Source organism: Dermacentor variabilis, chromosome 4 (assembly GCF_050947875.1).
Source record: "Dermacentor variabilis isolate Ectoservices chromosome 4, ASM5094787v1, whole genome shotgun sequence".
Taxonomy (NCBI): Eukaryota; Metazoa; Arthropoda; class Arachnida; order Ixodida; family Ixodidae; genus Dermacentor; species Dermacentor variabilis.
The window spans coordinates 110,257,619-110,401,797 of NC_134571.1; the positions used below are offsets into that span (position 1 = coordinate 110,257,619).

The 144,179-nt window shown below is 45.6% G+C and overlaps 2 long non-coding RNA genes across 3 annotated transcripts; one reads left to right on the top strand and one right to left on the bottom strand.

Annotated features, from left to right (window-relative positions):
* The first annotated feature begins 8,782 nt into the window (after nt 1-8,782).
* LOC142577879 (uncharacterized) lies at nt 8,783-85,010 on the top strand. Its single transcript, XR_012827087.1, has 4 exons — nt 8,783-8,846; nt 41,413-41,495; nt 43,763-43,815; nt 84,912-85,010. It is a non-coding gene; the product is annotated as an uncharacterized LOC142577879 (long non-coding RNA).
* Nucleotides 85,011-106,966: 21,956 nt separating this feature from the next.
* Nucleotides 106,967-114,628, bottom strand: LOC142579618 (uncharacterized). 2 transcript variants are annotated; one of them, XR_012827429.1, is made up of 4 exons: nt 114,235-114,628; nt 113,092-113,241; nt 109,871-110,015; nt 106,967-107,076 (listed from the first exon to the last, which is right to left on the bottom strand). It is a non-coding gene; the product is annotated as an uncharacterized LOC142579618 (long non-coding RNA). The 2 variants fall into 2 exon arrangements; XR_012827428.1 differs by having other exon boundaries at nt 113,137-113,241; nt 114,235-114,627.
* Between the last annotated feature and the right edge of the window lie 29,551 nt (nt 114,629-144,179).

Here is a 144,179-nt window from a genome sequence, read left to right on the forward strand (position 1 = left end):
GACGGTCTAGAAGGGTGCAGTTGCGTCGTGGAAGGTCGGGTGCCCTACGGAGCTGTAATTTATGGTCCAGGGTACGAAAGCGCGCACTTGTGAACTCGACTGAATTCCATTGGGCTAATGTTAGGTGAAGCGCAAGTGCGGAAAGTTCTTCCGCTGCGTCGACTCTCGAAAGAGGAACAGCAACGCAGTTTACGCCATCAAGGGTAGATCGGGCAGCTGCATTTGCTGGATGATTGCCATGTGTGCCACAGTGACTAGGCAACCACTCATATATTATCAGTGATATGTTATCAGGTGCCGAACTTGCTGCTAAATGCTAAGAGGTATAGTTAGCTGCAAATGTAGCCTTAGATAAGAGGCAGTGGGTAGCAGTCGCAGCGACTAAAATAAGTGAAAATCGAGCAGCACACAAAACCGCGAAAGCTACGACATAAATAGTATGAATGCGTTAGCACGTTACACACACCTGGAACCCTTAAAAGCTCTTGTGAGCGATAGTAATTTTTGTTTGACATTCTCCCAAATCATAAATGCAAGTCTTCTAATAATCTGCAGAAAGAATATGCCCGCGCATATTCTTTCAGTACACCGAAATATGGTAGTAATATCAGGACTGGAGATGGTCTAAGAAGCCTGTGACAACTAGGTTAGTATGGGCTAAGTTTAACTAAGCCTAGTGAATGGACTTATTTATTAATTGCTGTAAGCTGCGTTTCTGATAGATATCAACTTAAGCTTTGCTTTAGGTGGTTAGAGAGAAAATTTATTCGCAGCTGTCGTATGTTAGGCTAGTCTCCGGTTAGCCTCATTGATAGCGAGAGTGACACAAAGTATGAACCTCGTAGTTCTATGGATAGTCTAACTTGCAGTGAACATTCGCTTACTGACTTAACACACGTAGTGCCACGTGCCCAAAGACACATATAATCAGTGCTCAAATGATTCCCTGACGACATCAATACTCACATTCACAATTTGATTTAACATACACAATGTATTTATCATTCGCATTCACAATTTATTCGATTCACATTCACGAGTTATTATTATTCACATTTTGATCCCTTAATGAATAAAACTCACAATTTTCCTTGATGACACCAGTGGATTCCAAAGGCCTTCATTTCCGAGACGATTTCAGTCTAGCGGTAAAAAAAAGCTTTGTGAGGCTTAGTCAGGTGAATACGGATGTTGGGAACCCACGAATGGAAGAAAAATTGCCGCGAGACTGGCCTTCTCGCGGCACATTGCGTTTATTCGCGGGCTTCTGTCATGCTTAGAAAAACACTGTTATGTACCGCGTATCCAGCAAAAGAAAGCTGGATTGGAAGTTTTTCATGTTGCTCTACAATTTTCTCATTGACACTTTTAATCTAACTACACCATTTCAGAAGTTCATTAAGACTAGTTATGTAAATAGGCGGAATGTAAGAATGTCACGACTAACGCCGAGTCACTGTCTCAGTTTGACTTAAAAATTAAAAAATATTTTTAGCATGTTGAAATCGCTAGTGCTATTACATCATGCAAACCAGCATGTACTTGTACCCTCCGTAAGTAGTGGTGCATGTAGCGTATAACGCCTAAATTGCCATTTATTCTATCTTTAAATTAGCATGTACTCATATTTGGTGGATACACTAAGTAGTGTAAACTGTCTAAGTGTAAAGAGCAAAGCTGATGTTATACATGTATTGCTTGAATTTTACCATGATGAGCGTTCTTTGTATATGTGAATATACATAGTGTCCACCTGCTATGGTCTCAGTAGAGACTGGCAGTATTGTAAATAAATAAATAAATAAATAAATAAATAAATAAATAAATAAATAAATAAATAAGCTAAGTATCTCCAAGCGACGGCAAAGAACGTTACCTTGGTTCTGTCCAGCTGCGAGGCATTTGCATATTTTTAATGCTTCGCTTAAGTTGCGAAGAACAACTGTCAAATGCACCTCTGTCAAGTGACCGGCTTCCCATAATGCATACACATACACGTTTTTCTACTTTTACACTTCTAACGCTAATACATTAAAAAAGATACTGTCAGCAAGACCTCATGATTAGACCGTACTTGTCGCGCCTTCTTCGGTCGCGGCGAAAATTGTCCCTTCCACTGTGATGTCTGATGCTTTCCTGATGGACAAGGACGAAGCCTTGCGAAAGTTACCGCCAATCACTCCACCTGAACGCCACCTATCAAGTGCGAGGTAATTTAAAACTCGAAGTCGAGCCTACAACACCAGGTATCTAAAACTAGTTGACAGAGAGTCCAATACGCTGCGCACTTGTCAACGAGAAATCCGCCCAGAAATAGTTGCTGCGCTGACTTGCTGTCTAACAGGCTGAGGCTGATAGGAATACAATTTTTGCAAGGCTGCCGCAATGGCGAAGCGTTCACAAGCCATAGGAAATACTACCTGGTCAAGGCGGGCAGCTCGTGAGACATCGAGAGTCGGTATCACAATGCCGCAGCACTAGCTTCACTTCTTTGTCAACAGAGCCGTCGGTGTGTAATTGGATACGTCTGTCATACAATCTGTCGAGGTGTTCTACCACCAAAGATTTTGCTTCAGCCACAGGTGTAGGGCACTCGGTGTGAATATGCGATTGTTAAGCTAGTAATCCACGCTCTCATACAATCATGGTTGCTTCTGGCGTTCAAATGTTTACAGCGCAGTTGTTTATGGCTAGGATTCCTTGAATTTTTCGCGTCCGTCCACAAATCTGCGTGTGCAAAAGCTCAGCTCCCGAATTTGATGCGAAATAGCTTCACTCTATGCCAAAGCTTATGCGTCTCATCACTCGGATATGCATTTTTAATAGATTAGTTATCAAGTGGCACCATTTTCATGACCAGTAGACTCTCAGGTAGATAACTTTTTTGCTTGCTTACGTGTGTATGAGCCATTGCTTAAGGGGGCATGATCCGTTCATTGCCTTATGTGACGGACAAATTTCTCGCTCGGTAGGCATAGAAATTTACGCATTTAATGACAGAGGTGATAGAGTAATGTGCGAAGGCACCTCGATGGACTTGAGCATGTTGATTCCCAAGACCTTGAGGACCTGCCTGTAGTTCACGTCAGGTTTCTCAAGTATCTTGACGAGGTACTTATGCATATCAGACCTTCCTCGGTTGGCTATAAATTATTGACGTAATCCATGACGTACGATGCGCAGGTGTAATGGTAGAGGATTACTTGACTGTCCATATTTGACTTCACAACGGATGCAATCCAGGGATTGAACACGATGACCCATTTCCGCTGCACGCGCCGTTCCATAAGAAGGAAGGGCCTGGTAAAACTTGATCGGATGATTTCAATGTAGCGTCGTTCAGAGCATACATTGAATTGACGAGGAACTGTTGGATATTCACTTAAGTTGGATGTGTTGGTGCTTCGCGCATTTCGTGCTAATTCTGCTTCAACTGTTTTCGCCTGTCGACTTCGTTGGCGTTTTCAGTTGGAGGAAAGGAACGATATGTCATTGTTCTTGCAATTGGTATAAATGGCGCCCCGAATGGACACACTTGACTATTGCTCCTCTTGTAACAAGTGCCCATGTGATTCTGAAGCTAAGCCTTTTCTTGTGGCAGATCCAGATCCAGATCCAGGTGAAGGGCCAGCTTCGCTGGTCATCCACCTTCACAGATTTGAATGGCTCATAATTAAACAAAATTATTATCTCTCGGAGAGATAATTAAAAAGGTTCGCGAACTTTTCAGACAGATACCTCGTTCGGCTGTCTTGTGTGGTGATCGTTGCACGCCATGCTAAAGACCTGAGAGGGGAGAGTAGGAGAGCTGCTTTTCCTTCCCCAGGGCGTTGCACATTATGACATGTTAGAGTAACTCCTTTAAACACCCTGTAGTCCGCCTGGCGGTGGTTGCGGGCAACGTAACCCGCATACTTTGGCAAAGATGCTGCGCATAGAGCTCCAGGTGCATAGTAAACCAAGGACTGGTTGTGAAGTTTCGTAATGACTCGAACCAACTGACAGCTACATCTAGCGCGTTCTAATAGAAACTGCTGAGATATATTGGTCTTCGACCGTATCTAAGGAACTCAGGAAATCAGAGAATAGAATGGGAAAGAATAAACAATGACCGTGCAGTAGTGAAACATTACCTGCGTTCCATATTTCCATTTCTCCTGCTATTGATAACCGTGTGTTCTATAAAAAAAGGGGAAAAAAGAAAATAATGTATGAGGATTGCATAGAAGGGCAATTTAGTGCTCATTCATTTTTTGTTTCCGTATTCGCAGTTTGATCACTTCGACAATTTCTTTTTTATTGTTATTGTTTTTTTCAGCATATGAAGCTTCGTTCTCTACATGACTCCCATATATCTCATCAGTCCACTGCTAGGCATAATTGCAGCTAAGGCAAGGGTAGTGGGACACCTAATTTTCTTGCTTTCTGTAGTTATCCTGCGCCATTTGTCGTGTCGCAGATCTGTTTCAGCCAGGAATGAAACTGCGTGATTTTCTTTCAGCAGACCCTTAGTTGCGTTCACGATGCCGCTTCCGTTTCGCGATCACAAGCATTCGCTAGTGTATGCAAGGCGACTGCTGAGAAAACGTCATCGATCCCATCTTCGTTTCTCGCAGCAATATCTATAAACAGATCAGCCCGCGTAAGCTGGGACACACAGTATACTTGGACGTAATCTTCAAAGCTACCAATCAGCAATCGCAAGTCCTATAATTGAACTTCCGCGTATGCATGTGTTTGTAGTACTGCACGGAAGGTGCTATACCTACTTGCACGCAACTATTTTTACAATATCCTCGTCTTCAGAATGGTCGTTTCTATTTAGCTTCATGACCCAGTACGGCTTCCATTCGTCATTTCGTTGTATTATCAGTGCTTTGTTGTCGAATGAACATCCACGTTATTCTTGCAATGACCCCGCTTTGTTTGCTCATGTTGATGTTCATAGCCTCGGGAAGGGTAACTGTGCAATGCTTGCATAGTAGTGTTCTTTAAATATTGGTTTCTAATTATCTCTGTCAACCGTTCCAAAATAACAACAACAATAAAAGAACAAGAAACAAAAACAAAAACACAACCGCACATCAGAAACCAGACTTTAAGGTCCCTTTGTCCATGTAGACTTCGAATTAAGGTGTTGATTCGATTATTTTAGCCTTTTCCGCCCTTGCTAGCTGCCTTAAAGTTGTCATTTGTACGCTTGCACCAAGTGTTTATTCGTAGGCTTGTAACGAATGGGGGGGGGGGGCGTATATAATAAGTCTACTCGTTTTTCGTCATCGATACGGTATCTAGTTTTATTTATACGAGCATTTGTAGACCTGCATAGTTCCGAAGCGATGTCATGCCGAGAACTAGTCATGCGCGTACCCGAAATGCCTTCCATACTCTTCCCAAGGCAAAGTGATTTGCTGGAAAGGACGCATTACTTCGGATCGACTATTTTACGGTCTGGTATCGCGATCGAGCGCTCCTAATGCTGATCCATCCGTGCTTAGTGGTGTTTCGTCCCGCCTGATTTATTTATTCACGGAGCAACTAGCAATTATGTTGGCGTTTTCAAACAACGTCGGATAGGCAGTCTGTACATTAGATTATTGCATTTATTTTTTTCTTCACTTACGAAATTGCCTCCAAGCAACGAGGCATTTCTTTTTTGTCATTATGGGGAATCAAGTGCAGAAAGACCGCTGTCCTTCTCTTTCAACCGTTAGGCGCAAATATACTGTACACAGCGGCCTAACGCCTCTATGGCGGCCGTACGCAAGAAACATCCGCTAAAACTCTGTTTTGCGTGCGTATTTTACTATACGTTCTACTAGCCGCAATTTTGGCAAAAGAGTGTACCCGCCTATATAGACACACCTCACGCATGCGGCAACTTAACTTTCGGTAGCTGATTTCTTTGTTAGTACTTGCACATGAGAAGTCTGAACAGAGAAAGCCTCCTACAGAATCTTTGAAATTTTTTGCAAGTCATACCATCTTTCAAAGAGTGTAGCGCATGGAATGCAACTGTGAACTCAGGAACCCGGCTCATATGCTCCTCAAACATCCCGTCTTGAAAGGGCGCAACAGTCTTTTCCGGCAATCGCACTCGCCATTCTCCCGACAGACCGTTGTTACCGTGTGTTACTGCGCAACACAAGATTTTTCATTTGTCGTCGCAAAAGGCGATGTGTAATCTTTCTCTGCTCTTAGAAAGTAAAAGTAGGCCCAGGCCTCGCCTCTCAGGATGATCAGACCTTTATAAAGACTTCTCTATACTAAAGGACAATGAGCACGCATCAGTGCGGTTTTATCAGACTTGTGTTCATGTGCGGGTTTCTCCGAACCAGAACAGAAATTCGTGCGCGCCAGCTCCAGCAAACATCCGTCAGCCTGATTCCAGCAAAAAATAATTAAAAGATCGCGGGGAAACATTCACTGCCCTATTATGCTTTGAGGAGGCGCATATTCTTATTAATAACGTTCCAAAATGTCGAAAATGTATGCTTCCCTTTCTCGAGCTTATAAAATTCGAGCACCAGGGAAGACTAATTTTAAACATAATAGATCTTATGTTTTCCCCCACACAGGCACGCATCTAAAGAATAACTACACATAGACGACGTATTTGTACGAATATCAACCTGCTATATGCTCACTTATAAATAAAGTACATGGACAGCACAGTTAAAGTGAGCAAATATTCTTTTGAAACCCGGTATTCAAAGATTTCTCAGTTTTCATGCCTTTGTTACCGGCATAACAAAACAACATACCAAACAAGTTAGAGCGTCAGATAATGGGAGGAAGGAACGGAGGGATGAGTGCAATAAAACAGTAAAAATCAGACGGCTATGCAAATCTCAAGTTCGGTAAACTATAGAGACAGGCACTCTACAGGTAAAAAAAAAGTGATATTACGAAGATATGTTCCAATAAGAATGATAGGTAAATTTGGCGGTCACATTTGTGAAAATTTACGCACGTAGTTTATATGCTTCTTGGTTGCACTTTTCTCCTAGTGTGAAAATAACGGAAGACGAGAGTAAAAAATATATGTATACATATTTCCAATGGCTGCTTCTCTACACGGTCTGCACCATATTGCTTGTTTTGTAAGAATTCGGTCTATGTTTCCCCTCTTCAATTATTAGTGTATGAAGGCACGTCAATATTGGACCTTATGATTGTGCAGGCATTTGATCTTCTGATGGTTCATTTAATGGCGAGAGAAAGATACGATTTACCTAATCAAATTATTCAGCGTCATTTTGAATAGAGCATTCGCGATATATACTTCGTAGTATACGTCTCACATTCCGCATTTCTTTGTTTTCATGGAGGAGGGACTACAAAACATTCTGCCATTGCACACCACAGTGGCTATGCGGTCATGGCATTTCGCTGCTGATCATGAGGTCGCGCGTGTGACCGCGGCGGCTGCATAGCGACAGGCGCGGAATGCAGAAACGGTTCTGCGTCGTGCTCTGGTTGCACCCAAGACTGCTATAGATCCGAATACGAAAGCGTTACGAAAACGCGAAGCGATCACTTGCGAAATGGCCCGCATCACGTACGCCTTTGAACGCCCTGGACCAGCTGCGGCAGTATAGCGTGTATTGGAAATCGATTTGCGCGCGACGCGTGGTGGCGATTCACCGCCAGTTAACGATGCCTGATTGTTCGCTTTGTGCTGTGCCAGTACTGTGGTGTATGGGTGCACCGCAGTCGAGATATGCCAGCCATGCCTTGAAGATACGCCGTCCCCTTTCCCGCAAGTCTTCCTGTGCGCGCTCGTTCTTGCCATCATTTTAGCCTTGCACTGTTTTTTTAATTATAGAGATATGACTTCGTTATTACCTATGACAATGTTTCTGGATGTTTCTGTTCGACTAAAAGTAAGAAGATTATGCGTTCCCACTCTGAGAGTCGCGAAATGAATGTACCAAAATGCATAACAGTCTATAATACGGTCACGCTAAAGCGTGCACGGGGTCTCGACTTTATTTTTGCTACACTACACGGAGTCGCGTTTTAAGCTTGTCTTTAGATGCAAATATCAGCATCCGTTTTTTCAGTAACACGTATGTAGTAGGCCTGCCATCCGTTGCTATTCCATGGACCAGAAGGGCTTAGCTGCACTTCGCAATTTTGATGCTTGTACTTCTGTTAAAACTGAAGAACCAATTTGATTAATACGCTATTTTGCAGGGTCTCTCACGTGAAATTCGACGCAACAGACCCTTACAGCCTCTGTAAAATGTGCAAAAGTGTGCTCGCGTTTCGGATCATGTTATTGAAAGTTGACGTGAAACGTGTTCGGGTGTATGAAATGTAATAAAGCCCTATTTATTTTATCCCACATTAGGATCCACTTGTAGGGAGCGAGAACAGCAGCCCTGTCAAAGACGAAGGTGGGCAGCGTAGCTGGGCACCAAGCATCTTGATTTTCGCCTAGTCGCAGGTGTGCGTCATGATGGAGCAAATATCGTGTGCCTGTGAACCTTGAATCATGTAAATGACTTGCGGCTGGGCCTCTTAAATGATGGAAAAAGCTGGTGCATACATCACGTTTTACAGAGTTAGTTGCCATGAGAACAGCGACACCTATTCCAGTAATGGCCATACAAAGACTTTTTTTGTCCTCAAGCATGCGGCGTTGCTTGTACGCAGGCCTGTACAGAAGTGTTTCAAATCGTTTCAACTGACAATGGTCTATTGTCAAGGTGCACTATAATGGATGAAAGGGACTGTCTCTGAACATTATATTCAGGACAGTCGCACACAATGTGTTCTAGTGTCTCCTCGCGAAGACAGGCATTGCAGAGAGCGTTGTCGGCCATTCCAATGTGAAATGGGTAAGATTTCTGGAATGCCACCCCTAGCCACAAGCGATAAAGCAGAGTGGCATCTCTTCAGCGGAGTCCAGTTGGCATATAGAGATGCATCAAAGAGGGCAGGTGGTATTGACGATTGCTCCAGTTGGTCTGGCTGCTTGGTGTGCACCATAGAGAGAGCGTGATCTCCTGTGCTAGCACTCGAGGTCTGCTGGCTGCGTGGGATCTTGAAAGCGGTATGGCCTCTTCCTGTGTGTCTTCAAGAGCTGCCCGAGCGGCATTGTCGGCGCCTTCGTTTCCTATGACACCGCAGTGACGTGGTAGCCACTGAAACGGCACGTGGTGTCCTTTCTCATGTGATGTATAGAGTAGGCATCTAATATCGAATACGAGCCGTTCGAATGGCCTGCGGCGCACAGCTAATAGCACAGATTGTAGGGCTGTCTTTGAGTCACTGAAGATTGACTATTGTCGAGGTGGTTCCCCATTGACGAAGCAAAGTGCAACGCGAAGAACAGCTAGTTCCGCAGATATCGATGTCGCCGGGTGGTCAGTCCTAAAGCTGATGGTAATAGCTCTTGCTGGGACAACCACAGCACCGGACGAACAGTGGATGTTTGTGGAACCATCAGTATAAATGTGTACGCTGTCCGCGCACCTCTCGTGCAGAAGCAGAGACAGTTGTTTCAGCACAGGCGACGACAGCTCAGAGTTTTTTCCCATTCCTGGTACACTGAGATGCACTGTGGGGCTGATAAGACAACAAGGGAGTATCTATGGTTTAGATGCAGCGGTGATGCCCGTGGGAAGTTTGTCGTTGTACTTGACGATAGTTTTAGAGAATGAGGCTTGGTGCCTGTCTGAAGGTAGTGTTGCAAGGTGGTGATAGGGGGCACGTGCAAAATGTCTGATGTGTGATTTCAGGGCTTCCACCATAATGTGAGTTTGCATTGGATTGGCCCGAGCAATCGCAAGAGTTGCCTCTGTTGACGCGCATCTGGGCAAACCAAGGCAAACTCTGAGTGCTTGAGCTTATGTTGCCTGCAGAACACGAATATTTGTCTTGCAAGAGTTGTTCAGTACAGGTAGACTATATCTTAAAGAACAGAGGAAGAGAGCTCTGTAGAGTTTCAGCATTGCGTCTACTGACATCCCCCATGTCTTTCCTGTCAAGTATTTAAACAACTGGGAAGTTGTTGTTAGGCGCCGTTTCATGTAGGCCACGTGCGGGCTCCAACAGAGGTCTCGGTCAATAATTACGCCATGAAATCTGTGGGTTCTGACATAGGAAATGGTCCGCCCATTCATTGAGATGACATAAAGAGTTATTGGTTTGCGAGTAAATGCCACTAGTGCGCATTTTTCTGGTGATATGCTGAGACCTTGTTTATACAAATAGCTCGCTGTCAAAGTTGCCGCTCTTTAAAGCCACGCAGGTATCTGAGGACGTGTGACTGCCGAAGTCCAGACACAGATGTCGTCTGCGTATATTGAAATTTTGATGGTAGTTGGCAAGTATTCAGCAAGTGCAGCAAGGTCAAGGTTGAATATCGTCGGGCTGAGAGCACCGCCTCGAGGAACCCCCTGCTGGTATAGCGTCGCGTAGTTGGGCCATCGTCAGTTAACACAAAGAATGAGCTTGCAGATAGGTAACTTGCAATCCACAAAAGGCTCAACCACCTAGGCCAACCATCGCAAGAGCGTCGAGAATGGCCTCATGTAATACGTTATCGTATGCCCCTTTCACATCTAAGAATAAAGCTGCAGATAAACGCTTACGAGACCTTTCCTGCTGAACATATGAAACGAGATCAACTACATTGTTGATGGAAGAGCGGTCACGTCGGAAACCAGGCATGGAATTCGGATAAATCTTGTAGTGTCCAAGGTACCACTCCAGGCGGCCTAAAATCATCCGTTCGAATATCTTTTTTATACAGCTGGCCAGCGCTATTGGGTGGTAAGAGGTGAGCTATAGTGGGGATTGGCCCTGCTTTAAGAGTGGCACCAGGCGGCTAACTTTCCAATCGTTAGGAACATTTCCTCCTGCCATGAGGAGTTGTAAAGGCTCAACAATTCTATCCGTGCGAATTCTATCAGGCTCGGTATGATATACCATCTGGACCCGGAGATGAATAGAGCCTGCAGAGAGCTAGTGCCGCCTTGAGCTCCTCCGTTGTAAAAGGAAGGTCCATGTTAGTAAAGGTGGGTTGGGCTTAGTACATCTTTATGTGGCGCGAATAGTGTCTATGTTTCTTCTTTTTTTTGCGATATTTCGCATCCTATAATTCAGTCATTCATGCAAGCCGCACTTGTTATTGCGTTAACTAATTTAGTTGTTTCTTCCAATTTTTCTTCGCGTTTATGCTTGTGGCGGTTCATGAAAGAAGTTTACTTGGCAGTTCGTTTCCTGACAGTACGGTTTTACACTGAATACTTGTACTCAGTGTTGCGTAAAACATTATATAAAGATTTACTGTCCATGCTATTTCTGCCTCCATTTTACCGATCACTGTACAATAAATGACCTGGCCACGATGTACGAAAGCGAGTTCGTAAAATGTATACAACCCCTTGCTGCAAAACATTCTTTTATGAACTCCACAGTGGAACCATACCGGTGAAAACACGTATAGAGAAAAAGGGTATGTTTGTCTCTTATGTTAACTGTCGCCTTTGTGATGTGGCAGAGACAATTGAACATTATTTTATTAGCTGCACCGACGCCATCCTATTTTGGTATGTCCTCCAACGTACTTTAAAAAAGAAGACTGAGATTAAGGCTCATACTGAGTGATACCTGCTGAGACCTCTGATAATAGTGCACCTTCCGATATGTCTTTTTCTGCTGGGAATGCACAGCTTGTGGAAAACTCGAATGATGGACCGAAACGCCGAAATTATTGTACCTGCAAGGGTACATATCAGCCAGATGACGGTGCACCTAAAACATGTTGATGATGAACTTGGTATACAACTGGACTGGTACCTCACTTTGGTGAGGTGCCTATCCTTACCACCCTTCTAATGTGAAACCAACGTTTCCAACCACACTATGAACGCTGCCTTTTCCGTGTGTGGCTTTCATTGTGCCCTTCATTCTGTGATTGCACAATTGGTGATTGTTGGGCTCAATGTTACTGTGAAATATACCATGAAAGAAAAAAAGAAAGCCGCCTGATTAGCTCAGATGGTAAAGCGGCTGCACCGGATAGGCGGTCCCGGGTTCGAGTTCCGGATTAGGATGAATTTTTCTTCAACTGCGAAGCTTTTCTTTAATTATAATATTCCGTGCAGTGTTTTTGTTTTCGGATTTTAATGTATGCGTGCCCCAGCACTCAAACCCTAGGGTTGTTCCCCGGCAAGTTAAATAAACACAATTATTTAATTATTATTATTGTTATTTGTTTCAGTTTCTTTCTTTTTGTTGCTTTAAAGCATTGTGAAATAGTGTAGTCGAGGTACCCTTTGCTTACATCTTTACACACCATTTGGGTGTTGGGGGATGGCGAAGTTCTGCGAGAAATGGGGGTGAGGGCGACGTTGAAGGCGTCGACTTCTGGTAGCCCAAGCTCCGTTATAAGCTCGGTTAATGCAGCCGCTTAGCTGCTGTATTGACCCCGTCAGCTGGTCCTCAAGTATGTGGGACCGTTTAGGTAGTGTCCTAAGTATTGATTTACGTATGTGTTGACCGCCCGGGCCACAACGGATGGTGTTGGGTGTATTTGGGCTTCCGCCGCATCTTGGAGGCCATCTTTTTGGCTATGTAGTAGAACATGCTTTGTGTAAGTATTATTTGCATTTGGGCGTGTCGCCATGTGTCAGCAGCCTTGTGCGTTGTGTAGCGTGGCGGAGCTGGGAGACTAGTTTCTTCTTTACGCCAGTGCTGGCACGAATAAAAACAAAAATAAAAGCAAGGAATATTTTTTTACCTCTCTTCAAACGAACTAATCTATAAGGAAACAGGAGGAACATTTGGAAGTTTCTTTTAAAATTATAACCGCGCACTTTAACAAATGAACCGTGTTCACACGTGTGGCTTACTGCCACTGTATATATGGTCAACGTTCATTACACGAGAATAAGAGAGCCCAGAGATGTTGAGACATAAAACTAGACGCCGAAAAAAATAGTGGAAGCCTACCTCGTGCTGGGGATGGGCGAAGGGAACAAGGTAGCAGCTCTCTTATTTCTATTTCTTTTTGGTCATTTTTCTGTTTCCTGAGATTCGAGTTTATCATCATTTTTCTCAACGGTGATTATTATTTCGTGTTCAAACAAGCCACATCCATTTTCTGAATAGTCCTTGTGATTACACCGCAATGAAGAGAGTGCACAGGACACTTGTCGGGAGTGCCACCAATTTTGTTTTCAGTGATAGCTTTGGAATTGCAAAATGCATTGGCTGTTGCATTTGCATTTTCATTAGCATACACAGATGAGCATAAATAAATCATCTACAAATGCTGCAACGTCGCCGCGACATCGATCGATAAAACTTTTTTTTGCATAAAGAAAACTGCATTTCGGCAAGTTTTGATAGCCAAAACGGCACCAGGAAGTACGAAAACGCGTCTATTGAAAATTATAACCGGGGAAAGATTATTGAAGCCGAAAACAAAGGACAGCGTAACTTAAGGTGATCAAAAGCACCACTGCTGATAGAAATGCTTTACTACAATTGCACTTCTACTGACAGTAGTGAGTATGTGTTTCTCTTTATCTGGTGTCCGGTTGCTTTGCGCCGGCTTAATTGCAACTGCTGTTTTCACTCCAAGTTACCGAAGTGGCGCCAACTCCGTCAATGTAGCTGCTTTGCTTGTGTGAATGAGAAAGATTAACGTTAACAAACATTTATTTAAGGAACATGAATATGACGACAAAACCGGGATGACTATGGCATCAGATGGAAGCAACCCGAATGTCTTACATTGCCGTTCCACGTAGGTGATGAACAGATTTTCTATGCAACAAATCGTACCCACCCGTGATGTTTCAGTGCTTTCGATGGTGGCACGTTCCCGGAGAAGCCGGCAAATCTACCGTGGCTCGACACCTCTCGTCGTTTGCCGCAAAACGAGCTTTCGCCGTGCAAGGGAGCCGTGTACTCGGCCAAAGCCCCGAAATCGCGAAGTTTATTTGGCGAAAGTATGTCTAAAGATCTGAATTCGTGAACAATTGGGGCAGTGTAATTATCGGAATTTTAAGTTTTGAAAGAGGAGACAGTAGATGGCTAATCGGCGGTCAATTTACCTAGCAGTCAAGAATATTGCGGATGTTGTGCGAAGAATACTTCATCGCTCTACAACGCACAAATCTACAGCTACACTTCATCTTGCTGTCTTAAATCGACCGAAAAAAAAAAGAAAGAAAAAGAACAGCTCTCTTGAGCTCCTTCAAAGTGCCCAGCCGAAATTACTTGCCTAAATAGCTAGGGCGAGATACCGGGAATTCTCGACAGTATCTTGAGGAGCCTTACGCATGATTAGATTTCACGCGTTAGATTTTCAATTAGGATTTGGGGAACGCCTGTTAGGGCACAATGACATTTATTTGTGCCTTTTACTACACGTCACTATTTAATACTCACTTAACTTAACTGTTGACTTCGCTGACGTTGCAAGGAGGCACTCAAGGTAGAGCCATTGCATTTGCTCTTAGCCTGGGAACTTCCTGCTAGGCAATGAAAATGCGTCCCACTTCTGAGTCCTCGCAATGTGCTCTTTAATAAGGCGAAGAGTTATAGACTAACCGTTTTAAGACTTTGCTAACCGTGGCTGCAGCTGCTTTATTGCTCAATATCTCATCCACAGAACGACAATGGTAGAAAAAATCAGCTTTCATGTAACCCAGTCCGTGCAAGTTGCTGGCTCAGTCGGCTTTTCTACGAGTAAGGTGGCACGGTCGTGGAGATATTTTCGTAGCAAAATGGAACAATCGAGGGGATAGTGTAACCTGCGGTCGTGAGGGTCGCCTGATGGGAGTCTCCGGGCCTTGCTCATGTGACGGGAAGGAAGCCAATCGGTATGTTGCAAAACGCCTGGTGAACAGTTCAGTTGCATGCCATTAGTCAACAGGTTGGCGAGAGCTCCGCGTCACATAGATTCCGAAATTTGCTTTGGATCTGCATATTATGGCCGTTTGTCAGCTTTCTATTCATCTCACTTACTTTAAACTCCCACCTGATAAAAAAAAATTGAATGTGCTTTAGGCAGTGAGTCTATGCTTGGAAGCAAGGAGTAGGAAAAGCAAACTCAAAATTGAACTCTGTGGCTCCACTAAATTATATTGCTATACCACCGTGAAGAATCGTCAGAAGAGTCAGAAAAAAAAACAGAGAAAGGCAACAGCACTCTTCCAGGCGTTGCTTTAAAGTGCGACAAGCGCATCATATAATTATTAACGCCTGTGCGCAGAAACGATGAATTCTTTTCTCGTGACTACAGAATCGAGCCTTCCGCAGCCTCAGAGAGACGTTACATTTCGCAATAAAGTCGAAGGAGACGAAAGCGTGTCTCTATAAAGCATGGTGTGCGCACAGCACGAAAGACCGGACGCACTACCGAAACTGGACCCGTGCGCATTGCTGAGCGGGAGGACTCAGTCCATTGCTGCGAAGCAACGCTAGATGTATTTCTCTTTCCTAAAAGCACAGGGAAACAGGAGAATGCTTCCCGTCAGTGTTTTTTTTTCTGTGTGCGAAGTTTTCTTGCACTCCGTCTTATTCAGTATGTCGTCCCGTCTCCGGCGTGTCACATAGACAGGAAACACTTCTGTCTGTTCAAAGTGATAGAAAAATCGGAGATAAAATACGCATCTCCAGATAATATCGATTTCCGCACGAGGCACAAGAAAGAACGGAGCAAAGCCGTGCCCAGGCACAGGCAGCCAAGAAAGAAAATGTTCCCGTCGCAGAGATTATTTGAAAATTGTTGTTCTCGGCCTGTGCTGCGCGGAAGGCCACATTTCTTTGCGTGCACTGAACGGAGAAACGTCTGCTCATCCACGTCTGTTGACATTCAAGTAACAACCTCTCTGACATTGCACGTCTCTCTGTTACGCTGTTGAGAAAAGCACTTTTTCGCGATGCTAGAAAATGTGGCATTTGAATTTTGCGTGTTGTGAAGAAGGAAGCATATTCTGCATGGAAACTGCAAACTTTAACGGAAAGCGTACCGCCGCGCCATTCTGCCGGTAAGTATTCGATGAACACGACTGTCTGTAAACAGGCAACACGAACTTTTCCTCAATCACACTTTGTATGCCATGCTAGCTTCATTCCTGGTTCTTGCATTTTAAAAATTTTCTTAAATAGGCTAGAGTAGTTCCCAAGGCACTTATACAGCTTCTTCTCGACGAAGGACTGCGCACACTTATTTGATAATATTATAGAGAATAAGAAAGGGTGCGGTAGAAAAAGAGCAAGAACAAAGTAAAAAAGGAAGACAGAGAAGCTTGATAGGCGGCTAATGTGTGCGCCACGATCAGTAGCATGAGAAACGATAGCCGTAACGTTAAACGACAGCAGTATGGTGGCGTGTATCGATTTCCGACCAATGTAACATATATTCTATAGCTGAGATCAATAGAAACAAGGCGCAATTGGGCTGGTTATGCGGTGCGTAAAGCAGATGACGGGAGGGTTAGTGAAGGTATACATTGCGTGCCAAGCAATCGTAAGCGTGGTCGATGACAAAATTGCTGGAATCAGGTGGAGTCAGTTGTCAAAGGGCAATTAGAGGTAACTGGCAGAGCCCTATACCATATGCAGTTGTAGTGGCTGCTGTAGTCAAGATGAAGCTTGATGATGATAATGTTCATGTTAATGATAATGATAGTACTGATTTTCCTTTTATTTGCTAATAACAGTCATAGTGACAATGACGTCTTTAACGTCATTTAACGTTTTCAACGTCTTTAAAAGGAAAATTAATGTAATTTTATGTTTATTCAAGAACACTAGCGTTATTTCCTGGAAGCTAAAATGTTTACGGATATCTGAAACGGAATGTATTCGCGAAGCGTCGATAACCACGAGCATCTTTGTTAAGTTCACTAAACGTATTGTATGAGTGAATCGTGCCTAGATAAACAATCGCCAGAGCTCGCCACTTGAGCCATAATATATGCTTTCATCAGCAAAGCAAACCGCCCGTGTCAGCTCAAATAGACACAGGTAACCGGCAACATACTCGATCTGAATAAAGTACTTGAATCCTCTCTTTTTAACTCAAGACGACGAAAAATATACATTCCGCGGTGAATAAAGAAAATCGAGTGGTTCGAGGCTGTTGTCCTTTGAAAATTCCGAACCACGCATACCCAGCCACTTTTCTACCACCAAGTTGCTCATACATAGTCTTTCATTCTTTACAAAGTTATTCCTTGGAATGTTGAGAACGGCAGCCCACAAACAAACGTAATAAAAAAAAACACCGACAGCGCATATCTTTTATGTTAGCTCCCTTCTCAGACTGAAATATCGAAACTGCGAAACAATAACAGGAGATTGACCCAGTCAAGAGGCCGCGTTTTTACCAGAAAGCTTGCCTTCGTGCATAGGGTTTGCCGCCAGCGTTTCCCGGTAAACGTTAGGGCTACATAAGCTGCAGTTGCCGGGAAGCATGAAAGGCAGCCTGGGGTCTACGAATGCTGTCGCGTTCCACACTTAAAATTTTGAGAAACTTCAGCGACCTCTAATTTTTTTTGCCATGTTCACTTCAGTTGTATATATTGTCGCCTTTCCTCTTCACTTTTATCACGTCATCATTTCGTCTCCGTACAAACATTGTCTTCTTCGCATGTTGAGGAATCTTTTTTTTTAGAGCGCAGCTCTTTGGCGTCCGTTCCTGGGTTTCGCGTCGTCGTCGTCGTCGGCGTCGCCGTCGGCCTCGTAACCAGCTCCGCCCCCCTTTCATCCCCCCAGCGCTAGCAGCGACCGACTGATACCGCTGGATGCCGCTGACGCCGCTAGAGAGTCAAGATAACGTGACTGCATAGAACACCGTCGCCGCCATGCAGAAAGAGGAGGAAAGGGTCCCCCCCCCCCTGTTCTTGTGTGGCGGATAGCTGGGGTTGACTCACTATCGCCGTCAGCGGCATCAGTCAGTCGCTGCTATCTCTTCCCTCCTCCCTTTATCGTGTTGTCCGCTTGCTGCGCGCGCTTCTGCCCCCATCGTTTGCCGCTGGGTGTACACGCCGCCCCCCTCCGCTTCCGCTTACTGCTGGTTGCTCTCGACGGCGGCGATGAGCCTCCGCTTCGGCGGCGCGAACTGCAGGGTCTTCTCGGCGGCGGCGATGAGCTTCTGCTTCAGCCTCGCTTACTGCTGGTTGCTCTCGACGGCGGCGATGAGCCTCCGCTTCGGCGGCGCGAACGGCAGGGTCTTCTCGGCGGCGGCGCTTAGCCTCTGCTTCCCCCACGGCTGTGACAACCTTGCGAGGCACTTGTATAGATCTCGTCTTTGAGAATCAAGCATTGGTGTACCAAGTCGAACATATATCAGTCTATTTCTCAGACCACAAAGCTTCCTTCATGACTGTCAAGAACTGTTAGTGGAGTCTTTGTTAAAGGAATACGTGTGAAAAAAAAAAATTATGTGATAGCGCATACATGTGTTGCTCGATCTCTTTGCCTCAATCTATCCAAAAGGTGAAACAGCTTATTTGCTGCGCTCAAATTTCGCATTAGGAAGTAACGTAATCGTCGGTAATTTTTTCTGATGAGCTTCCTGTATGAGCTAACTAGCAACGCTATTTGGCCAGAATGTATGATCACGTAGTTGCATAACGGCTCGCAGAAAAGTCACCGCACTCTTTTCCGTGTTTCCATCATCACTGCCGTGTTCCTGCGCGCCTATGATTGCACCATCGATTAATCCACCTTATGCCGGTATTCATGTCATCGCTTCTCGAAATTCATTGGCTGTAACATTGCTTCGGGAATCCTTTCCCATCGGATGCGGACACGTCTAGCTACGTCAACATACCAGAACGCTATCACTGATATGATTGGTGGCGAGTTTGCTTCCCTATCTTTGACAGCAACAGTTTATTACTTTTAGAAAGACAACGAGATACTAGAAAGCTTGTTCCCTCAACTTTAAGAAAACAGCTAAAAGGGATTTTTTGTCTGTTCGTGCTAGGCAGGCAATCTTTCATCTAGTGGTACAAGGTATACGTTTGCGTGTTCCCTCAATGCAACACATGACCCAATGCCAGCTTCTACGGCGGCGCGAAAAGAAATTTATATTTAATAACTTGCAACTTTGTGCTCTCACTTGAGCTCACGATGCAGTGACTCCTGTGTTTTCTATTCATGGGCTCGGTTTTCGCTGATACATGGAAAACAAATTGCTGCGTGGAAGATAAATGGACTCGGCGCCTCGCCGATATGCCGTTTCGCGTTAGATAAGCTGTATCGTGGAATGTTCATGTGAGTTGTGTCCGCAGTCGTGTAGCACCAGATCACATAAAGAATTTTCGCCAGCTCTGAGACTAGGTAGCACTTCCGAGTTTCGAATCGCACACGTGGTCAGATTTCGCTCCAAGGTTCAAGACTTGTGGGCCGCACGTTGTATCAGGCCTGGATTGGCAGTGGAGATAACAGTAGAGGTGAATCATTGATCAGTTGACAATCCAGAGGAGAGAACAACACCTGCAGGTATATGAGTGAACCGTCCAGTGGCGAATCAAATGACAGCACAGTAATACGTTCTCTCGGCAAGAAACAAAGCTTGTTCCGATTACTTGAGGGGAACTGAGGCGCTAGTGTCTATGGAAGCTGCAGCCAGGGCAGTTGAGCCAGCGTGCAAATAATGAGTCGTGCATGAATGTGCCTTCGTGCTTCGGGCTTTAAATGGTTTCGTGACTTTGCAAAGTGAACAGTTTTAAGAAAGTACTGCATTATAAATATTTCAATTGTACAGAGGGTTTATTGAAACCTGATATTGGACACCACTATGCCATGGGAGCATTGACAAGTGTGACCACTACAATTAGCCGTGATTAGCGTGCTCAAGAGCCTAATTATCCTCCTGCACTAAAAAAAGTATAAACCGCTTTGAAATATAAGCCAATTCAGGACGAGATAAAGAGTAATAAACGAAGCCACAAGGACGCCTAAAGCACCAAGCACGATCCCACAAATCCATGTACTACCCATCATTCCCCCTGGTGGCTGAACGATTGCAGTGCCCGAGTTCCCTCTAGTAACTGCAGGAAACTCTGTGAATCGCACAATGCGGCTGGGACTACTTCTTATCTGTGACATAGAAAGGGCGTCGGCTCACGTCATGTTCCGTTGTCGTCGTAAATTTAGCAGCAGCGCCCCTCGGCGGCTCTTGGAGAAGCTCGCTTATTGGGCGCACCACGTTCCAGATTGATGGTCTTGAGCACTTGTTCAACACCACCGGCCATACCACCTGCTTTCTAGTAGCATCCACTTCCCTGATTGTTTCGCTCTGACACTTTTTCTTCGCGCCTCACTTCGAACCGAGGTTCCTTACTTCGAAGGAATTTCTTGCGATGTTTTCTTAGGATTAAATGCGTCTCCTACTCGCAGCATTCTGGCTTTCTCTGAAACCACTCAAGTCTAAGTTTAAGCTTGACGCACATGACATTGTTTAAAGGGCCTTATGACATTTGAAATAATAATCATATATATATATATATATATATATATATATATATATATATATATATATATATATATATATATATACAAGCTCTGTAGAAACCGTCTTGATTGCTAATATTTACACAATCAGGATTGGATTGGATAGATTCGTTTATTGGTTCGACTTGATTAAATCATTATTGGGTATTAATGGCGCAAAGGCCAGTTCTGGCCCAAGATCACCAAAGCTTTGATCATATTTGTTTGTATGTAAGAACAATTCTAGCGTAAGAACGCTTAGTGAACACGGATTCTGGTTAGCACAATCAAAGTAACGTAATTACAGGGGCTAATACACGGTTATGACACTGCTTATGACAGACGCAAAATCTGTAGTTAAATATGGACAAGTCACAGAATTTTCACTACAAAATGTTGTACTAACCATGCGGCTGTTCTTGTGTAAACTTTACTCTATTACGGCTGAAGTGCATTCACGGTATCGCTCTATAGATATTGTGTTCTATCTGTATCGCTTTGGTTCGGTTTACGTTCACTTTAAGGTTATTTTCTTAAGTGCACAATGCTTTTGGTATTGCCTAAGGTGTGGGAGTACATATAGAGTGGAAGTTATAAACGAGTACTACATCGCAACGTGCCAAAGAAGTACGGATTCCTCACTGTATACAGATAGCCATTTCTATCGCTGCCAGCGCACGTATTAGGTTTTGTGTTTGCGCTCGGAGAGCGCAAATTACTTTTTTAAACAGGCGAGAGATTGCATCAACGTTGATCCATCTGTTATCTGCTAAGCGAGTCAGTTTTTGTGCTGTTGACGTTTATATTTGGACGTTGTCGTTACCTGCTGCAAAGGGTTCACGATAATTTCCGTTCGCTCAAGCAGGGGCAGAGTAAGCAAACACTGGTTCTACTTAAACACACACGTCTTGGTTTAAGGAGCGATTGGAGACGTGGTCCCGAACTGAGCGGCTGAAACAATAAACACGGAGGAATTAGGTAATAAGGACGGGCCGGCCTTTCCACCAAGCCATCGCTATGTGGTTCATGTTCCCGCTTTATCTGTAGAAATATGGACGCGAAAGTTTACGGTGTGCGGTTGAGTTCATTTGCAATTCCATGTAATGTAAATCTTCGGTCGGCATCACTAGAACTTTCTATGGCGGGCGTAAAAATCAATCAATCAATCAATCAATCAATCAATCAATCAATCAATCAATCAATCAATCAATCAATCAATCAATCAATCAATCAATCAATCAATCAATCAATCAATGAACGAATGAATCAATAATGCGATCAAACAATCACTTATTAATCTATCAATCAATTTCATTAATGCGCCCAAGAACAACCTGCTGCTCAGTGCTGGCCCACGTGACAATTGGCGTAGAATACATACGCAGCCTCTCAAGCGTCCACCACTGCTGGCTGGGCACAAGAAATAGGTTCATTATTTAGCATAGAAATAGCATAACATAGTATTTAAAAATTCCAATATATAGCACATAACATACAATGAGAACATTGATTGAAACTTCTGGAAGTCTGGACGCCAAGCCTGTAGTAGCTGTATTATAGAACAAGATGGATAAATACATCACAAGATAGAGATATATAATATTTAATCGCAGAAAGGTGGAGAAGACATGAAGAAACAGGAAGTATGAGTACACATGTAACGGCTTGCCATATAACATCCAAAAAGAAAATTGACGTTTCTGAAAATAGGGGATGAAATTGCGGCGAGTGCTGCTTGTAAAAGGGACAGGTGTTAGCCAAATATGTCAGTTTTGTGTTAGTGTTTGTTGCAGGCCCGCAGATTTCTGGCCGAAAGATTATCTGGGACATCAGAAGTAGACACAGGAGAGGGTCTTGGCAATCTAGTTATTTTTTCGCACATATTATATAATAACTTTGCCGAGTGTTTACGATCAATGGTATACCATTTACAAGCTTGAATAAGAAGGTTAGGTTAGGACTTTGTGAGATCTCTCTAATGTCGCCTACTCTGCTCCTGCTGTAGAAATGCGTCACTGGAGGGGCGATAGCTGACACACATCCATTTATGGAACCTAAAGCAGAGACGCAATCAGTTGCTTTTAGACATACATGGTGAATTACATTCGCCACTTTTATATGTTCAGTATTGATTGTCTGGCTGAAGGGCCACGGACAATGGAGTAAAGAGAAAGCCTCCTTTCTCACTGTTTGCTGTTCACAAGTCGTCGTCGGAAATCGAGAAACTTTCGGGTGTTCGCACTTTCGGGACGCTGCAAATCGAAATATGATTGGTTCGCCGTATTGCGCGAAAAATTCTAAGCTGCTTTCCTTGGAATGCTGTTGCAGCCAGAACTTCAAAATTTCTGACACACTGAGACATACAAGCTGTCCAGAGGAATACATCTTTCATTTCTGCTTGAGAGGCTTACAGCGATGCTGATGAAATACGAACTGCAATGGAAAACCCAGATCTGTTTATCTAAGTGAATAGGAAATATTGAAAAAAATGCCGATTGCGTTTTGAAAAACGCCATGCACTCTCTTTTTTTTACCAAAATGAAAATAAGAGAACTAGACTAAGTCACATATAATTGTGATGACTAGTATTTTTCACCTAATAGTGATATTAACCAGAAAACAATTTTTGTACAAGAAGGACCATCTAAGGTCTACAAAATCCAGGGCTGAGTAAAGTACGAGAGTTTTCACAAACATGTTGTTGCCGAGTAATAGGGTTTTCTTAGAAGTTTGTTGCACACAACGTTCTTTATTGCTTCATTCGACTTTGAAACAAGGCGCTGTCATAAGTCTTTGTAAGATACATATGTATATTAGTGCCACCACCCACGGCATTGACACCCGATGTCGAGCATCCATTCTACCGCAGGCGTACCGTACACGCGACGCCTGCGCTAGAGAGGATGTTCCACATCCGCCGTCAAGGCCGTGAGTGGTGGCGCTGTCTAACTATCTCAGGTTTATTTCTAGCACAGAAACATAATACCTCAGAAACTGGATGAGAAAACGGTGCCGGAGTAGGTGATTTGGTAAGAGCATCGCGCCCGTGGCGCGAAGACATGGGTTCGTCTGGCGCGCGGCAGGAGTCCGCTGTTGGCAAAGTCATCGTGTAGGTGCAAATGAAACGTCACACGCAGCCCAGTATTGAGTCTAAACACTGCATGAGTTCGAAAAGCTAGCGCAGCAGGCGAACACAGTTTGAACAAAAACATCCCGTGGTTGCCGGGACAGTGGTCGCCATATTCACACCTTAACTTTTGCGAATCTGTAAATGCACATTGGTTGTATTCACACAATGGTTCGCTTCATCGTCCGCGTATCACGCTGAACAGGTATGTGTTGGCCATGGATCGTTACGGTACCAAATGTACGTATACGAGAAGAAAAACAAGCAAAACTACCGCACTAAATTCCGCGAAATATCAAACCGACATTTTAGCACGCATTTTATAATGCAAAAACGCGATACAGCACGGAGAGATGAAGCTGCCAAAATGGCGCCTGTGGTTGTCGCAGGCGCGAAAACGCAGCTTATCTGTCCAGGCACTAATTGAATAAATGCGTTGCGCTGCAGTTGATAGGCTATGCACTCTAAAACAAAATTACACCCTTTGGGTTGTATCTTGTCACACAACAATAAAAGTCATCTGTCTTGTACGCATTTCCTTTCTTTAAGGCGGCGAGCGCGGTACTTCCCAGTCACGAACGGCATGCGCGTTATCAGCATAACATAGCATTCCCGACAGGAAAGTAGCGGGCGCGGCGTTTTCAAGAAAGGAAACGCTAGCAAGGCAGATGACGATTATTGTTGTGTGGCAGATATACACCCCAAAGGGTGTACCTTTGTTTGAGAGTGTGGTGTAGAGGCTAAATACCGGGTCTTATCGTTGCAACTGCCAAATGGGCTTCGTAACCTATAAACGGCCTTTCAATGGAAATGGATAACCCTATACTACTATACGAAAATAATTGAAACTCCAAAACAGTTGCTGCTGTAACCGCTATTTTACATGTTAATGCCACGTAGAAGTCATATTACAGGTTACCTGTCTTAGAGTGTATGCTGTCTTTCGTGTCGTCGTTTGTTGGCATCTTATGATATGACTAAGAAAAATCAGGCCTTCGGTTTCCTTTCTCCTCAACATTTGATTAGCCGCATGGTATACTGCTATTCAACGTCTGACATTGTCCTCGCAGACGTTTACTTTGGACATATCCATAATGGGCTTTCTAGAGGGCGTCTCTTAGCTTACTTTCCTACACTGGTGTATTGTTCGCCAAACTTCTAGCGTAAGTGGAGAGCGAAGACAGCTCGCGTATTCATTTGTAATCTGAGCTTCACTTCACGCATCCCCGCAGACGGTCCAGGAATGTTTGTTCAACACCCGACATTTCTTGTTTATTCACCCTTCCACGCCTCCGCAGGTAAAAAAAGAAATGCAGGTATAAAAATGCAGTCATACAGAGCACCACTCCAGTGCTATATATTTCGTTTCTTGATGTTATATCTGGTTATTTGTCCCAAATATTCTGCAACTGCTCTTGTAATTTTTATACCTGTGTTCTCTCCGTCAGACACTGCAATTTGTCGATGCCAGGGTTGGTCAGTTTCAAACCTTCGTTCCTGCTCGTGAATGCAGCCCCGTTTCAATTCCTTGAATTTTCTCAATTCTTCTGCCGCCCTCAAATCAATATAGTTCCGAGTCATTCGAAGAGCGGTAGTCTCGCCATTCGCAATGCGATTTGTTTCAGAGGCAGGGTACTCGTTTATTCGAAGTGCTTTTGCAATGCCGTCTCGTATTGTACAACTCTCGTCATCTCTACGAGCGCACACCTATATTTTCTTGCTGTCAGCATCACGCTTTAGTTATTCACTGGGCGTCTACTCTCACGACGTCTTTTCGGAATGCGCTCGTGTGGATGAGCCACCTATGAAGCCCCAGCTCGCGCGCCCGTTCCTGCCTTCCTCTCAATCTCATTACAGTGTTTTACAGCCTACAACGTGGAAAAAAAAACAGAAAAGAAATTGAGCCTCCAGCGCTATATTCCACCTTCTTGCGTGCTTTTGTGGAACTTGTTTTAGTGATTTCGAAACGCCGTGCACGCGCATGCAGCCAACCGGCGCAACCGTCTGAAGCGAGAAAACGGTGCGTTTCGCAATGATTTTGCACCACCCAGTAATGCTCGCTGGGCGAATACGATTTGCTTTTGAGGCAGGCGCCCTCCTATAGCGAAGCCGCTGCTAGTCGTGCAGTTCATCATTCTGCGAAGCTTGCCATTGAGGCTAGCGACTGACGTCGCTCAGGGGACAATGACGCTTGAAATTGTAATGTAGTTATAGAATCTCAATTTATTTCTTCATTCTGCACCACCGTTAAAAATAAAGGAGGACCAAGAGCGAACGGTTTGCACAACGTCTAGCACAAATATGTGTTAGATTGAAGTACCTGCGCGATTCAGTGCTTGATTAGACATTGTAATTGTTAGGACCGATTGGTACAGACACAAAAGGAAAATTTTCGGAAGTGGCGGAAACAGCGCGCTAGAAGGAGATGGCATGAGTGCAAATAATAACAAATGGACATTTACTTAAGGTTTCGAAGATGCCTATACGAAGCCACATTGCATTTTTGTTGGCACCGATCACTTAGAAGTGGTTCGAGAGAGGTTTGCGTGCAAAAACGCATAGAAACTCAGTTACATTTACGCCTTGACCCCATAAATCGCAAAAACCCGATAATGAGTATATTTAAGAGCTAAAGCAAAACAGACAGTTGCTTTCCGATGCATTTTGAAAAGAACTATTGGCAAACAAATTTAGTCTGTTAAACGCATGGTGAAAGTTTGTCATGTGGCGAATCATAATGATTATCTCTCACACGAACAGAATAAAGTTCAAAACGCGGGTTGGCCTCTGTCCCAAACTGCTCAATCATTTCTCTTGAATTTCTTGAAATTTCTCTTGAATTCTCAATATTAAACGGCTGAATTGTGCAATTAATAAAATATAAGCGCCGCTGACGCAAAAAGATCGATGGGAGAACTTACATTGCTGCAGAGGAAAACCATAGTAGAGACAGTATCTGCGAAGGAAAATTGCTAACTTGCCGACAGCGGCAAATAAGAGAGTTCAAGTCAATGTGCTCAGACCTGACCTGCCAAACATCCAGTCACAGCAAAAAATTTTGTGCATTTAATACTTGCTTCATTACTCAGGAACTAGTTCTATTTTATTTATGCGCACTACTGGGTATGCAGTACACGGCTAAAGCCAAGCACCAGTCTCTGAGGTGTTGTAAACGTGGGAGTCTGCGGGGCTGAATTTTTCAACGTTGGCAGGAGACTATTTGCCCTCAGTTGAAAATGACAGATGAAACAGGAGTGTACGTCTTGAGTGCTAGACATCTGTTTTATTGAGGGGAGGAACAATACTAAGCTTTATTTCTTCAATTTATTGACGCTGTCTAGCACGTAAATATTTCACCACTAAGCGCACTACCTCTACGGACAGAAACGAAAGCGCAAGGAAACCCGTCGTGAGAGGTTAGGCGCATTCAGGACTGCACGTCACAAACGAGGGTCGTCGACGCCAGAAAGCTTGAAACACCAAGAATGTTCGTGCAGATATCTGCGCTATCGGGGGGACTAGGCGGGCCACGTAGCAGCTACACGTCCATGACAACCAACATGCACAGAAACTTGTATTTCTTGTATGCCATATTTGCATGGCGACTGCAACCGCAAGCCACACGCCGGCGCAATCGGAAAGAAATCAATTCATGCGCCTGTTCACATGGGGAACCTTGAGGCCCCAGAATCTGGCCAGTGAGCGCATATCGTTTCCACGAGCTCGATTGATTCTTATGACGAACTTCGTAGTTGGTACCGAAGAATTTTATGAAATGGCAAGGTAATGAATGATGCTGCAAACGTGAATTATCTGACAGGTATCTATAGTGCTATTTCTTATCCGTAGTAGTTAGACTGTCAATATACAGTATAATCGCACGCAGACAATAAATATAACAAATCGACGTGGTCTTTTTTGGAAGTTTCTTTTAAGAGCATGGCAATGTTTGTTGTGGAGCACTTACTTACAGCACTAGAACGTGAAGGTCAATCAGTTATTTCTTGTGGCGTGCAGTGAGAGTGATTACGAAACCGATCGTATTGCACCGGGGCAGTATCTGCAACTGAGGCCATATGTATTGATCCCCACGAGGAGTGCTCCCTTTTTTCCTTTCGTGTCGATTTCTTGCAGTTGAACCAGGCACACCGGCTGTCATGGGAAAGCTAATTTATGACAGTTGCCGTGGCCTAAATCATTAAAGAGACTATGTTAGGAGACTGGAATGCAAATAATGAAAACTCGTTCTCATAAAAATTCACAACACGTCTGTTCGAGATGTATGACATCAGCCTGAGCCGTGTAGTGGAACTTTACGCGGCCTTATCTGTGAGAGATGTTTGAAGTAGATAAAATGCAAAGAACACACAAGCTAATGCATCACACAAAAGCGGTTGTTCCGTGCATCAAAGACTCACCAGGCCGCAGAGGTGAGATCAATATTACTGTAGTAGATAGTGGTAGTCTTGGGCGACTATTTCACCATGGGCTTTCAGAAGAACTTGCGTAAAGCCGTAACAAGAATTGAAGTACCGTACTTTGTAACTGCACCTAATAACCTCGTAAGCGCTAGGATATTCACGTATTTGTGTGGCACGTGGTTAAAAAAATCGATAACTGAGGTGAAAGCAGAAAGAAATTTACCGAATAAACGTCTCGATCTATCTAAAGGCAGCCCGCATGCTGGACTACTTCATCACTCCGCAAGTGCGTAAATGGGGACGACAGAATCAGTCCGGTGCTTTATGGGTGTCCTAACATGTTAAAAAATAATAATACCTGTAGCTTTTTCCGTAATACCGGTGTCACATGTACACTTCTGATCGCGATCTCGACCGATCGGGATCGGATTACTTGATTGTGATCAACAAAGGTCACAGCTACACGGTCCAGCAATCTGAATCTAGGTATTATCGTCTGCTGATCGCCGTCGACTCTCATAACTGCGCAATGCCCTGGCCACAAATTCAGTTTTCCGAAATATGGCTAAATGCAGACAATACTTCAATTTTAGAGCATGCTAATGCTGAAGAAAAAGCTGTAAAACTGATTTTATTGAGCTCTATTCACGTTTTGTTTTTAGCGTTTTCAGTATACTGTGCTAGAGGGCGCAGACGTCAGCATGCGATCGCGATCAAGAGGCCTGATCGCGAATAACGGATCGCGATTGTCCGTATCCTGATCCCGCGAAATCGTGATTGCAAAGGACCGTGTAGCAACACTCGATCCGGATCAAGCTCAATTCGGATGGGCCCCCATCGAGACTAGAAGTGTACGTGTGACATCGATATAACTTTAATACAAAAGTAAGCGTAGTTAGGTGAACGAAGTCGTTAGAATCCTTGCGGAAGAGGGCCAGATTTCTCATTGCAGCCGTACTACGGTCCGAAAAAAAATCGTAATCCTAATAAGGGGTGCTATAACGCAAACCTGTTCCAAACTGTTTTTATTCTGTTCTTTGCAATTAGCCCTGCACAATAGGTCAATCCTTTTTCGGGCCACACCCATTGAGCTTGTCTGTCACGCGACGTGACGGAAACCACGTAAGGTCCCCGTCTGAAATGACTTATACACACTGAGTAGTGGAATGAACAAAAGAAAATAAAAATACTTCACGATTCTACACCTCTTTCGGAGTGAGAACTGCGCTATTGGTAGCAATTTTCGGGCTCTGTCGACTTCGCTTCGACCTTACGCGACGTCACAAAATCGCGAAAACTCGCTACGTCAAAGTGACGCGCGCGCACTAAATGTGTATCAATACGCCAAACAAAACTGATTCTTTTTTTTTCGGAATAACCCGACAAGGCCCAGTTTCGAGAGGATCCAAAAATGGCCTCTCGCTCTGGCGCTGGCTACTCGGAGCTGTCAGCGAGGCTGCATTTTTCTGCGCATAATAAACATTTTCCGGTGACGGTATAATGTTGTCGAGCTCCTTCGGCCCATATACGTAATTCTTATGCCCACACTTATTCTCGGAGGATACATTTTAGTGCCTTTACCTTCCAGTTGCACGCCGCCGCCATTTTCTACTAGCCTCCGCAAGCTAAGAAAGGGGTAGGGAATCGATAGCAGCAGCAGCCAGCGCTCTTCTCCTCCGGTTATATACTTTCCCTGCGCTAGCTCGGGCCCGCCAGAACTGCTCCACTTGTGCGCGCTCCTCGCCTCTTTTAAGTCAAGTAGATAAGAAAAACCTGTCAAGGTAGGCAATGCTATTTGTTTTCAAAGCAAACAAAAAGAAACCTCCCACAAATGAAGAGAGAGTTTGATTGGGCTGTTGAAACAACGCTGCAGTTCACCGCCCGATGCTTACGTGGGCGGTCGTGTAAATATGACATCCAAATATTGGAATCAAGTCAGAATGTCATAGTTTCGTGTTATGCGGCGCAAGCAATGTACACGCAGAATCAAAGACCAACAGCACAGGCAGGGTTTAAGAAAACTAGACCATTTCTTGAGCTAGCAATCACAGCCTGGGTTTCAAGCGCATTGTACGTTTACTAGTGTACGCGTTCAACATAGTGTTGTATTGTTTAATGGCTACACACTAAAACCGCAATAATAATTAACCTTCCCGCTGCAGCTGTATCCCGTAAACTGATGGCCTGACTGTACATCAATTGCTTATGCTCTAGATAGTATGCCACGGGACTCTACTGCTTTCGAAAGAACTGTTATAATGAAAGATCTTAAAGCTCGCTCCAAATCGCAACGCTTTTTGTACATTGGTCTTTTAATAAATAAAACAAACGATAATATCAAGCCCCGCGGCATAGGAGACAAGAAGTGGACGTCATTGAAGATTAAAGCCGGATTAAGAACTTTCTCCGTGATTAATGATTGCCACCACCACCGTCTTTGGTCAGACTCTCCCAAGAGCTTTCTTCTGAGCTCTGTGCATGCTTGAAATAAAAAAAATAAGAACAACGAAATATGGAAAAAAGCGTATTATTCTGACAAGCTTCGAAATGTGTGCTCCATCATTTAGCCTCTCGTCAACTGCAGCACCTGTGTTCAATAATGCTGTGTAAGCTGTGTTATAACCTGTGTTCAATATTGCTTGAACCTGAGAACGACCGTTTACGTCATGTGAAGAAACTGACAATGGCCTTGGTAGCCCGAATCAGGAGTTTTGTTTTTTTCTCAAACACAGAAGGGAATAGCTGACTTCATTGCGACAAGGCTCATAGCACAATATAAAGCGGAGCAGAGGACAGAGCGAGGCCAGGCCGCCGCCTGGTTGGTTGGGACAGAAATGACGGGAGGGACGAAGAGGACGAAGAAACCCCTTCTCTCTCTCTCTCTCTCTCTCTCACACACACACACACACACACACACACACACACACACACACACACACACACACACACACACACACACACACACACACACACACACACACACACACACACACACACACACACACACACACACACACACACACACACACACACACACACACACACACACACACACACACACACACACACACACACACACACACACACACACACACACACACACACACACACACACACACACACACACACACACACACACACACACACACACACACACACACACACACACACACACACACACACACACACACACACACACACACACACACACACACACACACACACACACACACACACACACACACACACACACACACACACACACACACACACACACACACACACACACACACACACACACACACACACACACACACACACACACACACACACACACACACACACACACACACACACACACACACACACACACACACACACACACACACACACACACACACACACACACACACACACACACACACACACACACACACACACACACACACACACACACACACACACACACACACACACACACACACACACACACACACACACACACACACACACACACACACACACACACACACACACACACACACACACACACACACACACACACACACACACACACACACACACACACACACACACACACACACACACACACACACACACACACACACACACACACACACACACACACACACACACACACACACACACACACACACACACACACACACACACACACACACACACACACACACACACACACACACACACACACACACACACACACACACACACACACACACACACACACACACACACACACACACACACACACACACACACACACACACACACACACACACACACACACACACACACACACACACACACACACACACACACACACACACACACACACACACACACACACACACACACACACACACACACACACACACACACACACACACACACACACACACACACACACACACACACACACACACACACACACACACACACACACACACACACACACACACACACACACACACACACACACACACACACACACACACACACACACACACACACACACACACACACACACACACACACACACACACACACACACACACACACACACACACACACACACACACACACACACACACACACACACACACACACACACACACACACACACACACACACACACACACACACACACACACACACACACACACACACACACACACACACACACACACACACACACACACACACACACGTTCATCCTTGCCTGTATTTTTTTGTTACTGTTCATTTTTGCACTAAATTGCCATAATCAGAAGGCAAGGCCAACTTACCCAACAATTAGTTTGAGCCTTTATTTATATATATGCAGTAGGTTCCCAATGTTCTGTCATTTGTTGGAATAGTATTTACGCTGTACCGAGCATGACACCGTTTTAATTCCTCGCAGCCCACCCGCAAGGGTGTCTTTCTCGATGAAGCACTAATTCAAGAAGGCGTTCTGATGGTCCAATCGGAAAATGGTTGGTTCACAAGACCTTCAGCTTGTTACTTGTTTCTGTATTAAAGGAGACGGGTCCGAAGCCGCCGCTGCAGATAATTTCTCGCAGCGCGAGTAAAACGTAGCTTCTCACGAGTGCAAGTGGCTTTGTTCAAGACCACCACTATCGGATATGAATGCCGCAAGCTACGATTGATTGGTGACCGCAAGACAAGCTATATACTACATCACATACGTGTTTGCATGCGTTTGCATGCAGGAAATGGTAATAGAGGGTGTATAAATGAACCAGTGACGAGATTTGAGTGTAATTGCGGGACCAAAAAAGCAAAGCTCCATGTCGCTATCGCCGCTCCCATTCATGTAGTTTAGAGGTCGTTCTGCTTATTGATCCCTAGTTAACATTTCTGATTCTCTTTTACGGGGGAAGCTCGTGTGAGCGTTACGAAAGCCACGGAATTCACGGAGTCTAGGTTTCCACGTAACAACATATTCAATATAGCTCTATTCGTTCTCTTTCGGAGCATTAGGCACCCTTTGAAGGCTTGGAACACGCAATGTAGCATTACACGTACCGCCGAATCACTTGGGAGAAATGTTCTCTGTGCAAACTTACATTCGTACAAGGTCTCCCGAATTCAACGCTTATGTGCTATCTACGCGCGGCCCTGTTATTCAGAGAAAGTGTGGTTCGCGATGGTGCGAACCAGTCAGTTTCTGTAATGGGTTCTGGCCCATGGCACACTGTAGCAGCTATGCGACAACGATACGTAAACCCGTAAGTCATAACCAACGTCTTCGTACTGCAGAAATTAAGCTACGGGAGATAGACGAAAGTGCTGCCCCATATAACATCAGAGCCCTAAAAGGGCAAGGAGCCTTAACAACATATAGACATGCTATAGTGCCACCTAAAGCTAGGATTTTTGTTCCAGCGGTTCAACACCTCGATGCTCTGTCATGCTGGGAAATCATCCGGCCTTTCCTAGACCAGTAAATTTTCTTACGCGCGTGGCTCCACCTCCTCAGCCGGCAACGTACTTCGTGCCAGATGACTGTCGCATCATGCTTCGACAGCCATTTCACTGACTTTGTGATTTGTACGGTCCTCGCTTGTATTCGAGCGGCAGCGTGTAAAATATATAGCCGCTATTGCACTTCTCTCACACCGGCCACGCTGACTGGGGAGGTACAGGTTGCCTGTTAAAAAAATAATAAAGCTGTTTACAATTTCGACTTCGGAAGGAAACTTTCCGTTACGTGACTGCGAGTCGTGTACGGTGCTCTGCGCTGCAGATATCGGGGGTGCTAACTTACGTATTTGGAAAATATATGCTTTGTTGTACAAGCTACAAGGTAAGTTTCATGGTCCAATCCTGGTTTCACATTATGCGTGTGCAAGTTGAAAAGCTTCATCTAGCATCAGGCTAGTGTTGTGTATTGCAGCTCGTTCCATAGTATGAAAAACACAGGTACTTTCACGCAGACAGCTATGAGATGCGATACTGTGTCGCCCAGTGTCCGTGTTAAGCACTGCAATGAAAATTATTTAATTGTAGAACTGAGACTAACACGCCAAAATGTTTGTAGCCGATAGTAGCTGCCAAACACGATTATGTTGATGGAACTCCACCAGTTCAAGAAGTACTGTTCTCGCGAATAACTTAATGTGCCAAAATTGAATTGCCAGTTCTGACGCTTTACATGCCAAAACAACAATTGATGGATACGAATACACTGCAATGGGGACTGTGAGTGAATTTGGGGCATCTGGGTTTCTTTACCGTGCGCCTAAATCTCAATCAACAAGCGATTTTTGCAATACGGCCCAATCAATATTCAGCCGCCGCGGCCGGGATCGATCCCGCGACCTCTATAGCTCCGCCGCGTAACGCCATATGTCATAGCAATCGATATCGCAAGCATAGCGGTTTCTAATGCAGCCTCTAAAAATTAAGCTACGTCTCGCATTTTATTGCGGTAATTGACAACTCAAGAATTTGGTACTCGCGTTCGCGACACTGTCCAAATAAAGAAAGATGGCTACGACATGCAGGTTCACGGCGACCCTTTCACTCGGTGCGGTGCTCTTGTTTTTCGTTGATGGCGTAGAATCGAGGTGTTTCGTTGGAGCCGAGAGAGCCTTTACTGTCGATTACCTTATTTTGATTGGGCACAAGGATTTCAGCGAGGAGGTCGCGGGAATTGTCGCACTGTGCGCTCAAATTTCCGACCTGCCTGGCGAGCCGCATCAGTCTTTTTTCAAAGAAAAAGCTCCCTTCAAGGGAGCCGGAGGTTAAAGAAAGGGAAGTGTTTGTGCGTACCGGAACTATGAAAGATGCAAGCACCTGCTCCCGGCGTTGCTCCACCGCTAAAGGTTAACATATCGACTGTTTTCAACCTTCATATAGGCAACTTCGCACTCTGACCCTTGTTGCAGTTTATCGCATAGCGTCTCACAATATACAGGCAGTAACGTCTGTCGTCCTTTCAAAAAGTAAAAGCGGATATTGTGCGCTGATACAACGAGGCTGAAAGCTTTTAGGCAACCTGGTCAGAGTGTCTTGGTGACATAGATAAATGAGAGTTCCGTTTTTGAGTCGCCTTTCTCATTATGGTCAGCTGGTCCGTGTGATAAGGCAGTCTGTGTCTGATGACTGGCGCTTGTTCGTACTCGCGGTAAGCACTGTTCGAACACAACAGGTGCTCATTACTCGAAGAAACTCTCAAACAGGTGTAAAGGGACAAGTAAATTACAACCAATCGGACAAAGTTACGTTTCTATCAATATGTTTGCGAAGTTAAGCGCGGGTTCTCGTTTGAGTAATGTCCCTTGCAAACGGATGACTTGGAAACGAATAACTAGTTGTAATTGAAATTGTCTGTGTGCACAGTGTCGTAAAGCGAACTAGCGGCGCTGTGACAAGACCAAATGCACCAAAAGTGGAAGGAGCACTGTGTGCAGCTGCTGTTAAATTTCTTGCGAGTGAAGAAACAGACAACTCACAGCATTGAATGGCAAAACAGCCTCCTTGGCTTGCACCGCTTGATTAAAGCCTGCTATCTAAACGACATGTCGCCTCGCGGCGTAACATGTGTCTTGGTCAACTTTAGATCTTCCGAGTTAGTTATCGGTCCGGCTACCGGTGACTGCCGACAAAAGAACATTAGCGAGAATATTCCTGCTGCTTAAGGTACTAGCAACACTAATGCTGAGGCAGAAAGCTGAACTGGCCAAACCAAAAGAAGTCTAAGCATAGATCACGAATTCATTAAAGCGTCTGCCTAAATAAAGCACACTTTGCAATTCGAAAAGCCAGCAACATATTTAAAAGATGTAAAAAGGAAGCAGTGGTCTACTCTCAGGGAATAGAGAAGTCATCCAGAGTGGAGTGTTTTGGACAAACCACGCTAGTCTCGGTTACCTTTTTCCCTGTGTGCATGTTTATCATTCATGCGGCACTCCGTTGCGTGTAGTCTCCTAATTTAGGGTAACAACAAAATTATGCATTTCTGTCGTTCCGGTGCGATGACACGCCTTTATGGTGCACTGCAAAATTCTTTCGATATCTTTTGGGGGGCTTGTGCGTGGCGGCATCGCGAAGATTTAAGAACTACTTGGCAACGTTGCAGCGCCCGCTGTAAGGCGATAAGCTGCGGCTGAACTTCGATCGGCTGGTTTTCAGCATGACTGCCAGGGCGAGAGCATATAGTCGAAGTTGCAAATATTCGGATTGTCAAAGTGGAAAAAAAGTGTTTGTGAAGAGTGCGAAACCAATATATATATATATATATATATATATATATATATATATATATATATATATATATATATATATATATATATATATATATAGTGCACCTGACAGTGGTGTAGTCTGGACCACCGCCCGTTGCACTTCGCTCTTCGAAAAGGCAGGACGTGTGTTCAGTGAGCATCTGAACGATAATTTGCAATGTGGTAAAGGGGTTTAAACATTAGAACCGACGCGGCCTCTCTCGCACGTACTGCTAAATCGCCACTGACATTATTTAATATAGCGATTCAGGCCACAGTTATCATTATTCATTCTTGGCTCAGACACGCCTTGTCACGCACTTTTTCGCGCGGAATAATATTGCAAGGAAGCCGCGCCCTGGCATTCTAACCAAGAGCACAACTTTCTGCCTGGAGTGGAGTGGAGTCCATTAGTGACTCTTGTCAGGAAAGAATCCAAAAAAATAAATTGTGACTAAGATGGAGGACGTTGTAATTTCTCGAAACGAGTTCGCGAGCGTGACGGCTAACTCTGGCTTTCCTAATTAAATCAGGGGTGCCAGAAAGGAGGAAACGACGTGTAAGTCATGAGCATCTGTACCTTGCAACGGCAGTTGTGCAGCGGATTCACAGAAACATGCAATCAAAATAAGAGATTACAACGTATACCGATAGCAGGGACAGCGTCTCTTTTTTTTCCCTGCCCGACAGCATTTTTATTCAGCCATGATTGGTTAATTACCCACCATTACTTCTTCATTAAGTTCCATTCGTTAACCGAGTGGCGGTATTTCCATCAAGCGTTGTAATTCGTTCCAATGCTTCTATTATTCATTGAAGCATGATTTACGTATCGAGAAACCATTAGAAGCCCGGTACGTTAGGCCGAAGGAAAGGAGGAGCTAGAAGCGATAAGGCGGAACGAGGTGTGGGAGGAAGACAAAGAAAACTAAAGCAACAGCAGCAGCAACAACAACAGTTTTCGTTTTATCGCAGAAGAAGCAATTAATGTGTTCCTGGTATAACGTTCTTGCTTTACAGATAAATTACTGTTTGAGAAAAATAGTGGAGAAGGTATTCCGTGAGCTATCGTCGTCAATGATTTGTATGTTTTGTTGTCTTTTCTATGATTCTCGGGTGGAGATTCCTCTGGGTCGCGCTCCCTTTGGGCCTCACCCGTAAGCGCGAGCCAGCCAGTATTTCAAGCGCCATTTGATCAAAGACAAGTTCAGAACTCCGTTCAGCGGCTGCGACTGCCTCTGGTCACTGACACTATGATCAGATGTGGGGTGCCTCAAACAAGAGCGTCTGCGTAGTCGACCAGAGGCATGGCGTCTGAACGACTCGTCGACGACTTTCTGTGGGAGTGAAGGGAAAGCTACGGCGGCAAAGCGCGCACGAGTGGAGCGCTTCCGAAAAGAGTCCCGTGTTTTCATCCACGTTAGTTTAGGCTGGGGAAGAGAAAACATAAACACCATATTAGCAACGGTTAAATCAGATAAAACACACCCTTAACGTTAAAATGTACTTATTTTGCGTCTTTTCCCTTCCGCGTCTGGGCAAACGCGAGACCGTCGCACGTGAAGCTGCGTCGATTCAGCGTCTGATCTGAGCAGATAAAAGCACTGTCAAACGCTGGCGGACTACTTGGCGTCGTAACACATGTGCAGCAGCCACGCGTCAGTAGCTTTCCCTTCATTGCCACAGAAAGTTGTCCGCGAGTATAGTAGTTACGATGAAAGAATGCGAGCATTATCCCCCTAGCATGGTTACACCGTGCGGTACTGCCGTGTGACCTCGCATGGTACCATTGGTGCTACCAGTGCCCCCGCACTGTACCGTACCAGCCAGAGTTTTAAACCGCTATGGGAGACTGAAATATCATCGTGATCGAGCCACGAAATTGGCTATACAGCCACAAGAAGCCGCGATTTGTTCCCAAGGAGAGATATAAATTAGAAAGAGAAAGTAGAAGCGCCTGTCTGAAGGTGCAACAAGCGCAAGATTGCCTATGGAAGGTTTGTCGCGCTTACAACCCTTCATAAAATTAACAGAATTTTGATGTGAATGCAGTTATGTTGATTGGTAGATGCTACATGCGGCTTTTCCGCGCTTTTTCTCAGAACTCGTGCGTTGATGAGTGATCTTGCAAATAAGGCTAACAGAAAAAAATTGCAGCAGATCCAGCAAGTTCTCTATACAGTGAAGCTTTGTGTAAGTACATAAAGAGTCGAAACACGAGTGCACGCACGCACGCACGCGCACGCACACATACACGCATGCATACACGCGCACATTAAACCGCGGCTCTTGCTAAGTGGAGTTGCTGCCTACTAGCGAGTATGACGGACACTTTGATTGCATCATGGTTTCATAGGCAGCGTGCGTACCCGTACGTAGCGCAATTCCAATCCATTCTATCCGCAAGAAGCCTTTGTCTCCTCATTAACGTGCAGCAGCCGGTGCGAGCTTTCTGGTTCTTTTTTTTTGTTTCCCCCGTACGGTCGCCGCTGCCGCGGATGATGATGATAATGACGATTTATTTGCTTCCCATTTGAAACGGGGGAGGTGACAAATAGTCACATAGCCTGCCTGAGCTGCTCAGGTATGCTGTAAACGCTTTTCACTCTAGTATTTTTCTTGTATGCATCTCTAATTTGTTTCTCTTCCTCAAAACTTCTGATACACCTCGTACTGCTACCTATGCCTGCAAACGAATCCAGTAGTATGAATCTCTTCACTGCCCTTTTCACACCAATGCTGTAAACATCTCTTGCTTATCGCGACTGCTTACTAGCTGGTGGTTCCGCCCACTTTAAATCCAAGCGCTTCTATAACGTATCCGTTACCCCTGGGTCTGCCTGGGGGAATCCCCTCGCACTCCATTAGGATGCTCTTGGGGGTCTCTGGATTTTCGCTGCAGCGTATGAATGCCTCATCTAGTTGCGAATATTTGCTCCGGTATGTTTTCGTTCTTAGGCAACCAACTCGAGCCTCAAAAAGCAAGGCATTTCACATCGTGTTATCGTACAGATTTTCGCCTGTAATTTCTTTGTTCTCATTCTTCTAAATCTCCATGGTCTTTTTTGTTTCCATTATTTGCATCCAATTCACTGTCTCTATTTCTCTCAATTTCTTTCTGATGACTCCTGGTTGTCTATTTACACTTTCAATTGCCCTATACTTGGTGGCCAACTTTCTTGACCGGTTCCTTCATTCTGTGTTCACGCTTTCGAGGTACAGATACTCGTGCACTTTTGCCACTCATTCATTTTGATTCATGTTCCTGAGTCCTTATCCAAACTAATTTTGTTCTCTACTTCTCTGACTTCAGAAGAGCCCCATCCCTTGTAACCCTGCACTGTCTCATTCGTGGTTTCGCCGTGAGCTCTTGAAGCCAACCAGCCTAACGATATCTGGTTAACTTCCAGCCAGGGCAAGACTTCCGATTGGAAGCACAGAGAGGATTTGCGAATGTTAGCACTGGCACCATTACTCCTTTCAAGATTCCACGCACCACCTCCCATACATTTATTGTGGCCCGAAATTTTCTATGTTTCATTATTGCTGCATTCCGCTTGCCCTTTATATTCAGGTTGTCTTGGTGCGTGCTTGACTAAGTCTTTCCTTCGTTTATGTATGCGCCGAGGTACTTATATTGCTTGGCTATGGGTATGACTTGTTGTTGAGTTAACACAGGTCGTCTCTTCTTTATATATCACAATTCCTGATTTCTTAGTGTTAAACGTAAGGCCTAGATTTGTCTCTGCGTTGCCACACATATTCGGAACTGTAAATATCTTACGTTGTCCACTAGTAGCACTATGTCGTCCGCGAAGGTGTTGTCCGTATACGAAGCTACGATGTCCTAGCTCTACCTCCATTGTTGTTCACGCTTTATGTTAAGGCCAAAGAGAGACAACTGAAAAAATTAATTAATTAGGATTTGATTTATAATACGCGCGTAATGGTGCAACAGAAAGTCCCCGCACTGATGTACGCGGATGATATAGTGCTATTAGCCGACAATGCAAGTTTGATACTTAGTGGCACGAGCGAGCATGTCTGAATGTTTGGTGGTCGTAAGATTTGTGCTTGCAAACTCAGGGCAGTAGCCTGTCTTGCCAACTGCTTGTGCCTTCGAAATTCAAGATATATGTGATACATTTTCTTTGTCAAGGCACGGTATAAAAAGTTATATGGGCTACATACCTAAAATTTTAGCAACTTAGAATCAAGCGTAGTTTCGAAGTCCTGCTTGCTGGGCCGGTTGGAGCGTAGTTTGGAGTATTTTGTCAGCGTGCGGACGCCGAGAGAGATACAAGCAAACTGTGCGCGATGATGAAAGCGTTTTCGCGTTGTTCTACACGAATTTGTGCGACGTTGCGCTCTGAACTTTATACCTTTGTGCCACGTGCAAACACAGACTTCGGGACACAACGTTCTGAAAGTGGAGGCCAGTGTAAAAAGCAGGCAGCACTGGGGCCGAGGTTACGGTGTACCACGGCACTACGGACATTAAAGAAGACAAACTGCGTGTGATGGTGTGATGCGGCGCGGCTCGTTAGGTGAGCGCCAGGGCCGCCATTTGATTTGGACAGTAGGGGAATGAATGAATGAATGTGTGTGGTTTGGTGGCGCAAGGGCCAGATATGGCCAAAGAGCGCCAAGACAGTGTTAGTGATTTCGCGGTGGAATGATGAGTTTTGTGAAGATGTGACTTGGCTGTAAACTGGCCTAAAAATAGTCGCTGTAAAGTGCGTAAAATTTACGTGCTATAAAATTATGGCGATGACTAATGACGAATACTATGAACATTAAAATCCATCGTAGAAGAATGATGCAAGATAGAAAATATATAAGATGGTACAATTACTTGGAGCACTGCTGCCTCGCCAGAGCCCTTGAAACACAAGGGCCTAGAGACATGTGCTATACGAAAGAGCTATCACAGCGGCATCCTCTGAAGAGAGGACCCGCTACGAACATGTGGGGCTAACAACATGCAAGACAACATCTTTCAGAAAACTTAGGACTGCGTTGGTGTCAAATAAAGGTTCTGGGCCGAGTAGCATTACGCGATGTAGGGGGATGTGCTGCAGGTATGCTAGAGAAAAATGTTTCCTTCTCTCAGATTCGGCTGCCCGACACTCCAGGAGGACGTGGAGAACGGTCAGCCTCTCCCCGCATCTACCGCAGGTTGGAGGATCATTTTCAGTGAGTAAAAAGTTATGCGTGCCAAATGTATGCCCTATTCTGAGGCGACAGAATAGGACATCTGTTCGCCGTGATTTTGTTACGGAGGGCCAAGAGCGTAACTGTGGCTTTATCACGTGCAGTTTGTTATTTACTTCTGCGTCCCATATACGTTGCCAGTGGTTTCGCAGTTTCCTTCTTAAGAAAGGCTTCAGGTCTGTAACAGGGACCGAAGCAGTAGGATTAACTGCATGCAATGAAATTGATATGACCATCTGGTCCACTATAACGTTACCCTGGATGCCCCTATGGCCAGGCACCCAGCATATAATCACATGCTGGTTAGATACATATGCTTTACATAAGACGGAATAGAGTTCAATTATAACAGGATTTTTGTGCTTGCAGAACGATATCGAAAACTTCACAACACTTAGGGAGTCCGTATGTATAACTGATTTTTTGTGTTTTGATTTCCTTATATGCTTCATGGTCGACAATACTGCGTAGGCCTCAGCCGTAAAGATACTAGTTTCCGGATGCAGTACGTCGGATTCCGAGAAGGATGGACCAACGGCTGCATAGGACACCCCATTGTGTGACTTCGATGCGTCTGTGAAGAACTCCGTACAGGAGTGTTTGTGTTGGAGTTCCCGGAAATGCATTTGGATTTCAATCTCTGGAGCGTGTTTTGTAACTTGCATGAAATATATATCGCATTGTATCAGCTGCCACTCCCAAGGAGGTAGCAGCTAGGCTGGATGCATTAGGCGAAGCTCGAGGAGTGGGACATGCATTTCATGACTAAGCTCCTTCACACGCAGCGAGAAAGGCTGTTTTACGGAGGGACGATTACGAAAGAGTGTAGCATATGTCATATCATTGACAGTATTAAAACACGGATGTTGAGGATTGGAGTGGACTTTCAGAAAATATGTTTGGCTGATGTATGTTCTCTGCAGATGAAGTGACCACTCATTTGATTCTGCATGTAAACTTTGTAAGGGCCTTGTTCTGAAAGCGCCAGTGGCCAGTCGGATTCCTAGATGGTGGACTGGGTCTAGCATATTTAGCGCGCTCGGGGCGGCAGAGTGATAAATCACGGCACCATAGCCTAATCGTGATCGAATGAGGCTTTTATAGAGTTTCATTAAACACTTCCTGTCACTACCCCATGTAGTCTGGGACAGAAGTTTCATTACGTTCATTGTTTTTAGACATATTTCTTTAAGATGTTTAATGTGGGGGACAAAAATGAGTCTGTAGTCAAGTATAACACACCGAAATTTGTGTTCTTTGTTTACAGGTATTTGTTGTCCACCCAGTTCTAAGCAAGGATCAGGGATCAGTCCTCTCTTTCTTGTAAAAAGAACACAAGAGCTTTTGTTAGGATTGATCCTAAATCCATTCTTGTCTGCCCACATTGAGACTTTGACAGGCCATGCTGTACCTGTCTCTCGCACACTGGGAGGTTACAGGATTTGAAAGCTATTTGTATGTTGTCCACGTAGACAGAATAAAAGATTGCCGGTGGTAATGAAGCCCGAAGCGTATTCATCTTTACGATGAAGAGTGTGCAGCTGAGCACGCCTCCTTGGGGTACACCCGTTTCTTGCGTAAAAAGACGCGAAAGTACATTACCGACTTTTACCCGGAAGGTACGACTGGACAGATAGCTTTCTATTAGGTTTAGCATATTACCATGGATGCCCATTTCTGACGTCTCTTAAGATTCCGTAACGCCACCTTGTATCGTACGCCTTCTCCATATCGAGGAATATAGATAAGAAAAACTGTTTGTGTACAAATGCGTCCCGGATATTTGCTTCTACACGTACAAGGTGGTCAGTTGTGGAGCGTCCTTCTCGGAAGCCGCACTGACGGGGATCAAGGATTTTGCTCAGTTCAAGGAAATGAATAAGTCGCCGATTAATCATTTTTTCAAATACCTTACAAAGGCAACTTGTCAGGGCTATCGGGCGGTAACTTGCCACTGAGGAAAGATCTTTGCCTTGCTTCAAAACCGGGATCACAATGGCTTCTTTCCATGCAGTCGGAAGGTATCCTGAAGCCCAAATGGTGTTGAAAATTGTGACTAGTGTAACTTGGGTCTCTTTTTGTAAGTTTTTGATCATTTAATACATGATTCTGTTAGATTCTGGTGCAGTGTTCTTGCATGCACTCAAGGCAGCTTTTAACTCGGCAATAATAAAAGGACAGTTGTATGGTTCATTCTGTCGACATTTTCTTATGAGTGGTTTACATTCTTCTATTTGTTTATATTTCAGAAAGGATTGCGAGTAATGGTTGGCACTTGACACGCTCTCAAAGTGCTCCCCAAGTGAGTCCGCCTGATCTTGTAGGGTATCGCCTTGTGTGTTTACCAAAGGGAGTGAATATGCTTGTCGCCCTCTTATCCTATTAACCCTGTTCCAGGCTCGCCAAATCGCCAAGAACAACATAGGGTTCTGGCAATTCATATATAAAGGACTGAAATTCATGCTTGCTTAGTTTGTAATGTGGGGGTACATAAAGCGAGCAAATAGTGATAAGTTTGTTTAGCAGAACAACTCGAACCACCACTGCCTCAAGGGCCGTTCGTAGCTGTAAACGTTGATACGCTATGCTTTTTTGAATTACAATTGCAACACCGCCCGATGATGCGACAGCATCATCGCGATCTTTGCGAAAAGTAACATACTGTCCAAGAAAGTTTGTGTATTTTCATTTTAAGTGTGTTTCCTGTAAACACAGAACTTTTGGATTGTGTTTATGGATCAGTTCTTGCACATCATCAATATTCCTAAGAAGACCTCTGACATTCCATTGAATGATTTGTGTACCCATATTTAAGAAAAATTGGTGCTGTGTTTACGGAAACGGAAGGGATGCCTTAGATTACAGAGCCTTTTCGAGGCCCTGTAATAGGGGTTTTGCCCTTTCTGAAGCGCTCGAGCGAGTCTCGGCACTCCTTAGGCGTTTGGTGCGCCTTGAGGACAGGTGTAGTGTCCATTGCCTCCTGTGAGACGCCGGACAAGCGCTCTTGCGAGCGAGAGGTTTTCCGAGAGAGTCCTGCCCCGGAAGGCAAGACCTCTGCGCCCACCAGCCCGGAGGTGGATGGGGCTCCCTGAGGGATTTGGCTCTTGGATCGCCTGCTCTTGGATCGCAGGTGAGACCTGCCGAAGAGGTCGTGCGGCTAGATGGCTTCGTTCAGTCGTCGGGGCGAGCCTCGGCCGACAAGATTGGGCAGTTCGGTGTCACAAGCGGCCGTCGGAATACCAGCGGGCCGTCGCTGGACCGGCTTCACAGCGCCACTTTCTAAGGTGCTGGTGCCAAGGCACTGCTTCTTCCTTCTCCTTCCTGACTCTATCCCACCATGAGTGACCAGAAGCACCGCCGAAAGGCCTTGCGGAGCTATGATAAGTGCCCTTTCTATGACTATCTCTCTCGGAACTATAGACTCTAGCAAGTAGAAAGAGATGATCGCGATAGCAACTGAGCCGCGTTACTCAGAGACGGCGTAGCCAGTGCTATGTTATTTTTATACTGTTATTATGTGTGCGTGGGTGACGGTGATGTGCCAACCACAGCCATGTTGTCGTTTTTCCCTGTCCATGATCCCATCTCTGGGTTCTTAGCTCCTAAGCCCACGAACCTTCACCCATTGAACTAGGTACTTCACTAAAACATCGCTTCACATACTTTCCAAAACGTGCATTACGGCCTGTAAATTTTTTTTCTTTCTTGTTCAACTGTACATGGTCCACAAATGACAAAACACCTTAATTTCGTTCCGGCGTATCATCTGGTTTGCATTCACTCTGTCTCAACTTTAAACTTGGTTCACTTTAAGCGGTCACGGAAATTATACCCTAAAATTTTAGTGAACCACGTTGTCTGCATATTTTCTAATCAAACTGCCTCGTTAAAGGATATCTTCGTACATTTTTTCTATTAAAAGAAGAATAGTATTAACAAGCAATAATTTATTATAGCCACCTTGCATGGCGACTCACCATTAGGGATAAGCTTCAGGAGCTATGGCAATCTTAAGACAATTTCCTTTAGTAAGAACGTTCGGGACAACTACTTCCTTCTATAGAGGTTAATTATAGAGATAGCGGTGCTTTCGTAGTAAAATTACGTGTGTATAGCTTTCATGATTTCTTTTTTTTCTTTTCTTGCTACTACATATCGCCCGCAGTTCAAGTGCGTAGTTCTAGCCCGCAGTTCAAGTGCGTAGTTTCTAGTGAATCATTTTATGTTTTCGAACACCACTTCCCAGCACTAGATTTAGTCTAAGACAGAGAAAGATATACAGAAATCAAACGCCGAGCTTCAGCTAGTGTTCAGCACGCAACGATCTTCCTACTATGCATACAAGCAGTCACCACCTTTACGAGTACACCTGAGGCATTATTTCTTATCGTGGCACGTTATTAGCTCCCATTTCATCGAGAATACCAGTCGAACTTTTGCCTTTGTCTCATGCATAGCTTGCATTGCATTGCTTAAGTTCACTCCAATATTTACCTGACGTTCCACAGATGGATATAACCTACTAGCTCCGGACTGTGGTGCAATTTCCTTGCTCTAAACTGGCTTTGCACGTGCAGAAGTGCTCCAAATAAAGCCGCATCTAAAGCCAGTGCGCACGAATTAAGGCATCTCGTATGGAAGACGTGATGGCCCTTGCAATAAAAGCAAGCCGGTGCTTATCAAGAAACATTGCTCACGTTCCTTTTTCCTGCGGCAATGTTTCAAGCCTATACTTTTGTTGGGAGTGTTTATGCGTGTTGCTTGCACTACATGCGCCTTATAGCCGTTGATGTCATTTGCCTGTTTTCTCGGTTTCAGACTCGTCGTATTCACATTTCGCACGGCAAAGTAGGCCGGCTTTATTGTCGCTAAACAGAACGAACTGCTCGAGTCGAAATTTCGGCGCTACCACAACGCCAATAACGACCGTATATGAAGACAAAGGTGCTGTTAGGGAAGCAGCCAAGCGTCGCTAAGTTGGCAAGCGGGCGTCTGTGAGAAAATATATTACGCTGACTTCCTCAATTTGCTCCTCTAAACGACCTCGCTGTAAATTCACTTCGAGGGAGCATTTATTTGGGTTACTTTTTTTCCATCACATCTTGACTTTTTGTTTTTATACAGTCATGAATCTACTGGGGAGCCTATCTGCATAATTTACGATGTCGCAAGTTAGGCGATGCTTGTGAAAAGAACATGCATTTTAAGGATGCATAAGGCCGGGTCAGAGCAACAAGTGTTGCACGTACTTTCCAATATGCAGTTCCTTTTATACGCTGATGTCAACCCAGCAAAGCATCTTTCATTTTGTTTCTTTATCCTGTCCGGTGAGAAGAGCAGAGCTGGTGTTGTGCAAATGAGATGCAGTATTTTTACTGTTTGTGTGTTTATTTCTTTATATTTGATTACCTCTTCAGAATATGTTTATAGTTGGTTGCAAAGGCAATACTTCGCTCCCAAGACACTTTTGAACCAGAAAATAGCGAAAACGTTATAAAGAAAGCTGTGGCATAGTTCTCTTTTGTGCACTCACGTGAATCTGCTTTCTGCATCTTTACGCCCTCCTGGAAGAATTCGCTATTTTTGTACAACTGAGCAACTTATGACTGGAGCGTTTTTTCTTGAAGCTTTCGTTCGCTCACTGATATTTACAAAATCATGTGTCTTTGACCACAGTTGTGAAAAAATTCCGCCCCCCCCCCCAAAAAAAAAAGAAAAAAAAAACACGTATAACAAGCTCGTCTTATGCAGCTCTCAAGTCTGCAATTGAGAAAAAATTGGCGAAGAAAATTCAGTAATTACCATTAACCAATAAGTATACTTCGTCGAATTCTCTAGACAGTAGTAATTTGGATTGGTTGGCACAAGCTTGAGAGTGCATTGCTTTAGGTATACAGGGTGTCCCAGCTAACTTTAGCCAGAGTTTAAAAATATGCGAATGTTATGTAACTGGACATAAGCAAGGTACTGTTCTTTGCCGTCGCTTGCAGATGCGGAGGTTATCTTTTGCATTCAGCCTATTACATAGTTACTTTAAAATAATTATTCAACTTCTGAAATATTATAATTAGATGATAAGTGTCAAAGAGCAAATTGCAGAGTGACATGAAAAGCTCCCGATACAGCTTTCGGTTGCTCAATACGTGCTACATAAAAGTGTTTTTCCGACCGTGAAAGAAGCCCCCGAATAGACACAAAGTACCTCGAGTGGCCAGTCGTGCCGCAACTTTGCGCGCATTTGCGGCCTTCTTCAACGCTTGGAAAAACCCTTTTATGTAACACGTATTGAGCAACAGAAAGCTGTATCGGGAGTTTTTCATGTCGCTCTACATGTTTCTCATTTAGACTTTTCATCTATTTAAAATATTTTTGCAGTTGAATAATTACTGAAAACTAATTATCTAATCAGGCGGAATCAAAAAAGAATGAGTGTCTCCAATCGACGGCAAACAACATTACCTCGGTTCTGTCCACCTACGAGGCATTCGCATATCTTTAAACTCTGGCTAACGTTAGCTGGGAGACCCTGTGTACGGAACTCCCCCGTCTGCATAGAAGTTACAAGCTGCACACTCTGCATCAAGTGATAAAGATATAAAGGTAAGTCTGCCAACGGGTATATCGAAAGACTTCGGCAGTAAAACGACCGAAGTCAGCGAGTGGTAATTGGATGACAACAAAGTAACAAATGCTTTGGATCACGAGAGCAAGAGAACACTACATTCTCAAACCTTGATGTAAAGCACTTTTACTTTCCACTGATAATCGGCATATAAAGGAAGGCAGAAACTGATTACCACAAGAACTACAGCGGCACCACGTTTATGGACTGTATATATGAACACAGCGACATGGAAGCGAAATAGAGACCCCCCAAATAGGTTATGCACCAAAAAATTGTGCCCAACGGAGCTACCCGTGATTTTCAAGCTGTCAACCCAGAAACCTCGTTCTGGAATGTCTATCCGAACAAACCTGGCAGGGAAGTTGAAAATGATGCAAAAAGAAAGTAAAGTTTTTTTCGTCTCGACAGAGGCGTCAACTACTCCGTAAATATCTCCATCGCTGCATTTTCCAGGCAGCTAGTATTAGCCCCGCTTTTTGCCCTTTCAACGGGCATTTGTTTTCACCTTCATCTTTTCAGTTTATTTTGCTTGTCAGGCTGTAATCCACGGCTGTATGGAGTTATTACGACGGAAACACGTTTTTATGGTCGACTGATTTTGTGGGATTGGTGCTCTATAGCTTCTCTTAACTCCGTCGTCGATAAGTCAAGTGGTGCCGCGAGTGTTTACAATGGCTGAGCCAAACTACACAAAGAATGTTGAGATGAGCATGCGATGTATTTAAACAAGTTTTTGTCTCCTTAGTATCACCAGAGACACGGCGTTTTAGCAACCCTGCGTAAGCAGTGGGCAGCGAAGAGGTGGTGCTTTGTACGTTTGACAGAAAATTGCATTGCTCTGCACAATACTCTGCACTTACGCATCTTTATAACGAAGACATTGAAGGTTGTGTAGCAAGTTTATGCACCGTGGTTCGACCACTAACTGTCGTAAAACTTAGATTCAATGCTGGACACGCAAGTAGACAGAAAACGTTTAACTGCGAAGCTGTTAGCGTCTCGGTGGTCGGCATTTTTCGTGTCCGTTAGCAGAAATGTGGGTCGATCCCGGCGGCACCACAGAGCAGGAGCAGTGGCTCATACCCCCGTAAGGCAGAGGCTTCAAGCACTGAGCAAAGTGAAGCCAGAAGTGTATACATTCTTGACAATCACGCATGCAACATACAGAACATCATTCGTTTCCATAATGAACAAGCAGAAAACAAGCATGCAAACCACATACTTGGTAAGGCGCTAACAATAACAATGAGAAGCACGTAGCGCTCCCCTCATACGTCTCCCGGCAAAGATTACTGTGGCGCAAGCTGCCGGGGCGACGGCAACTTGCGACGCGGGGAGTGACGTCCCTAGCCTTTCGTGCATAAAAAAACCAACCTAGCACCGGTATGGTTACGCAACGCATAGTTAGGCCACCTGAGGATCGGCGTGAATATTAGGAGTGGCAAAGGGTAAAAAAAACAGCAATACAACGAACGGCGGCCTGCTGACAAAATGACCAATGTTCCCATTACTACCATACTCTAAATTACCGTCACTTCCATTACTCTAAATTACCATAAGTTCCATTACTTTAAATTACCCTTACTACCATTACTATAAAGCAATAAAGCATTGCATACCCCCCTCAGCAGTGGTAGTAATGGTGTTCAACGGCTTCACTGGAAATCTGCTTCTGCAGGGCCTGTTTTTACCGTCGGTGTGCAATTCAAGCAACGTTTAGCGTACCCAGTGCTAACCAAAGGCCATTGGGTCAATTTTTTTTGTCGCACTCGCTGTCCACTTCTCCGCTATATCCAAAAACCTTAGCGTACCGTAATAATAGCTTCACAATGGCATATTGGGCACAGCAAGCAGCTCTCGTACGGGAAATAGGCTCAGAATTGTTAGGGAAAGCGAAGAAATTAAAGAACTCTTGTGACATTGTATAGAGTTAAACGGTTCCCCAGTAAAAAAAAAAACTAAGAAAAAAACGACACACACACACACTAAGACTAGAATTTATTCACTTTGAAGATTCGTGTGGCAAGTAAAATACCCAAGTAAGAGCACAGAAGAATAGACAACAGTTTCAGGCAATGTCGTCTTATGACACACTGATTTGTTCGTCACCTTTATATGCAAGTTTGAACAAGCAGAAAAATTTGACCGCTTGAGCAACGTTCATACATTTTCCGCTAATTATCGATACTTACACTATTACATCGCGTCTGGGTCAATTCATTCGAGTGTAAGCACAGACTATCGTTATTATCGGCATAGGATTTGAATGAGCGAACAAATAGTGACCTAGAAATACACGAAAGCATACACGTTTCCCATAGTGACAGTCATTCTAAGATTAGCGCGCAATCTGGCGCTTGCCTGGCGCACAGAAAAAACGCAACAAGAAAACAACTGCAAATGAAAATCAGACGCTGCGACCCACTCCCAAAGCATCAAACCGACTGTATGAAAACGTTACCTTGTCTTTATACCATCTTGCCTGAATTCCGGTTAGGAAAGATAGAATAAATTGCCTTCCTTAAAAAAAAAAGCATGCTTCTAGTAGAACAGTGAATAATATAGCGGTGCACTCGACCCGCAAGGGCACCTTGCTTTGTTTCCGTTAATTTTTTTTGCTTTTCTCTCAATTTAAGTATGAAAAATTAAGAGATGGAGTAATAAACCGAGACCCAGCAAACTAACAACTGGAAAAAGAAGACCTTCCCCTAGAACGAGATTAACGCCATGCGAAACAGAAATCGCACGTCTGTTGCTCGATGCGCACAGAGTGTCTCTGGAGATCATCTGTCGCCAATGACAGACGAATACACGTCAAGCGCACCCCTTGGAGCGCAAAGCTCAGCAAGGCTTTGCAAACAGCCGCGAAGCGCCGTCTCGGTCCTCTACGGCTCTCCGTTGCCCCAGGCGCCAGTTTCGACAAAAGGCTATGGCCCACCAATATACGCATTCTCCACGCAACGCCTCCTCGGGGAGAAAGCGGAGCCCGTGCATATAGCAGCGAGAGAGCAAACGTGAACGTAGAGCGCGGAGGGATAGCTCAGACATCACCGCTTGCTTGGCCGTCCTACGCCATTCCACCGGATGGCGAGAAATCGCGAGCTGTCGCAGCCATTCGCACCAATCCCTCGGCACTAGCGCATTGCGCTGCAAGATTACCAGCCTCCGTTTTCTCGAGCAACCTTCAGCTCTTTCGATTTAGCCGCTGAAACATGCCCTTCCGTGGGCGCATGGGGCAACGGTTTGTTCGCGTGGCTTTCGGCATACGTGTTTCTGGCAGCGGCCGATTTGCTTTTCTTGTTTCGACATAGTTTTTTTTCTCTGTGCCTTGTTTTTTTTTTCTGAGTGTCTTGCGTAACTTTCAGCTTATTTATGTACACTCTCTTTTTGTTCCTGACTTAGCGTTATCGGCCGTTAGGTCGAACACTGTGCAATTTTTAAACTTGTCGTATCCTCTCATGGAATACTATCTCGGGTTTCTTTCTATTCGCATGACAGACTGCGGTCCGCCATTAGAGATTCTTCTAGTGTTAATGCGTGTGTTGCTGCGTTCTCGTTGTTTTCGCTATGCACTGCTAATTACCTTTCATGCTTAATTCTTTCGCTATCATAAGAGGAAACGCATTCGCATATATAGTTTAAAATTGAAAAACATATATAGAAAGAACCGACGCTAGAAGAGCGTGTTGCTTTTGTTGTTCAAGCCCAAGATTTTTAGCCATAACTGGGTTGCAACTTGCTCCTTAGGATATGAAGATTCAATATCATATCCTCGCACTGGGCTATTAGTAATGGCTTAGTGAAGGGCTTTGAAAAATTTGAGACGAGTTGCCATTTCAACAACATACTGCAAACGAGCATTTTTCAAAGGCAAGAAATCATTGTCATTGCCGCACGGCTAAGAAAGTAGGCGTAACATATTAAAAAAAGTTTGCTTTATTAAATGTATTGCGTTCTTGATAAGGTATATTATTGAAATAGGACACTTAAGTATGCCTATAAGGGTTCATTTTGAGCACTTCCAGCGCTGCGTATAGCAGACGCTTTACAACGAGTGTCGAGCTGACCAGGTATCTAGGGGAAAAATGAAGCGCCAGTGTGAGACCTTTTTGGACAGGGAAGTCCACTTTGGCCCACCACTTTGGCCTTCTGCAAGCAGTGCTCCAGGCAGCGCCGACTCCCTCCACAGCTTGAAGCGGTGGATACCCATGTGTGTGAGCTGCGGGCGCTGTATCAGGTTGCGAAGGAGAACATGGCAATAATGATGCAACCGAAGATGAGCGGTGTAAATAGGAGGCTGCTGCAGACCCTAAAGGCGGGTGGATGCGAGTCTGGCAGAAAGTTCTTTCAGCACATAAAGGCACAGCAGGCGATATACAGGCTCCACAGTTGCCAGCTTAAGGACCCAAGCACCGGGACGTATTTGAATCCGAAGAGTGCCTTTGCTTAGTTGAAAAGTGCATGACAGCTAAGCTGCTGTCTGTAGACGGCCTTCATGAGTCTGGTAATGAGAAACCTGCCGGGCATATCCTCCCTCTCCACCACATCTTTGTGAGAGAACCACCCAAATTGAGCTGAATAGGGCTATAGGGCGCCTGGCGGGCGCCTGGCCCAGATAGTATTCCCCCTATGCTGCTAAAGCGCATCGGGAAGCTGCTGCGGGTGCTCTTACTGGAGGTGCTAAATGAAGTTCTGGCATGTGGAACAGTACCACAGGCCTGAAGACGCATGCGTATTCGGCAGGTTTGGAAGCGGGGGACTGACAGGACAGTGTTGGACAGCTACCAGCCTGTCACAGTTACTTCTATAGGCTATTTGGCAATGTGATCAGCTCGAGGCTGCAAAGATGAGTTGAGGAGTCAGTTCTGGGGGAGCAAAGAAAGAGTTCAGGGCTGGCCTCTGCCTGGAGGATAAGCTAGTATTTATCGCCCAGGCAATGGAAATTGTGGTTAGAGAAGACCGCCCTGTTCTGTTTGCCTTATTTGATCTTTCTCAGGCTTACGACAGCATTGAGCAAGCTAGGTCGTGGCAGCTGTTGCAGGTGATCGGTATACCAGAGGAACTGCTTTGCTGTAGGGCCTCTACACAGACGCACAGGCGGTTGTTCACCGTGGCAGCATGCTCACTTATCAAATTAGGGTCACCGGAGAACTAATACAGAGCTGCCTATTGTCACCACTCCCTTTAATGCTGTATACCTATGGCACGGAGAGACACCTATCAGAACCAGGGCTAGACTTCGCTCTTAGCTACTTAGAGCTGGCCATGGTGAAGGTGCGACGGCTGCCTGCACTCTTCTGCACAGATGATATAGTCCTGCCGGGGGCAGCAATGATGAGTTGCAGACTCTGCTCGACATCTGTGCGGAGGAGGGCACTGAGCCGGGGCTCAGCTTTAGTGCCGGAAAGTCACGCATTTTTCGCGCCCAGAGGAGGATCTTGCTCGCCCCTTCTGCTGCAGAGCAAGCCGCTTACGGGGGTGCAACGCTACAAGTACTGCGTGGTGATAGTGGCGCGAACGAGCAACTATGTCCGCGAGTACGAGGTCGAGTTGGGCGCAAAGGCCTTGGCGCGCCGTGCTCTCTCAGGGTAGAGTGTTTTTGGACCTTTAGCCTATATGAGATCGCCAGGAAACTCTGGAAGAGTGTAGCAGTCCCGGTTCTCACTTTCGGAAACGTGGTTGTGTGCCTCTCGTCGTCAATTTGACAGGCTCTCGAGGTGCGCCAAGGCGGAAATGGCCGTATGGCAATAGGTGTACAAAGTTTCACACCAAATCAGGCTGTGCAAGGAGACCTCAGGTGGTCCGTCTTTCGAAGTGTGAGCGGCGGTCGACAATCTTTCATTCGAAAGGCGCTTCAGAGACATGCCAGATGGACGCTTGGCTCGGGAAGCATACAAATTCGTTGACCTGCGCTCAGTAAGAGCAAGATGGGCTGTCTGAATCCGGTGGCTGGCTGAGCGAAATGGAATGGAGTCTATCCAACTCACCAATGTCCTTGGACGTGCCAAAAGGAAGAGTGTGCGGGAGCAGGTTCCGTGGGCACAGACCGAGAGATGGAGGACGGCAACTCGGGAGAAGACTGCTCTGGCGGTTTAATGTGCCGGCAAGGTCGAAATCACCGAAGAGACCATATGCGACCGCCCGAGAGGCAGCGGTTTGCAGCGGCCCGCAGCGGTGAGCTCAGAACACGCATGTTGTGGGCCAAGTTCACTGCGGATCTGAGCACGGCTTGCCCTCAATGCCATGCCACGGAGCACGTCGTCGTTGTATGTCCGTGCTTGCATGCCATTTCATCTCGCACCTAGAGCCCCGCCGCGCACGATTGCAGTGATACACTCGCAATGGCGCTAGGCTGCCGTGCCGCCGGGAAGCCTCTCCGCGGAGATGCAGTGGAAGCTATGAGGAGGCGGCTGGTACGATGGTGGTGTGAGCAAGCGCCCCGGCGGCCGCGTTTTGTGATGAGTGGGAAGGCGGCGACAGATGTGCCGGCAGAGGCGCATTAGAGGGTTTTCTGTGTTTTTTCTTTTTCCATTTGTTTTATGGCCCTGTTCGGCATTGCTCGTTGATCTCCCGATTCAAAGTGACGTGACCGGTGCCATCATTATCGTAATATGTCGAGTTGGTAATGCTTGGAGGTGTCTTTTACGATCTAGCTCAGTCGAGGTATACGAGCGGCAGCGTTCCTAGAACGTTCCTAGAACGCAGCACATCATCTTAGGGAATCCAATCAAGGTGAGATTGGCCAAATAAATGCACTTGGCCAATTGGGCTTGCCTAAAATTGAGGCGAATAGTACGCTTCAACAAACGGCGAGACATGCTCTTTTTACGACTGGAAACTGCTGTGTAGAAATGGTCCCCGTGCCTTCCCGCAAGAACTGGTTAGTGTGCGCACCTGGTATTCTCTTGCAGAAGAATAATCGAAAGAAGGTCCGTGAGCATAATTCTTCCTTGAGCAATATTCGGTAACTTCGAATAGCGTATTCTAGAAACAAATGCCAGCCGAACAGCAACAGCTATTCGACTGGCATTCAATATTTGGAATATTTGCACTTACCTTTTCGATGCACTGCGCCCCGGGCTTCGACGTTTTCATGACGTCGACAGATGTATGTAATATGTTATACATTCCTTCTAGCTAACTGAACAAAGGGACCCATTGTCAAGGCTATGGGCGCGTGAATTAACAATTTTTTTTCTCTGAGTTATCGCCTGACCTGCATGAAAAACCAGTTTTGCTGTCAGCGAGCTAACAGCACCACGAAAGCTTCATTATGTTCTTTTACCTGTGAACTGGGACGCACGTTAAAAAAAAGAAGGACGACATAATATAACATACCTTTAGCTAGGTGCATTCTCCCAAACTCCTATAGGTTATATAGCCCGTGGTATTCCAACAAAAGAGCAGGTTTTCGAGAGGTAGAATTTTTGTTTGTGTGTATTGAAAAACACTTATTGGCAAGGGTGTGACGTTCTATAGCGTATTATTTTTGACAGCATAAAATTCGTTACCGCAAGGAGAACACGACACACCCAAGCGCCTCCTGATGCTCTCGTGTTTGCAGCATGGTCTCTGTCTGCCTGATTTTTGTGTTCCATACGCAGTGCGACAATCGAGAAATTGACGATATTGCGCAGCTGGCCACGCCAACACCTTCTAGCGAATCCCCGTTGCTTTTTATACGTGCGTGCGTATGGGACATCAGTTGACTGGTGGTGGCGGTACAGCGTTTCTCGTTTCGAATAATGACTGAGTCGAAGGAAGCAACAGCTGGCCTCCTTCAGGCGTACACGCCCGCTTGCATTAATAGCGGTGCGCTTGCTTTTACGTTAATATAGGGGATCGTATATGCGTAGAAAACACGTCACGCAAGCATTGCTCGGTTAGAGAGCCCTGCCGACTTTTCGTGCCACCACAAATTTCCAGGCAGAAGTGTGTTATTAAGGTTACTACACAAGACTGCACGCAAATACATGCTACAATGTCCCTGGCATTGGCATATAGCATATTTCTTCCCATATTCTACCAAGTTTGGCGGTTACGTTCTTGCAAACGCCGTCGGGATGCTGCTGGCAGGTTATAAGGTCAAAAGTGGGCGGTGTAGCCCCTTTGTAGCGGATAGTATTAAGGCGAGCTCGTCGCAAGTACAAACTTATTTCGCAACACGTTATATGCGTTATTAGGGTTTTTGTAGGTGCTACTTGAAGACCATCCCCATTGCTCGTCGGCCCACGAGCCTATGAAGGCACTTTTGTCTTCCTTGAGGGCGACTGGCTTATGTGAACGTCTTGGACTCGCTCAGGCCCTCCGCGTGCGTGCGCGAGCTCACAGTCGGCTTTCCTGCCCCTCCCCCTCTCTCTATATTATGTTTCTATCCCATCCTTCTCTTGCCCCAGAGCAGGGTAGCCAACCAGACGCATTTCTGGTTAACATCCCTGCCCTCTTTCTTTATTTTCTCCTCCTCCTCCCTACGCGCCAATCAGCAGCTTGCAGGCTTACAAGCTGTCTAAGCGTAGCACGGAGCGTCACTTATTACTTTCATAAGCGAGGGTGGTCAATGCACGCGCCCTCTCTCGCTCGTGATGAAGGCACCTCCTTGCTAGCCTCACTCTTTCTAAATGGCTGCCTCCAATGAGGTGTTCTCGGTCATGCCGTATACTTCAACCACGCCTTTATGAACGTTTGCTCAGCGCAAGCCGCGAAAACGATTTCGCATAGACGAAGATTTATGTATGCTGAAACAAGTTGCAAGTGCTCTCCCATTTGAAAACCCCGCAGCGTGAGTATGTGCTGCGAAATCTGATTCGCGGTCACTGCAGCGTGTTCGCATCAGAAAGAATGGGATTGGATGCAGAATGCAAGCTTGATGGCTATCACGTGGCTTTCCTCACAACAATGCTTTATTTTCCACTCGATAAAAAAAAATGGACCGGTACACGCATTACAAGCGCACGACGAGATACTTGAGATCAGATATTGCTATATGTTCATAAAATGTATTCAAAGGCGAACCCACCTCATTGTTTGTTATAACGTGGTTTGACTGGGTGAAGACTTTTGAGATATCACGTGTTGTTTCCATGACGCCTCTTACCTTAGATCTGTGTTGTCGCGGATACACATCAATCCATGATATTTATGATGAGTGTTCATACTTGAGGCGAATACATACTTTACACGCTCACAATACATATGTGTAAGCTTGCTGAATCTGTGTTATTCATTCGTGGTACGTTTCAGAAACCAATAATTACCCATAACTTGTTTAAAAAAATTGAGCAACGGTTTTTCAACGAAAAAAGAAGATGTTATGCGAAGTGATGATAGACTGTCAGTTAAATACACAAAATTCCGCTATTAACGAGAATGACTTGAAGATCAGTATTTTAGAGTAGTCTTTTTAATCTTTAGTAAAGTGTTTACTATCAAATTAAATGTAGCGCCTCGTTAGACTGTACACATTTCAGTTCAGATTAGATTGTATAAGATCCGCTTCCTCTAATTTGGAGGACAAGAGTGACCTGTGGAAGATGCCATTAGCGTGATGTGTTTTCCGTCGTAGGTCCCGGCTATCTGCATCGGGCATAGCGCTGTGTTTCGCCCCGTAGCCGCATATTAGATTTCACTCAATCTAACAGCCCAATTTGCCTCCAAGACGCACACAAATAGAACCACGTGACGGCCTCGAATACTCGCACGGTTCATCTCAACCGCAATCTGAGAAGGCCACGCAGACGCACACACGCGCGTACGGCAGTAAGTAGTGGAACAACAACAGGAACGACTTGACGACGACACAAATAGAAGGAAATTAACCAGGAAATGAAGGGAGCCAGGCCGGTATCAAACCTCCGTTGCGGGAAGGTACTGGCCAGACAGAGTGGGTATAGAGGAGGACTCTAACAAAGCGAAAGCAGAAGGGCAGAGACCTCGGAAGAGCGGGAAAATGGGATGAATAGCGGCCAGCGCCTGGATGCCCCACGTTGAAGGGAGTTTTATCCCTAGTCTCTCGCTTTTCTATTTTATTATTACTTGCAGTTCTGATGGCGTTGGAAGGATTGGAACGAAAAGCACGGATAGGAAGAAAGCCGACTGCGGCCTGGCTGTAAAATTCATTCCCTGAGCCGTAATTAGGTGTCCCGTGTGCCGGAAACAATGTCCCCTTCTTCGCGGCCGTTCAAGCCTATAGATGCTGCCCTGGGTTTTGATAGCTTTAGGGTAAGGCTGCGTAACAGAACCGTTTGCGACCACTGTTGCTTGTTGTTTTCTTTCGTTGCAGTCTACCTTGCCTCAGCACAGTTGGTTGACGAAAAGAAAAACGGACACAATGGGGCCTGTGAAATAAGATGATGTCTCACGGCCGGCCAGAGAAAGACGAACAGTTCGACGGTCAGTAGCGGAAGGGGGATGAGGCTGTTTGTGTGTATGGCAGCAAGAATTTTGCTGTGGTGTGCTACACGCTCGCGTTTGTCGCTTGCCTTCGCCATTGATGCAAACGTCGGACACTCTCATCGTAGACTCAGGGGACCGAAAAACATATACGGCCTCATTGGCCTTGGCTCCTTCACGTTGCTGCGTTCAGGTACTATTTTATATTGCCTACACGCGCCTGCAGGTCTCCTTAGGCTTGGACAAGCATTGCTATTTAAGAACACACACACACACACACACACACACACACACACACACACACACACACACACACACACACACACACACACACACACACACACACACACACACACACACACACACACACACACACACACACACACACACACACACACACGCACACGCACGCACGCACGCACGCACGCACGCACACGCACACACACACACACACACATCCACGCACACACGCACGCACACACACACACGCACACGCACGCACGCACACACAAAGACACACGCACGTTTAGGCCGTGGCTGCCGCCTTCGTCCAGAGTCTTACGAGCTAAAACAGTGGTCTGATATGAGGCACGTCATAGAGCGGTACTTCGAATTAATTTTGACCTCGGGGTCCTTGGAAGTGAACTTCAATCAAAATGCATAAGCATGCTTGCATTTTGCCCCCATTCAAATGCGGCTGCCACAGCCTGCATCGAACACTTGAACTCGTGCTTATCAGTGCAACGCCATAGCCACTAAGCAACATCGGCGAGTAATGCTGTCGCATGTTCTAGAACAAAGGTAATTGAGCATATTTAGTACGTTGAAACACAGTGCGGAATTGTAAAAATAAGAAACGCAAGAAATTCGCGATCGCGAGATTTAGGACACGCTGAACTGGACTTTATTTATGAAAGTGCCATTTGTTTTTCCCAGGGCATCCAAACACACTCGCAACGTTTTGACTGGATTTTGTGTATTGTTTCGCCCCTTGATATGTCAGGTAAAACTGCTGAAATGCGATACCGTTTATACGTTGACAGTGTGTTTCCTACCAACATGGCTCGTGGCGCGGGATTTTTTATATGTACAAAAATTCTGTTTGAGAGGTCGCATGCGAGGAGTGCACTGCCGCATCGAATTTGGTCAGAGCAATCACAGCTCTGATTCTCGTAGTAATGCCACGAGTGGTACACATAATTTGTTACGTGGAAAGATACAGACGAGAAACGATGTAAAGTATATTTACAAGGAGATACGCCGCATTCGTTTAAAGTAAAGAGCCAGCACTAGCTTTAGGATCGTGGTCGTCATCTCAGACACCACGTGCCTCTTCGAGTTAACTGGCTCATTGCACTACCATTGGCATCAGAAGCGCCTTCCCGAAGCAGTTAAAGGCAGTGGTTGCAACGAGTTTGGTAGACTTTAAGCTTGTTGACGTGAATGACGTCATGTGACGCCAAGAAAGAGAGAGCGGTAGAAGTGGCAGGAGGGATCCCGTACATCACTGTTTTCACCAAGCGCCTCAAGCGATAGGGGCCCATGTAGCGGAAAAGGAGTTTCTCTGAAACAACCGTGCGATGGAAGGGGGACAACAGCAGCCCAAGCGCCCCAATCGACGACAGTGCTTCAGGGTGCCGGATGTCGTAGAGGGGCCGCTGCGTAACTTGCGATGCCGTCAATCGAGTTCGGGCGAGTTCGCGCTCGTGGTTGGCCAGGGTGACGGTGTCGCGTGCGTCGAGGTCGCAGCCAGAGGTAGACCACTGTCCACAGGTAAAATTGGTTTGCATCAGGGGCGTAGCCAGGGGGGGGGGGGAGGGCTTATGGGGCTTCAGCGCCCCCGAAATTTTTTCGTGCTGGGATGCACCGCCAACCAAAACTACCCACGGCGCCGTAAATCATTCTGGATTTTCTCTAGAATGTATTTTTCGCGTCCAAAAAAAAAAAATTTCGGCGCGAAGATTGTGAACTCGGGCTGGATTTTGTGGCGACGCCCATGCACCGGGAGTCACATAACGCAAAGAGCCTCAACTGAGCACGAAGTTTCAAGGGCGCTTTGATGGCGAGCGGGCCCGCCGCGGCATCTCGAAGAGGCCGCAGAATCTACAGAGCACATGGTTTTTAATTAGGAACGTTAGAGGTATAAAGGTCACATAATGTTTTGATACGAAAGGTGCATTGACATTTCCAAGGTCGTGCTTGACATTTTCAATTCCGGAGCTTTTTTGGTTTAATGTTCTTAGTTATATTTGATATCAAAGCTCCATTTACTTTTCCTAAGTCGTACATCGGACCATACAATGAAACAAGCCAAATCAATACACTATCAGACACGTTGGCAAAGCGCGCAGCGAGACCCGATGAGACGAAGCGTTGTGATAGTTCATATTTGCCATCATGTCACAGAAAACAATATGAACATTTTTTTTCACCTGCGCCGAAGCATCCATGTCAAGACACTAAAACCAGCAAAGGTAGCTGCGTTCTTATTTATTTTTTCTACTTTGAATTTTATTCGCGAGGACACATTGAGCCTCTCCAATTTTTTGTTCTCGCTACCCGCGGGCTACCAGAGCCAGCCAGAGGTCATGCGTTTTTCCTGTGTTGTCCTGAGAACCTCGCGGCGCACTTCGGTGTGCGTTCGTTTTACTCTGGCCGAGCGGATTTTGGCATCGGAGAGTTTTGGACACTTTCTGGCTAGCAGACGAGAAAAAGAAGCAATGGTCGCTAGCCGTCACCATTGTGGGGACACGACAGATTGCAACGCGTTCGCTTGAGGGCATCAGCATCGTTCCGATGTTATCGCAACGTCTACGAAAAGTCTGATCTCGCCAGTCTAGGATAACGAGCAGCATGCGTATGGTTCTCTGTGGACCAAGCGTCTCACGTTTTCTTGGATATTCCTTAGGTAGCTACATTAGGTGCCCCAAGTAGGCATTCGATTGTGGCCAAGATGCTTTCCCTTGCGTTTCTTCATTTCAGTGCCCCCCCCCCCCCACACACACGAAAAGACACTGTTGCCGCGAAGCGAATTGTCGCATACTGAAAGTTCGATTTTGTTACTACTTTTGCAAAAAGTAAGGGGGCATGGGACTCGACACTTGTCGGATACTCTTCCTATATTATTGCGATAGCAATTAGGTGGACACTCAAGCCTATTCCTGTCGTCGCCGTCATGTTCGGTATGAAGTCCAAGGGCGATAACATCGTCAGCGCGCGCCGCATGCTGTATGTGCGAGTGAAAGCGTAGCGGGGAGGGGGGAGGTGGAGAGGGGAACCGACGATGGTGGGTCAGTCTTGTGTGCGCAACGGAGAAAAGCGGGAAGGAAGCGCGCCGCCTTCTGTCGCGCGCGATGCATCGGGGGAGTGGAGGGAGGGGGGGTGCGGGCCTTAGGATTCTGTTATCTGTGAATCTGTGATTGCGAAGCATGTTTATTTGCCTTGTTTGACGCGTTATACAGGGTGTTAGAGCTAACTTTAGTCAGAGTTTAAAAATATGCCGGTGCACTCTAAGACGACGCGACCAAATGCATGTTGCTGACTTTTGTATGCATTGTGTAGCTATTTTTGTATTTTGTTTCATTAGATAATTAGTCAAGATTAATGAACTAACTCCTGAAGCAACGAAGCTAGGAAAAAATTCAAATTAGAAAGATTCAGAGCGCTTTCCAAAGCATCCGAATAAACATTTTCTGTCTTTCTGTCTTTCTAAGTATTAGCGTTTTTCAGCTTACTGCGAATTCCCGCGAAATACAAAAAACACAAAGTGACATGCCCGCTTGCGTGTTGTGATTGCACTGCTCCCAAGCTTTCCTCGCACAAACAGCCATAGGTGCGCTAGCTGCCACTTAAAAAGCGACAGAGCAGCGACGAAAGCGTTGGCTGTTGGATTTAAGCTAGCAACTGTTACCTCCTGTGCTGTGTAAAGCGACTGATGGACGTGGTTGTAGTGGTAGGTGGTAATTTCAGACATCGATAACCAGACTATCGTGCGTCGGCCGATAAAGCGCCAGCAATTTCGTGATGCCTTTTTCCAGCGAGGAAAAAGCAAAGATGATCCTTGCCCTGGTAGCTGCAAGCAGACAGAGACGGCAGGCTGCAAGAATATTTCGAAGCTGGCACTCGAGTACGCGACTGAACCCGATGACAATATTCAACATCTACGAGTCACTGAAGCAAACCGGCAGCACCACAAGAAAGTGGCAGAGAGCTTGAGTCATAAATAATGAGGTTCGCTCCAACGTTTTGTCTTTCATGGCAGCTAATGCACACGCTAGCACGCGCACAGCTCGGTGCACCCAACTCAACTGCCTGGATGATTTTGAAAACAGCTGGACTGCACCATTATCACCTGCAGTTGCATCAATGCCTTGAGTCAAGGGATCTTCAAAAGAGACCCAACTTTGCGAATTGGATTTTAATTCAGGAGGAGCAGCATTCTGACTTTCTCACCAAGATATCCGGACTGACGAGATGAACGTTTTCTGAAATTTCCAAGTAAATAGCCACAATGCCCACTATAGAAGTGAGCAAAATTCCCACAGGCTAAGAATATCCCGCCACCAATATCAGTGGTCTTTTAACGTTTGCTGCCGAATATATGACAGCACAGTCATTGGCCCAATGTTTTTAACAACAGTCTGACCGGCAAGAGGTATGTCTTCTGCTGCAACATGCCACTAGCCCAGCTTGACGCAATGTGGTGTCAGCACGACGGGGCCAGTCAAGCACGAGCAAGCCTTGATGTTACTTTATTAGGGCAATGGATAAGGTGAAACGGGCCTGTGCTGTGGCCGGCAATGTCATCCGAACTCAGCCCTCTTGACATTTTCTACTGGGGCTATATTAAGGATCACGTATATATGACGGAAACGACAACTCCAGGATCCTTACAGGAGAAGATACTTGAAGCATACCACAGCATTTCACCGACGGTGCTCAAGGCAGCGACAGCAAGCGTTCTCAGAAGGTACCAGGGTTGTATCGCTGCAGGAGGTGACCTCTTCCAGCGCTTGCTGTGAAAGCGCATGAAAAATGAACGTAAATTTAATGAAAATTAATGGTTATCAATGATACTCTTATTCCACCATTTTCAGGGTTCCGAAAACGGAGTTTTTTTTTTATTTAGGGATGTTCAATTTGCTTGCAGCTATCGCGAAAGACGGACCTGTTGCTTCCGGCAGCACAAGCGATAACCGCTGCGTCTGCTTATCACTATAACGAACTTTCGCGAGGGCAGCACATCGCTGGCGTAGACGGCACAGCCGATGCCTACGTGGTTGCTCTGTCACCTTTTAAGTGGTAGCGCGCCTATGGCTCTTTGTGCGCGGAACGTTGGGGAGCAGTGCAATCACGACGCGCAAGCGGGCATGTCACTAGCTTTGTAGTTCGCGGGCATCATCAGTAAGCTGAAATACACTAATACCTAATATATATATAGAAAGACAGAAACTGTTTATTCGGACGCTTTGCAAACCGCTCTGCAATTTTCTAAATGGAATTTTTTTCCTTCGTTACTTCAGAAGTTGCAATGGTTTATTAATCTTGACTAAAAATCTAATTAAGCAAAATACAAAATATAGCGTGACAAACTACATAGAAAAGTGGGCAACATCCACTTGGTCGCGTCGTCTTAGAGTGCATCGGCATATTTTTAAACTCTGGATAAGATTAGCCGAAACACCCTGTATAAGGTGACTTTTGCTTAGATAAGTAGATTTATTGGTTACTTATACGTATATTTAAATATCTTGTTGCGAGGTTTTGTGGATACATGCCGTGAACTTCGTTTCTGGGGACACTTTTATTGCTTTTTATCAATTCTTATCTTGGCATTTGTGTATTCCATAGTACTTCGAATTTCTGATGTATATTTTGCAGAACTGCTGCTTTTTATATGTGATCGCTGTTGCGACTACGATTTCGGTGCAATTACAATACGCAACCGATGACAGCTGCTCCTGCGCAGTAGATTGGAATGAAGGACAGCGTCACTGAGATTCTTCCCTGGCCGTTGCATATGTACGCAAATGTGAACAAGGCTTTCGAATGACAAAGTATCATTAACATATTTGTCCTCAACTTGTTCATTTCACGGCCTTTACATTTATCATATCAAGGCATGTACTGCTTTGCTGGTTTCGCACTGCTATAGTTCTAAAGTTCGTGCGATATTCTCTTTCTTAATAAATAGACAAACAATATGGGAGCATTGATATCAGTTATTCTTGGCACAATTTTTAGGACATAAGAATATATTCTTTTATGAAAAAATACGTATTTTACTTGTCTTGACAGTGCGTAGCGTTCAAGAATTTGTTTGCAGCATCTTTGGCAATTGCAATGCAGTTATTATTCATGTATTTGATCCCCCGACAAATTATGGGAGGAGGCCCAGTTCCAGCGTGAGCCTCCCTCCTCCCCCACCCCGACAACGAAATGTCTGGCTACGCCACTGGTTTGCATCCGTACAAGAGATGAAAGCTAGAACATCCAGCAATGGGGGCAACATCCCTGTGATGGTGATCATTCGGAACGTACATGGACAGCATACCCGTCCATGTATTCAACCCCTCAGCTAGATCGTTGGTTTGGGGATGGTAGGAAGTATAGGAGGTAGGAGGTAGGAGTATAGCAAGATCATACAATATCGGCAATAATTTTGGTAAAGAAATTACAACCATGGTCAGTGAGCAGTTGCATGTCGCGGGGTGCCATGAAGCAAAATAATGTTATTTAAAAGAAAGTCGGTTACATCCGTGACATAACTGGTTAGAGGATCTCCTGTGATGGCGCACCGAGTAATGCAGTCCGTTGCAACGGCTACCGCTGTTAAAGCGAAAGCTTTACTACGCCAGCCATCGAGCCATTCCGCCTCGTCGCGCCGTATGTCGTATGCAGCCAGCCGTATGCCGTATGCCATATGCCGTGGCCGACGAACGACCTTGAGCCGCCGTTGCCTAGCAACGCCGCAGCCGCGCTCCAACAGATGGCGACGCCGTGACGCCGTTGCTAAAGTCCCTTGATAATTTGAAAGTAGCGACACTCTTTGAACTCTGCCGCTGTCGCGCGACCTCCTCGCCTCCTCCTCGCCTCTTCCGCGTTCACCCGCGGTAACCAGTTTTGCCCCCGTTTTTCTGCACGACGATTGGTCTCCCTGCCGTCGCCCTTGGGAACGCGCGGATCTTGAGTTTTGCTTGTGTTTTTCTCTTTCGTTCGCACCATTTTCCTCCTGAGCACGGCTGGCTTGGCGCTTTAGCTCGGCGTAGCGAACGTTGTACGCTGTGTTTCCTGCTCTATGTGCTAGAGCTATGCCGGGCTGTTGCGCATATAACTGCAGCAAAATGCCTGAAGATGGTTATGCCGTTTTTATGATACCACAAGGAAAGCGTGACGGCTTGCGCAGGAAGCAGTGCTGCATGACATTGGCCGAAAGAACTTTGTTCCGAAAAGAACAGCGTTGTTTGCGAGCTGAGGCGTCTTTCTTATAGCTCGTAGCAAAGCATCCCGTAATGCTGCATTTTTTTTCATTCTTCCGGCCTGCTCACCAGCTTTTTTGTTGCGGTTGTCCTCAGTATGCTTCTTATTCTGGGGCGGAACCATCACCTCGCACGTCGCTAACTGTTGTTATTCAGTCGGAAGGGTAGCATTATAGATTCTGCTTAGCGCCCTGAAAAAAGTAGTGGCAAGTATACCCGTGGTATTACAGGTGATGAGCATTAGCTAGTCAACAATGAGTGTTTTTTTTCAGTTTTAAGGCGAAAGCTTTTAGATCTCTATGTTTCAAGGTCACATTGTAAACTGGAAGTATCACGTGACCCAAGGAAGGCCAGAGGTGACCCAAAGCATGTCCCCCCCTGTATAAGAGAATGATTACCCAAGTTAATTAATGAATCATTAGTGATTGACATAAGGTGGTGTTACGTTTCGCCTACGACGCGCGGTATAGCCGGCGCGGATGCAACGGACGCCGGGGCTTCGTTCAAAGCGGCAGACATTTTGGCCCGTTCGGCGCCGCCGCTAAGCCTCCCTGCCAAGCGCGTCCAGGCATGTTCCAATGCCACGTGTCTTCATGTGCGTGTGTGAGTGTATGTGCATATTGGTGCCCACGCTTGTCGAAGCGCGGCAGCCGGGGAGAGGAGCTCCCAACAACTGTGAAGCGAGGGGGTCCGAGCGGCGCCGACACGACGGCTGCTCCACCTTCTCTTCCCATTGTGCCCGAGTGGCGCCGACACGACGCTGCGCCACCTTATCCCATTGTGCCCGAGCGGCACAGTCACGTGCTCGTCTATAGAGGGGTTCCTTCTTGCCCTCAACTGCGAGAGTATAAAAATAGCTGCCCCCGGACGCCAAGCGGGGGCTCCGATTTCTTCTGTTGAGTAACGTGCTCTCCCGTCTCTCTACTTCGGTCAACCTGACCGCCAACTCTTTGCGATGTTAGAATAAACAAGTTGTTTTGTTGTTACCAGTCGACTCATGCTTTGCCCGGACCTTCGGATGCTTCCAGTTGTACCCCAGGCCGCCAGGCCAACGCTACCCTTGGGGCTTGCGACCCAGGTGCAACAACGGGCGTCAGCGCCGAGTTCCCAACAACTCGTGCCAGCGGCGCGATTACAACAACTGTCTGCCAGCGGTGAGATCGCGACAACGGAGGCCAGCAGCAAAGAGATGCAGTTGACTGTATGCTGAGCAGCTCAACGACCATCCGGGAGCAGTGCAACGAGCCCTGTGTGATGACTGGTTGCCTGCAGCGGAACGACTGCGCTGAATTCTTGGCTGCGAGGTTTGGTGAGTGCGGGACTTTCTTCTTCTGAGCTTTGCCAGGCTTTTGTTAGTGTCAGAAACAGAGCTGGTAATTGTGGTTGTCGTTGCTGCCGGGTTAGATTGCGGCAAGACAATAATAGGCAGTAGAGAAAGCAGCATTCAGAGCAGCCATGGATTTGAAGTCGTTGCGCAAACCGAAATTGTTGGAGCTTGCAAGAGAGTTGGGTCTGGATGTCTCGGACAAACTCAGAAAACCAGAACTGCTAAAGGCTATTCTTGAGTTAGAGGCTGAGGATGACGAGCTGTCGGAATGCCTTGAGACTATTGAGGAGAGGTCAAAAAGACAGGAGCGCGAAATTAAAGAACAGAAAGAAAAAGAAGAGCGTGAACGTAAAGAACAGAAAGAGCGAGAGCAACAAGAGCGCGACCGTCAACACGCTTTGGAAATGAAGCGTCTTGAGGTAGAGATGGAACGCGCTCGTAATGGAAGTCAGGCACACGGTGCAGGAGAACGCATATTGTTCAAAATGACTGACCTGATGCGGCCGTTTAAGCTTGGAGAGGACATTGGTTTGTTCCTGGTTAACTTTGAGCGAACGTGCGAGAAGCAGGGGTTCTCTCGGGAAACGTGGCCACAGCGCTTGCTCACTTTGTTACCCGGCGAGGCGGCCGACGTAGTCGCTCGCTTGAATAGAGAGGAGGCAGAGGATTTCGACAAAGTGAAATCGAGTCTGCTAAAAAAGTACACGCTGTGAGCAGAGGCGTTCCGTCGGAAGTTTCGGGAAAATGAGAAAGGCAAAAGTGAGTCATATACAGAGTTTGCGTACAGGCTTATGTCAAACATGCAGGAGTGGCTCAAAGAAGAGAAAGCGTTTGGTGACCACGAGAAATTTCTGCAGTGTTTCGGGCTAGAACAGTTTTATAGTCGGTTACCTGAGAACGTGCGGTACTGGGTCTTGGATAGGCCAGACGTTTGTACGGTGGCTAAAGCCGCTGAGCTAGCCGAGGAGTTTGTGACGCGTCGGGCTCGCGGAGCTAAGGACGGTCAAAAGGGTGAATTTGGCTCCAAGTTTGAGAGGCCAAAGTTCACACCCATGAGAGCAAAGGGGAACACACGTACTGCGGAGGCGAGTGAAAGCAGTCCGACAGAACGTAAGGAGATGGCGGCAGCCGAAGCCGAACGCAGAAAGCGGTTCGAGATGAGGCAAGCGCGCGTGTGTTATACCTGCCAGAAGCCGGGTCACTTTTCGGCGCAGTGTCCGACCAAACGTAAGGAGACGGCGGCAGCCGAAGCCGAACGCAGAAAGCGGTTCGAGACGAGGCAAGCGCGCGTGTGTTATACGTGCCAGAAGCCGGGTCACTTTTCGGCGCAGTGTCCGGAAACAAAACCAAAAGTTGTGTTTTTGTCATTATGCAGCACTGACGAGAACATGAAGCTTCTCGAGCCTTACATGCGAGACCTCCTCGTGAACGGGAAAGAGTGCCGAGTGCTTCGCGATTCCGCAGCTACAATGGATGTAGTTCACCCGTCTTACGTAGAACCCCATATGTTCACGGGCGAGTGCGCATGGATCAAGCAAGCCGTGGAAGCTCATAGCGTGTGTCTGCCCGTAGCAAAAGTGCTTATTGAAGGACCTTTCGGAGCGCTTGAGACGGAGGCGGCAGTGTCATCTATGCTGCCCCCCCAGTACCCGTACCTATTTTCAAACAGGTCCGATCACCTCCTGCGCGAGAAGGGGCTTTTGTTTGGTGAGGCTAGCGTTCAGGCCTTAACCAGATCGAAGGTTCGGGAGCTCGCTGCAAAGGCGGTAGTTGCGGGGCCGACGTTGTCGAACAATGAAAAAGGGTCAGAGGCGCAGCAAGCTGATATTCAGAGCACGCCTGAACTGAATAAAATTGAGTCTGTAACGTTAAAGGCACCAGATACTGGAGAGGAAATTCCCGATGCGGGAAAGTTAGAAGAGCTATCTGCAGATTTGCTCATCGCGCCTACGTCAGACGGACTTGATAGGTTGCTAAAAGTCAGCCGCTCGGCTTTGATAGCCGAGCAAAAAAAGGATGGCAGCCTAGAAAACATACGCTGCATTGTCAAGGAAGGTATCGCCAGGAAAAATGCGCGTTTTGTGGAAAGAGGTGGAGCCCTGTACCGGAAGTATCTAGACCGCAGAGGAGTGGAGTTCGCTCAGCTGATCGTGCCTCAATGCTATCGTGAGGATCTGTTGCGCTTGTCGCACGGGGGTTCGTGGTCCGGACACCTAGGAGTTAAGAAAACCAAGGACCGTCTCTTGCAGGAGTACTATTGGCCAGGGTGTTTTCGGGACGCAGACCATTTCGTGAGGACATGTGACACCTGTCAGCGGGTGGGCAAACCAGGGGACAAATCGAGGGCGCCGTTGAGATTGGTACCTATCATTACGGAGCCTTTTAGACGGCTCGTTATTGATACAGTGGGACCTCTGCCGGTAACAGCCACGGGGTACAGACACATTTTGACTGTGATCTGCCCAGCGACAAAGTTCCCTGAAGCAGTGCCGCTTAAAGAACTCAGCTCAGTTGAGATAGTCAATGCACTACTGTCCATATTTGCGCGAGTTGGTTTTCCTGCGGAAATCCAATCGGATCAGGGCACAGTGTTTACTAGCGCTTTGACGACAACTTTTCTCGAAAGGTGTGGGGTAAAGCTGTTACACAGCTCAGTGTACCACCCACAGTCGAATTCCGTTGAGAAGCTCCACTCCGTCATGAAGCGCGTGTTGAGAGCCTTGTGTTTTGAACATCAAACTGACTGGGAGCTGTGTCTGCCTGGGGTGATGTTTGCTTTACGGACCGCGCCGCATGCGGCTACGGGGTTTTCGCCAGCTGAGCTGGTGTACGGTCGCTCGCTTCGGTCTCCGCTTCGCATGCTTCGAGAATCGTGGGAAGGCAGGGGCGACGACCCAGTCGTGGTGGAGTACGTGCTTAAGCTCCTCGAACGCTTAAGAAGGGCACGGGAGTTGTCAGGTGAAGCAATGGCAAAGGCCCAGCAGAGGGCCAAGGTTTATTATGAACGGACCGCCAGGACCCGTCGTTTTGAGGTGGGCGATGAGGTCATGATATTGCGCACATCGCTAAACAACAAACTAGACGTGCAGTGGGAGGGCCCAGCACGAATTGTTCAGAAACTGTCGGACGTTAACTACGTGGTGAGTCTGCCAGGAAAGCGGAAAGCACAGCAAGTTTACCACTGTAATCTGCTCAAACCTTATAGACAAAGGGAAGCAGTAGTGTGCATGATGGTAAACGTTCCTGAAGAGCTTCCGGTCGAGCTTCCGGGACTAAGCTCAGTGAGGAACAGGAAAGACACCGATCAGGTCATTAGTGACTTAGTCAGTGGAGCATCGCTGTCGCCTGAGCAGAAAACCGAACTACACCAGCTCTTACAAGAGTTTCAAGGTCTGTTCTCTGAGAGGCCTGGTAGGACTTCTGTCCTTACTCATGATATAGAACTTACCTCCCCAGAGCCAGTACGATCCAAGGCGTATCGGATGTCACCCCGCCAGAGCGATATTATGGAGGCTGAGGTAAAGAAAATGCTACAGCTCGGTGTTATTGAGGCAGGTGAGAGTGATTATACCTCCCCTTTGATTCTAGTTGAGGTACCGGGCAAGGAACCTCGTCCTTGCGTCGACTACCGCAGGCTTAATTCCATCACTAAGGATCAAATTTATCCGATCCCTAACATCGATGAGCGCCTTGAGAAAGTTAGTAGCGCTCAGTTTATTTCCACCCTAGACCTTGTCAGGGGTTATTGGCAGGTTCCACTTACAGAAGAGGCTAGTAGGTATGCGGCGTTCATTTCACCAATGGGAACATTCCGTCCTAAAGTGTTGAGTTTTGGTTTGAAGAACGCGCCATACTGTTTTTCAAGCCTCATGGATAAAGTGTTGCGGGGACAGCAAGAATTCGCTTTACCGTATTTAGACGACGTAGCGATATTCTCCGCATCCTGGTCTGAGCATATGGCACACTTGCGGGCAGTATTAACCCGCCTGCGCGAAGCGGGCTTGACAGTCAAGGCTCCCAAGTGCCAGTTAGCACAGGCCGAGGTTGTCTACCTCGGTCACGTGATTGGTCGGGGTCGTCGCCGCCCCTCTGAAATAAAGGTGGCCGCTGTGCGAGACTTCCCGCAACCGCGCACGAAGACCGATATTCGGTCATTCTTAGGTGTCGCCGGCTACTATCAGAGGTACATCCCCAGGTACTCTGATATCGCGGCTACCCTGACGGATGCTCTAAGAAAGACAGAGCCGCAAACAGTCGTCTGGGACGAGATAAAGGAAAGAGCTTTTAGCGCCCTAAAGAGTGCCCTAACAAGCCAGCCTGTGCTACGATCGCCAGACTATACAAAAGGGTTCGTTGTTCAGTGCGATGCTAGTGAGCGAGGCATGGGCGTTGTACTGTGCCAACGGGAAAATGGAGAAGTAGAACACCCCGTCCTGTATGCTAGTCGTAAGCTGTCCAGTCGTGAGCAGGCGTATAGCGCCACCGAGAAAGAGTGTGCATGTCTCGTGTGGGCCGTTCAGAAATTGTCATGCTATCTAGCCGGCTCGAGGTTTATCATTGAGACGGATCACTGCCCTCTCCAATGGCTGCAGACCATCTCTCCCAAAAATGGTCGCCTCCTGCGCTGGAGCCTCGCTTTGCAACAATATTCCTTTGAGGTGCGTTACAAAAAGGGGAGTCTCAACGGTAACGCCGATGGCTTAAGTCGAAGCACCTAACGTAGGAATCAGCCTCAAAATTGTTTGTTACTGATGTTTTTCTTCCTGAGGCAGGATTTTTAACATATTGCTTTTGTTTAGTGTTTCAAAGTGATGACATGCTTTCTAGTGCAATTTTCCAATTTGTGGACGCGTTCTGAGTGCTGCTAGACTACTGTAAGGAACTAGGCAGTGGTAAAAAAAAAAAGGGGGAAAGAGCCTGGCAGGGCTTACTGAGGGTTGTGCTGTGCTTGCTGACTGAGCGGTTGAGTTTCAGCGTAGTTCTAACGCTTGCCGGGAACGAGAACAAAAATGTGAACTCTCCCGAAGTCACTTTGCAGTGTCCCGTGCGAACCTGAACGAGAGAACGAGGCCTTCTCTGTGCGCTGCGCTCAAGAAACGTCGAGGGACGCCCGACTTCGGTTATGAGCATCATCGAGCGACATCCCTCCGGACAGCGGATGCAGTCCCCTGACCATCGGGATCTCCTTCCCCCGGCGGGGCGGTCTGTTACGTTTCGCCTACGACGCGCGGTATAGCCGGCGCGGATCCAACGGACGCCGGGGCTTCGTTCAAAGCGGCAGACATTTTGGCCCGTTCGGCGCCGCCGCTAAGCCTCCCTGCCAAGCGCGTCCAGGCATGTTCCAATGCCACGTGTCTTCATGTGCGTGTGTGAGTGTATGTGCATATTGGTGCCCACGCTTGTCGAAGCGCGGCAGCCGGGGAGAGGAGCTCCCAACAACTGTGAAGCGAGGGGGTCCGAGCGGCGCCGACACGACGGCTGCTCCACCTTCTCTTCCCATTGTGCCCGAGTGGCGCCGACACGACGCTGTGCCACCTTATCCCATTGTTCCCGAGCGGCACAGTCACGTGCTCGTCTATAGAGGGGTTCCTTCTTGCCCTCAACTGCGAGAGTATAAAAGCAGCTGCCCCCGGACGCCAAGCGGGGGCTCCGATTTCTTCTGTTGAGTAACGTGCTCTCCCGTCTCTCTACTTCGGTCAACCTGACCGCCAACTCTTTGCGATGTTAGAATAAACAAGTTGTTTTGTTGTTACCAGTCGACTCATGCTTTGTCGGGACCTTCGGATGCTTCCAGTTGTACCCCAGGCCGCCAGGCCAACGCTACCCTTGGGGCTTGCGACCCAGGTGCAACAACGGGCGTCAGCGCCGAGTTCCCAACAACTCGTGCCAGCGGCGCGATTACAACAGTGGATTAGGGAGGATTAAGGTTGATTAGAGTGTATTAAAGAAGATTAAGGTGGATTAGACTGCATTAAGAAGGATTGAGATGCATGAACAGAGATTAAAGTGGATGGGGGAGGATTAAGGCGGCTAATGGTGGACTAATGTGAGGGGCTGATGAAAGGGTATTAAGACCGATTAGGGTGCATGAACCAGGATTAGGGAGGATTAAGGTGGACAAAAGGAGATTAAGGTCGATTAATGTGGATTAATGCGAAGTAGGGTTGATAAAGGAGGATTAAGACCGATTAGGTTGGATTAGGGTAGATTGAGGTGGATTAGGGACCATGGAGCTGGATTAGGTTTGATTGAGGTGGATTAGGGTGTAGTAAGATAGACTAGAACTAATAAGCTGGATTAAGTTGGATTAAGGTGCACGAATATGGATTAAGGTGGATGAAGGACGATTAAGGCGGATTATGATGGATTAGGGATGATAAAGGAGAACTAAGACCGTATAGGGTAGGATAAGGTGCATTAGGGGCGATGTATGTTGATTAGGTTGTATTAAGGTGGATGAAGGAGCATTAAGGAGGATTAGGGTTGGCTAAGGTAAATTAGGGTTCATTGAGAAGGAATAAAAGCCTAGTCGTTACCTGAACAGTGTGTCTTGTCGTGCCTATACAATACAGCTAAACCAAGCGCTTAACCACAAGCTAACACCACAAGCGTAGCCATGCAGCTCTTGCTTTCGCAATTCAACTAGGTTTAACCAGAGCTAAACCACAGGCATCTTTTATCTCCAGGTGATGACGTGGAAAAGGGGCCTAGCAGTTCACGTCTGACACATAGAAATGGTTCTTCCAGGATGGCGATTGACTGTAGATGACTGGCTACTAACACTTCATGCATCTTTCGAGGCTGACATGAATTGCATGCAGATACGTAGTTCCATGTCACGAGGTGGGGTGAAAAAATGAAGAAATTTGCAGGTGCAATTTGGTATCACCGCAAGACAGCTAATTGGATATCGCAAGGATAAACTTCGTCCTGCAGTGTACTTAAATATAGGCTGCTGCTGCTGCTGCTGCTGCTGCTGCTGCTGCTGATGATGATGATGATGATGACGTAACGCCATACTTAGCGAGCGAGATGGGCCACTAAAAGCGGTGGCGGACGCTGTCTCATGTAAAAGCTAGGGAAAGGTGTCCTGCAGCCGGCGTATAATGGAGCTCGAAAAGAGCAGTCAAAAGCATTTCAAATGCGTTTCAAAAGCCGGAGCGAAGACTATTGAGTCGTCTAGATTGCACAGGCATGTCGACCCTTTGAAACCTTGAAGGAGGCAGCAAATTTCGCACTGAAATTGTGGTGGGGCCATTGAAGAGAACTAATGGCATTGTCCGGAATTCATAATGATGATAATGTGTATTAAATACAATCTATTTATGGTCAGAATTGCCTGCGGCAATTTTCTAGCAGCGACGATTAATGAAAGAGAAATAGCGAGGACCGAAATAGAGAAATAGTGAGGTGGAGATATAATACACGGACAATAGCAACGGCCCAATTTTCATCGTAATGAAGACACCAGGGGACGCCAACGGACTGCACGATGGCTCCACATTGTTCTCAGCGAGCGTCGCGTACACTTCTTCCTGAATAACTTGAAGCTTAGCCGGTGACACTGGACATGGGCACCGGTGACCAAGGAGTGGCACCGCTGGTATTAATGCTATGCGTCGCATCCCATAGCGCTTCCTCTGGGAAAGGGATGTTTCTTTGCGTCATTCATATGGTAGATTCCGAAGCAACAACGCGAATGAAGTGTCAACAGCGTTCGATACCCTAAATAACAAACACACGTTAGAGAGCGGCCAATACAAAGAGTAAGGCTGCGAACAGGGAACCACTGAACCTGGTAGAATATTAACGTGCACTCCGAAGCCGTCCCTCGTCTTGCGCACGCGCGCAGCTGAATCGGCATCGACAACGCACTGGCGTCTGCTTCGCAAGATGCGTCCTGGCTTAATCTTCCTGACGAACTTCAGCCGGCTTCTTTTTCTCTATTCTGCTGTCCACTAGCTCTATACCAAAACGTTTCCTAACGCGAGCGGGAGTCACTTCAATAATTTACAGACACAAGTGCGTCGCCGCTGTATACGAACTGTCTCCATTAGCGTGGCGCGTGCTTTGCGAAACACTCGGCTCCGTCTGAGAAGCACACGTGTCTCTTGAAGAGTATACTCCTTGTTGACGTTGAATATGCACTTTGAGTCGCATGTCGAATGTTTTCGCAGCTCCTGCACTTAGGATACGCCGTGTAGTTGCCTAGCAACTTCGCTCCGGTTCATCATATGGACGGCCTTTCGCAAATACTCTCTTAAGAGCGGAAATTAGGTCGCGTTATGGGCATTGGTACAGAAGAGGAATCATGGTTCAGGGTAAGAGGAATTGAAACTTTGTTCGCTTTGCGGATTTCCATCAAAGGGAATAAAGCTAGGCACTTCAAACCCATCTCATAAATTACAAGCAGTGAAAAGAAGCCATTTAATTATTGCGGGAAGCTGGCATTTCAATAGCAGTCATTACACTCTGAAGATATTGCTCGTACGCAGCGGCAGGCACTGCAGAGCCGATTTAACTATTGAACTTATCGCGAAAAAAAAAAGTGGGAACAAAGTCGGGCACGTTTTTTTTTTAGGAGTGCCAACGATCTGAAACAAATTAGTATATTTCGCACCCAAGATAATCAGCCTGCATGTTATGAAATTTCCAATTTCAAACATTTGTAAGGAAGAGAATTTTCCGGCGGTGGTTGTTCTGAAAGCGCACCCATCCTTAAATAAGCGCTAACAGGAAATCATTTAGGCGCAGCGGAAAAAAAATATATTGCTGGCTTCCATGCCTATAATAAATGAAACAAATTTCCCACTCATTTCCTGGTTTAGGTAACGGCCGGTGTCGACTGGCGCAGCACGCAGGACGGATTTCATTGTCGTGTCTCAACCACACGATACGCCTACCCGCGGCATATATTTTGCGCACGGCGCGGCATAGCTAGAAAATTTGTGATCCTAAATAGCGCGAATCGTTTATTTTGCATGCCACAGTCCCGCATGTAGAGCCTACCTAGTCTCGTTTCTTAAACCATTGTATCTGCTAGTCGCTTGCCTCTCGTTCAGATATCTTTTGGCCTCGGCGCTAATATCTGGTGTGAGCAGAATTCGTCGCTGATCTCAGCATGAGGGAGCGCGAGCCGGCGCCGCACTGTTCTTAGCTACGGTACAATGACGGTTTGCTGACACCGTCTGAATGACCACACCCGCAATTTGTGTGTATGTTTGTGTGTGGTACGGGCCTCATAGCAGAAGTGTTTTTCGCTAAGGGGTGGTCTTTGCCAGTTGCAAGCAGGAAACACCTGCGTTCTCGGTTACTGTACACAGTTTGATATGAGATTAGATACCCCTACTCAAATGTGTAGTTCTTTGGATATTTATATAGTGCTCAGTACTCGAACGAAGATACATTTCATCCTAGCTAGCTTTCGTGCCACTACAGAATGACCGTGTGAAATCACACGCACTTTGAAGCATTTGGGGAATGCAGAAGACGTTGCATGCTGCCTGCGCGTAAACTTAAGGCTGTTCAGAGCAGCCGTCGGAGCCTGACAGTTTCTCGCTGGAAGCGCTTAGCCTTGACAAAAAACCCACGCTTATTCCTTGCAGAGAAACTGCTTTCTCAGTTTCCGCAGTTCGTAAATGTTCTTCTGGCAGGTCCACAACTTATGCCCCCTCCCGCCCCCCCAAACGACTTCGAAGAACATTCTTTCAAAGAGCGACAGGAAAGCGATTGGCTGCACGAGCGCGACGGATAAGTCATACAGTGGTTTCTGCGCAACTTGATGGTCAAAGTATGTCACTTGCGCTCAGTTCTTTGCTCAAACGCTGTTGACGCTGACCCGTAGTAATTTACAAGCAGTTTCAACACCAGCCGAAGGAGTGGTAACTCTAGGTCCACAGTCATTTCGTATGCATGTCCCCGAGCATGACTGTGAAAAACGCAACAAATCACTGCCTTGGCGCAAGGTTGCACCATGCGGGCATAATCAACGCTATAAAAGATCAGCATTCGTACTCACTCACCTGTGTCTCAATGCTATTTTTAGTATTTGCTGTTACTGAAGCGTATATGCGCCAACATGTTCGAACATTTTCGTGGACACCAAAGTTTCCAGTGGTCCATCCCCATTCAAGCGCAACCTAGTTTTTGTAATTTGAGTAATCCAAGAGGAAGTAAAAATATATATTTGTGAACTAAAAAATACCAGATATTAGTGCTAAAGTTAACAGAATCATCGTTAAACAAAAGCCACAATTTTGGAAGTAAGCGATAGCGACTGATAACGACCCCAAACTAATACACAACTACACGAACTAAGGTTTGCAATTTACCTAATCGCACATGTTACACCGAACGTTCGCTTACTGAATAAGCCAACAAGCATATCGCCACGAGCGCACCGACAAACATGAATAAATCCCACTAAATGACCGCGAACACTCACTGTCACAACACTGGTGTGGTGAAGAGTGCCGGCAGCGAGTAGCGAACGCTTCGTGGTAACTCGCGCGTCAACACGCCTCTGAAAATTTGAGATTACGATGCCTCCTAAGCTAGGCCTGCAGGAAGAGAGCGCACACGAAGCCGCCAGCCATCCAGGCTCGCCCAGCTTTTGCACCTCCTGCATGTTGCCTCCAATATAGGGCGCGTAGGCCACACGTGCGCTCAGCCGCGCCAGGCGCAGCCATGGTCGGGTGCGAAGAGAATACACGGGCTCACATACCTCTTTTACGAGTGTTCACCCTCCCCCTTCCCCGTTGTAACACTTTTCGCGAGCTAGATCACGTGACCTTCAACATTAGGCGCACGAAACGCGGTGCGCATCGAATCACCATGCTTCCCGGCTCACCCACAGGCGCTTTCTGTCGCACCCAGAGCATACGACCCACGGGGAGTGATATGATATTATTGCACATAGACTTTACACGGAACATCATGGGTATGCTGACGCCGAGACCGACGAGGAGTGCGAAAACTCGCCTGGGGTGTCCATACACTTGCTATGCCAATAAGACAGACACAAAAATGTGTCCCTCCTAGATATAGCCCAAAAGTTTCATAAGCAACGCATGGAAGAACACATATAAGCAGTAGTAAAGTGCCGCAGTAGACAAAATGTAATAGAACCGGTATGTGTGCTCGACTCTGATGAACATCCAATATTCAAGCTATACACAGTAATGGTGGGGTATAGTTATAGCAGTATGAAAAGAAACAGCTTCAGGTCGGTTGATTTATAGATGAAATTTAAGGTTGAACATACCGTTATGATAAAATGAGGTATACAAAGCAGGAATTCAGGCTTATTCTTTTTTGGGGGGGTGTGTATGTGCATGAACGGAATGAAAACGGCAATGAGGAACGCTGACTATTGCCTAGCTAGGGCGGCATAAACTGTTTACATATGCCAACTGTTTTGCATATAAACTGCTTTAAGGATATGTCACTGGGAAAATACCCGTGGAATGACAAACGCACCTAATTAGGCTAAGCTAGCACGCTTTGTGAGTCAAGCAAAGGGGCTTGACAGTGCCTGGTATATTTAACAAAACAACACCAAGAAAATAAAATGATGCACAATGAAATAGCCACCTAGGCTAAGCGAAAGAAATAACTTCGTGTGAAGAAAGGCGCTCCATCGGCAATAGCAGCGTCGAGTCACGACAATGTCTACCGCTGTTGTACAATGTGAACCGCGCAGGGAAATTTAACATGTTCATAAAACCCGACGACCAGCGGGTTTTAAGAAAGCAGGGCTGACCGAGTGGAGCATTGTAAATTTGAACGCTTTGGAGAGCGACTGACAGTGGCATCGAGACAGCTGACTTTTCCAGCCCACTAGTGATTTATCGACCACTCTTTCAACTGTGGTTTGTTGTATTTGCTGTGCTGACGCAACTTGTTCACAGATTCAGGAGGTGTCAAGAGAGAAGGTAGCTTGCGAGTTGCAGCGCTTGCCAGTGACAATGTTTCCAGCGAATATGGAAATGGGAGTTAGGGAAGCCGGTCTTGGCATTACTGCCTGCATTTTGGCACTGGCGTCTATTTTCTGTCGGGTCTTATTTTTGTGCTCACTGTTTGGCATGCGGAAAGGAATTTCGTGCGCAAGCAGAGATTCGGCGAGCACAGAGTTTGCACATACAGCGGCTTCTGAATGAAAGCAGGTGTGGTTATAAGACCGCTATTTAATGAACTTTGGACATTAAATAGCGAACCAAAAATGGAGTTAAAATCACAGTCTTCATTTCACTCTGTCTTCCTGTTCACAGTTAGCGTTCTAAAAATTGGGTATAGTAATAACCAAATGTACTTACGTTCTATAAGAAACTACGGCGGTTTACACTGGAGAAACTCAGGAATTGTTGTACTACGGTATAGGTACACACTTGGTGGTCTGTATTGGTGGCGGTGTGTAAATTGCTGCTCAACGAAATTGCTCGGCGACAGAAGTCAAGACGAGAGGGCCAAACTATGATACTGCTTTTAGGATAATCAAACTGTAACTTTAAGGGCATGAAAGCAAAGGCTTTCAGGCGGTGACGTTCTCAGTTGTAGCAATAAATGGCGCACTTCTTTCTTCTATTAGGACATCCTTTCTTTTATTGCCATGCCTTATTGCTCCAAGTAAGTCCCACAATACAGAACATTCAGCTGTATTGAAAAAAAGTAAAAGTTGAGCAACACGTCCTGCGTGTTTCCTTACCTGAAAAAAGGAAACTGGACTACGTTTGTGAAGAAAAGGAGTTTTAAAATTAATATATACCTTCTCTAAGTCTGGTTGGAAGAGCAAACATATTTTTATTCATTTATTTAAGAAATACTGCCCAGCTCTGATATAAGGCCTCAGACCAGAGTGGGTTATACAACAAGCACGCACACATAGTAGCACTGATAATACCAGCTGCGCTAAAGACAGAGACCCCTTCAAGGACAAATAATTCTATTAAGTTTTGAGTACTCATATAATACGGTAAGATTCTGTCGCTTGTAAAAAAAGCACAATGAACTTCAATATACGCTAGTGCTTATACAATAAATAAAAAAACTGCGTCAATGATAACAGACAAGACTAAACAAAAGCGAGAGCTTGGAAAAGTTTCAAAAACAAGTCCCACAAATACGCGTTTATGCAAGAGGTGATAACGAAATGCCGTTGCTAAAGCATACAGAAAGGTGCAAGAGGCGTGTGTTAGGCATGCGATGATTATCTAAGGAGGCATGAACACGTAACAGACAGTACTTCGTTCGCGTTTATTTATGGTTCATTGAGTTCACGTTGCTGGCAGAACCAGCTTCTGGAATCAATGTCGTATTCTGCAGAGTTCTGCAAAACAACTGTCCACGTCGGTAAATTTTTTTTCTTGTAAAATTAAACTCAATAAAAAACAACATTGTGCAGCCAGTTGGGCGACATGTTTTCCTAATAGCTTTCCTTCATTTTAAAGACTCTGACTAGATGCATCCGGCCGTTTTTGGCGCAATTACGTCTGACGGACCTCGTAGGTTTCGATCGTTTCACGGTAAGATACGTTGGTCAAACAGGCGCGGAACAGCTAAATGCGTCACACATCAACGTTCCTGTTTTGTGTGTTGCTATGGAGCATGCCTCAGTGAGCACAGATCGGCGTGCTCATCACTACTGCAAAACTGCCGCCATCTTCCTCTGTAGCACTCGATGCGCGCTTTCACAGAAGCAAAAGCGCTTGGTATTCTGAGTCTCTGAATGCGACACTAGGACAACGTGTGCTTCTCGCAAGTTGAACCATGATAGAATTACGCTTCGCTACCAATCCTCCTTTATTGGAGAAAATACGGTCCGTGTTGCAGCTGTTCAGATGTTTCGCTATTATCAATATTTTCAAGTTGAAGCTTCGGTCGACAAATTAGCAGAAACATTAACTGACTAGAAGCAGAGAAGCGCAACTCTTTGCCCAACAGTTAGCTCGGCTGACTTAAGTACTATGTCTTCCGACGCGGGAAACACCCGTTGTGCAGTACATTTTGTCGCTCACACCCACTTCTTTCTTGACGCTTCTTCGGGAGAGTGCTTTTATCATACCGCTATGCACATCACAAATACAAATTTTGAAATTTATGGTGCGTGGATTGGGCGCAGTATGAGACGTCATGCTGTTGCATACGTTTAAAACCATACATGGTTTTTGTCCGTAAGAATATACACCTTGATGGTGCTTCGCCTAATTAAAGTAGCGTATTATGTATGTGGAGTTTTGAGCTAACATAAGGAAGAATCTACCTGCAGTCAATCACTTAGTTGGCAATCCATGCCAGCGTGGATGAGAGCTCCTTTTTCTGACAAAGCAGACGATTGTAAGTGGCTGTTGGTGGGCGATACGTTATAGATAAAAGTTAGAGCTTAAAACGCACGTCAAGTGCACAAGAATCAGTAATAGGAAACGCTGAAATCATCATAAACCTTGCGGCAAAACATCAACACTTTGTGGTCAGTTGTTAATATCACAAGCAGGAAAGCGACTGCAGGTTGCCGTTTTTTCCTGTTGCCCCGCTAGAGTACCGCGTTCTTGATCAGTACTATGTCGCAACACAATTTTCACATCAATTTTTGTTTCATTTCTCGGCTGCAGTGCGCCTGACATGGCACATACGTTTTCTGCTAATGCAATTGACGAACACTACAAGAAGCAGCGAGTTCCCACTACTGCCCGAATGCCACATCTATCAGGTCCTACTTTTAAGTAAGCTTATGGCCCTATTCTTGCGTGTGCTAGAGAGCACTTGTAATCTGCCAGAGCGCTAGAGAGCACAAAGAAATCTGTTTAAACTCACGGCCCCACGGCCCAATACATCTGGCTGGCGGGTATTAGTGAGGATGCACTTCTTGCTGACGTGTTGCCCTTGTCCAATGCAGTGGTGAAAAAAGGTTTGAGCCACGTCAACCATCATGTCATATTGTTGCGCACTTAATATGATACGTGTCCCAAGCAGAAAAAAAAAGGAAGATGCAACTTGGAATCGAATTACAGCATAACAAAACAACCGGAAATCCGATCGCACCGCCACCAATGAGTTTCGCTTCGGCAGCTTTATAATTGCTATATTAACAGCTAACTTTTTAGGTTTATCGCATAACATGCGTTGATTTCGAACGTTTCCGAAGGCCAGTTCTTGTGCACTTTACGCACATTCTGCTCTAACGTATTAGCTATAATGTATGTAACACTCACGGCCATTCTAGACGGCGTCGTTCGTCCGAAAAGCGAGTCTTCAGCCGCGCTGGCGCTATATGCCATTGAAGTCAGTTACAACCCGCGGATTCTCCCTTTTGTTTGCATAGAATCGCACTTAGCATATGTGATGACCGCAAGGTGTGCCTATGTGGTGCACAGGCTTGCACCTACTCTAACCACTGTACTCTCTGAAGGCAGTTTGAAGCTGTGTGGGATGCCGTTGTGCTGAAAAGTTTGCCGTTATGAGTTTGCCGTATTGTAACACATTGGAAATCTTGTATTTGGAATGACGGATTCAGTAGAGCCAAGCTTACTCTACCTGCAGCTCGGTCGTAGAACTCAAAGGCAAAAAAGCAAACGTTCAGCAAGCGTCAAGCCCAGAGTTTCCATTGATTGTTTGCATTCGAGAACACGGACGAGCAAAGTAAAGCGAAATGCTGCATACCACGAACGACTGCAGCTATTAGCATATTGGTACGCTAACGCAAGTCACACACGCAATCGCAGCAGGCAAAGAATGCACATGGTGCACGCAAAACCTGCATAAGACTCGCGCAACCGCTTCGACGGCGCACTAGTCCACAGTGGGCAGAAGCTTACAATTTTACCAATACTGCAAACAATATCAGCGCGTTTTAAGTCTCGGGCACTAGTATAGTCACGTCGCATCGACCTCCTAACATAAGGAGTTCCTAGGCAGTAGTGAATCTTTAAACTACCCACCAATAAACTCGAGTTAAATTAGAATAATAAAGCAATTTATGCTTTCGTCGTTTATTTATACACACTTCAGCAGAGCTAGAACCATGCATTCTTAAGTGCACGTGTGGCTGTAATGCTGCGAAATGCGAAAACACCCATGTAATTAGATTGAGGTGCGCGTTAAGGAACCCCTGGTGGTCCAAATTTACGAAGTCCCTCACTGCGCCGTGTCTCATAATTAGGTCTTGGTTTCGGCACGTAAAACCCCATTGTATATATATATATATATATATATATATGATTGGGTAGTAATGCTTACAAGATGTTAGACAAAGCAGAATTGTGCAGAATAAAATTTGTGATGTTATTCCCTATGCGTTGGTTACGCACTCGCCATTCTACCATGATGCAAACTTCAGAGGCACAATCGTGCTCGCCGGTATGCATATATAAATTGTAGTTGGAAATAAACATGCGTAAAGACAGGTCGTTATAATTTATAACAGTTAAGATATCTACTGCCTATTCCTGTGAGAGCGTAACTGAAGGCAGCATAAAAATTTATATTAATTGGGCTTCTTTCCTGGAATCAACATATGCAAGCACTGAGAGCTACTACATTTTTATGTATACGAGTAAAACATGCATACAGGAAGAACTTGTCTTTCGAATAGAAGTACATTTATTAATCCATTCCTTTTGACAGCTTCATAAAGCAGAACGAACAATGCAAGGAACTGTCTCCTCTATTCCCCTGTCAAGACGTAGGGTGAATAAATCGGACTACACGATTAATGTAAAACGTTAAGCCTCTCAGCTCGCTAGGTGCGTAATTTTCCGGCCGTACACTGTTAGATATCGGCGTCTAACGTGATGCTTTAAATTTGATAATAACACGGGGTGATGCGCTTATCAAACTTTGCAGTGCTGTCTTTGATGCGATATAAAACTTTTATTTAACAATCATGAGCAATAAACTAAAGAAAACTTGTCAAAAACGGAAGCTTGTAAATGAATGGAAGACAAGATCTCTGTACCGGAACATGCAAAAGAGGGCAAAATAATGCAAAAAGACAGACAGAAAGAAAGCACTTCCTCTCCCTGCCATCCCCCCCCACACACATACACACATACTAAAGCAAAGAAAGAAATGGGTGACGCACGGTGCCATTTCCGCAACCCATTATCGCAGCACGTGATCGTAATTTCTTCCGGAAGTAATCTGATTACTTTGCCGATTCCGGAAGCGTAGGACGAAAAAAAAACGAACGATCGGTGAAATTTGGCTTGCAGGAAAGGGGAGTGCCATGCGCTGAGAGAGAAGGTCTACGGAAAGGAGGAGTCCAGAGGCGACTTCGGTGGACATTGCTACGAATGCCGCAATGCAGTAGTGGCACTGATGATTCCTTCCTCTACTAAAAACAGTGTTTGGTACCAGAAATGTTTTAATCGCTACTTAGTTTTGGTATGTTTCAAGCTGCGCGAGGGCTATGTAGCAGGTTGAATAAATTTGTAGGCCTCTCCATGACTTCAATGGCGAAAAAAGTTAAGTTTCGCTCCAGTTTACTTAGCCTTGCGATAACAATTTACAATCTGTCTCTCGCAGAGTGCATAGTATATTTCTAACCATTTCCTTACTTGTGCGGAAAAAATACCTTGCTTTTCCAGGTTGCCTTTTGTGACAATGCAGACGAAACGGACGCAGACCGAAGGAGAAAGAGGAGACACTTGATTTTTAAGTGTATCTTTCAACGACTCCACGAGGTAACCGCTACAAAAATGTAGCTGCGTCGAATATTCAAGAAATATTGATGAGACTTTACGAAGGCTTCTTGGTTACGCTTCGGACTGTTAGTTACGTAAGCGACGCTTCGATCTGATCGGTAAGATACCACGGGCCAAATAATTTCGCGTTTACATCAGCAAACGACTATGGTGATGGTGGTACGATACGCTCTTCGTAAAATAGTACAATTTTTCGTGCCATCGCGCGTGTTTAAGTGCCATACAATTTCCGCGTTTGTCAAATGAGATTTCTCTTTCAAAAGGCAGTTTTAATAGCTAGTATCGCTATTAAATTCGGCGCCTTAAGTACGTTGAACGCAAGCATAACGCGGAACAGTACGATTCACATCCCTCGAAGACTTTTAGTCTAACGTGCGGGAACGGCAAACCTCTGAAGAACCGCAAGGGGCAGGGCGCCATCGAGCCTTTCAGGTCAAACATATATGCAAGAGAACTGAGACAAAGCGTAAGCCTAATTCACCTTTTAGCGTTACTAAATAGCAACCTGAATGCAGCCGTCGGGGCAGCAGAGCGTGTGTAGCACAAGCGCTTTGTCATTCCCTCATTTTTAAGGGCACGTCAATCCTAGCGAGTAGAACGCGCGGCATAGCGCGGCTGTAGAAAGCCTCTCGCGGTAAAAAGTCAGGCGTAACATTTTCCTGACGATGAGCGAATCGCTCTCGGAACTATTTTTCTTTCGTTACCAACCATTACACCTGCTGGATTTTGCTTCACGTATGCACTTCCTTATGTTAGCGCACAGCTGTACGTGATCTTTTGTGAGCTTATTTTCTGTACAAATATGTAACGTTTTTGTATGTTTACCTCCATGCTACATTATGCGATATTGCGGCCGTCACTTGCATCTTTAGATCGCAGCTCTCAGGCACCCGTTCCGGCGGTGAGAGTCGGCGTCGGCGTAACCGGGAGAACGAACGAGCACTCCGAAGGATGAAAAAAGAGAGCGAACGGGGAGCGCAGCGGAGATTGAAAGACGGCAATAGCGATGGGAGAGCGAGGAGGAAAGCGGAAGACGAGGAAGCAAACGCAGAGCGCACTGAAGGATGAAAGACGGCGATAACGAAGAAATCGCGAGTAGGAAGGCAGAGGAGGAGAGAATAGTGAAAGGAGGCAGAGGAGAGTGGAGTGCCACATGGGGACTTGCTCCACGCCGATAGCGTCATTAATTAGTCATGTAGTGAGCGCGTCCACCGATACAAAGCGCTGACTTGGGCTTCGGATCCACTACAAATGCGTTACTTCGCTGCACTTGCACCGCTAGAGAATGCACTCCGTGCGAGCCATGCATTCCCATGTTCATGCTTTCCTTTTTAACATTGAGTGGCGCAACCGGTTGAAGTTGTTCGTCTGCCACTGCTGCCAAACGAGCTGCCCGAGCAGAGGCTAATAAGCGCCGCCGAATAGACCCTGCCATTGAGATTCAAATTACATGCCTCCAAACAACGCGAATTCAAAACTCATAAACAGCTGCGCTCAAATTTCCCATTAAGGAGTATCGTAATCGTCTGTGAAGTTTTTTTCATGCTTTTCCCTATTTTATTATTCCAAAAGGAGCCTTTAAGGTTTCGAAGTTCAGGAATCCGATGCCTCCTCTGCTGCGGCGAAGCCGTCTCTAGGGCGATGCGGTCGGCGTAATTCTGTGGGAAGCATATTTTTTAAAATTGATTGCTAAGCAATGCCTCATTTTTTTGCGAATTGCACTTTAGGCACTTAATGCCGACAACGGTCTCACGCTATGTGAAACGTCTCGTTTGATTTCACTGGCTGGATTTTTTTTCTTCGGACACTTTTGTAGAACCGTTTAAAATGTATGGGGTGAATTTTCACATGCTGTTGCGGCGCAGCAAGAAATCATCGGTTAATTTCACTCTAGTGGAATATAATCTCGAAATCTTTGTATATGTAGGTCCAGTATACTTTTATTCTGCTTGCTGCATTATATTTCTGCGGCGCTTTTGTTTGACTACTATGCGACGAAGCGGCATAACGGGCGCAATTGATTCGTCTGCCGTTGTTGGGAAAGGAAAGTGTTCGTCCATAATAGATAGATATACATTGTGTTCTAGGTTAACTAGGTTCTAGGTTAAAAGCAATCAGTAATTACGCTGAAAATAAACAACACTTAACTAAGTTATTACACCATATAGGTAACTATTAAGACTATAGCAACTAGCGATCATTAATTACTAATATACTATGCTGTGTGCTCTCGGTTTTACGTATCTGTAATGTCATGGATATCAGAAGAAATATCCCTAAACGAGTAATTCTACAATGAGGCCAGCTGGGAGACGGTATGATGAAGTGAATAGTGATAATGAATAATTTGTCTCAATGGTACAACTGTTTGGATTCGTGCATGTCGTCAGTGGGGCAATTCACACTCTTCAATAACGAGCAATTTGACTAACATTGCTAACGGATGACGCCCAGGCAACCTTTATTACAGCATTGTGTCATGGATATCAAATGGAAAGTCATTCAAACAGCCACTCAATTATAACTAGAACTGACAAAACTCAATTAGTAGCGATCACGAGTCAATTTGTTTATAATGACAGTGGTAGTCTTTATTCATATACGTCGTGATCGACATCAATCTAAAGGTTAAAAAAATACGCATTTATTTGGTTATCGCTCTTGACCAATTACACCGGGGTTTTCGTGACCACTAGTGATAAGCTGATTTATTCTAATATTTTTTAGAGTATCATTTGATGAAGGGCGTCTGCTGCGGCTGCTGTGAATCGCGCACACACGTCGCCCACGCGCTGTTTCTCGCGATCTCCAGATTAGGAAGACAGTCCGCCCCCCCCCCCCCCCCCTACACACACGCACTTTACTGCGTTTGAAACGTGCCGCACAATAAAAAAATTCTCTCCGCGCCAGCCAATATATCGCGAAATGAAAACACGTACAGAGCTGGACTCAAATTTCGCATTAGGGAGTACCGTAATTGTCGGTGAATTTTTTTATCACCTATGTTTAGCTTTATCTTACAAGCTTTCTTTATTCAATGTGAATGGTTAATTCTGTACGCAAATACCTTTTACAGCGAATAGCTCTACTAGCCTCTCAGCCGCAGTTCCGTGGGGTTGGTCGCGTATTTCACGCTTATGGCTTTATCTGATTTGGTGAAGACGCTATGAAAGTTAATGAGCCGATGTGGCTTGGCACGGGTTGAGATTATGGTTTACGTTAAATATTAGTTACTTGTGCAAATGTGTGCCGAAAATTGAATAAAATTTAGAGGTGATCGCTGTCGCCTTGCGTATAAGTGTATGGCCATATACTCTTGTTTCTGTGAAGAGTAGCGAAACTCAAAGGGGTGCTGCCGTTGCGATGCGGGGCTTCTCGAACATGACGGAGGTTGGTGCCGAAAAGTTAAGGACGGTTGCTGGTTGAGCGACAGGTGCGCACTATGACGTAGACAAACTCAGCGGATTTTAACGTTGGATTATGAACGCTAGTACAACAAAATATTACTCCATAAAATTGTATGGCGGGTAGACGCGTAGCGGGTTCTAAAGCGATGGCCCTGTCGCAGCCCATACGCAAGAATTGCTGTACCCTCTAAAAACAGTTTGCACCCTTTGTGGCGTATATTTGTCCCACAACGATAATCGTCATCTGCCTTGCTTGCGTTTCCTTTCTTGAAAACTCGGCGCTCCCTACCTTCCTGTCGAGAATGCTGCGTCACACTGATAACGCGCATGCCGTTCGTGACTGGGAAGTACCGGGCTCGCAGCGTTAAAGAAAGGAAACGCGGGCAAGACAGATGACGATTATCGTTGTGGGACAAATATACGCCCCAAAGGGTGCAACTGTTTTTAGAGCATAGACGAAGACGGTCCGTCGACAAGGCACGGAGTGAAAATGCTTCCCGCGACAGTACGGCAGGCTCCTTTCCAACGGGGCACAACCTTTGCGGCAAATTGCAAGTCGTCAGCCTAGTCCACCTCGAGCTACCCTTCCTGACTTAGAACTACCATTCACCATCGAAGAGCTCACGGCAGCAATCGGCGACGTAAACAAGCGATCATCACCTGGCCATGACGGCGTGAGTTATGCAGCGCTCGCAAATCTAGGCCACACATCTCGCCTACGCCTTCTGGAATACTACAACGCCTCATGGATAACTGGGGAGGTTCCTACGGAATGGAAGCTTGCGAAAGTCATTCCTATATTGAAACCAGCGAAGCAGCCAACAAATTACGCCTCCTTCAGACCCATATCTCTGCTTAGCTGCGTAGGGAAGCTATTCGAAAAAATGATCTACAAACGACTAAATTGGTTCTTGGAAACTGCAAAAGTTTACCCGGAGGAAATGAATGGCTTCCGGCAAAATAGATCCGCAATTGATAATGTCATTGCCTTGGTCTCATCAATTGAAGAGGAATTGGTCTCTGGAAACATACCTACTGCATTATTTTTAGACATTAAGGCAGCATATGATTCGGTCTATCATAAAGCAATACTTGACGCTTTGGCAACCCTTGGTCTTGGAGGACGGCTCTACGCATGGATTGAAGACTATCTTCAAGGACGCCAACTTTTCATGTGTACCCCGGATGGCCCGACGGCGCTTTATGCCGTCGAGAAGGGAGTGCCACAAGGAGCTGTGTTAAGCCCGGTATTATTTAATTTAGTCCTCATCCATCTGAAAAGAAACCTGCCCCCTGGCGTCAAAATCACACTGTATGCGGACGACATCTGCATTTGGAGTGCGGCGCATTCCCGCAGTACCACCCAACAACGCCTCCAGAGAGCGCTAGCAAATATATCGGCCTACCTAAATCCAAGGGGTCTGAAATTGTCCCCCGACAAAAGCGTTGCCATGGCTTTCACGCGGAGGTGTATGGACAAATACCCACTAGTGTTGGGTGGTCGTGCCCTTCCATACGTCAAGACGCAAAGGTTTCTTGGAGTGACAATCGATAGGAACCTCACATGGTCGCCCCAAGTGAAAAAACTGAGTGAGAAGATTTCCTCGGCGTCGCACGTATTCCGATTTTTAGCCGGAACACAGTGGGGCAGCAACTGTAGATCAATGGTGCTCCTCCATAAGGCCTACGTCGACGGAACACTACGATATTACCTCCCGATCCTGCACAAAATATCTCCCACAAGCAAGAGAAAACTCGAGGCAGCACGAAACAACTGCCTTCGCGTATGTCTTGGCCTTCCGAAGGGGTCGTCCCGGTCAGGGACTGTAGCAGAAGCTGGATGCCTGCCTCTGGAAGTGCTATGTTCACAGGAGACACTTCGGATACACCTCCGCCACGTCATTCATACGAAGACTCACTTTTTAAAGGATATTTCCAGAACCCGTGCTACATCTAGCTTTGGGCAGGCCGTCGGAAGCATATCTATTTCGATTCCTGCTCAGGCGTCACAAATTATGCCGCGCAACATTTCACCATGGACACTGTCCCCACTGGAAATCGTGCCATATATACCTGGAATCAGTGCGAAAAAGAAAATGCCTCAGGCAGCGACTTATCAGATAGCTTTAGAATATATGCACAAAGAATACGCAGCCGCAACGCACATTTTCACAGATGGCTCTACAACTCCACATCGTTCATCATGCGGACTTTTTGTACCCTCTACAGGGCAACGATTCTCATTTCGTCTTGAGCGAGCGACATCATCTACTTCAGCGGAGCTATATGGCATTAAGGAGGCCCTTGTGTATGTACTTCGACAGCAGCCGCCAAGGACATGGGTGATTTTCACAGACTCAAAAGGAGCCCTACAAAGTATCTGGAACAGGCACAAGCGTTGCAATAATCAACCAGCAGCATTTGACATTGCTTATCTTCACCACAGGGCTAAGATTGCTGGGCATTGCATAAAGTTCCAGTGGATACCTGGCCATGCCGGCATTTCGGGAAATGAAAGAGCGGACGAAGCCGCCAGAAATGGACTCCATTACCGCAAGTTCAAAAGAACATATTTTACAAAAGCCGATGCTTCAAACATGGCAAAAAAATATGCCTATCAAGAAAAAGACCGCATCTTGAATCTGCCGCTTCACCAAGATAACTTCCTACGTTACATTGACCCAGAAATGAGACCGAAAATTCCACGACCACTTCCTCGACACTTAGAGACATTGTACCATCGTCTTCGACTGAATGTGGCATACACGAACAATTATCTGTACAGCATAGGACTTACCACTAACCCATACTGTGATAACTGTCGCAACTTAGAGACAATTGAGCACATATTACTAGAATGCCCCGCGTACCGCGACGAGAGACAATTTTTTTAGCACCAAATGGACATGATTTGCCACGAACCGTTAACGTTACCGAGCATCTTAGGTCCAATGCCCGGCCCTTCAAACCAGCGACGGGTTTTGGATTTATTGTTCAATTACCTGACAGAAATTGGTCAAATAGGAAAGCTTTAAAAATTGCATCCTTCCTATACAAAAGCTTAAGTTTACCCGCCATGTCACCTGTAAATATTAGTATCAGGTCCACTCGGACATTTCATATTTACTTTTATCCTTTTTTTCTCGGACTCTTTTCTGGAATCTTTTAATCCCATTCCCCATCCCTATACAGAGTAGCATGCCAGCAGTTATATACGCGCCGGCAAAATTCTCTGTTTTTCCAATAAAGAGCCCTCTCTCTCTCTCTCTCTCTTCCCGCTTTCGTCGCGATTCGTGCGACCCCGGTGCGGGGCACCCCGTCATGCTCAGTGATGCTGCAGATAGCTCGTTTGAGCGGCGATGAGGACGAGCGTATACACTGTTCCAGCGCGCACGAGAAAGTCAGACCGCTGCTCCGGCCGAAGCGCCCAGAAGCGCTTAGTAAGCATGCGCTGCTAATGACAAGGTAGGCAAGCATCCAAAGAAAAAGAAATTCCACGAGAGGGGGCACTTGGAGAAAACTGGCAAAAGGAAATGCGTCACGATAGTAATAATGCCGTCTGCTAGTTGCGGCAAGCAACGAAAACAAAAAGAATCAGAAATGGAGTTAGCAGCCATTCTCTTATTTTTTTATTCTTTTCAGATAAAACTAAATAGTTCTGCGTATAAATGAGCTTATAATTTGTGACGGACTTTCTTGCGTTACGTGGCAACAAGCTAGCCGCACGCCAGACGCGCCAAATGCGTGCGTCATGCGCCAAAGACGCCACCGAAGCGAGTGAAGCTGGCTGGGCAGGCGAAGTTCGCCTTTTTAGCGACCCGTCCCTTTCTTTTTTTTCTTCTTTTTTTGGATGTGGCCTGGCTTATTGGGCTGCCGGCGTATTCTTTCGTTCCTTCTGCACTTCGAGACGACACCACTGGACAGTTGGACTACGGCAAGGTGAGAAACTGGGCTTGACAGTCTGCGACGCACTAAAGCAACTTAAACTGAAGACGGAACGTAGACTTGTGACGCAGTTAGCGAAAAACAGATTCGCCTTCCTGGCGCAGTTAATTTCACTTAGTGACTCGTTATGGGAGATGTTCGCGACGCTTTATATGGATCCCACATTATTGTAACCTATTTCGGTAATTTATGGGCATGCTCGCCGGACCTGGCTTTGTGACGCAGTTAGCGAAACGTAGCTCGGCCGTGTGACGCAGTTAGTTTCGCGTGTACTGAATCTTTCTGGGACAGATTCCGGACGCTTTCGCTGACCCCCAACACTGTTGTAACTAATCTCGTTATTTTTTGGGGTACTTTTGAAGCATAGGGGTCGCGCCCGGCATTGTGACGCTGTTGGCGAAAAGCAGCTCGGCCGTATGACGCAGTTTCGCGTGTACTGAATCTTACTGGGACAAGTTCGTGACGCTTTCTCTGATACCCTATGTTATTGTTGTTTATTTCGTTATTTTTTGAAATACTTACGAGGAACTTGTGCCGCGCCTCGCGTTGCGACGCAGTTAGCAGAAAGCAGCTCGAACGTGGTGACAGTTAGTTTGGCGTGTACTGAATCTTAGACAAGTGTGTCACGCTTTCTACGGCCCCGCAACATATACATTCTTTCGATACTCACGCTTGTCGGAAACGCGACGAGCGATTGCCAAGAGTAATAACAGGGGAGTGTGTTGCTCCCTGGGGAGCGCCAAGGAGCTCAAAAACTAACTCGAAAATTCTTTCTTCTCAACGACTGAAACATGCTTTGCACCCACGCATTTGACTTGAGTACGAGTAGAAGACATTCTCCGAGCATCTAGCATGGTCTGGCTAAGATCCTGTGTTATGGCCACCTCTGTGTACGTAGCGTACCATCGCGTCGGCTGAGACGAAGTTGTTTTGGAAACGCGCAGCCGCCAGTCTGTGCTCTTTAAGGGCAGGAAATAATGCCCGGGAATGGGGGAATGTTTGGAAAGTTGACGTATTCATCATCTTTAATGTGTGCTATTGTTTTAGGTGAGTCGAGTATCCTCTACGGCATGTATGTGAACGCGAATTGCTTTTCTTTGTAATGCCACCCATTCACAATTTTTAGCACGTTTCGCCTTTACATGCAGTGTTACAATAAGTTCTAAATACCAAAATGATACGTGCTTGTAGTTTACCTTTTTCAACTGATGCCATGTGGTGGAGCTTCGTACAGGAACTACTGCTGCTTACCTGGTGCCACAACGATGGATGAATGCACGAAAGCCCAGAATGAGTATGCATATATATACAGACAGAACAAACATTTATTAATGCGAATTCTTTCTTGCTTCTTTCTTTAATTAATGCGAATTCTTTTTTCGCCCAAAGCCGGTGGCCTCCTCAGTTGGGATAGCCATTGGCCCTTGCTGCTTCGCTGGCCTGGTTTACCAGCTTTCGCTGGTCCTCCAAGTCCAGGGCCACGAGCATGGCCTCCCACAATTTTCACCGGCATTCTTCTGTTCTTTTGTTTTCGGTTCTTGCTAGAGCTTCTTGATTGTTGGGTTCAGCAAGCTTAGGACAGGGTATCACCGCGTGACAAAGGGTGTCCGGCGCCCCGCAGAATAGGCAAAGGTAGGAGAATTGGGCTGGGTGCATTCAATGCAGTATAATGCCGTGTACATAGGAGTTTGTTTGGAGAAGCCTCAGAGCAGCTGCCTCTTTTCATGTTAGACTGGGGTGCGTTAAGAGGTATACGCTTCTTCCAAATTTGTAATGCTGCAGAATCTCCGAATATTTTTTAGGGAATATCTTCACACCTTGTCGCCTTTCAGAACCCTTCTGGCAGGAAAGTCCGGCTCGTATGATCTCGGGCTGCGGCGTGTGTCGCTTCGTTTCCCGCTAGTGACTCGTGACCAGCAGTCCAGACGACTTAGGTCTCAGGCACTTGCCTGCGTTTCGATATTTCTTGCAGGATTTTCAGAGCTTTGTTGAATATTGTTCCTTTTCGGAAATTGCGACATGCGGATTGCGAGTCGCTCAGTATTACGGCACTTCCGGTGCACGCACTCCAAGTAATATTACCATCTCTTCGGCCTTGTGTGAATCTCTGGCGATTATCCTGGAAGCGGTCTTTTCTTCGCCTTTGGTATTGCTGTTACTGCGAAAGCGGGTATCCTTGGATACTTAGCCGTGTCCGTGAATTCTTGTGTTAGGGTCTGCAGAGAGAGAGAGAGAGAGAAACAACTTCATGTTGTCGCCTGCAGAATGACACCATGACTAAATGGCGCCGTGACGGGGGCCCTAATGTCTTCTCAGCGGGTGGTCTCTACTCAACTCCAGCGCGTGTTACTCCAGCGGACGGTCGCCCTGAGGGGCAACGTTCCGTCGGTTTCGCTCTGCCTTTGTCTTTCAAGAGCCGCCGAGACCTGCTGGACGGCCCAGGTTTGGCTTTCGTGGTCGTAGCATTATGTATGTAAAAATTGTCCGCAATCATTTTTAAATAATAATAATATGACTCCGCCCCAAGACCGTTCGCGGTTGAGCAGTTGTAGCCAAATACGAAATGCTGCTCCAATAAGTGCAGCCGGCGTAACGTTTTCCAGCTAGCGTTCAAAACGCGCGCGCCCAGAACCGAAACCGGAAGTGGGATTCAGGTATTAATGCCCGCGGCTTCTGTGAGCTATAGTCGATTAGGCGACTGGTTCCTATGGGAGTGTCCGCTCGTGTTGAATTGCTTTATGACGCGCCTTTGCCGATCCTGATGGCACAAGAGCTGAAGCAAGTGGTATGGCGGTGCTGTTTCGGCGAGGATGGCTTTTCTGTATCGAGTAGAACAAATGATGTCTCGACGTGACGACGCTTGGTCAACAGTGATGCGGGTGGCGCGAAGAAAGGTCTTGCGATAGCATATAAATGGCGTCAGTATACGAAAGCTCAGGGGCAGTGTTCTCTAGTTCGCCTACGGGATTTCAAGTTTGGTTTATGGTAAATTAAAACAAGCAATAATCAGAATAAGTAAGTCATAGAATGTCGGTTCCACTGTCATCATCATCATCATCATCATCATCATCATCATCATCATCATCATCATCATCATCATCATCATCAGCCTAGTTACGCCCACTGCAGGGCGAAGGCCTCTCCCATACTTCGCCAACTACCCCGGTCATGTACTAATTGTGGCCATGTTGTCCCTGCAAACGTCTTAATGTCGTCCGCCCACCTAACTTTCTGCCGCCCCCTGCTACGCATCCCTTCCCTTGGAATCCAGTCTGTAACCCTTAGTGACCATCGGTTATCTTCCCTCCTCATTACATGTCCGGCCGCGCTTTCCGATCGCTCAAGGTTGCGCGGGCATAGTATAGCTCTAGCGTCTAGGAAAAGCGTAAACAGGTGCGAGGACGGCACGCATAGCGTGGGAAGCTAGCCGCCGGAATAGCTATCTTAAGTACTGCTGCTGGCGAGGGCGAAATACCTTCGTGTAATTATAACTCTAATAGGACTTCTTTCAAAGAAAAAAAAAGGAAACGGCTCAGAAGGCTATACTACGAGAGCTATGACTGATACTTTTCTATATATATGTATTCATCTCATCTATGGGATCGCATGCGCGCGCTGTTGCTTTGTATCTGGTGTAGTAGTTAAGAGAGCCAGTTTAAGGGCGGAGAAGAAGGAAGGAGAGGAAAGCAATATTGCAGCGCCGTGGTTTTAAAGCGCAACCGTGGTAGGGAAACGGAAGGCGATATAAGCATGCGTGTCCATGATACGTACACGACAAACTGCCTTACAATATTTAGAATTGAGGGGAAGCTTCGTTAACAAACTTAAACACGGCAATCAACACTCGAATATAATTATAACCCTAATAATAATTGTAAATATTCATCTCATCTATAGGATCTAACGCACGCGCTGTTGCTTTGTCTCTGCGTGTAGTAGTTAAGAGAGCCAGTTTAAGGGCGGAGAAGAGGGAAGGAAAGGAAAGTCTCTGAAGCAAACTTGCAGCGCCGTGGTTTTAAAGCGGAACCGTGGTAGAGAAACGGAAAGGCGATATAAGCATGCGTCGGCATAATACGCACACGACAAACTGCCTTACAATATTTAGACTTGAGGGGAAGTTTCGTTAACAAACTATAACACGGCAATCAGCACTCGAATATATTTATAACCCTAATAATAATTGTAAATATTCATCTCATCTATAGGATCTAAAGGGCGCGCTGTTGCTTTGTCTCTGCGTGTAGTAGTTAAGAGAGACAGTTTAAGGGCGGAGAAGAGGGAAGGAAAGGAAAGTCTCTGAAGCAAACTTGCAGCGCCGTGGTTTTAAAGCGCAACCGTGGTAGAGAAACGGAAGGCGATATAAGCGTGCGTGACCATGATACCTACACGACAAACTGCCTTAAAATATTTAGACTTGAGGGAAAGCTTCGTTAACAAACTATAACACGGCAATCAGCACTCGAATACGACGAGAGAAATTATTGAGACGAGGAAAATTCGCTTGAAATAAATCTGGTTTGCGAGACAAATGCTTGTATGTATTGAATCTCTTAAAAGATGAGGGGGGAAATATGCGCTCACCGAGAGGGCATCGTCAGCACGAGACCACCACCAGGCACCTTACTGAGATGTGGAGATCTTCGCGGCCGGAACGAAGCCTCCCCTCTCCGCCGGCCAAGAGTGGAAAACGCGCTTTCCGATCGCTCAAGGTTGCGTGGGCTAGCGTGATAGCTCTAGCGTCTAGGAAAAGCTTAAACAGGTGCGAGGGCGGCACGCATAGCGTGGGAAGCTAGCCGCCGGAATAGCTATCTCAAGTACTGCTGCCGGCGAGGGCGAAATACCTTCGTGTAATTATAATAACCCTAATAGGACTTCTTTCAAAGAAAAAAAAAGAAAAAAAAGGAAACGGCTCAGAAGGCTATACTACGAGAGCTATGACTGATACTTTTCTATATATATGTATTCATCTCATCTATGGGATCGCATGCGCGCGCTGTTGCTTTGTCTCGGCGTGTAGTAGTTAAGAGAGCCAGTTTAAGGGCGATCTGCATCAAATCCACAGCCATGCCACATACAGGGGTACTTACCAACCGAAAACTTTTTATAAGCGCAAAAGAACGTTCGCCTCACTTAAACTCAAACAGGGCACTGGATCTGACGTTATTTTTTTATTGTTGTAGTTCTTGTTAATTTTCATATAATAATAATAAGGTAAAGACCCAGCAAGTTCCTCGCGAATGGCCCGCCTAATGGGAGCAGCCAGAGATGTGTCAGGCAGGGGAGGTCCATCGTTGAGAGGCAGCATAGACAATTGGCGCGCCACCTCCTCACGAATGAAATCCTTTATCTCAACAGAGAGCGATGCTGCTATCGTGGTGTTTTCGCCAGATTTCCCGACGCACCTCGTTCGCTTGCGTGAGATACTGACCTGCCTCACCTCTGCTGGCTTCCAACTTAACATCAAAAAGTGCCGTTTTGCTGCTCGCAAGTTAACAATATTGGGTCACGTTGTATCGAAGGACGGCGTGCTTCCTGACCCAGCCAAGCTTCGCGCGGTCGCAGAGTTGCCGACGCCCACTACTCTTACGGCGCTCCGCAGCTTTATAGGGCTCTGCTCTTACTTTCGGCGTTTTGTGCGCAATTTCGCGACTATCATCGCACCACTGACCAATTTGCTTACCGCTACCAACGGCATCTCCGCGTGGTCAACTTCCTGTGACGAAGCCTTCCAGCAACTACGTCGCCTACTTACTTCGCCACCAATTCTTCGACACTACGATCCCACAGCGCCTACAGAGGTACATACAGACGCCAGCAGTATCGGACTTGGTGCAGTCCTCGCACAACGGAAAGACGGCTATGACGAGTACGTCGTCGCGTATGCGAGCCGAACTTTAAAGAAGGCAGAAGCCAACTACTCAGTAACCGAAAAGGAGTGCTTGGCCATTATTTGGGCGCTCGTCAAATTTCGTCCATACCTATATGGTCGCCCTTTTGACATTGTCACCGACCACCATTCACTTTGCTGGCTGTCCTCGTTGAAGGATCCGTCAGGTCGCCTAGGGCGATGGACACTGCGCTTACAAGAATATGATATCCGCGTTGTCTACCGATCGGGCAGAAAGCACTGTGACGCCGATGCGCTTTCCCGATCGCCGCTACCTTGTGATGTGGCTTCAGTGTCTCCGCTCTTCGCATCCATGTCAGCCTTCAACGTCGCTGATATGCCGGACGAGCAGCGTAAGGATCCCCTGCTTTCAACTATGCTGAATTTCCTCCACGACCCATCCGCCACAACCTCTTCTCGAACACTTCGTCGCCAAGCCGCTCACTTTACTGTCCGCGACAACGTTCTTTACCGCAGAAATTATTTGCCTGATGGTCGCAAATGGCTCCTGGTGATACCACGACACATGCGTTCTGACATATGCGCTTATTTTCATGCTGCTCCTCATAATGGTCACGCCGGTGTTCTGAAAACGTATACTCGGCTAAGGCAGCGTTTCTACTGGCACGGCATGTATCACTTCGTGCGCCAGTACGTACGCGCTTGCACGGCGTGCCAACGGCGTAAAATTCCACAGTGCCCTCCTGGTGAGCTACAGCCGCTGCCCTGCCCGGCTCGGCCCTTCGATCGTGTCGGCATAGACCTATACGGGCCACTTCCCTGCAGTTCCTCGGGTAACCGATGGATAATTGTAGGTGTCGACCACTTGACGCGCTACGCCGAGACTGCCGCACTCCCGGCAGCCTCTGCGCGCGAAGTTGCGTTCTTCATCTTGCGGAACTTCGTTCTTCGACATGGCGCACCACGCGAACTGCTCAGCGACAGGGGACGTGTCTTCTTGTCCAAAGTCATCCAAGCCCTTCTCGCTGCATGCAGCATCGTTCACCGCAAGTCTACAGCCTACCACCCGCAAACGAATGGCTTGACAGAGAGGTTCAACCGCACACTCGGTGACATGTTGACTATGTACGTCGCCTCGGATCACAGTAACTGGGACACTGTTTTGCCGTTCGTCACGTATGCCTATAATACGGCCACACAAGCTACCACTGGCTTTACGCCTTTTTTTCTGCTGTATGGACGAGAGCCCTCGTGTACTATGGACACAATGCTCCCATACCGACCCGATGCTTCCGAATGCACGCCTGTGTCTGAAGCCGCCAAATACGCCGAGGACTGTAGGCAGCTCGCACGAACCCTTACGACCGCTGCTCAAGGTCGTCAAAAGCTGCGGCGTGACAGTGACGCGCTTACACCAGTTTTCCCGACTGGTTCCCTTGTTTGGTTGTGGGTCCCGCCTCACAGCCCTGGCCTTTCGACCAAACTCCTTGCACGCTATGATGGCCCCTACCGTGTCATAGACCGTACCTCCGCTGTCACCTATGTTGTAGAACCTGTGACACCTTCACCCGACCATAGGCATCGCGGGCGTGACACGGTTCATGTCAACCGACTTCAGCTGTACTATGACCCCCTCATCCTACCTACGCCGTAAGTCGCCAGGATGACTCCTCTTCTCTCCCGGGGCCATTGTGGTGAAGAGGAAGACGAAGAAGGCGCTCTTGTGTCGGCTGTGCGCATGATCAGCGTTCATCTACTGCCAGTGCTACTAGACTGTGCCTAGTGCCTCGTAATAAATCATCTTATAATAATAATAATAATAATAATAATAATAATAATAATAATAATAATAATAATAATAATAATAATAATAATAATAATAATAATAATAATAATAATAATAATAATAATAATAATAATAATAATAATAATAATAATAATAATGGTTTTTGCTCAGTGAAAACGATAGACCATAGTTGACATGAATGACGTAGAAGAAAGGAAACGGACGAAAATTTGAGATGGAGACACTGGCAGCCCAAGCAATAAAGAACGCAGACAACTTCGCTCTTTATTTATTGAAAGGCTCGGATGCGGGGGGGGGGGGGATCCGCGACTTCTGTTGCAGATGACTTGCAGGAAAGCCATGCAGTTCTGGGAGTGCAACGCTTTAGCATTAGAAACATTTATGTGGCCTCTATTTTAAGCGGATGGAACGCAAGATCAGATGACGGCTGCACAGGTTGTAGAAGTCACTAGACATAACGCTCAACGAAAGCGCCAACGACCGCTTACTCCTTACGTTAAGAATATCAAACGGGTCTTATAAACTCGACAACTGAATTCAGCATCACATTTGGTTCGCAGGTAAGTGAAGTTATTCCTTCGCATCAGGTTTCGAAAACTCAAGAAGCTCTTGTCTCGGTCGTAGCACTTGCACGTGCGTCTTAATAAAGGGGAAATATGCCACCGATATGTAGGTCTACTACCAATCGCAGTGAAATGCTTGCGGATGTGTGGCGCTGTTTAGTGTTGTTAGAAATTAATTGCTACTACGGATGGGTAGCTCGCATCAAACTAACAGAATGTGTCAGATAACTTTGCACGAACAAAACAAAGCAGAATGGTGGTGAGAAAGAAAATCGTCTTGGTAGTATATCTAAAATTTTAGTTGAGTTGCGCTAGGCTGTTTTGCATCCTTACTGTTTCTGAGGTTAACAGACGTAGCCCTTCGACTCTTGCAAACAGGGCTAAGTACAGAGCGATGAACGGCCTATCTTAGCTGATTGAATAACCATTCATGTGTATTTCACGCAGCCTTTCAGGCCATAAGCTTAAGTAAAATTAGCCACACTACTTCAACAGTTTATTCTTTAATTTCCAATGCATACAGCTTTATTGTTATGGTTTATTATTAACTTTATTAAAACATGGAAACTCGAAAACGTTCCGTTCAAGCTGATGGAACATCATAGCCACGTATGACATAGCAGCATTAACCACACCCATATAAGGTACCTAATCATGCTGTGCATTTCCCAGGCTGTGATACGGCTAATTAAACACAGACATCAGGAGAAACAATTGGCGATTGGCTTGCTCGGCTTAAAAAATCGGTAGCCTTTGTTGACTGGCCTTGACGATCCGAATCTGAATAGGGGGCACTTTCGTGAGCCATAGTCGAGGGCACGGAATTATCCTGATCAAGGTTTCCCAACGTCCATTACAACGTAACGATACAGACGCCAGTATTTTGTCATTAAGAAAAAAAAACGACTTTAATGGGCCGGTTTCACCCCACGACATCATGCAAATCAGCAGACCATTATAGCAACTGAACCAACACAGTCGGTATCGCAAGCTTTACATCGGTCGTGTACATCCGTCTATATTCGCTTTCGTTACGGTTTCATCAATACTTAGCTAAGAGGCATGGTTGTGCCATAGCGCGCATGCCTAATGCATCACGAAATAAATGACTTTCGGGCAACTTTAATGAGAGCTTGCGAAAAGAACAGAGCTATTCCAGGTTCAAACTAATGCTCCTTACTTGAATTCCTTCAGTGATGCGGGTCTTTGAACGTTCACCACTTAAAGATAATTTTCTGCCCCGACTCCCTTTGTTTACCATGCCCTCTTAAAAGGTACTTGCCTTTTACGCGTCCCCTATGGAAAAAAGAAGTAAATGTTTGTGGCAATGAACATGATGCGACCATGCAACGGCACCCAACTGTGCATTATAGACTCGTAAGCTGGGGCCAATCGAGATTGAGGGCGTCAATCCTGCTTCTGCCTATCCTGAAACATGCGCACATCACCACCATTTAGCAAGCTTGCATTCTGTAAAAGTCAGCTTTTTAGATTATCAGAACTGCAGCGAAAAAACGCCGTTTTGCTTTTACATGACGCCCAGAGAAGCCACACTACAACCCCATTAAAATAGACGGGATGCTTGGGTAGGTGGGGAAGTAGAGGCAGGCCACTTTTTGGAGATTTTGCACTCGCTTTCTAGAAGCGCGACTGAAACACTAAACGCCTGCCGATTGCAGCACAACTGCTAAGTCGCAGCCGCTCGTCTTACATGCGGTGGTTATAAGATCAGCCATTCCCGATTCGCGCTCGATGGAGAAAGAGGTTGACGTGGCAATGTATTTTCTTTACATTATGCATATTCTCTTCTCGTCCAGTACACTGCGTGTGTCATCGCGCGAATTTTGAATCTTGAAGGTCCGTACGGCACATGGTGTAAAAGCTGGGAACTAAAGACGACGTCCGCAATTGCTGGGGTTGAATAGAATGTGTAAGCGTGACTCAACGAGGACGTAGAAAGAAACAGATACACAGAGACAACGCTGTCTTTATGTGTCTGCTTCTTTCTGCGTCCTTGTTCAGTTCCGCTTACACATCATATAATGGACTCAAACCAACTAGCCCGTCAACGTGTTTGAACTAAGTTAACCGGCATGGTGTCACGCGCGCAAACGTAAACATGAAACATCTCGCTCGATGAGCGCGGAAACTCGCTATTGGAATTCTGGAGTTGGGAATTGCGGCAGCAGCCGCGGGCCAATTGACCTCCGTGCATCTGTCGCTTCAACGCGAACGAAACGCCGAAAGCACAGCGCATACGAAGCTACCGGCACTACGCGCACTCTGCAAACAGCGCAGATCGCTTTGAAGACGAGGCCCGCGCGGGTGCGCACTTTGGCAACGTTGCAGATCGCTTTCACCACACACGAGTGCCGGCAACGCGTCCCTACGGCGTCCGCCAAAGGCATCTACTACGGCCTCCGCGATTCGCGTGGCCAATGCTGTAGTAGGCGCCGCGGTTGTCTCCACTCTGTAAGGAGCGGCGGTCGAGGAGGACATCCCGGCATCCTAGCAGTCGCCGGAGAAGAGTGCCCCTCCTCCCTCGCCTCACCTCGCTGCCTCGTGCGCAGCAGGACAGGGCACGCATCCTGGCCGCGTTCCACGCTCACGCACGCGAGAGTGGACCGCGTTGGCCGGCTCACCCTTACACGATTTCGCTCATACGGAACCTCACGGCGACGGCAAAAATATGCCTGGAGTGTCCGTGTAATTGCTATCGCAATAAATGATCATTGCGATGGTAGCGATGAAAATGAAGAAGCCGGAGCGTCTGCTTTAGTCATGTTCGACGATATTCCTCAGAGAAGATGCAGTTATTTTCACCACAGTGCTACTTACCATAACACTCATAAGTGGCAAAGAATATTGTGACATATCCGAAAATTTTGCATGTCGCTTCGGCTATCTGTCGAACTTCACCGCTTTGCTGGAGCGTAACACAATGGGCATCATTAAAAAAATTATATTTTGGAAGGCCGCCCAGATTTCAACAACTTTCAGTGAGTATAAGTTCGAGAAGATACGTCTTTATATATGAGCATGCGTATTTACGCACTTAGAGGTAATGTCCTTGCTGTATTACAGCAGAATGCTGCTCAATATTAAAACACTGCTGTTATGCAGCACGAAAGTTACGAATAAAGGCCTTATATACGCATGCTATTAGAAAGGTGCCCTCTCCGCATGGCTAACTGAAAGTTGTTCAAATTTAGGTTCACTATTGAAAGATCATTTTAAATAATACTACCGACTGAGTTACGCTTACGCATTGCATTGAAGTTCGACAGATGGCCGCAGGGGCAATACCCGAAATTTGGGGAGATGCAAAAGCTGTGTTACGTCAGCTTGACTAGCCTCACTGTCCCATAAAACAAAGACATCAGAAGGAAATGGCACAGAAAAGTTCCCGTAACACTACCCTAAAATACGCGAGAAGCGTAAACAGTTAGATCAATACACAAAAAAAGAAGAATTAGAACCAGTAAAAGCCCTGCCAATTTAACATAAAACAAAGCACTTACAAAAGGCCATCACATGTTTGTTCTAGAGATCGTACTTATTTGTTGTACATATTGTATATGTTTGTTTATTGCACTTCTCATATGTTTGTTTTACGTATGCGCTGCGTCCGCATACGAGCCAAGTAACATAGGAGATTACGTTAGCATAGCGAAGCCACCGAAGCAAATTAGCGTACGAAGCATACACCGTGAGGACAATGCTATAAAGCGTGGATGCATGCTTGAGAAAGCTGATCTAAATTCGTTTAATATCTGAGGTCATGAGAATAAAATATTGCCCCAATGTGCCTATAGGTGACAACCCTTACTCTTTTTTGCCCATTACGGCTACTTAGTTTTCTAATATTTGCTGCACTAACGGCACGAGGGGACGTGGCGCCGAAAGATACAGGGAAGATATGAAAGGCTACCTTTCAAAATTTTTGAGCCCTACATCTCTTAATCTTTTGATTCTCGGTCCTTTTATACCGGTGTTATACAGGGACTTTTGATCGCCATCGAAAGAGCCCCGTGCGGGAAAGAGAAAGCAAGGACAGAAAAGGTGTGGAGGTCAAGCAGACGAGCGTGTGGTTTGCTACCTCACCCTGCTGGGGTAAGGCAAAGAGGGAATGGAAAGATGAAACAGAATGAAAACACTGTGTGCAGTGGTGCGTCGTGAAACCAAAGCCAACTTCCCTAGCTGGTGATGCGTGTTGAAGACATGCAGCATGACCCAAAGGCCTGTGGATGCTTAGCGAATGGGAGGCTGCGTGCGAGCCATGGGGCTTACTCGAGAGTCCTAAACGTTTCAGTCAAGTGACGTGCCTGCGTTTTCGTGCAACCATAATAATACGCGAAGGTTTCACCATCTAATGTCTCGTGTTTAGTCTGATCATCAAAATGGGCGAGTGCCATCGTTACTGCAGCTCTTCAGCCTGTCTTTTTTTCGTTCGATACAAATGGTGTTTATAATCGGTCGATGTACGCTGTCTTCGTCATCGGCTACGCAACTCATCCGTCGTTTTGTTTCTAAAGAAAGAAGCAAGCTCTTTTGAAAAAAAAACATAAACTCAAGCGGAACTACCCTGAACGTGAACTGTCAAACGTATGGATAGCATGACATGGCGGGCCGCATGAGGCGGAATGTGTTATGCGTGATAATGATGTGTGTGTGGGGAGGGGGGGGAGTGTTTAACTAACGTGGTCATCATCATTATTATTATCATCATCATCATCATCATCATCATCATGGTTACGCCCACTGCAGGGCAAAGGCCTCTCCCATACTTCTCCAACTACCCCGGTCATGTAACAATTGTGGCCATGTCGTCCCTGCGAACTTCTTAATCTCATCCGCCCACCTAACTTTCTGCCGCTCCCTGCTACGCTTCCCTTCCCTTGGAATCCAGTCCGTAACCCTTAATGACCATCGGTTATCTTCCCTCCTCATTACATGTCCTGCCCATGCCCATTTCTTTTTCTTGATTTCAACTAAAATGTCATTAACTCGCGTTTGTTCCGTCACCTAATCTACTCTTTTCTTATCCCTTAACGTTGCACCCATCAATCTTCTTTCCATAGCTCGTTGCGTTGTCCTCAATTTAAGTAGAACCCTTCTCGTAAGCCTCCAGGTTTCTGCCCCGTAGATGGGTACTGGTAAGACACAGCTATTATACACTTTTCTCTTGGGGGATAGTGGCAACCTGCTGATCATGATCTGAGAATGCCTGCCAAACGCACCCCAGCCCATTCTTATTCTTCTGATTATTTCCGGCTCTTGATCCGGTTCCGCGGTCATTACCTGCCCTAAGTAGATGTAGTCCCTTACGACTTCCAGTGCCTCGCTACCTCTTGTAAATTGCTGTTCTCTTCCGAGGCTGTTGAACATTGCTTTAGTTTTTTGCAGAATAATTTTTAGACCCACTCTTCTGCTTTCCATCTCCAGGTCAGCGATCATGCTTTGCAATTGGTCCCCTGAGTTACTAACCAAGGCAATATCATCAGCGAATCGCAAGTTCCTAACCCTACTAAAAAATCCTATTTGTTTTCAAACAGGTTTCATCAAATAGGGTTATGGAACGGGACCCCGTTTGATCCTGTTCAGTCCTGACCTGTTTAAATCCTGTTTATTCCTGTTTAAACCTGACCCGTTTAAATCCTGTTTAAACCTGACCCGTTTAAATCCTGTTTAATCCTGACCCGTTTAAATCCTGTTCAATCCTGACCTGTTTAATCCCGTCCTATCTAACCCAGACCTGTTTGCCCCTGTTCAGACCTATATTTTACTACATTCATACCAGGTCCTTTCAGAATGGATTGATGTTGCTTAATATAATTTACTCTTTAAACCTATTTTGTACACTTGTGTATTTGCGATCAGCATTGAAGAGAAGTAGATCTGCATTATGTTTGCAACAAGAATGCCACTTTCACATGTAGGTTTGCCTGGTACATTGCTTGATACGAAGATGAACACAATTTTCGGCATAAATTGATTAGCACTACCAACACTGATGTGATACATCATGAACAAGTTTTGTATGACCCACGAGTACGTTCTCTATGTATGACCTACAAGAAAATGCACCCTGAAGAAGACTGTACCTCATTTTCCTATTTACTACAAGTATGCAAATGTAATTCTTGCAAGTTTAGTATATGTTCGATCACTTGTACTCGTCCTTTTTGCTGTAATGGTTTGTTGACAAATCCACAGTAAAGCGTAATTTTGGGGTGAAAAATGTCAGGCAAAGTATTGGAATGTACTTGTAAGTGAAAAAGACAAGTATATTTTACGTAGGTATTTCTGTACACCCACTTGAGCTTTCATTAAGCCTGAAGTCCTCCGGCTTAAGTAAAAGCATGTCATAAATGTCCCAAGCACTGTTTATTGGACCTTCTAACGGTATTTCGATGCATCCAGTCTGCCGAGAGAAGACCGCTGGAGTGGGTTGCTTGGGTGAGAGCGAGCAGGGCACCTGAAAAAGTAAAGCCAATAATTTATCTTGACTCATGCAACAGGTTGGCACATAGGCAAATTTGCCTATGTTCCCACAGATAAGAAAGGTTCAGCATTCCGGTCATAGGAGATAATGAATAAATCTTATTGAAAAATATGTGGTTTCATGCAATGCCTATGTTTCAAGGGAACATGGATTACTGTGGGAGAATAAGCTGTCATAATTAGCAGGCGATTGAAGCAAGTGTTATAGGAAAAAGATGGACACATCGTTTGATTTACAATAATTACTAGTATTGAAGCAACAGAATAAAAACAAGAAATACCTTTAAAAACAACACCGACAGGTTGAGATAATAAATTATTCCGAAACTAAACCCTTCTGCCAGCAAAATACCGTAGTGTACTGGCTTTGACATTGCGCTGCTCAGGCAGAGGGCATGGGATTGAATCCCGGCCACAATGGCTGCATTTAGATGGCAGAGAAATGCCAAAACCCCTATGTTAGGTCTATTGGGTACATGTTAAAGGAGACTAGGGATCCCGCCAACTTGAAGTTATAAAAACCGGAGTATATTTCGAGATAAGCAAACTCACAAAAGTAGAAGGCCCTGGCCATGCGAAGACCATATAAAGCCTTTTAAGGTAGGTGCCAGCAGCCGCAAAATTTCTTGTAAAAGCGAAATATAGCAGAAGCGTTATTTTTCCGTAGATCACTTTTGCAAGGTATTTTACAATTTGACACCTGACATGTTGGGCATCTACGGGCAACAGCAATTCTTGCACAGATCATAGCAAACACTGTTGCACCTAGGTATACATAGACACATAGGTATAGGTACAGTCACCGACTGATTTTCCGGACTCCGAAAATTCGAACATGATTACTCGGTCTGCTTCACGGCACCACCATTCTCCCCATGGACCATAATGTATAACAACTTCCGAAAGTTCGGACGCCTTGCAACCTCTTGTCTGATTTTTCGGACACTCCTTGAGCCAACTTGATCGAGAGCACCATGCACCGACTCTGACCGTTGCATGGTTCTACTTGCTGAACGCCATTTTTGTTTTGAACGGAGCCACCTTGCTGCCCCACGAAGTGGTGCTACTGCAAATCCCTGCTCATCATCATCGTTTCTGCCTGGTTTGTAGCTACAGCAGTTCCGGTCTCAGCTTAGTATGCCATGTTAAGACAATCCAGCAGCTGATTTGTTTGTTTCTTCGTGCACGACGCTGCAAGTAGGCCAGGTTTTTTGTTTGTGCAACTGATGTCGGCGTGACGATGTTTGACGAAGCAAGATGGGCCAATTCATTTCACTAATATCTAGAATAGCTACCTGTAAGCACCACCTACCTTTCAACAAGATTTGCAAAGCAAAAAACCTCATCCTGAAAAGTCTGGACATGAAGACATCGGTAGCATCATCAGCGTGGGGCCTCAAGATAATTCGGCAAGCCAGGAAATTGCTGACAGCATGAGTGCAAGCATGCCAACAGGAAATCAGTGGCTGAATAATGCACCTTCTACCAATTGGTAGACAGTGCATTTTCGCAAAGCCCTAACTACAGCAGATCATTGTTCAGGAGTTCCCGAATGCACAACTCCATGCCATTTTCACGCCGACTCTAGGGAAGCACCTCTGCACAGTTGCAAGAAAAAAAGCTAGATGCCCCAAGAGAAATGAGCCCACTCAAGCCATCGAAGTTATGTTTACCTTGTCTTCCTACAACTACTCGAAACCTAGGACTGCTGTTTTGCACAAGGGAACAAACGTCAACATTGGTGCCTCGCCCAACACAAGTGGTCTGCGCCGTAGAAGGTGCCATCAGTCAGCCCACAGATGAGGCCCACATCAGTGCTGTCAGTGTGCTGTACAAATTGCAGAAGCACAGCCTACAAGCTTGTCTGCCTTAGTGTGATCGCACCAATGAACGAAAACCAACGAATCAAGTTTGTTTCGTGCCGAGAACAGTTGCCTCATGCTGGATTTTCCTACAATTCTTTCTAAGCACAGATAATGCTTGGTTTGTTGTGTAGGCATGTAAATAATGAAAAGGCCTGCATCACTATCTCTGAAAAAACTCATGTAACAAAGCTTGTACAGTACAGAGGTGCAGTGTCTATCACATACCATTTCGTACAGCAGAGGCTACATCGGATAAACCGACCAATGTATAAATGACTGGCAGCGTGACGAAGCAAACTTGATGCGCGGGTCAGTTAGCAGTGGTAGTGCACTGCTCTCGGCGCACATGCACCTATGTTTGAAAGCTGCTTGATCGTGACAAAATATAAAAACAAAAGCGCTGGAGAGATATCTGATGCTTTTCTTATATGTATGACGAGGAACCTAGCACTAGCTCCCCATGCAGAGAATTACTAGACAGTGAGACTGCTTCTTATCATTGTAAAACAAGTGTCACGCTCACCATGTGATGCGTCCTTTTCGTTTCCGTGCGAACAGCATGTATTCAGATCTATTCTCCCCCTTTCACCTTTTGCACAATATCACTGTGCGAGCAATAATACTGAACTGTTAGTAGCAGTCTGTCAGGTTGCCTCCTTTCTTTCCTTGTGAATTGTGTGCTAAATAAGGCTTTTTTTGGTGAAAGAGTGCTAGTTTAACGCATAAGCTAGCGCCATGGCACATTGCAATAAAGGAGTTATAATTCTCTAAAAATATGTCCATGCAGAACAGTGCCAAAAGAACACCTTAAAGAAAGAACATGAGTGTATCTATCATAAAGACCAATCCTTGTCTTTCTTCCTTAACATAATTTTCAATACCGATATTGAAGTACAAGCTCACCATATTATATCACCTTGTCAAGGAAGCAAGGCACAATGGTGCCCAACTGTCGCGGGACCAACTTGGATGTGGAGATCAGCGCAGATCAGCAACATAGCATGGTCTGCTTACACTTCTTCTCCAGGTCCAGCCATACCTATAGCAGCTATAAAACAAGTGAGCTTAGAATCACAAGCGAAACAATATAAAAAGTGACACTAAACAAAGCAACTTTCGTTAAGCATAAATAGGATCGAAATGCTGACATTATGCCCATAAGTAACTTCACTTTGAGCAACAAAGCATCCAATTTAAGAAAGATTATATGTATGAGCTATCTATGTGAGAAAGATTAATCGAACACCCTCTATTTGCCATACTCCTCCCCTTATGCATGGATGTCTCACTGACTGAGTGAGCTGGGCTGATCCCAGGTATAGTGTAATTAAAGGTTGTCACTTGGTGGGCCAATCCCGACACCATTGCATGACTTGTACAATAATTTTAATGTGTATTGTAATGCTGGCCATCCTGCAGGCACTGCAACATTATAGCACCCATAAGTCTAATGGTATTACCTGATAAGGTTAACTAATAAGTGTCCCCAGAAGCATAACTCGGCATGTATACTCGGAGGCCATTATTATTAGAGAAGCAACAGCAGAGGTGAAGCTTTATCCTGTGCCGTATGCAAAATGGCCGAGCACGCCCAGCTTTTTGGTTACATTCCCACTTGTGACCACTGCAGCAGGCTGACTGACATGCGTAACCAGCAGTTTGTAGGACCACATTTTCATAACCTGCAATTTTTTTTACATCTGAAGAGATCAGCCTTAAGCTCCATGATGCGCTGCACTCGAGAAGCATTATAAACTGGCAACATTTAAATGCTATGCTGCATGGTTTGTTGCATGCTTTAGGAATTTACTTATTTATTATACACATAGCTCATAGGCTCCAGTTGGAGTATTGCATGAGGTGGCAAGAAAACATCATCATCAGCCTGGTTACGCCCACTGCAGGGCAAAGGCCTCTACCATACTACTCCAACAAGACCGGTCATGTACTAATTGTCACCATGCCGTCCCTGCAAACTTTTTAAGCTCATCCGCCCACCTAACTTTCTGCCGCCCCCTGCTACGCTTCCCTTCCCTTGGAATCCAGTCCGTAACCCTTAATGACCATCGGTTATCTTCCCTCCTCATTACATGTCCTGCCCATGCCCATTTCTTTTTCTTGATTTCAACTAAGATGTCATTAACTCGCGTTTGTTCCCTCACCCAATCTGCTCTTTTCTTATCCCTTAATGTTACACCTATCATTCTTCTCTCCATAGCTCGTTGCGTCGTCCTCAATTTGAGTAGAACCCTTTTCGTAAGCCTCCAGGTTTCTGCCCCGTAGAAACCTGGAGGCTTACAAATTCTGAACTAACAAGGAGAACATTCAACAAAACAAGTCAGACCAAAGAAGAAAAAATAACATACTCTCATAATGGGACTACGTATCTGGCAGCTAGCTTATAAAAAAGACAATTAGGAATGTTTTACTACTGGTAGCGCTTTAGGGGCAGGAATGTAGAATTCCAAGCTTCATACACTTTTAAGCCACCTTTCGTGGCTTTTTGTTTTGAAGTTCTATTCTCTGTACTATTATAGAAATGAATACCCCCCTCCAAAATAAAACGAAGAAAAACATGTAATGCACACTAATGTAACACAATAATGTAATGCACAACAGTGAATACTTAGAAAAATGTAATTAAGAACATGGAGTCTATGTGGGCACAGATGTTAGAACTCTACATGAAAGCATAATAATAAAGGTGGGCGAAGCATTTATGCTTTTGTCGGGCAACCTGCAGCAAGACATACAGGTAAAAGGATATGCATGCCTCACAACACAGTCCCTAAAAATATCTGTCACAATACAGTGAGTAGGTATATCATGCATATCTACAATAGCCCCTAATTATATTTAACTCAGAGGGGGCTACCTATGTAACTTGATCAAACTGCAGGTGGGCCAAATTCTAAATATACGATTCAAGTAGACAGAAAATGGACGTTATGAAAATGTATCTACAGCAAAAGTGTTGTACATTATTGTTGTACATTATGTCATACCTGCCAACCTGTGAACATAATATTTTGTAAAAATGCTGCAGACACTAAATTCTTTGTTGGGGACATAGCACACATTATTTTAAAGCTTGCTCTCAGCACCCCCATTGTTGCATACACACACACATTATTAATAAAGGGAAAATCACACATCTACCCGCTCGTAGCAATTGCTACAAAAGAAACCCGTACGGATTCCTCGAAAGGAAAGCCTCACATATGAAAAAAAGAAATCGTCCAGGTCTGGGAGTCAAACCCGGGACCACCGCCTTTCCGGGACAGTCGCTTTACAATCTAAGATAACCAGGCGGCTAGCAGATGGCCGGGCGAAGTCGAATTTGTCGACAACATGAAGCAAAGGCAAGGGTCTGACGTAATAGTTCTGCGGAAACGCGCAAGGTGTAGAGAAGTAATTAATAAAGGGGAAAAAAATATTACGTCAAACCCTTGCCTTCGCTTCGTGTTGTCAACTAATTCGACTTCGCCCTGGCATCTGCTAGCCACCTGGTTATCTCAGATGGTAGAGTGGCTGCCTCGGAAAGGCGGTAGTCCCGGGTTCGAGTCCCGGACCAGGACGAATTTTTCTTCAACTGTGCGGCTTTCCTTTTGAGGAACACATACGGGTTTCATTTGTAGCAAATGGTGCGAGCGGGTGGACGTCTGATTTTCCCTTTATTAATTACTTCTCTCCACCTCGTGTGTTTGCGCAGAACTATTACGTCACACACACATTATCAACCATTATTTAACTTGTCGTGCAGCACAAAAAGCAGCAGCGAGCTTGAAACCAGTAACTGACAACATTGTTTTTTTTTAGATTACAGAGCTTTACGCTGCTTCAGGAATTTATCTGACCAAACTTCCCAAAAGCAAGTGCCCCTCTGATGTTCTCGTTAGAGATATTGCATTGCTAATAATAAAGCAGTACAAGTACCATTGCAATTAATTTTTTACATGCATTTTAACAATGTCATGCCGTCAATCTCTCAACAGCTTTAAAACATCTTAACCAACACAACTTCGTTGTCTTTCTAAAGTGACATTCATAAAATTGTAAAATGAGCCCACATTTGTAAACCCACGAAAAATTCAGGAGAGTTTCCAAACATGGATGATACTAACAAAATCTGCAGCTCGTGTAAGTGGCAGCAACTGCTTTGCACACACCTTGTCACAGCATGCACATCCGGTACTTTTCCGTGCTGTTGAGGCTGCAGAAGTGCCGCAGGTGCATATGTGGAGGTGCCTCTGGTTCACAAAATCTTGCCATCCCTAAACAATAATAAATGCTCAATTTATTGTAATCCCTGCTGAAACTGTAAACTTGTGATATAAAAAGATCACGTCATATTTTGATAAAAGTCTCATACAACCAGTTACATGAAGCTGCAACTGGTTGTGCAAATATCTGATTGTAACATCACAGGCGGTTAAATAACACGTAAATCGAACTGTAGCAAACATGAATCTACTATGAAAAGCTTCACACAAACGTACAGCTGTATAACGTGAAATGTGAATTGTACTATCAAAAAATTCCGTAGGACATGAAAAGCGTTCCAAAACCTAATTTGTTTATGCGGCGCAACAAAGCACTGCTCCCAAAGGACGATGCGCTCAAAATTTCAACAGACCACCTCTATTTCTGGAGAGACAATACAGAAAAGAGAAAGATTTTTCCATTAAAAAGAAGCATTGCTTATGTAATTTCGGCTTCTCTGCAAGATCGGAACCCTTTACAAGTACACGAAAACACACAGGACACTAATACACGTCATCTGACGACACTCTATAAACAGAAGAATTTCCATACAAGCTAAAAATCTGGCCATGCGTCAACGAAGGAATCGGGTGCTATCTCGCGCAGCTGTTAGCTGTGAAGACCGACACATCGACGTACTACTTCTAGAAATGCCTATACCATTTCTCAATGAAAAATTATGTACACAAACAGTAACTTTCTTTCCTTGAATTTTTGTGCCCATTTAGATCAAAGAACCACCCGCGCTAGCGTGCTTCATAGGTGAAAGTAAATAAACCACAGATAGAGCTGTTGGTAACATGAATACGTTTTAGGGCAATTTCCATGGAACTTTCTGCTAAATGTGCACTGCGACATGAAGAACAACCATTTGAAAAGCACATTTATAATTCTTGCTGCTTTACAAATCCGGATTCGGTTGTTGTACGGATCTTGCGATACGTACAACAACGCACACTTCACGAACCATAGACAGGAAGAATGCGCGAAAGCGCCGGACTTACCTTTCTCGGCGTACTCGGAAAACGCTCCTTTTAGTGTCACAGGTGCCGCGGAATCGACTGCACCAACGGTCCTTCCGGCGCACACACTGTTGAATTGCGGATCAACTACAGGACGTAAGAGCACAACTTTCACCAAATTCTTCCGTACAGTGCGATACGATGCGACAGTGCCAGAGGATGAGATCCTTTTCATGAGCCCGGAACAAAGGAAGCGCGAAGGGTCATATCTTCGGCATCGGCGCACCACACGAAGGATACTGCGGGCTACATTACGCGGTCACAGGGGTTTTGTGATTCTCAATGCATACAAGATGCACCACAATTTTTCTCGGCACAGCGTACACACGATTAAACAACTACATCGGACGGCGTCGATACACAGCAAGCACTCACATGTAGCGACAAACTGAAGACGGCAAAATAATATCACCTGTAACTTTACCGGCGCTACCTGTGGTGCCATCTGTAGGCCGCCACCGAAAGCGACCGCGCTTTCGGTGATCTCATGGATGGTGACGGCGTTGTATATCGATGTTATGCGAGTCGTACAGCTTCTTGTACGACGTGTTTCAGCAACGTTGCTTTTAATAGAGAGGACAGCAATCTGCGTATACGCCGTATAGACGTCTCACCCACTTGAAAAACACAACAGGAAATTTTCAGTCTGTCGTATTTTGGGACGTCGTGACTGTCGTTCTGTTCTCTGTAGTGTGACGTCCTGTAGTCGAAAATTCTGTAGTTCCTGATAAATATTTGATTAAAAATTGACAGAGACCAATTTAAGGATATGTAAAATTATTAATACAAAAAAAAATAAAAAAAATAAAAGTAGACAAAAAAACGCATCCGCTGGGAATCGAACTTCGGATCTACCGGTCCCGAGACAAGCATCTTACCACTGCACCACGCCGAACATAGTTGCTATTGAATTGTTTAAGCTATGTCAAGAGTGTAAATCGCTGTCTGGGTTGCTGTCTACATTTACATTTTAAAAGCCAAGATGCGCTTTCACTTCACCGCGTCAACTGCCGCATCTCTAGATGAGCAAAAGTGTTGTTACCATCGACAGGTACATCGTGGAGTGCTAGACCATCGATTTTGCTGTAACGATATCCATATTTGATAAGAAATTCAGAAGTAGACAACGGTGACCGGGGACACTGAGGGTTGTTACTGCTAATTCCGACAGTTGTCTCTTGCTCTTTAGACTTTTGAGCTCGCATATAATTCGTGTTCAATGCTATATAGCTACATAAACACTCGTGGGTGAGTCTTCATCCCGACAGAATACTGGCTTCTCACGGCAGCGCTGTACCAGATTAATGAGACCCGAGCGAGACAGCTTTTCACGCAACTTTGTGGAACAATCCAAAACTTCTTTTCCGCTTCGCATAAGCTTGTGCAATATTTCTGGGAATTAACTAATGTCTCAGTGTAACCGCACATGTAAGTCCACAGGCTTGTGGGCCCCATCTTACCAAATAAAACAAAGCGGATCCGCAGCCATTCCCGCAGATGGTATGATTTTGATCAGCGGCCGATTTTGAGGAGGCCGGTAGGGCGTTGCGGGGGGGGGGGGGGGGGGGAGGGGGGGGCTGGTGCCGCGTCGTCACGGCACAATTATAACAATTGGCCACGTCGACTTTAATACTGGTGTCGGTGCTATCAGTATTGCCGGCTTGAGAGAAGCACGATTGAATACCGCGCAAGAGAAAAGTACAGTGTACACCACCGATGCGAAGCTGACATGTTAATATAAAGGGCCGCGACCGAAGGTGCTTCTGTTGCGACTTCAGAACTCTTGGCCGTCGAGACCGAATGTTTCTGTTGCGACGTCATAATTGCTGTCGTAACGTCAGTAATGTCTGTCGCAACTACAGAAATGTTAGGAACATCTGTCGTACAACAGAAATTTCTGTGTTTGCAGCAGGAATTCCTGTTGTCTTTTTCAACTGGGCAGGACCGGGAATCGGATTGAAATTCGCAGCTAGCATATCACAGTTTGGTCTGTGAATGTTCCGAGGTGGTCACGCAATTTCAGTAGAGCTTGATAATGGCCCCAATTCAGCACTAGGGGCTAAATTGTCAGGATGTCGAACAATAAAAAAGTTCCTCCCCAGTTCTATTCAAGCATTAAACTGGTATGCATGATGCCATCCAGTATGGTTGCCACAAAGCTCCAGATTAAACCAGCTTTTGTGACAAACAGGCGACCCTATATGGTGCCACTGCGTCCAGTATAAGCCAGTTTAGTTGCAAACAGGGACCCTGTTAAGACCCATTTCTGCGTGAACTGGTCATGCCTATACCTGCTTGCATGCCAAACGGGACCCCGTTCAGACCGGTTCGTGTGTAAACTGGTCCAGTTTATACCTGTTTGCATGCCAAACGGGACCCCGTTCAGACCGGTTCGTGTGTAAACTGGTCCAGTTTATACCTGTTTGCATGCCAAACGGGACCCCGTTCAAACCTGTTCATGTGTAAACTGGTCCTGTTTATACCTGTTTGTTGCTAAACAGGTCCCTGTTAGAACCAGTTTAAACCTGTATAACCCAGTTTGAATTTAAATAGGATTTTCCAATAGGGAAGGTAATCCAGGTCTCTTAGTACCTACTGAAAACACGCTGTGAATAGCATTGGACAGGTCGTATCTCCCTCCCTGACTCCTTTCTTTATTGGGATATTGTTTTTTTCTTTATGAAGGACTACGGTGGCTGTGGAACCGCTATAGATAACTTTCAGTATTTTTACATACGGCTCGTGTACATTCTGATTCCGTAATGCTTCTATGACTGCTGAGGTTTCAACAGAATCAAACGCTTTCTCGTAATCAATGAAAGCTATATATAAGGGTTGATTATATTCCGCACATTTCTCCATCACCTGATTGATAGTGTGAATATGGTCTATTGTTGAGTATTCTTTACGGAATCCTGCCTGGTCCTTTGCTTCACAGAAGTCTAAGGTGTCCTTGATTCTATTTGCGATTACCTTAGTAAATAGTTTGTAGGCAACTGACAGTAAGCTAATCCGTCTATAATTTTTCAAGTCTTTGGCGTCTCCTTTCTTATGGACTAGGATTATGTTAGCGTCCTTCCAAGATTCCGGTACGCTCGAGGTCATGAGGGATTGCGTATACAGGGTGGCCAGTTTCTCTAGAACAATCTGCCCACCATCCTTCAACAAATCTGCTTTTACCTGATCCTCCACCGCTGCCTTCCCCCTTTGCATATCCCCCAAGGCTTTCTTTACTTCTTCCGGCGTTACTTGTGGGATTTCGAATTCCTCTAGACTATTCTCTCTTCCATTATCGTCGTGAGTGCCACTTGTACTGTATAAATCTGTATATAACTCCTCAGCCATTTGAACTATCGCATCCATATTAGTAATAATATTGCCGGCTTTGTCTCTATCCCGCTTAAGGAAGAAGGTATTGATTATCCGCATATTGTTCTGTTCCGCAAACTCTACTAATAACTCTCCCCTGCTATTCCTAGTGCCTATGCCACATTACCCCACTGACTTGTCTCGAGCCTGCTTCTTACCTACCTTGGCATTGAAGTCGCCCATCAGTATAGTGTATTTTGTTTTGACTTTACCCATCGCCGATTCCACGTCTTCATAAAAGCTTTCGACTTCCTGGTCATCATGACTGGATGTAGTGGCGTAGGCTTGTACTACCTTCAATTTGTACCTCTTATTAAGTTTCACAACAAGACCTGCTGCCCTCTCGTTAATGCTACAGAATTCCTGTATGTTACCGGCTATGTTCATATTACTCAGGAATCGGTCTCCTAGTTCTCGTCTCTCCGCTAAGCCACGGTAGCACAGGACGTGCCCGCTTTTTAGCACTTTATGTGCTTCTTTTGGCCTCGTAACTTAAGTGACCCCTATTATATTCCATTTACTACCACTGTTAGGCTCGCCTCGTAAGATAACGTTCTAGCGTTAAACGTTGCTAGGTTCAGATTCCATAGGGATCCAGGGATTCTTAGCACCCTCTGCTGCTTCACAGGTCTGACCACCGCAGTGGTCAGTTACTTCGCAGCTGCTGGGGACTGAGTTCATTGTTGTATTCATATAGGAGGCTGTGGCTAAGTACTGCACCAGGGTGGCCAATCCTGCTCTGGTGAGGAGGTTCTGCTCAGCGGGATCAGGCCGCACTCCAGGCCTTTTTTATCAACACGCGCATTTTTTTAATCCGGTGGAAAATTTCGCGGCACCGAGATTCGAACCACGGTCCTCTTGCCGCGAGGCCGACGCTCTACATCTACGCCACCGCTGCACCTGCGTTATTTGTGTTATTTATTCATATATGCGACAGGAGTGCAAGAGATGCAGATATTTACATTGCCGCACGTATACATTACTCAGCCTGCCGAGAGCCATATAATGCCTTTGCATATTTTTAAGTTCACGTTCAGGAACACTCCGCCTGATGCGTCTGCGCTATGGCCGGAACGGCATAACTAACAGTTTAATGCCGTCATAGGTAGCGGAGGGGAGATGTCTGTGCGCGCATGCGTAATTGATACACGAGTGACACATGCTGTCGTTCTGCGCCACCTTTGGTCACCTTCCATCCTTACTGGTCGGGTGTTCACCAAAGCGTCCACAATTGCTTGCTCTCCAGGTTTTAGTGTCGGTTTAGGCATTTCTGACCTAGATGTAACGCCTCCTTTCTACGCATGGCATTGGAGGAACGGACGAATGCGGACCAGCTCGTAGGATTTTTTCGCAAGGCGTGTCTGTTATTATCGCGGACAATTGGTCGTTTTTATTGCGTACTCCGGATGGCAGCCATCAACCGCGTACACATTAGGCTTAAACTACCCATTCTCGCCCTATATTTGGAAATGGGCATTCTGTCTTCACATAGAATTTTTCGAACGAGTGCCCATATTATGCTCCGCATTAAAAGAAAAGTTATCAATATATGCAGCGATCAGAAAAAAAGAAAAGTAAACCATATTGACAAGATACAAGATCAGTACTGACTCCCTATCTACTGTGACATAACTTTTACAAATCTGTTTGCTTTCAACGCCCACGGAAAGAAAAAAGGAGGCGAAATAAGGTAGAAGTTTGTTTCATTCAACGGTTTTATTGAGATCTGTGGGAATAAGGAAATTGCTTGCTACGGAAATTCAATATTCTGTACGACGCAGCGGGTAAACGGATTTTATCAGGCAATGGCTGTGACTGCTAGGAAATAAAAGTGCCACAACACATAGTTGTCTCTGGAAGCGACGCGTGGATTAGTTTCTTGACAGCATCTCCAACGTGGAAATCAAGCAAACATTTATCTTCGTTCAATATTTATTTTATTTTTTTATTTTTATACGCGTCCTAAATTGGCATTTCAGAAAATTCTTCCGTATAGAAAGATTCGTGAACAAGACGGTAAATTTGAATTGGTGACATTTCCGGCCTTTTTCTAAACGTCTTAGCCTTAAGGAAAGTATTCATTATTTTCTTTTTCTTTGCAATCGTTTTTCTGTTTCGTACTCTTTTTCCTTCTTACCTTATTTCATTTTCAAATGTCACTGCTCTCCATCGTACGTTCAAGGGAGCCGGCTATATTGAGAAAATCATAGCGACAGGACGTAGCTCAGAATTAGTTTGTACAGAGCTAACACTCGAATAAAATAAAATTGCCGATTTTTAGTAGCAATGTTCTTGTTGGGCGTTTAGGCTCAATGTAAATATTTAAATGATTCCATATATTTAAATTCGTTCCGTAAATATCGCGATACAGTGAGCGTACTTTCATTCTTTATTGGTCGCCTCATTTTCTGAAGGCACGAACGCCGAAAAAGAAAAAGTGGGTGTCTTTACAAGTGCTACCATGGCTGCTACTGAGAGGAGAAGCTAAGAAATTCACCTGAGAGTAAAATGGGTAGCTGAAAACAAAAGAAATGGCATTTTGACATTAGCTAAACAAATAATGTAATGAAAAACGAAAGGAAATTTAAAAAACAATTATATGAGTCATGATGAGAGCATTTTAGGTAGACAATCCATTTTGATAACGGCACACTTAAAACGACAGCTTCCCCGTCACATGGAACAGGCTTGGCTTTCCAACATTGTCGCTCATGCTGTATTCCTGTTGGAAATTTCAACAGTTTGGCACCTGTTCTTTTTTCCTTTCTTTTCGGCCGCTTATCGTAGTTCGTTCAATTTCCTTGATATTTCGTTTGCTTAGCAATTTGATATTAGACTGAACGTGTCAACGGAACAGATCGTATTACCATTCTGCCGGATCCGTCTTAGTTTTTCTTAATACTGATATTTGTGCATCGGCGTAGATGTCTTGATCGTTCTATAAAGTGTCACCGATGTCCTTTCGTAATTGGATTCATGTCAACTCGGCGTTTACCTTGTTAACTTACCGTTTACGAATATGTAGATTTTTCTCTGTATCGCCATTGATCTTTTTTCCGGTTGAAGCACATCATTTGCTTTAAAGCTTTCACCTCTCGTTTGATGTCGATAAGAGCAAATAAGTACTAAAACAGTTAGCATTTTTAGTAGAATAAAATATTTTAAACAAACAATAAAAAGGATGTTCGCAAGGGTAGCTGGACGAGTATGCCGGTAATGTTGCATGTTTGGTTAGCAGGGCGACGATCAACATGATTAAGAGGAGCGACCGGAAAGATTGCCGACTTCGAACAATTACTTATGCGCACGTAAATCACGCCTCAATTCCCCGCTATGGCACAACAGAAAATTGAGGTAGGTGACAGGCGTTCAGAACTTTGCTTGCAACAAACGACACACAGGTGATGGTCTAAATATTACCCTTAGTTACGACATGCACAACACACACACACACACACACACACACACACACACACACACACACACACACACACACACACACACACACACACACACACACACACACACACACACACACACACACACACACACACACACACACACACGCACACAAACACGCACACAAACACGCACACGCACACGCACACACACACACGCACGCACGCACGCACACGCACTCAAAAAGTGATCGATGCACTCAACCACAAACCAGCCTCAACGATTGCTGTGTTCGATCAATGGTCGTAACAGAAATATACGCGCTACGGGAACACCAAAAGTACTACCAAGAAACAGTCATACCGATTCCTATGCAGCTCGTAAGCGCGCGTGGTCAGGAAGGCCAATATGAAAAAAAGAAAAGAAAAAGCACGTCGCCAGGTGATCCAGTTCACTGCGTCTTCTTAGACAATTACAATGATACTGACGTTCTCGAGGCTGCGAAAACATAGCTGCCTTAGTATGCATGTACTGTTGCTTACGTGACAGGGGCAGTCGTCCAGATATCGTTTCTAATTCACTAAGTCAGAAAACGGACCCCAGGTTTCCGGCTACCTGCTAACTCAAACACTCGTCTGGGACATCATTATCGGCGCCGCGTACAATTCAGTATCCCAGATGTTGACGCTCGCGTCAGTACCGCCGAACGAATAAACGAAGTATGGCTAGAAACTTTCGCGAGATCAGCAGAGCGTCTGTTGTTGTTCCACAGACATGCAGCGCATTTTATTTGGCTCCACCTTCGTCAGATCAAATATTTGAAAGGGATGTCCTAGCAACCGAGTTCGTCGAAGGTTGCAGAATACATATGATATAAAAAAGAAAAAGTTGTTGCTGAGCTAACAAAGGTTGCGGCGCTAACCAGACCACGACGAAGTGACACACAAACGAAACGTAGGGGTGCCAGACACATACGGGCACAATGCAGAATGCAATTTGTCATCGGAAGCACCTGGAGATATCGCGTCCAATCCTGATACTCGTATGCGGGAAATCGGTTTCCATATAGAAAGCATGCTAAGGTTGGTAGTACGTGGAGTTGTGCATTGTTCGCCCTTACCAAACATGGGACGCTAGAAGAGAATGGTGAGTTACTTTCGTTTATGCTACACACTCTTCCTCGATCGATTCGGCATCGTGAATGGAACGCATAAATGATAAAACTTCGTAACTGGATCAATGTTAATGTCTGCGTTTACTTCCAAGTTTTCCGTGACTGCTGCAGCGCGACTGCAGGTGAATGCATGCGCACGTGATTGATCGAGGGTTAATCAGGCAGAACGCAGCTGTGTGGTCAGAAAAAATTATACTAGCACGCCTTCTCCTATGCAGGGCGCTTACGAAAAAAAAATAAGTAAAAGAGACGCAGGTTCAGCGCATTCTTACAATCTAAATGACGCGAAGCTTGTTTGAGTTAGTGAGGTAGCAGTAGTAGCAGATAACATGACCACAGTCTCGTCGATTGTACTTGTGTTACGGCTGTCTGCGGCAGGAGGAAGCCGATGCGTGATGCTCGTTGAGGCAAGATTGTTGATGAAAAGTGTATAGATGCACGGGGAAATACGACACTTGAATAAATATCCCTCAGACTTCATATCGCTTATGTGACATTGGCACATCAATTTTAGGGTATTGGCTAAAAATGAACACGTACCAAGTTTGTGAAGTAGTAAAGATATGTAGGGTGATGATGTTTAAGTTGTATAGAATTATTAAAACAAGCCTGTTGCAGATAATATATTTGTAGTCCTTGAGCTAGATTACTCAAAGAGGCAGACATCGCTTGCACGAGAAATCGGAACATATGTTCAAAAAATTAACAACAATCCATTAATTATCTGTTGAGTTGGTTACTTTGCGGCACATATTCTAATTTACGATTTGTAGCCGGTGACTTCGCTAGTACCCACTTGGAATGATTTTCCAGAATGACAGCAGTTTGAAGATATGGGCCATCAAGCGTGCCGTAAAAATGGGCTGTCGTTTCACTTGCATATCTAACAAAACGCTCGTTTATGGACTGAAGCACAAAAGTAACTGGAACAGCCATACATTTCATGCCACACTTAGGGAAATCATCCCTCGAGATTGGTGTAATACTGAAAATGAATCTCAAGAGGATACGTCTTGCAAGTTCATCATCGTCATAATCATCATCGTGAGCCTATATTTATGTACACTGCAGGACGAAGGCCTCTCCCTGCGAACTCCGATTACACCTGTCCTGCGCCATATCATCACAACTTACGCCTGAAATTTTTTTAATCACCACACATAGTTTCCTGCCTTCCTCGACTGCGCTTCCCTTCTCTTGGCATGCCACACATTCTGTATCTCTAAGGGTCCACCCGTTATCCATCGTACGCAATACATGCGCTACCCAGCTGCGTTTTTTTTTCGCTTATCGTGAATTAGAATATGGGCTATCCCCGTTTGATCTCTGATCCACAGTGCTCTCTTCCTGTATCTTTAACGTTACGCCGAGCATTTTTCATTCTATGGCTCTTTCCGTGGTCCTTAACTTGTTTTCGAGCTTCTTTGTCAACCTCCAATTTTCTGCCCCCTATGTTAGCACAGCTAGTATGCATTTATTTTACACTTTATTTTTTTAATGATAATGACAAGCTTCAGTCAGGATCTGGCATTGCCTGCCATATGCGCTCCAATCTACTTTTTTTCTTGCGTAAATTTCCTTCTCATGATGAGTGTCCCCTGTGAGTAATTGACCTAAATGAACGTACTCCTTTACACACTCTAGAAGCAGACTGGCGATCCTGAAATGAGCGGTGACATAGAACATTACCTTATGTGCTGTACTCTGTATAACGCGGAAAGGAGTGTGTTATTCGGGTCCCTCAAGAAGACAGTAGTTCCTCACAGTTCTCTTCAGGACATTGTTTTCCCGCGCGGGAACCAGTTGTGTAGGAAGGAGGTTTCTCGCCTTCTTTTATATTACCGGCAGGGCATGGATTTGGCCTCCACATGGTGAGCTTAGGAGTGACCATTTGTAGTTGTGAGGTGTGGGATTGACTTATGTGATTTATTTAAATTAGGTGTTGCTGCGGTGAAGCAATTGCCGGCAGCAACTGCAAGGATAATCCCACCAGTATACGACAACCACTCAACTCAACTCAGCCCCACTCAAGGTTGATTGTAGTCTGAAGATTTCTAAATTACCTGAGTGATGACATGGATGGCATCCATTGTATAGAATCCCTTCGTGAAGCCAGCTTGTTCTCTTGGCTGTCTGAAGTCGTGTTCCCTCATTGTATTAGAATTGATCTTGGTGAATATTTTGTACAATATTGAAAGCAAACTAATGGGCTTATAATTTTCCAATCCTTTAACATCTCCCTTCTTGTGGGTCAAGTTCCGCGGCTACAGTTCCTAAATTGCACTATGTGGTCTCAAGTAATTAAGCAGTTAATTAGTAATTTTTCTTAATTGAATATGTGTTTCCATTTATCGTGCTAGTATTGTCCGCCTCTTCGAATAACCCAGCTTAGGGAGAAGAATTACAGTAACTGCCACAGGCGTTTTTAAAATTACATAAAACTTCAAAATGATCACCTTGTATAAACATTGTGAGACGTCGACCGATGCGATGCCTTTATTTCATAGCAGCGGCCCGAGACAGAACCGAAGTCCCACACGAGCCTACAGATAAAGACGAGCCGAATTTACAGGTGACGATGACGAAACGCACAAATAGTGCTGACACTAACCCCCCCACCTCCCGCCCCCTCCCCCACACCCTCCGTCTTCACGAAAGCGGTAAGCAATGATTTGATATTTGGGGTTTTACGTGCCAAAACCACTTTCTGATTATGAGGCACGCCGTAGTGGAGGACTCCGGAAATTTTGACCACCTGGGGTTCTTTAACGTGCACCTAAATCTAAGCACACGGGTGTTTTCGCATTTCGCCCCCATCGAAATGCGGCCGCCGTGGCCGGGATTCGATCCCGCGACCTCGTGCTCAGCAGCCCAACAAAGCGGTAAGCAAGACCACTAGCTTGGAAGTATAGGTACAGAGAATGATGCAAGGTTTCAGGCGGCAGATGTGAATAATTTTGTATTGCGGCGGTGCCTGTCAGCAGCTGAATTGACAGGAGTGACGCGATAGTTAACGGCCGCAGTTCCTCGCGAAACTGTGTACGGGCCAAAATATCTATGGATAAGTTTTACACATAGCCCCAGTGCCCGAATAGCTGTCCACAAAAGAACTTCGTCGCCTGGGCGGAATTATGCAACGCAATGGTTCGCCTCATAGCGAACTTTGTCCTGAATGGTAGCGCTGTTGGCGCGGGCAATTTCATGGCAGCGGCGATGCGAGCAGAAAGTTCTTGAAGCGTCGTGGATGGAGCGGCAGGTGCTGAAAGGAATGCAGTGTCCAAGATGAAAGATGGTTCATAACTGGACACGAGAAAGGACGGACTATAATTAGTCGTGCGTTGGACGGCCATATTATAAGCAAACGTCACGAAAGATAAAATTGTGTCCCGGTTTGTGTGATCGGGCCGAACACACATAGACATCATGTCGGACAAAGTTCGATGAAAACGCTCCGCATGATCATTTGTTCACGGAAGGCACGCTGATGTGCTCTTATGGGCGGTGTCAGAGACCCGGATGGCTTCACGACACACTTCCGAGAGGATGGCCTTACAACGGTCGCCCAGGAAGACACGAGGTGCGCCATGACCAAAAACGATACCGTGAACGGAAAACTCGGCGATTTCTACCGCAGTACTCGAGCAAAGAGCTGCTGTCTTGGCATAGCACGTTAGATGGTCCGATGATGGTCCGTTAGATGGTCCGTTAGATGGTCCGTTAGATGGTCCGTTAGATGGTCCGTTAGATGGTCCGTTAGATGGTCCGTTAGATGGTGACGATCCAGGGGTGTATAGCGGGCTTGAGTGGGGGGGGGGGGGGAAGGATCTGTATAAATCTATGCCTACAAATTTGAAGGGGTAGATGGGCATGGTAGAGGCTGCTGAGGACCAGCTGGAAGGAATGGATGGAAGGGATGGATGCAAAAAACTTTACTGAGGTCCATTAGGTCGCGCTAGTTTCTTGGCCTGAAGCGGGTCGCTCCCACGATGGTACCGAAATGCCAAGCTTTCCGGCCGTTTTGCGGGCCTGCTGGATTGCCCATAGCTGCTGCTGTAATGTGACACTGAGTAGAGCTGCGTCCAACGGCTATTCAGTGTTGTACTTCTTGCGGCGTAACGTGGAGCAACACCAGATCATGTGACTAAGATCTATGGTGTCGTTACATTTATCACACGTTGTAGGTGTAGAGAACTCAGGATAGATCTTAATTAAAAGCGGGTTCCGATAGGCTCTTGTTTGCAAGAGGCTTAGCGTTATAACCTGAGCTCTACTTAGTTTTCTGTGTGGAGGGGGAAGACCCTGCGTCCTAGGTAGAAAGGCTTGGTAATCTCGTACGTGAGGAGGTGGTCCCTGCAATCGGGAACCTCAGCATCATCTTGCCTTGTGGCTGTGCGGTTGGCAATCCTCATGCGGCATTGTGGGCAGATTCCTTGAGGTTTGTCGGAGCACGGATGGGTTCTCCTATATGAGCAGGAAACCAGATGATCGTGTGGGGTTTGACGACCTTTCCGTCGAGAACTGTCTGGGCCTGTCTAGAGATGACTCCTTTGGCAAATGCTCAGACGGCTGCTCCAGAATCGCAGTGGATCGTGGATCTCTTTGGGTCTAAAGGTGCCAATGCAAGGGTTACCTGTTCTGCAATTCCTGGTTGTGATGTGCACGTGGAAGACGACTAAACCTTTGCCGTTCAGAAGGGCCGTTGTGGCTGGAACGGATGTCGAAACTTTTATGTGTTGGCATGACGCGCAGGAGCCAAGGTATTTGTCGACAGAGGTGGGAAGGCCCGGCCAGCGTGTTTTGATGCGCTAGTAGATCTTGTGAAAGCCCAAATGGCCAGTGGCGTCTTCCTGAAGTGCTTCTAAAACTTGGAGTCAAAGTGAGGTATGACTGGGACATATTCATTACCGGAAGGATGGTAAATTAATCAAAATGACTCCTTATCTTGAAGTTTAAGACATGATCGTTCTCGTCTTAATCTACTGTGTGTGAGGGGGGGGGGTTGTGCTAAGCCAGTGACTCGATCGATCAGCGTATGGCAGTATGGATCTGTACGTTGGAGCCGGACACGGTCAGTAGACGCAAGAAAGTCAGCTGAAGCAACCAACCGTACCGGGATACTGGGCCTGTGCTTGTACGTTTGGCTAGACGGTGACGTGCGGACTGAAGATGAAGCATGGGCGCTGGGCGACAGTGGGCAGCGCGACAAAGCACCGGCATCTTGGTGTTGTTTACGGGACCCATACGTGGCAGTGAAGTAATATTCCTGCAAGCGCTGTACCCGACGGCCGAGGCGTCCAGACATGTATTTCAGGGGCGATAGCCAAGAGAGAGCATGATGGACAGTCACAATTGTGAAATGGCGGCCGTAGAGATAGGGCAGAAATTTTATTGACCGCACGATCGCGAGAGATTCCTGTTATGTGATGCTGTAGTGGTGCTCGGCTGGAGAAGGAGCAGAAATTGCATAATCGCACAATTGCATATTATTGACAAGGGATGCCAAACGCTCGGGAATAAGCAAACTATAGCTACGTTAAAAAAATTGAAACTACCTCCTCTCTGCAGCAATCATGGCTTGGCTCGTCCGTCAATCTTTAATGAGAGACTGACTTTGTAATACTGGCTTTTGTATTCCTCCGGCTTGAGCAGGGTTTGCCGCTCACAGGCGTACGTCATTAGCTTGCTAAAATTTCACAGCCTCACCCAAATTTTTAAAAAAAGTACCAATTCCACGCACTCCCGAAGCCCACATGCACAAGCTACAGAAAAAAAGCTGTTAATAATGAGAAAATACATAAAAGCTAATCGTATAGATTCATCATTTGCAGATAATAAGGACACTGAAAAAAGATTTATTATCTGCTTAGCCTCAAATAATTTATTTACTTCATGTTAATATTACTGCACCAACAGTAGCGTGTACCCATGACAACCTGGGTCCCTCAACGCAAATATTTCTGGTATGTTTTTACTAGAATCTTCTGACGTCAAAATTACGTAACCACCGGCGTAAGGATCGAGCGGTGACCCGCCACGTTGTTTGACCGCCCAGTCAAACGCTCTCCTCATTTACAGTAGGTCATTTCTGTCTACTTTCAAAGCGAATAGCATTGCCTAACTTGACAGGTTCTTTTCTCATCTAATAGGCTGTCAGGTCGCGAGGAACACGTCAAAGTGGAGAGGGCTTCATCGAGGCCCAGCTAACAACTGAGTGCAGAGCGTGATACTGGTGACAGCTACTGGTCCGCTTCCACTCGCTTAGTCTGCGGCGGCTGGCCGAAAATCACGGAAGGTTATTATTGCCCCTAAAACGTATCGTCCGTGCACAAGACGTGGCAGAGCGATGTCGTATGCGTGGCGAAAAATCTCGAGACTGTTATATTGCCAAGCAACAAATTTTATCACACGCAAATAAATCCTCTCTCTTCGGCAGCTCCGAGTGGCCAGTGGCAGGGTTATCATTGCGTAGACAACCCCTATTCCATACGGAACTTCGCAGTCTCCACCTATTGAGAAAAAAAAATCAGTTTTGTTCGATATAATAATGCATCTTCAATCCGTACATGTCACTTTGACGTGGTGAGCTTTCGTGGTTTTGAGGCGTCGCATAATAGACAGGCGAAGTGGGTGCAGCGCGAAAATATTTTGACCAATCGCGGCAGGCTAATGGTGAGAAAGGCCGAGAATAGCAAATAAATGTTTTCTTTTGCTTGGTCTAATCGTGCATAGTCACGTGTGTGCACGTGATATCAGCTGGGGAGCTATAGCGGTTTTCGTGATGTGGCGTGAAAGATGCTGCCAGAAAACATTTTTACCAATCATGGCGGGCTGATTGCAGAAATGTAATAGAAGCAATTTGGAAATATTGTGTGTTACAGTGCCTTTGGTCTCTGAAATCAGGCACCTCCTACTTTACAGACGTCATTATCATGCGCTATTGATTGCTCGGCACACAATAAACCAGTGTTGGCACCAGTGGATAACCATCACTTCTTTGAATGTTTACTCTGGAGCTTCTAAACTGAAGAAAAATATTTTTTGTGGCCCTGATATTAACTTTTGTCGATGAACCGGACAGAATTTGCCTGATCAATGAGAATATATGCGTTCTAAACAGTTCTAAACCCACCTGGGAGTTTTTAACAGGTGATGTGCCCTAAAACCTCCCCTCCTCAAATATTTACTCCGATGTATGGGAGCAAAAGAGCGACATTCCCTCATTTCACTCCGCTGGTTAGCTGCGGGAGTATTAGGGCGACATGACGCGATTTTACTCCGCTTAAAAATCTTGTTCTCCCGTGAAACTCCGACAGGGAGTTTTAATAAACTCCCCTCCGCCGAAAGAGGTTGGTCACGTGGCGCTTCCCATGAGGCTGTGCGCCTCGCCAGCGACCGGGCGCATTCGGCGGAGTCAGCAGTGCTCATGGCTGACGGTTTGTTTACATTTGTGAAGTGTCGTTCCGTGACGTCGTTTCGTCAATTTGTTTCCCGTATTTCCTTCCAGAAAGTGTTATAGGCATGCCTGAAGCTCGCTGTTTCTCAGCTTCAAGTACGTTAGCTCTTATCACTTTGCTGACAACGATGAATGCAAGAGCGACGTTTTCAAGTGCGGAAAAAGGCTTAGGTATACCTCAAAGCTGCTCACTGGCTCGTGATGTCGGCTCAGGTTCTGACTGTGTTTTCGTGCTGAGTGACCCTGGCTTGTGTTCTTCACTACGTGAAGTACGACTTTTATGTCCTTTTGGGTACATGCTGACAACGTCCGGTGTAACGTTTGAAAGGATCGCGTAGCAATGGCAACAGCAGCCACTGTTCGAGCGACGACGTCCGTGCTATAGTCGCACATGAATGGCGTACCCCAAGTTCGTTGCGGTGCTGTGTTGCCAGTGAAAAAGGTCGGAGTGCAAGCAACTGTTTTTATGTATCTGCGAACGGATATTCTCACCCGAAGAAAAACGGTAGGACATAAGTATGCGTACTGTAAATAAAGCTTCTTATTGAGCGATGTGCATCGAATTGTTATCGCGCATATAGGTTTTGGTTTTGGCTGTTGCTTCCGATATTGCATTAACATTACGCTCTATCCGAGACACTGATTTAGACGCATGCCTGCTGGCTCTGAGTTTAAGGATTCACTCGACAAATCAGCTATGTAGCTCCTTTTCACAACCGAGAGATATTGCTTGGACGCGGAGCAAGTGGTACGGTGTATAATATGTATGACTGCGCATTTTTCGGTGTTACGTCGGCTGCTGCGGGTCATGCTCACACGTAATAATTTGTTGCTACGCTACCACTATATCGCAAAAATTTAATTTTGCTATGAAGCAGACGCACTTACATTTTTCTTGCTTACTGTCTGTAGCGCACTACTTTTTGGCCGCGAACGCCGGCAGTGTGCGAAGTCGCTCCAGCACTCATAGAATGGCATGCTAATTGTGAAAATTTACGCCATTAACTTTTTTGTCACACTATTCTGAATTAACAGTTTTGTGTTGATTAAGGTATTCTGTTACTATCAGAGAGGCACATCTCGTATGAACGAGCATGTGAGTCGTAATTCTGAAAACAGCACAGCTGCTCCCTAGGCGGTTTCGAGGCACACAGTATCGTGGCTATATATACTGGCACCGTTGCTTCTTGAGTATCGCGTGTACGTGGATCTCTTTCAAATTTCTGCATTGGGCGTTTCTGAAATATTTATTTCAGAAACGCTCCGCGATGGAGGTAAACATATGCTCCCATAGTTCCCTGCAAAAGCTCTTTGATGGAGGTAAACATATACTCCCATAGCTTCCTGCAAGAGCTCTTCGATGGAGGTAAACATATGCTCCCATAGTTCCCCGCAAAAGCTCCGCGATGGAGGTAAACATATACTCCCATAGTTCCCTGCAAAAGCTCCGCGATGGAGGTAAACATATACTCCCATAGTCCCCCGCAAAAGCTCCGCGATGGAAGTAAACATATACTCCCATAAGTACATCCACAACCTCCGTTCAGCAGCGGAGTAAATCTTTTACTCCGCTTACCCGGAGTATATTAACCTCCCATCGGGGAATGCGATAGAGGACAAGTCATTTACTCCCATCTCGGATCATTTTTGCTAACAGTGTACTCTAATCGGGCCATTGACAGCGTACATTCAATACTAATCAATAGTCAATCAATATAACCGTAATACCTGCCCTAAACTGAACCGCAGCACTGATATCGCGGAAAACGGGCAAGGACATCATGGACCATGGTTGTGAAACCAGGTTTGTTGTACGAGTTTTTTGTATATCCCTTCATTTATTTAAAATATTGACAGCGATAAGTTCTAAGCACATGAAAGTGAAGTTGCTTGTCGAGCTATAGCAAACACTCTGTCATATTGTAGTGACAGAAATAAGGAAAGGGGAGCTCGGTCAATTTGAATGCCTACAAGCGACATACTCGATCATTAAGTACATGCGATGTATTCGATTGATGTGCATCTTGGAGGCGGGGATAAGAGAAACAAGCATCCCTCTGCACATGCCAGGTTAAATTCGGCTGTAGGGTTGTCAGGAGATATCTGGTCGAACGCACTGCATTGTTGCTAGGCAATTAGCCATGTCATGCCTAGCTCATCAGTTCGGGTCAGATCACCGAAAATAGGCGATATTGTACTTGACCTTGACCAGTTGGTTGTTTCCATTCTACGACGGAAGCCACCAGGTGTCTGCTTTGAGCGAGCCAGACACATTTATGCAGAAGTAGATACATCTGCCACAATTATACATTCACGGTTTCCTTGACGGCAAACTCGAAGCTTTTCCATGTACACGAGCATGTCCAGACCAGCTTGAAAACGTAACCTTGAATGGGAAGACACTAGAGTAAAATAGTCTTGGTGCGTTAGCAGCACCGGCTGCATTTTTAACGCGAGAGCATTACTCGGCTCATCGTGCGACCCCGCCGCCATCAGAAAGCCGTGGCAGAAAAGCCGTGGCCGAAAAACGGCGCACTAATTGCGTCCTCTTCATCTAACTAAATAAAAGTGACTGCGGTGAGGATTAGATATTCTGCCCCACCGCCACTGCTGTGGCTCCGTAGCCGAGAGCGCTAAGCCCTGCGCCACCGTTGCATTGCGCAACCTTTGCAACAGAATACATTGATGAATATCTTCGAGCCTGTGCACGGGGCTGGGCTCTGGCTGGGCAGCGATCCCCTGGATGGCAGAGCGAGTGGCTGCAGAGCGACCACGTCGACCTGCAGACGCTCACTGTGCCTTTCGGTTTGTGGAGAATCGGCCGATACCGTTGCCGGACCCTGTGGACGACGACGATGAGTAAGATGAAACGCGCTTCAGACACTCGTCGTAAGACGACTACGACATCCCTCCAGAGTGTGAGATTCAGTTGGCCTATGAAACCGATAAAAAAAAATTCAATGTCAACACGACGGTGCCGCTTAGAAAAGTATTGTCATGGCTCAGCAAAGTGGTGTCATCGTGCTAAGAAGCGGTTTCACCGAGAACACCCGACGCAATGGGCGTGAAAGACGACTTTAATGAGAACTCTGTAAATAAAACTAAGCTGAAAGGTCTCAATATGGGCGGTTTGTAGTCTTGCGTTGTTGCGACCTCATAAGCGGCGACATTACACTCGGAAAAAAACAACGCAGCAGCATTAAACTCACCAACCTCTCGACGCAACATTACACCAAAACGAAATAACTCAGCGACAAACTGAGCGACAAGTAATGCTCTCGCATTTACACACCATAAGAATTGCTTGGTGCGCCCATAGATATTTATTCCGATATGTTTATCAGGAAACCAAAGCGTGCTATATATCTTGAAATATATCGCACTAGCTTTCTAAGCTTTCTTTATTTGTGGGCTCTTTAAGCATAATTGAAGCTTGTGATTTCAAAGGTGCCGTACACATACTGTCAAGGTATGAGGACATCAGAAAAACGGGACATACATATTTGCGAATAATGTTATTATCCTAATGTCCAGAAGACTGTCGCCGAGCAAGTGCACCAATGAATACTAGATTATCTATTATTCATGGTTGTTTAAAAGCCGTGCAGTGGTAATGAAACATTCAGTTACATTTCGCGTATTATGAGTGGGAAACAAATAAAAGAATTGAATTGCATTTTTGAATTGCCTTTGTTTTGCATAAACATAAAATTTATGGGGGTTTAAGAAAAGAAGTTGCACACAGCCACTTGAGGGACCTTAAAACTCAGTATGAGGGCAGCAGCGGCAGACACAGGCACTGGTTCAGGAACGGCAAAAGAAACAATACACTACACTACCATACAATGTTGGCTTCAACAGGTGCGAGGAAAATGAAAATTTAAATATAAGAACATTACAGAACAGCAAATGATCAAGGAATCTGCAGTTTACAGACGAGTAAAAAAAAGAAAGCAACAAATTCGGTCATGATCAAATTTTTCTGCAAGCATACGAAGGTGAAACGCCGCAAGAAGTAACATCAACGTTATTACGCATAAGTGTGTTTAACTGGAGTGGTAAACGATGATGTAGCATTTTACAAGCATAGCTGGTTCGAGGAAGTGGCACATGCCATTGTTCAGCTAATCGTGTGCTCTATTCTGTTCTCTAAGGCGGTAAGTACATAATGTATGACTGTTTTTTTGTCTCATCTTCATGCTAGGCTAACCACAGCCCTAAGTCTAAGAGAGATGGCAGTGTGAATAATTTCAGCTGTCTGAAGGGAGTTCCAGTATGAGCACCTGCTGGAACATTACAGATAGCACGAATTACCTTTTTTTTTCGAAGTGGCAATAATCTCTTTGTGTTTTTAGCAGATGTCATACTCTACACCAGGAAGCAGCGCATGTGACTCAGGAAAAGAGCGAGTTGCAGTTTGAACAAGAGTCTGACTTTGCGTGGCAGAGGTTTCAACTGAACAGTATTCCAGCGACTTGCGCAAGTTTTCCTGCAGGGAAGTCTATGTGACCAGTCCATGACTTAGGGCTAACAAAAACACACTCAGCGACCGGAAGCTCAGTTCTGAAAGCGCCTATAAAATGCCTCTAAGTGCACACATTTATTTTTGGCTTGAAATAAAATAGTTTTGGTTTTGTTCATTTTTAAGCCATTGCTCTGTGACCATCGATGTATTTGGGCAAAGAATTTGCAGTTGGAGTTAGGCGTACACTATTGTACGACAAAAAAAAAGCAGGGTAGTGTCATCTGCGTAGATGATAGTAGTTCACTATCCACAAGAACAAGATAATTAACATATACATTAAAGAATGGAGACCAGTATGCTCCCTTGGGGAACTCCAACTTTTACTTGCTTGATCTGGGAGCAGGTGCCATTAATTTTACCAAATTTACTGCGCTGCTTTAGAAGATTTGACTATATCTAAAGTAATACCATGAATACCGTACTACTGTACCTTCTTTAATAAAATTTCATGATCAATAGAGTCAAACGCTTTACTGAAGTGGATTAGCTCTCCAAGCGTCAGCTGTCCTAATTCAAAGTTTCTCAATATCAATTCCTTTTGTTCTAGTAAGGCAAGCTGGGTTGACCTTCCTCTTCGAAACGCATACTGACAGTTAACAGTCTGTTTTACTAAGAAATTTGATATATTCCGGAATATTATAGTCTAAAGTCCTCTTGACAATGTTGGAACTAAGGAAATAGGTATGCAATTAGATATCTCAGTTTTATTAACCTTTTAACGCAGAGCAAGTACTGTAGCGATGGGAATTTTGACACGAAATACGCCAGATACGAGACAGAGGTTATAAGGATATACTAAACCAGGTGCGTAAATGTCAGAGACATGTTTTACAGGTGTAATGAATGTCACATGATGTAGTATTACGTATATAGAAAAATAAGTGAATTAACTCAGACTCATTAGTAGGATATAAGAAAATACTGTCGGGGCATGTGACCTGAACAAAACAGTCGCCATTTCTATGTAGACTTATACCAGCTGCACTGATAAAATCATTATTAAAAAAAATGGATAGCACTTCATTCATTCGTAGTACTAATGATGTCTTTGAGGAGGACGACGAAAAGGAAGGAAGGAAAGGCTGGGAGGTCAACCAGACGCACTTCCGGTTTGCTATCCGACACAGAAGAAGGGGCTTAAGAAAGAAAAGATAGGAGAGGGAGGTAAGAAGGCAGTATTGGTGTGAATACGTACGGATGTCCATAACTTCACGCGTACAATGGGTCACTGAATCTAGTCGCGTCTTTATAAATTTTAATACTTTTATGTGAGGATGACGCGCGCTTTAGCGTAATATTTAGCCTTCAATCTTCGCGACTATCATATTGAAAAGACACGAAGTATTCATATTCACAGGATGTCGTAGCTTTCCGAAGTTCATTTTAGTTTATTACGGTAGCCTTTAAACATATGCAGATCAGTTGTATTACGCGACTTCAAAAAGAAAAAAATAAGACGTGTGCTGCTTGCACTAGTGGCGTAAGGCTGGAGTCAATAGCGAAGGTTGTGATCACCTAGCTTTTACGTGTCTTGCCTAAGTTGTTTGTAGCTTTGGAAAGGTTATGCTAGGTTTTGCTAAGTTGTCGGTACGCTTGGCTATGTCGTTTCTTGGTATTGCGGGGGTACAGTTCGCTTGGCTAAGTTCTTTCTAGGTTTTGCGATGTTAAGCTAGGTTTTGCTAAGTTGTCTCAGCGGGCTTGACGCTGGAAGTTTTCCAACAGTAGCAGGCTGGGATAGGTTTCTTGGCGACCTTGAGCGTTCAGACGCCGACTCTCGCGTTCGCTGGACGGAAATTCGGTATCCTTCACTCTGAATGCACGACTCCGCGTCGCCTCCTCTCAGCCGCAGCTTCGTCGCGGTGTTCCGGATCAGCTCGACCGCGGCGCATCGCTTCTCGCTTGGCAGTAAGGCGCTCTTCCTGGTAAGCCACTTCTTCGGGCGTCTGGACTTTCTTCGATCTTTCCATGGCAGCAGCACGTACACGAGGAGCAGAGGGGGCGAGAGGTGTGTCGCCGCGCCGGCTGTTCCGAGATTTTAGTCACCTGTGACGTCCCGGCTGATCGGATGCGAGGAGGTTACGTGGCTCGATGCTCTCGCGGGTGGTTGCTAGGCAACGCTAGGCGGAGCGCAGCTGGGCTGAGTTTTCTGGTAATGCTCCACGGCAGAACTAAAAGCTTAAACAGCTCCGCTGTTAGAACTTATTAACGAGCATGCTCGTCAAGTTTAGTTTGCGAAACAGTCTATCGGTCATCCATGGTTTGCGATTATGCGAAGATCGCTTGCATTTCGTTCGCAGAAGGACGTTTTCTTGGTAACATGAGCTGAAAAAACGCACGAATTCCTCATACGCTGATTTCTGCACACTGTGTGGCATATACATCGCTCCAGCTGAGTGATTAGATCTCAGTGCGCCAGGATTCTAGATTACTTGGTGTAATCAGTATGGCCGGAGAAATGCGCTGTCCTTTTTTTTTTTTGGTGCATCCTCTAACATAGAGTGCGCATGCGGTCGCTCATGCTGCACGAAGAAACGCCTGCCTTTATCATGACCATACAAATATTAGTTATAAGCAGATCCAGGCAAGTGGACGCGACATCGGTTACTCTCATTGGCATGGAAATAACACTTGAGCACCCGTGCGATAAAGATGAATATAACGTTCCCGAGTCGAGCGAGTGTCGGCTAACATATCAATGGTAATGTGGCCGCCCCAGATGGTGTCATACTTATACACAGAAATATACATAAAGAAGTTTTCGAGGAAATAGAATAAACACAGGATATTCCTACCTGGTATACAATAATATACAGAGTAGATGCTTCTGCCCCAAAGAAGTGTTAGAAGCTCGTAATCATCGGTGACGCATGAGAATTCTTCGATGTAGTACATTACTACTGTCGCGAAGGAGCAAGCTAACACCACCACTGCGAAAGATGGTCCTGAATCGATCGAAACATTGATAGTCAAGCAGATACCAAACAAGTGATTATTCTAATGTCCAGAAGGGTGCCGCAGGGAAAGTGCACTATTCAATATTAGATTATCTATTATGTATTATTCTGTGCAGCGGTAATCAAACATTCAGTTATTTTGTGCGTAGTACGAGTGGGAAACACATAAATGATATTGAAGATGATCGTCAAAATGAATATATCAATATATACAAAATTAGTAGCATGCCAGCCACAAAGTCAGCAAAAAAATTTGCTGTTATCATGCCTGTTTTCGCCATATATAAAACCTATGATCACAATTTTTATGACATTTGCTTTCGACTGGTGGTACTTTCTGTATCCTGTGAAAGCGTAAGGGAAAGCTCAATAATTATTTGAAAAACAAAACAAATAATAATATCAGTTACATGGCTTCGATACTTTCCGAAAATGAAAAAGCAAAACTTTTAGCCCTAAACCAATAATTAGTATGTTATAATGAGAGGAAAGGAATGAAAACGTAAGAAACGAAACATAAGACAACTGTAGTTTAGGAATAGGCTTTTAATCCCCCAAGCGCGCGCCTAGACTGACTACGATCGCAAACTTAGTAATATTCATTATGTACATTTTATGCACTATGCGGCATAAGTTCCTCATCGCAGCGAACTAGCGTACGAAATATATTTAGTTCTACCTTCATCCCTACTTTGCTGCCTAAGTAAAGAGATATCGTCATCCACTTTGCGGAGGAGCACTCTCTTGAATGGATTGCAGCGTTTTATATGTTGACATTCCTTATATTGGTTGTCGGATCACTGTCAACATACCCTAATGGACTCGAAGCTCGTCTAAAGGCCCCCCGCTAAAGATCAAAGCCGCGGTGATAGCTCCGTATTAATAATCGGCTACGATAGCTACGATAGCTACGGGTGACCGCCGACGCAAGCATCGGGCGGTCCCCCGCCGGGTTGTCTGAACAAACCAATCAAATGCTCCCCACGTTCAAAGGATGTCACTTTTGTTTGCTTGAAAAACGAATAACATTGCCTACACTGAGCGGCTTGTCTTATCTAATTGGCTCACAAGAGGCGAGAAGCATGCTCAAGTGGTGAGAGATTCGATGGGGCCGAGCCAGTGCACTGAATATCGATAACCGGATGAAGAGGGTGGTGCCGGCGTCGGCGATTGGTCCGCTTTCTCTTACTTAGCTTGCGGTGGCTCGTCGACAATCGCGGCGGCATGTAATGGAAGCTTAAGAATGACGCTAAAACGCAAAGAAGAGTTGGCAGAACGAGGTCGTAAACCTGCCGAAAATTCTGCAAACGTTACACGGCCAAGCAATAAGTTTTATTACAGGCAAATAAACCCATGCTCTTCGGCAGGTGCGACAGCCAGTGTCTGAGCGATAGGCGGCGCCCATCTTTTATTCCATTCGGAACGGGGCAGACTATTCAGAAGAAAATTCAATTTTGTTCGGCATATTAATGCATTTTTAACGCGTACACGTCCCTTTGACGCCGCGAGTTTTTGCCAGTTTGTGACGTCGCATGACAGGCCGGTGAAGTGGGCGCCACCCGAAAGCTTACGACGAATAGCCGAGGGCTACGGCCAAAATGCGTCAAATGAGAAATAATTATTTTTTGTTTGCTCGGTCAAATTATGCATAATCAGTGTATACACGTCATATCAGATGAGAAGCTATCCCAGTTTTCGTTACGTCGCGTGACAGACAGGTGAAGTGGGGGTGGTCCAAAAATTTTTTGGCCAATCGCGGAGGGCTGATTGCTTATTTGGAATAGGAAAGTTCGGGACAGTTTCACGTTAGAGGCGCCCCAAGACGCAGGAAATCATTGCAATCGATAAAGGAAATTCGGCTTACGAAAGCCACGAGGGAAACTGCAGAATGACAGTGTACAATTAGTGCCGTCAACATTAAAGTTGCATGGCATGCAGGGTGTTCCTTTAGCAGCACCAAATTTTTAAAATTAGAAATGTAATAATGGCAGCAACGTTATGTTTACCATTCGAGTGTACGTGTTGGAAGTATCTAGATACAGAGCAATTTACGCACGTACATGCGTAATTAGGGATGGTACGGTAATCAACTTTCTAATTATCAACAATAGGTGGCTACAGCAAATTAGTGCTTTGCATCCCGTCATCGACACTACCTATCCGAACAATCAAATTTGGAATAGCGGCGTTCATCTGAGAGCTACGCGGACAATTAGTTCCTCTTGACAGGCTCCTTGAAACGGAAACTGGCTGGGAAAAGAGTGTGTCTTCGATGTCACCGCCTCCCTGCCTTTCGTCACGTCTCCGAGGTCAACGCGGTTCCGGCTCCGCGAACAGCTTGCGCTACCTCCTTGCTGTCTGTGACGTTGGTCTACCACTTCAATGCCGGCGGCCCTCCAAATTTAAGCTTTGGGAGACTCACGATTTCTCACTTATACAGCACTGCTAAATATAATGATCTTCTGCAAATCGGGTAAGTGGTGGAACAATACTTAGACAAGAACCGGACATCATTTGTAGTTCTACTCAAAACGACTGAACCGAAATAAGCTAAGCGAGGGTTTATGCTTGAGTGTGTAAAGGCAAGGCGCAAAAGACTAGGGCTGAAGTAGGACACAAACGACAGGACCGGCACCTGATGAAAGAAAGGGCCCAATGTAGAAGAAATATGCTCAAGTAAAACTCTTGCTTGGGCTAGTTGGTTCGTGCTTGAATGTGTAAAGGCAATGCGCAAAAGATAAAAACTGAAAAAGGACACAAATGACAGCACCGGCGTCGGTCCTGTCGTTTGTGTCCTTCTTCAGTCCTGGTCTTTTGCGCCTTGCCTCTACACATTCAAGCACGAACCAACTAGCCCAAGCAAGGTGTTTATGCGGTGTTATAACAAATACGGTGTAAACACAGGTATTATTTTATATTATACCTACAATGCCTTGCATATTCAAGCGGTAAAGCTACTGAAACTTGGCCTATATTTAATTTATGTCTGTCCTCTTAATGTATAGCATAATATGGTTGTCGAAAAATTCCGTGGGAAGCCAGAAAACGCATTTACCATTACAGGGCGAAAACGTGCAGTTTAGGGCAGCTGTGTCCGGGATTGACAGCTGATATCCGGCGTACAGTGACAAGCGACCCATTATCCACGATAACAATAGGCGCGCCGGCGCAAAACAGTGTGCAAGTGCGTCCGCTTTCGCCGACCCGCATGTGCCATGCATGGAAAGGAGGCGATAAATCTAGGCCACAGATGCTAAGCATATACGGAACGGGGGATGGGAAGCCGTATAAGAGGCCCAAGTAAAAACCGGACGAGTAAGGCTGGAGGGTGACTAAAGCGAACCCGAAACGCGAAGGTGCGTCAAACCGCGACAAAGCTATCTTCGGCAATGTAAACATTTGCGTACATTTGAGTACGTGATTGCTGTAGCAAGATAGCAAAGTGGGCGAGTTCGTTAGGATTCATCGAACTTTCAGCAACAACGCCAAAGAAACGCGGAAACAAGAAACACTCCGAGGAAACAGCGTCGTGTTTGTTCCTTTTGTCCGTGTTGCTTTCGCGCTGCTACCAAAAGTACGAGTCATTGCTATGTTGACATTAGCGGGGTATAGTAGTACATCAGCGCGGATCCCGTAAATGTTTGCTTGGGCGTACAACTGAATTCTCAGTTGACTGAGTATGAAAGTTCTGTGCGGAGTATGGGCGTATCTGTTTGATTACTCGAGCATGCAAGCAGCACGGCTGTTTCACTATGGCCGAAGCTCCAGCTGCCGCTGCAAGCCAGCCATCGCCATGTTTTGTCGCCTTTATTCCTTACGCTACGAGGAAATGTGGTTGCACTTATTCAAGATAAGGCCTCACATTCTGAAAAACATGCCAGTGGGCGCCATAAGAAGCGTGCATATGAGTGGTGATCCCGACTTTCTGATCGGTGGGTCTCGCAGCTATCGCGGCTGCCCGTAAACGGTCCGCCATCCCATGCAGACGGAGCTGCACATCTTGCGCGCTGATTGGCTCGTCTCCGCCTGCAAAAGTTCGCTCACAGTTCGTCTAAAATCTCTGTATATGCTTAAAAAAACTAAGCAGCACACCAAGGCACTTTAAACTCAATAAGTTGTGTTTAAATACCAGCCTTCCTTCCAGCTACGACTTGCCCTCTGTAACAAAATTTAATTTTGAAGGCCGTGCTTTTACAAGTCGCACGCCCCAGAAGCAAATGTGGATATCTGAGGCTAAATTCACTTGTTAACCGCAGTGTGGCGCTCCCGCAGTGTGACGTTTATGCCCGGTAAAATTACTGGATGATATATTAAGCTGGGCCACGTTGTGTTGGTGTGAGTGGTGAGAGTGCTCGTTGCAGTTAGACGGTAATTAAATCGTATTTTAGAAGTGCGTAAACAAAATGTGATCCGTATCATGTGCATTAACCATCAAGAAGCTTCTGGACTTGTGTAACGCTGTTAGTTCGCCTTATGTTTCCTGTGATAAGCCAGTGTCTTCCGTGTACTACAGCAACCGTCCGAGCTGCCTTTGTTCTCGCCTGTCCGCGTTCGCTCGTGCAATACCTGGTACTGTGGCTTCAAATTAAGGTGCGTGCAAGAATTTGTTGAAAGTTGTGCTTTCGTGTGCTGGTGTTCATCGACAATTCGACATTGTTCGAGCTGGAAAGAGCGTTGTCGCGTGGTGCCTGCGAGACAAAGGAGCGTTCGCAGACCACATGTCAAAGGTAAGCAAGTCTGACGCTTGCGCGCATTCTCGCAGCTTATGGTTCATGTAGTAAGCGTCGTGCACTGACAACAGAGCACTTTCGGCCATGTTTGGGAAACCGTTTCACGATGGGTGTTTCCGTGAAATGTATTAATTTTGACCGCTTACTTCCTTTCTGCGGTGATGTGCTACCACCGCTGATTGTTGGGACTGGATGGGCAAACATTTACATAAATGCTGAAAGCTCATGTTTGTTTCCCCGGTAGTTTCCCGGCAAGAAATTCTTCCGTGGAGATGCATTTCCGCAAGTTGCATGCGCAATGTATGTCGATGTGTAGTGGGCATCACGAGTTGGCACACGACTGCGGTGTTTGACACTTGAACAGATATTAGCTTGTGTTAAGATTATTTTATTGATAGTGTTCAGTTTGAAGTCCAGCTTCGCGAGAACTTGTATTTGTCTTTAATATTGTAGGGCAAATATAGACCGACATTACAACAGCGAAATTTCTTTTTAATTGAGGCATGTCGATCAGACGCTCGTTTTCATTAATATTTTCATCCGAAGAACAGGATGTCAGCTCCTGCGATTGTTAAAGACAGTGGCTTGTAGCGCTGCCTAATAAGGGCTGCGATTTTCTTGCGGTGCTTTCCGCTCGATGTTTGCCACTCTTATAACCCACCTTCCACTGCTGGCTGTTCTAGTCAATAACGATAGCGAAATGTCGGTCAGATCAATGAGGAAAAAGAGTAGCATCGGAAAAGGGATCGCTACAAAACCGCGGTCTAGGTTTTAGACCATTCATAATCAATTGTTCGTTTGAATTACTAGATATTTAAGTTTTGGTGACAATTTTCCAGGTAGCCTGATGTTTGCTGCTGGTTTTATTCCCGCCTGTATTTTACCATATAACAGTGTAACCACTTGAGATATAACTGCGAGACATCTGTACAAGGAGGCACACGAAGGTAGGACACAAAGATTTATTGGCCAGTTGCCTGCTCCCAAAGGCCACGTACTACTTAGCAACTGCTGCAATAATGTTTAAAAGAATTTGTGAGCAGTTTAATCCCTGAATGGACTGGCAGCTCAGTTTGTTTCAAACAACAATTAGTTAAAAGCTTCTGTGTTGCCCTGATGTTTTTATGAGCTGTTTTTCGCTGCTCCGCGTTTCTTAGCTGTGTGCATACAGGCCAAGCTGTTCTTGCTTATATGAATATTTTTGAATAAGTGAAAAAGATTGGCTTCTGTTTTGTTTTTCAGGTGCCTTGTGAGCTCTCACCCAAGCGCCACATTCCAGAGGTCTGCTTTGAGCAGACGTGGCAAATTGAAGTAACAACCAGATAGTCCAATAAACTGTTCGTAGTTTCAGACAAACCTTTGCAAAGTATTGTTAAAACATTCTTTTAAAAGTGCAAGCACTTATCAAACGTGATCTTTCCATCCAAACGTTACATTTTATATTAGTAACGAATACATAACTACAACAGCTGCACTGCAGTGAGGACCGTACAGTGGTACTCAAAGTGTTATGCTGAAATAATCTATGACGTTTAATTAGTTTGTAATTTTAGACAAAATTGGCATGAACTTCTGTGCCATAGCAGAGTTCCAATCCGTATGCTGCATCATGTAGGGAATAATAACCTTACAACTAAAACCAATGCAAAACTTTTAAACTCAGAAAAAGTTTATAAATATAAAATCTGTACACGGAACTCTTCATCTATGCACGTCTACATAAAATACAAGATTTAATGACTGCGGCCAATTACAGGATGCATAAAGGTAGGACACACGAAGGAAACATAAAAGCAGTGGCCAAATTTCAACATGGAGGAAACATAAAGGACATTTCCTCATGTGAACTGCGGGAAACATACAGTAAACATAAAGGACATAACCGTTTTCATAAGGGACAATACACTGTTATAATACGAACGTCGGCCACACAGGCTGTACGGAATGAAAATTTAAAATTTAAATATTGAGTTTTACGTGCGAAAGCAACAATATAATTATGAGGCATGCCATAGCAGGAGGCTTAAGAATAATTTGTACCACCTGTGGTTCCCTACCGTTCACCTTACGCATGGTACAGAGGCGTTCTTGTATTTCGCCGCCATGGACATGCGGCCGCCGTTGCGCCGCATTTCTATAACATACGCCCTACCACCACTAATGGTATTATGACCCTGTAGCAAAATGCTCTTCGGAGCACGAAGCTCTGGACACTGCGCTGTCCCCCAACTATCACACTTTCTAATATGCGCAAGCAATTTTGCAATGACGGAAGAATAGGCATGTTGGTAATAATGCATAATTGATTAGGAGTGCGACAGCC